The 144179-nt window shown below is 39.7% G+C and overlaps 1 protein-coding gene across 1 annotated transcript; it reads left to right on the top strand.

Moving 5' to 3' along the window:
* Positions 1-142653: 142653 nt before the first annotated feature.
* Positions 142654-143597, top strand: LOC110603214 (protein MAIN-LIKE 2-like). Its single transcript, XM_021740918.1, has 3 exons — positions 142654-142752; positions 142909-143498; positions 143579-143597. The coding sequence occupies exons 1-3, from the start codon at positions 142654-142656 to the stop codon at positions 143595-143597; spliced, it is 708 nt and encodes a 235-aa protein (XP_021596610.1).
* Positions 143598-144179: the final 582 nt, after the last annotated feature.

Here is a 144179-nt window from a genome sequence, read left to right as displayed (position 1 = left end):
AGGCAATCTGCGAGCCAACTTCCTTCTGAAGCCTTGCAGTCTGATTATTTCCTCTTCTGCAACAACTTGGGCAGCAAGTTGAGCATGGGCAGCACCTTGGGCAGCCTCTACACTAATTAGGAAGCAAGGTCATCATCTAAACTTATTTAGGAAGCATAATCTGTGCCTCCTTCCCTTTCTGAGACCAAACCGCGCGCACCAACTTCCTTCCGCAGTGTATTTTCGTGCAGCCTTCCTTCTGAAGCCGAAAAGCGCGATTCTTTCCTTTTCAGACACATCTTGGGCAGAAAATACCTCTTGGGCAGTAAGTATGACTTAGGGCAACACTTTTCAACTATAAAAAGCCACATAAGGAGCCTCTACATGGTCCGAACACACCACCTTGGAGACACCTACGGGATTCACATCTCTTCTTCTACCTTACTTCTTTTCCTTTATTTTTGGTTTTTGTTTCAGCCATGAGAGACTGAAACCTTTTATTCTAGTTGAAGAATAAGTGAAGCTTTAGTTGTATTGTGGATTGAGAGACTTGGACTACATTGTTTATCTTTTGGTTATTCAGTATTCTTGTGATTTCATGCTTAAGGACATTATTGCTTTGTTATTTAAGGTCTCCATTGATTCTTGTTGCAAAGTGATATATTGTTGGTTTGAATGATTTTAAGTCCGAAATTGCTTGATTTGTTCAACCATAAGAACACTTGGTGCACAACCAAGGAAATTGCATGATCTAGTGTTGTCTCCATGCATGTGGGTGACTAGAATTGGTTCTCTCTATATCTTTATGCAATTGACTATTGTAAAAGGCCTAAGCCTCAAAGACGTTCTTTGGAAATTGTTAATTAGTAATTAATTGGAGGACTTTCCCTAATTGATTTAATCTTAAAGAGAGACAATGGATGTGAGAAGCTTCTTCAATCTCCATGGACAATTTATTGAATCAAACAAAGGAACATAAGAGTCAATGATCAATCCCATCAACTAAAGTGAATCTAATTCTTTAACTAGAGCTTTTCTCATATTTATTTTCTCTTTTATTTTATTATTCGCTTATTTTATTGCTTTCAGTAGTTATTTAATTGAATCAATCTCAAAACCCCCCATTTTACTTTCAGTTATTTGCTTTCAGTTTTATCTCGTTTCAGTTTATTTTGCTTTCCGTTTATTTTGCTTTCAGTTTATCTCATTTTCAGTTTATCTCGTTTTCTGTTTGTTTCGCTTTCAGTTTATCTCGTTTCAGTTTATCTCGTTTATCTCGTTTTCAGTTTTCTTCTTTTTCAGTTTAGTTTTGTTTTAGTTTATTTTCTTGGTCTTGAAAAGGAAGATAGGTAAGTATCAATTCCCTGTGGATACGATCCTTTCACCACTGTCTACAGTATTAATATTGTTGGTAGCTGAATTGATTATTTTTGACCGGTCTCGACAACCGTTCTGTCAGTGTGTCCAAGGGAGAGTAGAAAAGGCATGGGGAGGCTCCTTACATGTCTTTTTATAGTTGAAAGTATTGCCCTAAGTCTCCTTGATGAGGTGGAGCCTTCTTTTGAATTTTGAATTTTGATTACTTGGGAGGCAAGTATGTCTTCTTGAGATTTGGCTTCCTAAACAAGCTGAATTTTCAATTTTGAAATTTAAATTTCAAATTACTCTGCTGAATGTACTTTTCTTATTTACCACTTTTCTTATTTATCTTCACTTCAGCTGCAACTTGACTTGGGCAACAAGCTTGTTCTCCTTTATCCCTTTTTGGGCAGTTTTAAGAGCATTTTCACCAAATTACCTCTTTACACCATTTTCTGCAAAATAAGATCAAAACCACAGAATTAAGCAGAAAAAATGTATATTAACATTAATAACAACATGATAAAATGGTCTAAATTTGGCTCTATCACTTACGCTTCTAGACAGTTGAAGAAGTATGAGTTAAATTATCCTACATTCGATCTAGAGTGATCTTCGCACTCAAGATGTGGAGGCATTACCTTTATGGGATAAAATGTGAGATCTTTATAGATCATAAGAGTTTGTAATACATCTTGAGTCAGAAAGAGTTAAACTTGAGACAGAGGAGATGGGTAGAACTGCTTAGTGATTATGATTGCAAAATTCAGTATCATCCGGGTAAAGCAAATATGGTGGCAAATGCTCTTAGCTGGAAATCACTTGGCAGTTTATCCCACATCACAGTAGAGAGAAGACCATTGGTGAAAGAATTTTACAAGCTTGTCAGCGAAGACTTGCAGTTGGAGTTGTTTGGTACAGGCGCATTGGTAGCACAGATGAAGATGACACCCGTGTTTCTGGAGCAAGTGGCGCACATAAACAACACGAGGACCCCGAGTTGGTGAAAATAGCGAAAGCTATTCAGACAAGAAAAAATGGTGATTTTAGATTCGACAACAAAGGGATCCTCCGTTACGGAAATAGATTGTGTGTACCAGATGACGTAAGCTTGAAAGGAGACATTATGAGAGAGGCTCATAATGCCAGGTACAGTGTTCACTCTGGGGCCACCAAAATGTATCAGGATCTGAAGAGAGTTTATTGGTGGCCAGCTATGAAGAGGGAAGTGGCTCAGTTTGTGTCCGCTTGTGAGATATGTCAGAGGGTGAAGTTAGAACATCAGAAGTCAACTGGGATGCTCAACCCACTACCGATTCCAGAGTGGAAATGGGAACACGTGGCGATGGATTTCGTGGTGGGATTACCAGCAACTTCCGACAGACTAGACTCTATATGGGTAATAGTGGACAGATTGACCAAATCTGCTCACTTTATTCCTGTCAAGAGTGGTTACTTTATCGACAAGTTGGCGCAGGTATATGTGGAAGAGATTGTCAGGCTGCATGAGGCTCCAATTTCGATAGTGTCAAATAGGGGACCCTAGTCTACCTCTAGGTTTTGGCGGAGTCTGCAAAATGCTATGGGCACGAGGCTAGACTTTAGCACTGCCTTCCATCTACAGATTGATAGACAGTCGGAGAGGACCATCCAAACTGTAGAAGACATGCTAAGGATGTGTGTGCTAGACTTTGGTGGTTCTTAGAGGCAACATCCACCATTGGTGGAGTTTGCCTACAATAATAGTTACCATGCTAGCATTGGGATGGCTCCCTATGAAGCTTTATATGGGAGGAAGTGCAGGTCACACGTCTGTTGGGAAGAAGTGGGAGAAAGGGCTTTAGTAGGGCCATAATTAGCAGAAATCACCAGCATGGTAGTGTCTATTATTAGAGAGAGAATCAAAACTGCTATAAGTAGGCAGAAGAGCTACACAGACGTCCGAAGAAGGCAAGTTGTTTTCAAGGAAGGAGATATGGTGTTGCTTAAGGTGTCTCCTATGAAGAGGGTGATTCGTTTTGGAAAGAAAGGTAAACTAGCTCTAAGGTACATCGGGCCCTTTGAAATCCTATAAAGGATTAGAAATGTATCTTACAAGTTAGATTTATCTGCTTCTATGGAGAGGATCCATCCGGTTTTCCATGTTTCTATGTTATGAAAATTCGTGTCAAATCCGGGCAAGGTTCTTAGTGAACCTGATGTGGAGATCCTAGGAGATCTCACCTATGTTGAGCAACTAGTGCGGATCATAAACACGCAAATCAAAAAGCTGAGGAATAAGGAAATCACGATGATGAAAGTTCTTTGGAATCACCACAACATGGAAGAGTGCACCTAGGAGACCTGGGAGTCGATGCTTAAGTAATACCCCTATCTCTTTTAAAGTAAGTGTTATATGTTTTCATGTGTTTTCTTGATGTTTATGATTGTTTGTTTGCTTTGTTGAACATTTGGGGACGAATGTTCTTAAGGGGGGGAGAATGTAATACCCGGCTAAACTCTAGCGTCGGAATTTCAATCTTCCGATGGAATCCCCGTTGGAATCCGGAATCTCAAAGTTGGAATCTCTTAGAAGGGTAAAATTAAGGTTTTCATAAAATGAATTTGAATTTTGAATTTTTAATCTTGAGAAAAGAAAAAGGAAAATTTTTTCGAGCAAACCCCAGGTTCAGCCGTCGAACCTTCAAGTTCGGCCGCCGAAGGTGGTTCCTCCATGTCGCCGTGGGACCTTCCTGTTCAGCTGCCGAAGGTGGTTTCTCCAGCCACCTATAAGAGGCCTTCAGCTCGAAAATGAGAGAGCTTTCTCTCTATTTTCGGGTAAAGGTAGGTCCATGCCCTTCCTTTGATGATCTTATTGAGATTTCTTCAAATTTTGCCAAGAATTCATGAGCTTCCCCTTGTTTTTGAAAATTTGAGTTTGAACCTACATTTTAAACCTTGGAGACCTCCAGAGATCGATTTTCTCTTATCTCCAAGTTTGGGTTGCTGCTACCTTTAAATCTCCAAGAGGTAAGTTTAGATCTTTGCTTTTCCTATGTTTTAAATAAGTTTTAAGAAGGGTTAAAGGGTTTTTATGCATGAAATGGTTAAATCTAAGGTTTTAGGGTTTGGGTTAGGATTGATGATGAACATTTCTCTTGTGTTATTTTTGTTATTGTTTGTTGGGGATTAGGCTAGTTTTTATGTCCATTATGCATGTTAAGTAAGTATGAATGATTATGAGTTATGTTTGAACTAAGCTTGAGGCATGTGATGTTTACCATATTGGAGCATTTGATGAGGGCTCTAGTATAGGTTTATGTTTTCAGTGTTGATATATGCATAGGTCGAGCCTTGGTTCATGTTTGTTTATGTTTTTGTCATATGGATGCTTTCATGAAATGCATCACAACACAAACAATTCACATGAAGGATGGACTTATTACTAGTAACCCTCTACATATCCAAATAATGCCCAGCCCTTGACGGAGCTCCTCAGGACTTCCTCTTAAACATAACATAACATATCCAACTGTGCCAGGGGCGTAGAATGGGTCTCGACCTGGACTTCCATATCATATCATATCATATCATATCGAGGGCTAGTGGGTCATCCAATATCCATCCACAACAACAGTAAATTATGCAATGCATCATATTCGTGAATTCTAATGCAATATCCTATAAACATGGCAATCGTGATGCATGAACATGCTCAAAAGTTTGATTACTTTAAAAACAATAGATTAGTTTAGTTCTACTCACCTCTGTTTGACGCTTTACTACAACTGAAGCAGCTGACTCACTGCTGGTCTCTACGGTCTCTCGAGTCTGATCCTACACATGTGGACTCAAGTGAGGGACCAAACATACTCTAGCAAGACTTTAAACATCTCCCCAAAAAACCCCTTAAAACATCATAAAACATGCATAAGAAACAAGCAAAGGAAGGCTGGGCAGGGGACTTTCGGTGGCACCTTCGACGGCCGAAGGTCCTCTACAGATCCGAAAGTCAGGCACTTTCAGGGGCAATGACAGAACGGTTGTCGAAGCCGGTCAAAATAAATAACCTGTTTAACTACCAACAATATTAAAATTGCAGACAGTGGTAAGAGGATCGTATCCACAGGGAATTGATACTCGTTTACCTTCCTTGAATAGACCAAATTAAAGAGAGCAGAAAAGAAAAGAAAGTGCAAGTGCATGTAAAGTAAAAATGGGGGTATTGAGATTGATTTGATTAAGCTAATGAAAAGAGTAATTAAAAAGTAAGCAGAAAGTAAATTGAGGGTAAAACAATGATGGTAAAAGCTCTAGTTGAAGATTTAGATCCACTTTAGTTGATGGGATTGATCATTGACTCAAAAGTTCCTTTGTTGATTCAATAAATTGGCCATGGAGATTGAAGAAGCTTCTCACATCCATAGTCTCTCTTTTAGATTAAATTAATTAGGGAAAGTCCACCAATCAATTACTAATTAACAATTGCCAAAGAACGTCTTTGAGCCTTAGGCCTTTTGCAAAAGTCAATCGCATAAAGTAATGGAGAGAACCAATTCTAGTCACCCACATGCATGGAGACAACACTAGATCATGCAATTTCCTTGGTTGTGCACCAAGTGTTCTTATGTTCAAACGATTCAAGCAAATACGGACTTAAAATCATTCAAAACAACAATATATCACTTTGCAACAAAAATCAATGGAGATCTTAAATAACAAAGCAATAATATCCTTAAGCATGAAATCACAAGAATACTGAATAACAAAAGGTAAAACAATGAATGTCCAAGTCTCTCAATCCACAATACAATTAAAGCTTCACTTGATTTTCAACTAGAATGAAAGGTTTCAGCCACTCATGGCTGAAACAAAAACCATAAAGAAAGGTAGAAGAAGAAAAGAAGAAAGGTAGAAGAAGAAAAGAAGAAGCCGAAGGTGGTGGAGGCGCGGCCTTGCTTGATCCGGATGGAGAAGGAGAAGATGAGTCTGAAAGTGTCCAAAAATTCGTGGCTGCCAAATAGAGTACCTTTTTATAGAGTTTTGATGCTGCCTAGGTCTTCCTTATTAGTGTAGAGGCTGCCCAAGTTGCTGCCCAAACTCAACTTGCTGCCCAAGTTGTTGCAGAAGAGGAAAGAATCGTAGTGCATGCACTTCAGAAGGCAGGTGCGCGCAGATGGCTTTCAGAATAGGAAAGGAGCGTACCTTGTGTCTGAAAAGGAAGGAAGAGCGATCCAAGGATGCCAATAGAGGAAGAAAAGTCGTGGCTTGCTCTGCAGGAGAGAGGCATGCGCGCGGATAGCACTGAAAGGGCAGGAGGCGCGCGGATCAGGCTTTGCAGAAGAGGTAGGCGCGCGGATGCTTCTGTATAGGAAATATTTGCTGTCCAAACTTCCTATTTAGATGGATCCTCTATTGAATTATGAATCTGGACTGAATGAAGGCCAAGTGCATAGAGATCTCCTTCCTGAATAGAGAGTGGTGCGCAGATCATGTTGCAGAAGGCAAGTAGTGCGCAGTCATTGAATGCAAGAGGGAAAGTGGATCTGCCAAGTCTTTCCTTTTCAGGTGGAGCCTTCGTTTGAATTTTAAACGCTGAACGCAGAAGAGGCAAGTGTGCCTTCATGAGATCTCGCTGCCTAAATTGGAAGATATGACTGCTGCAGTATGTGCACATCTTTGAATAAGGAAAGAAATATCTGCGATTTGAATTTTAAATAATCCTCTGACCGAGCTTTCCTTATTTGCTTTTGCCTCTGCACTTTCCTCATTTGAAGACTTTCCTTTTCTGAAAACTTGCCTTATTTGAAGACTTTCCTTTCTTGGCACACGTTCTAAACAAGGCAGGAAGGATTCTGCAGTTCGAATTTCGGACAGTTTGCTGGCTGCGCTCTTTGACTCTTTCCTTGTTTGGCACTTTCCATATATGAAACTTTCCTTTTCTGGAACTTTCCATATTTGGCACTTTTTGGCAGTTTTAACCACATTTTCTCCAGAATGTCTTTTCACACCTAGTTTCTGCAAAACATGAACAAAACAACCAAATTAGGCAGAAAACGTGCAAATAATTATCATTAAGATCATGATAATATGGCCCAAAATACGCTCTGTCAAATACCCCCACACCTAACCTTTTGCTTGTCCTCAAGCAAACAAACACAATTGAACAAACTCTCTTCACTTAGATCCTTTATGTCCACTTAAGCTCTTACTCTAGACCCCTATTTTGAATCATTGCAATAAAGAATGTATGCATCAAGGTTACTTACCTCTTTCCTTGTTTCCCTTTACTTACCATGGCTAGGATTGGTTTTCCTCAAGAGAGAGATCATACATGCATTAGTTCTTGTTCATTCAAAGACTTAATCTAGCTTTCAGAGTGGCTTGCCCTTACCTTGAAGTACTTAATTCAGCCTTTTTGCACTTTAAACTTGCTTGGAAAAGTCACCAACCTTTTGACGTGAAGGTACATATTGGTGATACCCACCCCCAGTTACTCAGTTGGTCACCTGTCCAAGTGGCTACTAGCTCTGTTCATAGTCTGTTGACCATTGGAACAGTTTTCACATTGTGCTTATGAAGTCTAGGCCTTTTCTGAATTTCTTTTCTCAATGATTTGGGCAAATCAACACCAATTGCTAACAAGTCACATTAAGTACATTCACACAATTTCAATTTATTCTCATCAGTTGAGGGTCATCAGTATGTTTTTCACCATGGCAAGCTCAAGGATTCAATTCAAAAGCAATTCCCAAACATGAATACATCTTATTGCAATTGATTCAACCTAAGTTTAGAGAGTTATTACATCAATGGGGTCATGGAGAGAAAGTTCATTCAACATAGTTTGTTCAGTTTGAGTAAAGCAAATCAAGAAGAAGATTGTGGATGTGTGTGTTATTGAAAGCAAGAAAAAACGAAAAATTTTAAAAAACTGAAAGCAAAACGCAAAGCATGAATCTGAAAGGAAATCTGAAAGCAAAAAAAAAAAACGCAATCTGAAAGGGAAAAATGTGTCTAAAGCAAAAATTAAAATGCCGTACCCCCACACCTAAATCATACATTGTCCTCAATGTAATAGAAACATAAAAGAACAAAGAAACTGAGTACTTCCCTTGGTGTGGTTGGCATGGTGCGATGAGCCTATTCAGAGTGAGTGACGATCTAGTGGAATTTCTTCCACTAGTTGTACTTTGAATCCTTCGTAGTAAGGCTTCAGGCGATGGCCATTCACCTTGAACTGCTTTCCTGTATCTATACTGCGAATGTCTACTGCTCCATGAGGGTAAGTGTACTCAACAATGAATGGTCCAATCCACCTAGATCGTAGCTTCCCTGGAAACAGTTTCAAACGAGAATCAAAAAGTAAGACTTTATCACCAACCTCGAAGTGCTTCCTTGAAATTCGGTTGTCATGGGAGGCCTTGATCTTGGTTTTGTAGTCCTACGAAGTGTCATATGCATCTCTTCTTATCTCTTCTAGCTCTTGCAGTTGCAACTTGCGATGGTGTCCAGCTTCTTTTAGATCCATGTTGCAATTCTTGACAGCCCAGTAGGCTTTGTGCTCTATTTCAACTGGAAGGTGACATGCTTTTCCATAGACCAGTCTATAAGGAGACATACCTATGGGTGTTTTGTAGGCTGTTCTGTATGCCCACAAGGCGTCTTCCAGTTTTGTACTCCAATCTTTTCTGCTAGGTGACACGGTTTTTTCTAGAATGGCTTTGATCTCTCTGTTGGACACTTCAGCTTGTCCATTAGTCTGCGGATGATATGCGGTGGATGTTCTGTGCACCACATTGTGCTTCTTGAGAAGATTTGCAACGACCTTGTTGCAAAAGTGGGTGCCTCTGTCACTGATGATTGCCTTGGGAACTCCATGCCTAGCAAAAATGTTAGTTTTTACAAAATCAACTACTGCCCTTGCATCATCTGTCTTAGTTGCTTTGGCCTCCACCCATTTGGACACATAGTCCACTGCAAGAATGATGTAAGTGTATCCAAAAGAAGGTGGGAAGGGGCCCATGAAATCTATGCCCCATACATCAAATACCTCACAAACCATGATGGGGTTTTGTGGCATTTGGCTTTTGTTGCCAAGATTTCCTGTTTGTTGGCATCTACCACATGTCCTGCAAAACAGATTAGCATCTCGAAAAAGAGTAGGCCAAAAGAATCCACATTCAAGTATTTTATGAGCTGTTTTTCGTGGTCCGAAATGGCCACCACAACTGTATGAGTGACAGAATGTGAGTACTGAAGCGATTTCTTGATCTGGAATGCATCTCCTTATCATCTGATCAGAACAATGTCTCCACAGGTATGGTTCATCCCAAACATAGTACTTTGCATCATTCTTTATTTTGTCTCTTGTGTGCTTGGGCATGTCAGAAGGTAGATTACCTGTAGCAAGGTAGTTTACAATATCTGCGTACCATGGTTCATCATCCTGGGTGTGGTGGACCTGCTCATAGAGGTCATTCTCACTCTCTTCAGACTTCAGAATTTGTTGTGAAGGGGATTCTGTTTGTTCATGAACCATTTGCGCTGGAGCTGGAGGCAGAAGATGTTGCGAAAGTGGCTCAGGAGGCGCCGATTGAGGCATTGAGGAGTTCGGCGGCTTAAGGATGCCTTTCTGCGGAAGCTGAAAGGTCTTCTGCGATTGGTCCTGCAGTCCTTTCTGGAGTGGTGCGATTTCCACCTGTTCTTCCTGCAGTGGTTTGCAGCTCAGCTCTTGAATGCTGCAGACGGTTTCTGTCAATTCTGGCTCTTCATTTTTCAGATCAGATTCCCTGCAAAAGTCACGGTTTAGCACATCAGCATGATTCTCATTAAAAATCTGTTGACTCAAACAATCAATCATGTCTAAACCATAAACAGGGGAAAAATCGTGGGGAAATTTCATTGCATCATAGACATTAAATTTGATTACTTCCCCTTCAAATTCCATGGTCAAGGTACCATCGTGCACATCTATTTTGGTTCTGGCAGTGCTCAAGAAAGGACGTCCAAGAAGGATGTCTGAAGATGTGCTGCAGCGGTCTTCCTTAGTGTCAATCACGTAAAAGTCTGCTGGGAAGACAAGCTCATCTACTTGCACTAGAACATCTTCGAGCACACCTTTTGGGTATACCACGGATCTGTCAGCTAGTTGAATTACAACTCTAGTTTCCTTCAGTGCACCTGCATTCAAAGAATTGTAAATGGACAGGGGCATAACATTTATCGATGCACCTAGATCACACATAGCCTTTCTAATCCCAACATTTCCTATCTTACAAGAGATTGCAAACATGCCCTTGTCCTTACACTTGGCTGGAAGTTCTCTTTTAATGACAGCTGTCACAACTTCACCTACACTTACCTTTTCCCTCTCTGCCAGCTTCCTTCTGTTGGTACATAGTTCTTTCAAAAATTTCGCGTACCTGGGAATCTGCTTCACAGCATCTAGCAGAGGTATGTTGATCTGCACCTTCCTGAAGGTGTCAAGGATCTCCCTTTCCTCTTTTTCTTTCTGTGCTTTCTCAAATCTCTTCGGAAAAGGGGGAGGGATCTGAAAACGTACCTGGGGGTCATCCTTTTGCGCAGAAGGTGCTTCAGTTTGTGCAGGAGGATGGCTAGCTGGCTCAGGTGGATGTTGCGCAGGGGTGGTTTCAGCTGAAACCTCTGATTCTTGCGCAGGAATGGTTTCTGGCTCATCTGTCTTGGCATGTTGGAGCTCCTTCCCACTTCTCAGTGTTATAGCATTCACATTCTCTCTAGGATTGTCTTCTGTTTGAGAAGGTAACTTACCTTGAATGCCAGATCTGTTCATTGCGGATGCCAACTCCCCGATCTGCAGTTGCAGCACTTGTATCGTCTTTGTCAACTCCCCAAGGGCATGGTCTGAATTTGCAGGTGTTGGTTGGACTTGATTCCTGGGGTTGATCTGATTGTTTGTCCTGGCGTAACTGAAATTGGGATGGTCTCTCCAACCTGGGTTATATGTGTTAGAATAAGGATCACGTCTTACCTGATTGTTGTACCCTCCAATTGCATTAACGTGCTGGTCCTCTTCTTGAAGTGTGGGACATTGATCAGTTGGGTGTCCCACATAGGCACATAAACCACATGGTCGAAGTTGCTGAGGCTGTTGGACTTGATGAACTTGTTGAGCTTGGCTAAGGAGAAGCTTTTCCACAAGACAAGTTAGCTTTGAAACTTGAGAATCAGAATTACTTACCTCATGGATCCCTCTTTGCATCTGCTTTTCCTCCCCATATTGCCTAGATGAGGCTGCAAGAGTGGAGATCAGCTCCCTCATCTCTCCAGGTGTCTTGTCCTTGATGGATCCCCCACAGGCTACATCGATGTATCTCCTTTCTGATGACAACAATCCTCCGTAGAAAAATTGTATAAGGGACCTGTCTGTCATATCATGTTGTGGACAACCTGTACAAAGCTTTTCAAACCTTTCCCAATAGTCATATAAATCTTCAGCAGGTTTCTGTCTTATGCTAGTTATTTCTCTTATTATGCCAATTGATTTAGATGTTGGGAAGTATTTGTTCAAAAAGGTTTGAACCATTTCTTCCCAAGAATTAATAGATCCAGGTGGCAAATAGAATAACCAATCTCTAGCAAGGTCCTCAAGAGAGAAAGGAAAAGCTATTAATCTAACATGTTCTTCAGTAATTCCTTGAGGTCTCATGGATGAACAAATAATGGTGAATTCCTTCAAGTGCTTGTGTGGGTTTTCATTTTCTAATCCTCTAAATTTAGGGAGAATATGAATCAAACCTGTTTTGAGCTCAAAAGGAACGGTCAGAGGTGGATAATTGATGCATAGAGGTGCTTGATCACCTGTTGGGGCTGCCCATTCTCCCATGGTTCTTATTCTTGGCTCTGGGGCCCTTACGGCTGGATTTCCTTGAGGTATTTCCTCACGGACAGCATGTTCAGCATCTACAGCAGGTGGTGCCACGTTTTCAGCCATTTCAGATGGTTCAGGATGCGTTGGAGTGGTTTCAGAAGGCTGATCTGCGATTTCAAGGTGTCTTTGCGCAGATCCGGATTGCGCAGTCCTCAAATGTGTACCTGTTTGCTTACCTAATCTCCTGATTGTGCGCTCAATTTCTGGATCGTAAGGTAGAATTTCCTCGCGTCCAGATCTGGTCATAAAAGAAAGAAAATAAACAAGTTAGACAACTCCCCGGCAACGACGCCAATTTTGACAGAACGGTTGTCGAAGCCGGTCAAAATAAATAACCTGTTTAACTACCAACAATATTAAAATTGCAGACAGTGGTAAGAGGATCGTATCCACAGGAAATTGATACTCGTTTACCTTCCTTGAATAGACCAAATTAAAGAGAGCAGAAAAGAAAAGAAAGTGCAAGTGCATGTAAAGTAAAAATGGGGGTATTGAGATTGATTTGATTAAGCTAATGAAAAGAGTAATTAAAAAGTAAGCAGAAAGTAAATTGAGGGTAAAACAATGATGGTAAAAGCTCTAGTTGAAGATTTAGATCCACTTTAGTTGATGGGATTGATCATTGACTCAAAAGTTCCTTTGTTGATTCAATAAATTGGCCATGGAGATTGAAGAAGCTTCTCACATCCATAGTCTCTCTTTTAGATTAAATTAATTAGGGAAAGTCCACCAATCAATTACTAATTAACAATTGCCAAAGAACGTCTTTGAGCCTTAGGCCTTTTGCAAAAGTCAATCGCATAAAGTAATGGAGAGAACCAATTCTAGTCACCCACATGCATGGAGACAACACTAGATCATGCAATTTCCTTGGTTGTGCACCAAGTGTTCTTATGTTCAAACGATTCAAGCAAATACGGACTTAAAATCATTCAAAACAACAATATATCACTTTGCAACAAAAATCAATGGAGATCTTAAATAACAAAGCAATAATATCCTTAAGCATGAAATCACAAGAATACTGAATAACAAAAGGTAAAACAATGAATGTCCAAGTCTTTCAATCCACAATACAATTAAAGCTTCACTTGATCTTCAACTAGAATGAAAGGTTTCAGCCACTCATGGCTGAAACAAAAACCATAAAGAAAGGTAGAAGAAGAAAAGAAGAAAGGTAGAAGAAGAAAAGAAGAAGCCGAAGGTGGTGGAGGCGCGGCCTTGCTTGATCCGGATGGAGAAGGAGAAGATGAGTCTGAAAGTGTCCAAAAATTCGTGGCTGCCAAATAGAGTACCTTTTTATAGAGTTTTGATGCTGCCTAGGTCTTCCTTATTAGTGTAGAGGCTGCCCAAGTTGCTGCCCAAACTCAACTTGCTGCCCAAGTTGTTGCAGAAGAGGAAAGAATCGTAGTGCATGCACTTCAGAAGGCAGGTGCGCGCAGATGGCTTTCAGAATAGGAAAGGAGCGTACCTTGTGTCTGAAAAGGAAGGAAGAGCGATCCAAGGATTCCAATAGAGGAAGAAAAGTCGTGGCTTGCTCTGCAGGAGAGAGGCATGCGCGCGGATAGCACTGAAAGGGCAGGAGGCGCGCGGATCAGGCTTTGCAGAAGAGGTAGGCGCGCGGATGCTTCTGTATAGGAAATATTTGCTGTCCAAACTTCCTATTTAGATGGATCCTCTATTGAATTATGAATCTGGACTGAATGAAGGCCAAGTGCATAGAGATCTCCTTCCTGAATAGAGAGTGGTGCGCAGATCATGTTGCAGAAGGCAAGTAGTGCGCAGTCATTGAATGCAAGAGAGAAAGTGGATCTGCCAAGTCTTTCCTTTTCAGGTGGAGCCTTCGTTTGAATTTTAAACGCTGAACGCAAAAGAGGCAAGTGTGCCTTCATGAGATCTCGCTGCCTAAATTGGAAGATATGACTGCTGCAGTATGTGCACATCTTTGAATAAGGAAAGAAATATCTGCGATTTGAATTTTAAATAATCCTCTGACCGAGCTTTCCTTATTTGCTTTTGCCTCTGCACTTTCCTCATTTGAAGACTTTCCTTTTCTGAAAACTTGCCTTATTTGAAGACTTTCCTTTCTTGGCACACATTCTAAACAAGGCAGGAAGGATTCTGCAGTTCGAATTTCGGACAGTTTGCTGGCTGCGCTCTTTGACTCTTTCCTTGTTTGGCACTTTCCATATATGAAGACTTTCCTTTTCTGGAACTTTCCATATTTGGCACTTTTTGGCAGTTTTAACCACATTTTCTCCAGAATGTCTTTTCACACCTAGTTTCTGCAAAACATGAACAAAACAACCAAATTAGGCAGAAAACGTGCAAATAATTATCATTAAGATCATGATAATATGGCCCAAAATACGCTCTGTCAGGCAAGGTCCGGCAGCCGAAAGCCTTCACAGACCCGAAAGTCACTATCCTTCGGGGGCAGGTTCGGCGGCCGAAACTCCCCTCTAGATCCGAAAGTCCAACCTTTCGGGGTCGAGTTAGGCGGCCAAAGGCTGCCTCCACAGGCAGGTTCGGCGGCTGAACCTGGGTTCTCCAGAATGACAGAACCCGATTCGCCTCACACATCCAGCCACCCAAACCTCTCAAAACACACATCCAACTATTCTAAAACATGCATATACACTCAATCATACATAGGGGGCATAAGAACTAGCCTAAACCCTAACAAAAACAACAAAAGCATCACATAAGCATACATACATCAAAACCCCAACTCAAAGCCTATAACTCTATATCCAACTAGAACATGCATCTTTACCCCTTAACCCCTCATAAAACTTAATTAAAAGTATAAGAGAGGCAAGGATCGAGGCTTACCTCTTGGAGATCTAGGAGTGATAATAACTCCCAACTTGGAGATGAGTTGAACGGTCTCCAAGGCTTCAAAACTCGGGTTTAAGCTTAGATCTTCAAAACAAGATGAAAAACTCATAAAAACATTGAAGGATTTGAAAGAAAAACACAAAATCAACAAAGGGAGGGCAAGAACTCATCTTTACCCGAAAATTGAGAGAAAAACTCGCCCGTTTTCGGACTGGGGGGCCTCTTATAGGTGGCTGGCCATACCACCTTCAGGGGCCGAAGAGCTCCCGCAGCAGCACCATGTTCGGCGGCCGAATCTGGGCTTATCCCTCAACACATTTTTCCTCTTCTTTTAAAAACTTAATTCAAAAACTTAGCATTAAAACCATAAAATCATAAAAATCATTTTGTAAAAACATATTTTTTTACCCTTCTAGGAGGTTCCGACATCCGAAATTTCGGATTCCAACGGAGATTCCTTCGGAAAGTTGGAATTCCAATGCCGGAGTCTAGCCGGGTATTACAAGATGGGTCAGTTGCTTAATCTTAGGGATTGTATAATCATAAGCTTCATTTTCCTTTCTGTTTAGATATCATCTCTCATGTATAAATAGATTGTAATTTCTATTGTGAAATACAACAAATATTATCTTTCTACATTACTTAATACATGAGTATTGCCATTACTAACAAGTTAGTCCCTCGATTTTGAGAAACCTACTAAAACATCTTTATCTTTTGTCTCCGTCAACGAAATAGTCTTTCCATCCAATTCCATCTATTTTTGCCATTAAAAATATGTCAAAAGACCAAATTACCCCCTTCTTCTTCTTTTTCTTCTTCATCGTTTCTTCTTCTTCTTCTTCTTCCTCGTTTCTTTTTCTTCTTGGATTCTTCTTCTTCTTCGTTTGCCATGAAAGCCTCAATGCTATAATAAATTTTAGCTTTTGACCAGTCCAATTTCAATCAATCTGATCCAAATTCGCTCTCTTCTCTCCTTAAAAATCCTCCATTCAATACTCCATTGCCTCAACAAACTTGTCCATATTTTTCTCCAAGGCTTCGCTCACAATCACCAAATCCAAGCACTTAATCGAACAAGAACATTCTTTTATCTTCTCGCCTTGGAGCCGAAAAGCCGAGTTGAGTCAAAAATCAAGCATTCAAACTCGTTGGACTGAGCAGTTCAACACAAGAGGCCAAGTCACTTCTTGTAGCTGGGGCTAGAAAGGTCGGTTGAAGAGAGGTCAGGAAGGATGATGAAACGATCGTAGGCGTGTGTACGGACTTTGCCAAGCATTTGAATCAGTAGCTGAGTCAATTTATAATCAATGATGGTGAGATGAGTCTGGTGTTGATGCATGAAGAGAGACGAAAATCATTTTAGGATGGAGGATGTGGGATTGGGATTAGAATTAAGGTTTGGAGGAAGAGAGAGAGAATGGTAGAGAGAGATGTGAACAGTGAGAGAGTCAACGAGTTGGTTCCGAGTCATGAACGAATTGGTGAGAACGTTGAGAAAGAAGAGGAAGAGGAAGAGGAAGAAGAAAAAGAAAGAAGAAAAAGAAAGAAGAATAAGGTTTATTAAGGGTAAAATTGGATTTTAAAAATTTTCTCTCTTTTTTATCTAACTTTAATGGAAAAAAGGATATAGAATGACTATTTCGTTGATGGAGATAAAAGATAAGGACGTTTTAATAGGTTTCTGAAAAATAGAAGGACTGACTTGTTAATAATGGCAATACCTAGGAACTAAATAGTAAATCTCTCTTTTTTATAATATATATAATAGATTTTGAGATAAAAGCATAGTTAATCTAGTATTAAAATAATTATATTATAAAAATTTCTTGATTTAAAGTGTATGCAAAGATAAGTCTAGCTAGCAGTGACTCCCTTAAGGACTAGATGGTGATTTATTTATTTGAATATTATTAAATTTATATTTTAAAATATTATTCTTAAATTTTTTTTTAATAATCAACGAATATATTAAAGATGAATCAAGTAGTAAACATCCAAATCAAGTAGAGGCTCAATAATAGGTGGAGCCTCCTTAACCCAAACACAAACTTGATTAGAAATAGAAAGCAAATGAGCTAATGCATGAGCAGGACCATTTTTAGCTCGTTTAACAAAGGACCAACTACATAATTGAAGTCGTGAAGCTTGAAGAAGACAATCTTGCAAGACACCTCCTAAAGCATTATTAAAAGAAAAGTTCGATTGCAAGTAATCTATAATGCTTTTGCAATTCAATTCAACAATGATTCAAAAGAAACATAACTTCAAAGCAAGTTGCAGACTGAAAACCATGGCCATAGCATCACAAACAGCAGGCTTCCACCTGTCATCAACACCTGTAAAAGCACAGGCTAGGATTTTTCTCTAAAAATCTCAAAACACTACTCTAAAGCCCACCAAACTGTTCCCCACCATCCCTGCGTCCACATTCATCTTTATTAATATTTCCAAAGGAGAGACCCACCCATCAACTAGAAGTATTGGAGACCCAATATGTAATACCCGGCTAGACTCCGGTATCGAAATTCCTACCGTCCGGTGGAATCTCGGATGTCGGAAACCTCTAGAAGGGTAAAACCATGTTTTCATAAAATTTTTTAATGTATTTTATGGTTTTAAGCAAGAAAGAAATTAAGTTTTGAATGAAAATAGTCTTGTGAGGAAGGCTCAGGTTCGGCCGCCGAACATGCATGCACTTCGGGAGTGCTTTAGGCCCCCGAAGGCATAAGTGAGGGAAGTCCAGGTTCGGCCGCCGAACCTTAAGTTCGGCCGCCGAACATGGCATGCATGCGGAGGCACGTTAGGCCCCCGAAAGTGGACTGGCCAGCCACCTATAAAGGGGTCCCCATGTCCGAACGGGAGAGCTTTTCTCCCCGTTTTCGGCCAAGGTGAGCTCTCCGCCGTCCCTCATCGATTTTGAGCTTCTTCCTTCGAATCTTCATGTTTTTCTTATGAGTTTTCACTTGGTTTGAAGATCTTTGAGCAAAAGAGCAAGTTTGGAAGCTTGGAGAACAAAGAGTGGATTTCTCCCTACCTCCAAGCTAGGATCGTCTTTCCTCTCGATCTTCAAGAGGTAAGCTTAGATCCAACCTTTCTTGCATGTTTTAAACAAGTTTTATGAAGATCTATGGGGTAGAAATGCATGTTAGGTTATTGTTATGTTTATGGGTTTATGTATGTTTATGAGCAATGTGGGTTGTTTGATGTGTTGTAGTTGGGGTTTTTGATGGTTTAAAGCCCCTAGGAGCTTGCATGCATGTCGTAGAATAGGAAAATGCATGTTTGAATGAGTTGGGAGGCGTTTGTGCATGTTGGAACCAAGTTTCTGCCCTTTGGGAGAAACTAGGTTCGGCAGCCGAAGGCTCTTTCGGCCGCCGAACCTGCCTGTGGTAGCATGTATCGGCTGCCGAACCCTGCCCCCGAGGAAAGACCAGGACCCCATTCTACGGCCTGGCACGGAAATGAAAGACCAGGACCCCATTCTACGGCCTGGCACGGATATGGGACTCGAAGACCAGGTGCCTAGAGGAGGCCCTAGTACAATGGTAAGTAATGTATGATATGACAGGAAGACCAGGACCCCATGCTACGGCCTGGCACGAAATGATGCTGGGACTATTTGGTGACAAGTTCACTCAACCCTTGATGTGAATTGTCTGAGTTATGATGCATTTCATATGAGCATGTGTGTTGACAGTTTTTTTATGGTTCTACTCACTGGGCTTGTTAGCTCACCCCTCTCCCTTAACCCCCAGGTTTGCAGGTACAGGATAGAGCAGGAGGTCGGATAGAGTAAAGTCTTGGTCATGAAATAGCTAGTAGTGGACATGATGGATATTGTAATGTAATGTTGAGTTATGTAATGTAATGATGATATTGAGGTTTAGAAGTGTGCTTGACCATAGTATGTTGTAAATCCCTTTTTAGATACATGATCTTAAATGTTTATGGATGATTATGTTTAACCAAACTTAATGCATGATTGTGTCACCCCATTGGAGCATTGATGAGGACTCCAAGGTGGGGTTAATGTTAATGTCTATGTTAATGCATGCACAGGTTGAGTTTGGTTCATGAATGAAAAGGACAAGTTTAAATTTTTATGTATGATGTTGATCATGTATGGGATTAAACGGGTTCACAGGATGTATGTTAGGCTTGCTACGGGTCCCGGCGGCCTTAAGCCGATCTGGATTCTAGCGCCGGTAGCGGTCCGGTTTTTCGGGTCGTTACAGAGTGGTATCAGAGCTCTAGGTTCATATGGTCGGACCTAGAGTGTCGGGCTCATAGATGTTGTAGAAGGTCAAGCACAATAGGAAGATCATGTCCACTAGTATAGGATGTAGAGTCTTGTCTTGAATGATGATGTGTAATGCCATGGTTATATGCATGTGCATTAATGATATGCTATGTATGTGATGCGGGTTCATGTGTTTCCACACGAACCATTTGATGCTAATGTTTATGTGTTGTGTGCTGTTTTTCAGTAAACAGGATGAGAGGAACTCGTCGATCTGCACGATTGACTGGAGTACCACTGGAGGATGAGGGCATGAGTGCCTGTCCTCCTGCATTGCCAAGGGCAATGTCTAGCAGGTCTAGCAGGGAAAGAGCAGTAAAAGACCCTAGAAGGTCTTTGGATCTAGGTAGAAGCAGATCAGTGAGGGGAACCGTGCAAGGGGATATGTCAGAGGATGTGGGGGATCAGATGGATGTGGATCAGAGGAGGGATGGCAGTCTCGGAGTAAGTATGTCAGAAGAGGGCATGGAAGAATCCCAAGGAGGCACTCAGGCCTCGGGATTTGTTCAGCCACCTTACTATCCACCCTTTTCACAAAATCCCGGGTATTCGATAGGAGGTACATCGGATTACCCTAGCTTTAATCCTTATCCCACACATATGCCATACCCACCTTACTATCCACCATACCCACAGTACCCTATGTACCCACCCCCATCTTTCTATCCAGGTACAGCAAACCCTACCCCAGGGGATGCTGCACCTCCTCCACCACCAGCAGCACCTGCTGTCCCAGCAACCCAAGACCCTAAACCTAGCTCATCTGGGGGGAGCAAGGTCAAGATGACCGATTACATGAAGTTGGGTGCTCCCCAGTTTGAAACCGGTGATGACCCGTTTATGTACCTTGAGAGGGTCAAGACAATTACAGATGAGATAGGAGCTGATGACAGTAGAGCCATTCAAATGGCTGGGTTCACACTGAAATGCAAGAAGGCCCGAGAGTGGTTTAAGAACTATGTGAACCCGAGGTTGGACAGCCTATCATGGGAGGAGTTTGCAAATGAGTTTGCAGGATGGGCTTTCCCTGACAGTTCAAGAGAATTGAAGATGATTGAGTTCGAGCAGCTGAGGCAGACAGATGAGATGAGTGTGGATGAGTATACAGACAGATTCTTGGAGCTGTTGCCGTTTGCTAGGCAGAATCTGGATACAGATCATAAGAAGTCAAGGAGGTATATCATGAAGCTCCATTCCAGGTATTCCTCCTTGATTCAGTCAGCAGAGAGAGAGAGTTTCCATGCCATAGTGGATATGGCTTGGAGGATGGAGGCTAGTGCTATCATCGAAGGGAAAGTCAAACAGTCAGTGGTACAGTCTTCTGGTTCTAAAACCCCAGGTGGGGGAAGGTTAGATCCCTCTACCTTGAGTGCAGCAGCTTCAGGTAGTAAGAGATGGAGTAAAGCCAAGTCTAAGAAGAGCAAGTTCTGGAGCAAGATCAAGTCAGGTCTGGGATTAGGGAGTGGCTCAAGCTCTGGTGCAGATAATGAAGTATGCAAGAAATGTGGGAAGCCGTACAAGGGGGTATGTCTGGTTGGGACGTCAGCCTGCTTCAGATGTGGGTAGGAGGGACACATAGCACGGGAGTGTCCTAGGCCAGCTTTTGAGGCACAGTCTCAGCAGACAGCTTCAGGCAGTGTGGCACAGCCAGTATCTCCAGCCGCGACTCAGGCTAGTGGCAGAGGCCGAGGGAGAGGGGCAGCCTCTTCTTCAGCGGGATTCAGGGGTGAGGGTCCATCAGCTCCGGCACGGATCTTCACTATGACACAGCAGGAGACGAATAAATCCAACACCGTGATGTCAGGTAATCTCATCATTGGGTGTTCAGATGTTTATGCCTTAATGGACCCTGGTGCATCGCATTCTTTCATAGCTCCGAGAGCCGTCGAGAGGTTGGGATTGATGGTCTCTGGGTTAGAGTGTCCCCTATGGGTCAGCGGATCCAAGTGTGACCCGTCAGTGGCAGAGTTGGTCTGCCAGTGTAGTCCAGTTTTTGTGGAGGGAAGATGCCTGTCCGCCGACCTTGTGGTTCTAGATTTGACAGATTTTGACGTCATTCTAGGGATGGATTGGCTATCTACCCATGGTGCTACCTTGGATTGCAGAGACAAGGTAGTCAGGTTCAGATGTCAGGATGGGTCAGAGGTTGTCTTCAAAGGAGACAAGGGGAGTATACCTAGAGGTTTAATATCAGCCCTACAGGCTCGTAGGCTGCTCAGGAGAGGTTGTCAGTGTAACGACCCGAAAATCGGACCGCTACCGGCGCTAGGATCCAGGTCGACTTAAGGCCGCCGGGACCCGTAGCAAGCCTAACATGCATCCTGATAACCTGTTTAATCCCATACATGATAAACAACATACATAAAAATTAAAACTTTTCTTTCATACATTTTCACATATACCAACCTCAACCTGTGCATGCACTAAACATAGTCGTAACTATACACATTGACCCCTCTGTGGGATCTAATCAAAGCCCCAATGGGCTACATAACATGCGTTGAGTTGGTTCACATATACATTATAAAACATCTGCGATCATGTATTAAAAGGGATAACAACATACTATGGTCAAGCACACTTCTAACTGTTAGTGTATATGCCCTAGGCCATTATCTTGGACCTTTTTTGTATGTCGTTCTAGAGGTTTTTATCATTATTATTTGTTTGCATGTTACATAATAATGATTATCATCCCTGGTTACTTATTATTATGTTGATAATAATAAAATATAACTAGTATGATTATTGATTGATAATCATGAGATGATTATGTATATGTTGATATAAATCAATAATCATAAATACTTGTTAGAGAACAAAGTATTGGATGGACCCGCATTGAGATCACTACATGGGTCATTGTCATAAGTGAATCTCAAAGTAGTTATGTCTTAATCCTTTGACTTGAGATTGTCATAGTTTCCAACATAAGGACTGTTATGTTTTGACATAATCAAACGTTGTCTTTAATCGGACAATCATAAAGGTTATGATTGAGCATAATAGAAATTATGTAGAGGAAAATGAACAATCAAGATAGAATTTGTCCCTCTCTATGAGAGAGATATCTTCTGGGCCCCTCGATAAGTGAGACTGAGAAATGCATGGCCGTGCTCAAATGAATTGATAGTGTGATCAATATCATTTGAATTTATCAGTCTACTTAGAGATCGAGAAATCATAAGTTTGAACATTATAAGTTTGACATTGACCATGACTTATGTTCAAACTAGATATCGTGAGACAAAGGGATTAATACATGTTCTATTTAATAGGCTTTATCGGACTATTGATCCTCATATTAGTTGGGTAGTCATAATGTCTTGCTAGAGGCCACTTATGACTTATAGGCCTTGTTGGACTGGGCCTATTGCCAATTAATATGAGCCTATTGGGTCACACACAAGAACGTTGTTGATGTGCTATATTAATGGGCTAAAAGCCCATTAGTATAATTAATAATAATAAAGTGTTATTATTATTAATATTATTATTAATATTAATTATTAATATAATTAATAATAATAAGTGTTATTATTATTAATAATAATAATTTATTATTATGAGATAATAATATTTAAAAGATCTGCAGTCTATCTGTAAGTGTTACAGATAAAGGACTCTATCACATAAAGATATTTGAGTATCTGTGAGATTGTGATAGTGGGTTCTAAGCACAACTCTTTTAGGAAAAGAGTTGTGGGAAAATAAAAGACTGAGGCCTATAAATACTCCTTCTACAGATTGAGTAATGGGGTTTTTTTTGGGTTGAAAAGTTTTGAGAAAACTCAATCTAAAAGATTGTAGATCATAGAGCACATAATCTATCCATCTTGAAAAGAGCTAGCACTCTAGAAGGATAGAAGACGTTCGTGTGGATACCATAGAGGGTGTTCGTTTGAAAAGGCAGCACCATCAGTCCGCCAGTGTATCTTCACTACGAGATTAACAGGTTAGTCTCGTATCCATCTTATTAATTAAACGAAGCACTCGGATTCTGGGAAAGGAAATCCAAAATTTTATTTTTCCGCTGCGCAATTAGATTGCTATTAATCTACGGATTTCCTAACAGTGGTATCAGAGCCTACCTGTGCTTTTCGTTTAAATTAATTATGCCATGATTGATATTATATATGTGATATATGTTTATTAGAATGGCATGATAATTATAGATAAATGATTAGATCATTTAAATAATTTTAATTTTGTTAGAAAAATTAAATTAATAAAATAAAAAAAAAAAAAGGGAGGAGGATTCACGATGAAAGTCATTGTGAACCCAGAAATTACCGCGGCTGGGACAAGCAGGCAAACCGGAGAATGTCTCCGCTGCTGGCGTTGGCTCAGACATCCGGCGGACGCGCAATCGTTGCGCAATTCACCGGACGTCGAGCAGGAAACGAAACGGTCCCGCACCCGGAGAGTCGCGCGTCCCAAAGGGCTGCGCGCTCCGGGGCAGCGCGCTGCGGAGGGCCGCGCGCCCCAGGGATCGTGCCCCAGGGATTGCGCGTCCCGGAGCCGGCGGATCGCGCCCCCTGGAGGGCCCCGCGACCGGAGGATCGCTCCTCCGGTGGGTCGCGCACCCGGGGATCGCGCGACCCGTGGATAGCGCACCCGGGGATCACGCGACCCATGGATCGCGCGCCCAGTGGTCGCGTATTGGATCGCGCACCGGTGGTTCTCCCGCCGTTGAGTCGCGCGTCGAGGTGGCAGCGACGGCCGGAGCGTCCGGCGGGCTTCTGGACCTTCGGGCAGAAGCTGGGGGAAGAAGATGATGCCCCAAAATTACGTTTTTGCCCCTGAAAATAATTAATAAAAATAAAAATAATAATAATAAGAAAATATTATTTTCTTTTAGTCTTTAAATTAGATTTAAATGACTATATTTTATTATTTTCTTTTAGTCTTTAAATTAGATTTAAATGACTATATTTTGTCATGTGTTAGTATGAGATACTATGCATTATTGTCTATATATATATATATGTATGCATATTGGATGCTATGATATATATATATGTAAGATAAAATAATTTTATTATTTTGTTATACATTAGTATGAGATACTATGCATGATGGTTTATATATGTATGCATATTGGATGTCATAATATATACACATGCAAGACAAAATAATTAAAATTAAAAGTTAAACCCTCACTCTAAAATTTTAAGTTTTAATGCCACCCATATATTAAAAACCTATCAAGACTAAGATCACCAAAATGCAGGTTTTGCCAAAGCAAAGTGCATTAGGATTATCCTAGTAAGGTAGGATGAGTAATGGTTACTCATTTATTTAATTTTGGTTGAGCTTAATTAGGCTATCAAAACGGTTTTGGGCCTAAGGCATTAGATGAGGTATAACATGCATTTGACATATGATGTCAATACCTCATAATTTAAGAGTTACATTAGATGTAATTGGTAAGGGGTTACCTACCTAAATAACTTAATTTTAAGCGTCATGCCAAAGCTGACTTAGAATTAGGTGAAATATGGATCTTAGCCCACTAAAATATTATTATTATTTTGAGGGTTATATTTTAGTGGGAGATTATTATCACCTCAATATTAATTTGTTTATTAAAATTAATTATATTTGCATATTTTTGTAGATTATTATGGCTGCTAATAACAATTCAACCTTATCACTGCGATCCATCCTTGAGAAGGATAAACTGAAAGAAAATGGGACTAATTTTATTGACTGGTTTAGAAACTTGAGAATTGTTCTCAAGCAAGAGAAAAAGTCCTACGTGCTTGATGAAGCTGTCCCTGAACCACCTCCTGCTGATGCTACTAATGCTGTTAAGAACAAGCATAAGAAGCATATGGATGATTCTAATGACATTGGATGTCTTATGTTGGCAACTATGTGCCCAGAACTTCAGAAGGATCTGGAGCACCTTGAGGCCTATGAGATGAGTGTCCATCTCAAACAAGCTTTCCAACAACAAGCTAGGCAGGATAGGTATGAAACTACCATTGCATTGCATGATTGCAAAATGGCTGAAGGTGATTCAGTTAGTGCTCATGTTTTAAAGATGAAAGGCTACATTGATCACCTTGCTAGGCTTGGCTATCCTCTGAGTTTAGAACTCTCCACGGATTTGATCCTACATTCTTTACCTGGCAGTTTTTCTCAGTTTGTCATGAACTATAACATGAACAATATGGAGAAATTCATTCCTGAGTTGCATGGGATGCTAAAGACAGCTGAGGTAAATATTAAGAAAAGGCCTACCCAAATTTTGAATGTCAATAAGGGTAAGCCCATGAAAAATAAGGGGAAGCCCAAGTCTAAAGGTGGAAATGGGCCTAAGGGACGAGGCAAACCTAAATGGCAATCCAAGGCAAAAGTTCCTAAGGAAATAGTTCCTAAGGAAGGAATCTGCTTCCATTGCAAGGAACCAGGGCATTGGAAGAGAAATTGCAAACTTTATTTGGATGAGTGTAAGAAGAAGAAGAGTAGTGAGACTACGACTTCAGGTATTTATGTTATAGATATTAATTTATCTATTTCTACTTCATGGGTATTAGATACCGGATGTGGCTCTCACATTTGTACAAATGTGAAGGGTCTTAAAAGGAGTAGAAAACTGAAAAAGGGCGAAGTGGACCTACGTGTAAGCAATGGAGCAAGAGTTGCTGCCATAGCTGTAGGGACTTATTTTGCCCGATGGGCTTTTTGAACAATTGCTTTTATATTCTTACTTTGAGTAGGAATATTATTTCAATTTCTGTTTTGGACGATGAAGGTTTTTCATTTCTTGTTAAGAATAAGAAATGCTCCATTAATAAAGATGATTTGCTTTATTGTATTGCAAATTCATATGATGGCCTTTATGTCCTTTATCTAGATGATTCTAGAGACAGCAATATCTATAACATAACTTCTAAGAAAACTAAGCCAAATGAGTTAAACCCAACATATTTATGGCACTGTCGTCTTAGCCATATAAATGAGAATCGCATATCTAAGCTCCATAAAGATGGTTTATTAGATTCGTTTGATTTTGAATCATTTGAAAATTGTGAATCTTGTTTGCTAGGTAAGATGACAAAGGACCCTTTTACTGGACAAGGTCAAAGGGCTTCAGACTTATTGGGCTTAATACATACAGATGTATGTGGCCCACTAAGCATTAGTGCTAGGGGAGGTTATCAGTACTTCATCACATTCACTGATGATTTCAGTAGGTATGGCTATGTCTACCTAATGAAACATAAGCATGAATCTTTTGAAATGTTTAGAACTTTTCAAAATGAAGTACAAAATCAACTTGGTAGAACTATTAAGATGCTTCGATCTGATCGAGGTGGTGAATATTTGAGCCAAGAGTTTGACGAATATCTTAGAAACTGTGGAATTGTTTCACAATTAACTCCTCCAAGAACTCCACAATGGAATGGTGTTTCTGAAAGGAAAAATCGAACTTTATTAGATATGGTTCAATCTATGATGAGTCAAACAGATCTCCCTTTATAGTTTTGGGGTTACGCCTTGGAAACGGCTGTATTCATTCTGAACCGAGTACCATGAAAGCGGTTGAAAAGACACCATATGAGTTATGGACTGGGAAAGTGCCCAGTTTGTCTTTCATTAAGATTTGGGGTTGTGAGGCTTATGTGAAACGCCCAGTTTCAGATAAGTTAGCTCCAAAATTTATCAAGTGCAATTTTGTGGGGTATCCTAAGGAAACCAAAGGATACTATTTCTATACTCCCTCAGAGAACAAAGTGTTTGTTGCTCGAAATGGTACCTTTTTGGAAAAGGAATTTATCTCTCAGAGATTCAGTGGGAGTACAGTGCGACTTGAGAAAACTCAAGCACCACAAGAGAGCATTGAACCGCCAGTAGAACCACTTCCAGTACCACAAACAGTTGTGGAAACTGAAAGGGTGACACAAGTCCCATGCACATCTGATAGGACACGTCATCAGCCTGAGAGATATGGATTTCTCATGACTGATAATCGTGAACTTTTACTCATTGATGAAGATGAATTTTGTGTTTACAAGATGGTTAGTGGGAGTGCAGTTGTGTTACTAGTTCTATATGTGGATGACATATTAATCATTGGAAATGATATCCCTACCTTGCAAAAGGTTAAGACTTGGTTAGGGAATTCTTTTTCAATGAAGGACTTAGGTGAGACTGCATATATCCTTGGTATTAAGATCTATAGGGATAGATCCAAGAGGATAATCGGTCTGAGTCAAAGTACTTATATTGACAAGGTGCTGAAAAGGTTCAGCATGCAAGATTCCAAAAGAGGATTCTTGCCCATGTCTCATGGTATTCATCTTAGCAAGAATCAATGTCCTATGACATCTGATGAGCGAGAACGGATGAATAAGATCCCTTATGCTTCCGCTATTGGATCTATCTTGTATGCCATGTTATGTACTAGACCAGACGTCTCATATGTCTTGAGCACAACAAACAGATATCAGTCAGATCCCGGTGAGAGTCACTGGACAGCTGTTAAGAATATCCTAAAGTACCTTAGAAGGACTAAGGATGCATTCCTAGTTTATGGAGGATTGGAAGACGAGCTAGTTGTAAGTGGTTACACAGATGCTAGTTTCCAAACCGACATAGATGACTTCAGATCGCAGTCAGGATTCGTATTCAATTTAAATGGTGGAATTGTTAGTTGGAAGAGTTCCAAGCATAGTACTATAGCAGATTCTACAATAGAAGCTGAGTATATAGCAGCATCAGATGCAGCTAAAAGGGCAGTCTGGTTGAAGGAATTCATCTCAGAGTTGGGAATGGTTTCCAGCATTGCAAAAACTATGGACCTTTATTATGGTAATAACGGTACCATAGCACAGGCAAAAGAGCCCAGATCTCACCAGAGATCTAAAACATATACTCAGGTGATATCACCTTATTCGAGAGATCATTGATAGAGGAGATATCAAAATATGCAAAGTAGACACAAATGACAACATTGCAGATCCACTGACTAAGCTTCTTTCACAGGTCAAGCATGATCAGCACACTAGGTCTATGGGTATTAGATACTTATATGATTAGGCCTAGTGCAAGTGGGAGATTGTTAGTGTATATGCCCTAGGCCATTATCTTGGACCTTTTTTGTATGTCGTTCTAGAGGTTTTTATCATTATTATTTGTTTGCATGTTACATAATAATGATTATCATCCCTGGTTACTTATTATTATGTTGATAATAATAAAATATAACTAGTATGATTATTGATTGATAATCATGAGATGATTATGTATATGTTGATATAAATCAATAATCATAAATACTTGTTAGAGAACAAAGTATTGGATGGACCCGCATTGAGATCACTACATGGGTCATTGTCATAAGTGAATCTCAAAGTAGTTATGTCTTAATCCTTTGACTTGAGATTGTCATAGTTTCCAACATAAGGACTGTTATGTTTTGACATAATCAAACGTTGTCTTTAATCGGACAATCATAAAGGTTATGATTGAGCATAATAGAAATTATGTAGAGGAAAATGAACAATCAAGATAGGATTTGTCCCTCTCTATGAGAGAGATATCTTCTGGGCCCCTCGATAAGTGAGACTGAGAAATGCATGGCCGTGCTCAAATGAATTGATAGTGTGATCAATATCATTTGAATTTATCAGTCTACTTAGAGATCGAGAAATCATAAGTTTGAACATTATAAGTTTGACATTGACCATGACTTATGTTCAAACTAGATATCGTGAGACAAAGGGATTAATACATGTTCTATTTAATAGGCTTTATCGGACTATTGATCCTCATATTAGTTGGGTAGTCATAATGTCTTGCTAGAGGCCACTTATGACTTATAGGCCTTGTTGGACTGGGCCTATTGCCAATTAATATGAGCCTATTGGGTCACACACAAGAACGTTGTTGATGTGCTATATTAATGGGCTAAAAGCCCATTAGTATAATTAATAATAATAAAGTGTTATTATTATTAATATTATTATTAATATTAATTATTAATATAATTAATAATAATAAGTGTTATTATTATTAATAATAATAATTTATTATTATGAGATAATAATATTTAAAAGATCTGCAGTCTATCTGTAAGTGTTACAGATAAAGGACTCTATCACATAAAGATATTTGAGTATCTGTGAGATTGTGATAGTGGGTTCTAAGCACAACTCTTTTAGGAAAAGAGTTGTGGGAAAATAAAAGACTGAGGCCTATAAATACTCCTTCTACAGATTGAGTAATGGGGTTTTTTTTGGGTTGAAAAGTTTTGAGAAAACTCAATCTAAAAGATTGTAGATCATAGAGCACATAATCTATCCATCTTGAAAAGAGCTAGCACTCTAGAAGGATAGAAGACGTTCGTGTGGATACCATAGAGGGTGTTCGTTTGAAAAGGCAGCACCATCAGTCCGCCAGTGTATCTTCACTACGAGATTAACAGGTTAGTCTCGTATCCATCTTATTAATTAAACGAAGCACTCGGATTCTGGGAAAGGAAATCCAAAATTTTATTTTTCCGCTGCGCAATTAGATTGCTATTAATCTACGGATTTCCTAACACTAACATCCTTAAACATCATCACATTACATATCTATACTGTACTTTTACATTACATCATTCTACAATTCGTCATGTCCACATTCTATCTATTACATACACAACACTTCATTACTCTTGCTGACCTCCTGGTCTACCCTGTACCTGCAAGCCTGGGGGTTAAGGGAGAGGGGTGAGCTGTAAAGCCCAGTGAGCAGAATAATAAAACATTTAAAACATATGATAACATGAAATGCATCACATCACAGCTAATCACATCAAGGATGAATTTGTCACCAATAGTCCCCTACATGGTCCAACTGTGCCAGGGGCGTAGAATGGGCCTCGCTGGTCTTTCTCTTACATAGTGCCAGGGGCGTAGAATGGGCCTCACTGGTCTTCCGTACCGTATCATCATCATCATAACATATGAGGACTAAAGGATCATCCAACATTCATCCACATCATCAACATATTATGCAATGCAACATATTCGTGAGTTCTAATGCAAACACCCTATTATATCTCATGGCATTCATGATGCGTGAATCATGCTAAAACTGATTTATTTATTTTAAAGCATAGAAAGTTATTCCACTCACCTCTGGTTGAAGCTTTACTGACTCAGAAGCAGCTGAACTCACTGCTGGGGTCCTCGGTTCCTTGGGTCCGAACCTACACAGGTGGACTCAAATGAGGGCCAAACAACTAGAACATAACTCTAAAAACATCCCCCAAAAACCCCCCTAGAACATCATGAAACAATCATAGAAAAACATGCAAAAGAGGGCTGGACAGGGCACTTTCGGCGGCAGGTTCGGCGGCCGAAAGTCCCTCCAAAGCCGAAAGTCAGGCAGGTTCGGCGGCACCTTCAGCGGCCGAAACTCCCAGACAGAGGCGAAACTCATGCATGTTCGGCGGCACTTTCGGCAGCCGAAACTCCCAGACAGAGACGAAAGTCTCCTTTCGGGGGCAAGCTTCGGCAGCCGAAGGCTGCATCCAGAAGCATGTTCGGCGGCCGAAAGTTCCTTCGGCTGCCGAACCTGGTTTCTCCCATAATGGCAGAAACTCAGTTCTTCTATGCACATTTGCCTCAAAAGCTTCCCAAACATACATAACCTATTCTACAACACACATACACAAGCATACAAGCTCCTAAGGGCTTCAAACTATCTAAAACCCCATCTACAACACATCAAACATGCATTTGCAAGCCACATTGTTCAAAAACACAACATAAACTCATAAACCTAACCATAAGCTAAACATGCATTCTACCCCATAGATCTTCATGAAACTTACTGAAAACATGGAATGAGCTTAAGATCGGCTCTTACCTCTTGAAGATCGAGAGAGAGACGACCTAATCTTGGAGATGGGAGATTTTCAACTTCCTTGGGTCTCCAAGCTCAAAACTTACTCAAAACTTGAAAATCGTCAAAACAAGATGAAAACTTGTGAAAATCGTGAAAGATTTGAAGGAAAAACTCAAAGATTGGTGAGGGACGGCGGAGAACTCACATTGGCCGACAATGGGGAGAAAAGCTCGCCCATTTTCGACTAAGGGACCCTTTTATAGTGGCTGGCCAGGCCGCGTTCGGGGGCCGAACGTGCCTCCGCATGCAAGCCATGTTCAGCGGCCGAACTTGAGGTTCGGCGGCCGAACCTGGACTTCCCTCACTTATGCCTTCGGGGGCCTAAGGCACACCCGAAGTGCCTGCATGTTCGGCGGCTGAACTTGAGGTTCGGCGGCCGAACCTGGGTTTTCCTCCAAGGTTATTTTCATACAAAACTCATTTTCCTTTTTACTTAAAAGCATCAAATAAATTAAAACATTTTATGAAAACATGGTTTTACCCTTCTAGAGGTCTCCGACATTCGAGATTCCACCGGACGGTAGGAATTCCGATACCAGAGTCTAGCCGGGTATTACATTCTCCCCCCCTTAAGAACATTCATCCCCGAATGTTCCTCAACTAGCACATAGCATGGCATACACATAACATACATACAAAGCACATAAACTCACAAGGAACTAACCTCAGAAAAGATAAGGGTATTGCTGGAGCATGGACTCCCGTGTCTCCCAAGTACATTCTTCCATATTGTGGTGGTTCCAAAGGACTTTCACCATCGGGATTTCCTTGTTCCTTAGCTTCCTGATCTGGGTGTCTAGGATCCGTACTGGCTGCTCAACATAGGTGAGATCTTCTTGGATCTCCACATTAGGCTCACTAAGAACCTTACTCGGATCTGACACGAACTTCCTCAACATGGAAACATGGAAAACCGGATGGATTCTTTCCATTGAAGCAGATAAATCCAGCTTGTACGACACATTCCCAATCTTTTGCAAGATTTCAAAGGGTCCGATGTATCGTGGGGCTAGTTTACCCTTCTTCCCAAAGCGAACCACTCCTTTCATTGGGGACACCTTAAGCAATACCAGATCCCCCTCCTGAAACTCTACTTGCCGTCTGCGGGTGTCTGCATAACTCTTCTGTCTGCTTGCAGCAGTCTTGATCCTTTCTCTGATTATGGGTACCACCTTGCTGGTAATCTCTACTAACTCAGGCCCTGCCAAGGCCTTCTCTCCAACTTCCTCCCAGCAAACGGGTGATCTGTACTTCCTTCCATATAAAGCTTCATATGGAGCCATCCCGATGCTAGCATGATGGCTGTTATTGTAGGCAAACTCCACCAAAGGTAGATGCTGCCTCCAAGAACCACCAAAGTCCAGCACACACATTCTCAGCATATCCTCTATTGTCTGGATGGTCCTCTCCGACTGTCTGTCTGTCTATGGATGGAAAGCAGTGCTAAAATCCAACCTGGTACCCATGGCATTCTGCAGACTCCACCAAAACCTGGAGGTGAACTGGGGCCCTCTATCGGACACTATTGAAACAGGAACCCCATGCAGTCTGACGATCTCATCTACATACACCTGCGCCAACTTGTCCACAGAATAGCCACTCCTGACAGGGATGAAGTGAGCAGATTTGGTGAGTCTGTCCACAATCACCCATATGGAGTCCAATCTGTTGGACATCGCCGGTAACCCCACTACGAAGTCCATAGCTATATTCTCCCATTTCCACTCTGGAATAGGTAGCGGGTTAAGCATTCCAGCCGGCTTTTGATGTTCCAGCTTCACCCTCTGACACACTTCGCAGGCTAACACAAACTGTGCCGCTTCTTTCTTCATCGCTGGCCACCAATAAACTTTCCTCAGATCTTGATACATCTTGGTGGCTCCGGGGTGAACGCTGTATCTTGCATTATGAGCCTCCCTCATAATGTCTCCTTTTAGCCCTATGTCATCTGGTACACACAATCGACTCCCATAGCGGAGGATCCCCTTACTGTCAAATCTAAACTCACTGTCCCTGCCTGACTGAACAGTCCTGGCAATCTTCACTAACTCTGGGTCCTCATGCTGTTTCTGAGCCACTTGCTCCAGAAACATAGGTGTCACTCTCATCTGGGCTACTAAAGCACCTGTACCAGACAACTCCAACTGTAGACCTTCATCAATGAGCCTGTAAAACTCCTTCACCACTGGTCTCCTCTCTGTCGTGATGTGGGATAGACTGCCTAGTGATTTTCCGGCTTAGGGCGTCTGCCACGACATTCGCCTTACCCGGATGATATTGAATCTTGCAATCATAGTCACTCAGCAGCTCTACCCATCTCCTCTGTCTCAAATTCAAATCTCTTTGACTCAGGATGTACTGTAGGCTCTTATGATCTGTAAAGATCTCACATTTTACCCCATAGAGGTAGTGCCTCCACATCTTGAGTGCAAAGATTACTGCTGCCATCTCTAGGTCATGTGTGGGGTAATTCAACTCGTGCTTCTTCAGCTGTCTAGAAGCATAAGCAATTACCCTTTCATTCTGCATTAGTACACAACCCAGTCCCACACGGGACGCATCACAAAAGACTGTAAAGTCTTCATCACTAGATGGCAGAGCTAACACTGGTGCTGAAGTCAACCTCTTCTTAAGCTCTTCAAAACTCTCTTCGCATTGGTCGGTCCACACAAACCTCTGATTCTTCCTGGTCAACCTGGTCAGAGGAGCTGCTATTTTCGAGAAGTCCTGAACGAACCTCCTGTAGTAACCTGCCAAACCCAAGAAACTCCTGATCTCTGTCACTGAAGTGGGTCTAGGCCAGTTAGCCACAGCTTCTATCTTTTTGGGGTCCACCTCTATCCCGTTCTCTGACACTACATGCCCCAAGAATGAAATGCTCCTCAGCCAGAACTCACACTTAGAGAACTTGGCATACAAGCCATGTTCCCTCAAGGTCTGCAGAACCAACCTCAGATGATGGGCATGCTCCTCTGCATTCCTGGAATACACTAAGATATCATCTATGAAGACAATAACAAAGTGATCCAGGTATTGGCTAAATACTCTGTTCATGAGATCCATGAATGCTGCAAGGGCGTTGGTTAACCCGAACGGCATTACAAGGAACTCAAAATGCCCATATCTGGTCCTAAAAGTTGTCTTTGGCACATCTTCTTCTCTGATCCTCAGCTGATGGTACCCCGATCTCAGATCTATTTTGGAGAAACAACCCGCTCCTGCAAGCTGGTCGAATAGATCGTCGATCCTTGGCAATGGGTACTTATTCTTGGTAGTGACTTTGTTCAACTGCCTGTAGTCGATACAAAGTCTAAGGGATCCATCCTTCTTTCTCACAAACAAGACTGGTGCGCCCCAAGGTGAGGTGCTCGGTCGGATGAAGCCCTTTTCTACCAGCTCTTGCAACTGTTCTTTCAATTCTTTCAACTCGGCTGGAGCCATCCTGTAGGGAGGGATAGAGATCGGTCGGGTTCCAGGCATTAGTTCTATCTCGAACTCTATCTCCCTAGCAGGTGGTAAACCTGGCAGCTCGTCTGGGAAGACGTCTAGAAACTCTCTAACCACTGGCACCGAGGCGGGCTCTCTAACCTGACTACTAAGCTCTCTCACATGAGCCAAATACCCCTGACATGCCTTCCTAAGCAACCTACGAGCCTGAAGAGCTGATATCAAACATCTAGGTGTACCCCTCCTGTCTCCCCTGAAGACAACCTCTGACCCATCCTGTCCTCTGAACCTGACTACCTTGTCCCTGCTGTCCAAGGTAGCACCATGGGTAGATAACCAGTCCATCCCTAGAATGACGTCAAAATCTGTCAAGTCTAGAACCACAAGGTCGGCGGAAAGGCATCTCCCCTCAACAAAGACTGGACTGCACTGGCAGACTGACTCTGCCACTGATGGATCACACTTGGGTCCACTGACCCAGAGATGACACTCTAACCCAGAGATCACACTCTAACCCAGAGATCATCAGACCCAACCTCTCGACGGCTCTCGGAGCAATAAAAGAATGAGATGCACCAGGGTCCATCAAGGCATACACATCTGAACAACCAATGACTAAGTTACCTGCCACCACGGTGTTAGATGCATCTGCCTCCTGTTGAGTCATGGTGAAGATCCGTGCTGGAGCTGATGGACCTTCACCTCTGAAACTCGCTGAAGAAGAGGCTGCTCCTCTCCCTCTACCTCTGCCACTGGCCTGAGTCACGGCTGGAGCTGCTGGCTGAGCCACACTGCCAGAAGCTGTCTGCTGAGACTGTGCTCCAAAAGCTGCCCTAGGACACTCCCGAGCCATGTGTCCCTCTTGCCCGCATCTGAAGCAGGCTGCTGTCCCAGCCCGGCAAACTCCCTTGTGTGGCTTACTACACTTTGCACAAACTGCATTATCCGCACCAGAGCTCAAGCCACTCCCTAGTCCCAGACTGGACTTGACCTTGTTCCAAAACTTGTTCTTCTTTGGCTTCTTGGTGGTACTGCTCCACCTCTTACTGCCTGAAGCTGCTGCACTAAGAGAAGAAGAGCCTAGGGTCTTAGAACCAGAAGGCTGTGCCACTGACTGTTTAACTGTTCCCTGAATGATGGCACTGGCCTCCATTTTCCGGGCCATATCCACTATGGCATGGAAGCTCTCCCTATCTGCTGACTGGATCAAGGAGGAATATCTGGAGTGGAGTTTCATGACATACCTCCTTGATCTTTTCTGGTCTGAATCAAGATTTTGCCCTGCAAATGGCAACAACTCCAAGAATCTGTCTGTGAACTCCTCTACACTCATCTCATCAGTCTGCCGCAACTGCTCAAACTCTATCATCTTCAGCTCCCTTGAACTATCGGGAAAAGCCCATCCTGCAAACTCGTTTGCAAAATCCTCCCAAGACATGCTGTCCACTCTCGGGTTCACATAATTTTTGAACCACTCTCGTGCCTTCTTGCACTTAAGCGTGAACCCAGCCATCTAAATGGCTCTACTGTCATCAGCCCCAATCTCATCTGTGATCACCTTAACCCTTTCAAGATACACAAATGGGTCATCCCCTTTTTCGTACTGAGGAGCACCCAACTTCATGTAGTCGGTCATCTTGACCTTGCTCCCACTGGCTGAGCTAGGTCTAGAAGGTTGAGTAACTGGGACTGCTGGTTCTGTAGGTGGTGGAGGTGGGGGTGCAGCATTCCTCGAGGTGGGGTTTGCCAGGTGAGGATAAAAGGGTGAGGGTGGATAAGCTGGGTACTAGGGGTGAGGTGGATAGAAAGGTGGATAGGGCATGTAGGTAGGGTAGGGGCTAAAGCTGGAGTAATCCGATGTGCCTCCCATCGGATACCCTAAACCCTGTGGGAAGGGTGGATAATGGGGTGGAAAACCATACCCCGAGGCCTGAACGCCTCCCTGAGACTCCCCTGTCCCTTCTTCCGTCATGCTGACATCCAGATTCCCATCCCTCCTCTAGTCCTCTTCCATAACCTCCCTCACATCTGAAGAACTTCCTCCTCTATCTGTCCCCCTTCTGCTAGCATCAAAAGACCTTCTAGGGTCCCTTGACACTCTTTCTCTGCTTGATCTACATGACATTGCCCTAGGCAATGCAGGAGGATGGGCGCTCGTGCCCTCATCCTCAGGTGGTACTCCAGTCAATCTTGCTGATCGACGAGTTCCTCTCATCCTGTTTTCTGAAAAACAGTACACATCACATAAACATTAGCATCATATGGTTCATGTGAGCACACACATGAACCCACATCATATATCATTAATGCACATGCATATAATCATGGCATTTCACATCATCATGCAAGACAGGACTCCACATCCTATCCTAGTGGACATGATCTTCCTATTGTGCTTGACCTTCTATAACATCTATGAGCCCGACACTCTAGGTCCGACCATATGAACCTAGGGCTCTGATACCATTCTGTAACGACCCGAAAATCGGACCGCTACCGGCGCTAGGATCCAGGTCGACTTAAGGCCGCCGGGACCCGTAGCAAGCCTAACATGCATCCTGATAACCTGTTTAATCCCATACATGATCAACAACATACATAAAAATTAAAACTTTTTTTTCATACATTTTCACATATACCAACCTCAACCTGTGCATGCACTGAACATAGTCGTAACTATACACATTGACCCCTCTGTGGGATCTAATCAAAGCCCCAATGGGCTATATAACATGCGTTGAGTTGGTTCACATATACATTATAAAACATCTGCGATCATGTATTAAAAGGGATAACAACATACTATGGTCAAGCACACTTCTAACATCCTTAAACATCATCACATTACATATCTATACTGTACTTTTACATTACATCATTCTACAATTCGTCATGTCCACATTCTATCTATTACATACACAAGACTTCATTACTCTTGCTAACCTCCTGGTCTACCTTGTACCTACAAGCCTGGGGGTTAAGGGAGAGGGGTGAGCTGTAAAGCCCAGTGAGCAGAATAATAAAACATTTAAAACATATGATAACATGAAATGCATCACATCACAGCTAATCACATCAAGGATGAATTTGTCACCAATAGTCCCCTACATGGTCCAACTGTGCCAGGGGCGTAGAATGGGCCTCGCTGGTCTTTCTCTTACATAACATAACATAACATGGTCCAACTGTGCTAGGGGCATAGAATGGGCCTCGCTGGTCTTTCTCTTACATAGTGCCAGGGGCGTAGAATGGGCCTCACTGGTCTTCCGTACCGTATCATCATCATCATAACATATGAGGACTAAAGGATCATCCAACATTCATCCACATCATCAACATATTATGCAATGCAACATATTCGTGAGTTCTAATGCAAACACCCTATTATATCTCATGGCATTCATGATACGTGAATCATGCTAAAACTGATTTATTTATTTTAAAGCATAGAAAGTTATTCCACTCACCTCTGGCTGAAGCTCTACTGACTCAGAAGCAGCTGAACTCACTGCTGGGGTCCTCGGTTCCTCGGGTCCGAACCTACACAGGTGGACTCAAATGAGGGCCAAACAACTAGATCATAACTCTAAAAACATCCCCCAAAAACCCCCCTAGAACATCATGAAATAATCATAGAAAAACATGCAAAAGAGGGCTAGACAGGGCACTTTCGGCGGCAGATTCGGCGGCCGAAAGTCCCTTCAGAGCCGAAAGTCAGGCAGGTTCGGCGGCACCTTCGGCGGCCGAAACTCCCAGACAGAGGCGAAACTCATGCATGTTCGGCGGCACTTTCGGCGGCCGAAACTCCCAGACAGAGACGAAAGTCTCCTTTCGGGGGCAAGCTTCGGCAGCCGAAGGCTGCATCCACAAGCATGTTCGGCGGCCGAAAGTTCCTTCGGCTGCCGAACCTGGTTTCTCCCATAATGGCAGAAACTCAGTTCTTCTATGCACATTTGCCTCAAAAGCTTCCCAAACATACATAACCTATTCTACAACACACATACACAAGCATACAAGCTCCTAAGGGCTTCAAACTATCTAAAACCCCATCTACAACACATCAAACATGCATTTGCAAGCCACATTGTTCAAAAACACAACATAAACTCATAAACCTAACCATAAGCTAAACATGCATTCTACCCCATAGATCTTCATGAAACTTACTGAAAACATGGAATGAGCTTAAGATCGGCTCTTACCTCTTGAAGATCGAGAGAGAGACGACCTAATCTTGGAGATGGGAGATTTTCAACTTCCTTGGGTCTCCAAGCTCAAAACTTGCTCAAAACTTGAAAATCTTCAAAACAAAATGAAAACTTGTGAAAATCGTGAAAGATTTGAAGGAAAAACTCAAAGATTGGTGAGGGACGGCGCAGAACTCACCTTGGCCGACAATGGGGAGAAAAGCTCGCCCATTTTCGGCTAAGGGACCCTTTTATAGTGGCTGGCCAGGCCACGTTCGGGGGCCGAACGTGCCTCCGCATGCAAGCCATGTTCGGCGGCCGAACTTGAGGTTCGGCGGCCGAACCTGGACTTCCCTCACTTATGCCTTCGGGGGCCTAAGGCACACCCGAAATGCCTGCATGTTCGGCGGCCGAACTTGAGGTTCGGCGGCCGAACCTGGGTTTTCCTCCAAGGTTATTTTCATACAAAACTCATTTTCCTTTTTACTTAAAAGCATTAAATAAATTAAAACATTTTATGAAAACATGGTTTTACCCTTCTAGAGGTCTCCGACATCCGAGATTCCACCGGACGGTAGGAATTCCGATACCGAAGTCTAGCCGGGTATTACAGTTAGGGTTTTCTAGCTCATGTGAGAGAGCTGGATAGTCAAGTCAGAGAGCCCGCCTCAGTGCCCGTGGTCAGAGAGTTCTTAGATGTTTTCCCAGACGAGCTGCCAGGTTTACCACCTGCTAGGGAGATAGAGTTCGAAATGGAATTGATGCCTGGAACCAGACCGATCTCTATTCCTCCCTACAGGATGGCACCAGCAGAATTGAAGGAGCTTAAGGAGCAGTTGCAAGAGTTGGTAGATAGAGGATTCATCCGACCGAGTACCTCACCTTGGGGTGCTCCAGTGCTATTTGTGAAAAAGAAGGATGGATCTCTCAGACTTTGTATCGACTACAGGCAGTTGAACAAGGTCACTACCAAGAATAAGTACCCGTTGCCAAGGATCGACGATCTGTTTGACTAGCTAGCAGGAGCAGGTTGTTTCTCCAAAATAGATCTGAGATCGGGGTACCATCAGCTGAGGATAAGAGAAGAAGATGTGCCAAAGACAGCATTCAGGACCAGATATGGGCATTATGAGTTCCTTGTGATGCCGTTCGGGTTAACCAACGCCCCTGCAGCATTCATGGATCTCATGAACAGAGTGTTTAGTCAATACCTGGATCACTTTGTTATTGTCTTCATAGATGATATCTTAGTGTATTCCAGGAATGTTGAGGAGCATGCCCATCATCTGAGGTTAGTTCTACAGACCTTGAGGGAACATGGCTTGTATGCCAAGTTCTCCAAGTGTGAGTTCTGGCTGAGGAGCATCTCTTTCTTGGGGCATGTGGTGTCAAAAAATGGAATCGAGGTAGACCCCAAGAAAGTGGAAGCTGTAGCAAGCTGGCCTAGACCCACTACAGTGACAGAGATCAAGAGCTTCTTGGGTTTGGCAGGTTACTACAGGAGGTTCGTTCAGGACTTCTCTAAGATTGCAGCTCCCATGACTAGATTGACCAAGAAGAACCAGAGGTTCATGTGGACCGACCAGTTTGAGGAGCTAAAGAAGAGGTTGACTTCAGCACCAGTGTTATCTCTGCCATCTAGTAATGAGGACTTCACGGTCTTCTGTGATGCGTCCTGTAACATCCTCAAACCCATAGCTAGAGTGGTGCCATCATTAGGTATGAGTTAGGCTATTTCACTACTATAGTAAGTGGCATTAGGGGAGGTGCTAACTTAACTCTAATCTGCTAATAACTGAATCATAGAAAACTCAAATAAAGAAACAGACATATCCAGAAATAAAGCAGACAGTGTGATTAGCGAGTCGGGAACGAGTCACTTTCGGGAGGTGCTTAGGGTTTCCCGACGTGCTTGCTTGAGGTGCTTGTTCACATCCGTCATGCTTGCTTAAGTGAAAAGGACTTTTAAAGGCTAAATGTATAGGTTAGTAGGTCAATCTATGAATATTGAAAGTTTGAAAACTAAATTGAAACATGGTAAAGAGTTTAGTAGGTCAATCTATGAATATTGAAAGTTTGAAAACTAAATTGAAACATGGTAAAGAGTTTAGTAGGTCAAAGTATAAATATGGAAAGTTAAAGGATGATGTGTCACCTAATTATGCATGAAAGAATGACAAAGCAAAATAGAAAAAGTGGCTGTCTTCTTTCTTCCTTCCCATTGCCGTAGGTCATCCATTTTGTTAAAAGAAAATGCTTTGCTTTTCTTTCTCCCACCAAAGCTAAGCTAAACCTCACCAAAGCCAAGCCAAACCTCACCAAATCAGCTTCTTTCTTTAACCAAAATTCATCCTAAGATCAAGAGCTAAAGGAACAGCCATATAGTGAAAGAATTGAAGAAGAAAAATTTAGGGTTCCATATGCACCAAGCTTGAAAATCAAAGGTGAGCTTAGAAATGAGTAGGAAATAGCATCATCTCATTTCTTCATGCATAAATTTGAATTATAAAGCTTTAATTTATAGTTTATTCAGTCCTTCCCTAAGATATAAATTGACATAGGTGAAGGAACATCAAAGGGAAAGGAGATAGCTAGAGATTAGAAGAGGAAAAGAAAAGAAGAATTCAAGAAAGGTTTGGTGTTTTAATGATTTTCTGTTTTCCTTTGATTCTGCCATGAATAAGTGAAATTAGGGGTTGATTTTACTTGCTGGAAATGTTTCTTTGATTGTATAAATATGTTATATGAATGTTAAAATGATGTTTGAAAGGCTTAGAGTAAAGAAATTTAACATGGGAGCTAAAAGTGTAAATCTGGCAGAATAGGTTGTAACAGGACAGCTTGTAGTACTAACTTCATAACTTATTGTGTCTATATTGAAATTAGGCCTAAGATATACCAAATGAAAGCTAAGACAAATATCTAAAACTTTCATGAATTGACCAAATTCGGAATCTATAGGTAAGATGATGAAAATGGCAAGTGAACTTAAACTGGATACAGTGGTAATACATCCGGAACAGAGTTTATTGAGTATACCATAACTAATTATGTACTCAGTGATATTTGTTAAGACCAGTGCCAAATGAATCTTAAGAAGTATACCTAAAACTTTTTAGAAGACACTTAAGCTTGAATTTGTATGGAAATGCATGAATCTGATAAGTTTTGTGATACTATAAACAAGTACCAATACTGGACTGATTAAGACCTTATTGAGCAGCTTGTAAAGAAAAATTCATAACTTAAGTTAGGATGATCAGATTTTCATGAACCATACCTTGTTGGAAAGATAAGACATAAATGTACATTTCTTATGAAGAAACTGAAGTCAAATTGTAACTCTAAACTGCTTGAAAAGTTTATGCAATATATGGCAGAATGTAGTTTTCTATATTGAAATGCTAAGTCAATAAAGTTTTGCACTATTTTCCATGAGTTTTCCATATTGTAAACCTTGGCATATGATATATGTACTTTGGAAAAAGAAATCAAATAGCTTCAAATGACATGTATTTACATTGATACATTGAGTTAATGATACTTGGCCCTGGTAAACGTAATAGGAGTCGAGGTTAGCTTAAGGGTATGGCATGCCATATAAACATACAGAGTTCGCAGTACTGCTACCGATACATGATCTATATTTGAGGTTACTTATCAGGTACCTCATAAGCATGGCCACAGAGCCCTGCTATCATAGTTTTGGCCTCTGAGCCTACTGTTCGGCACTCAGTGCCTACCGTTATAACTCCTTATCTACCTAGTCGATCCTACTATGTGTTTATAAGGGCTAAGATCTTAATAAAGATTGATACTTGATCTTGTGAACTTATTGGTGAATGTTAACATGTTTGCATTTACTAGCTTATAATTTTTTACTTGATTATCTATATATGCGAGCTTGTTTGTTTCTTTCTGTTATTTGTTGCTATCACCCACTGAGCATTAGCTCAGCGTGTTGGTTTTTTTTTACCTCACGCAGGTTGTAGATAAAGTAGGCACGCGAAGTTCATCAGAGGTCTACATCAGATACCAAGACCATTATCATAGCTGGTTGTTTTGAGTCTCTTAGTCATAGTATAGTTTTATTTTGGCATGTACATATTAAATAGAGTGAGTTATGAAGGTCATGTAAATCAAAGAATAGTAAGATGTCAAATAACAGTTGATAATGTTGCATGTGTTTTTCATATATGCTACAGGGTAAAATGTGGATGAAAAAGAGGAGACTCTGCAAAAATTTTGTTTTAAACATTTACCTTAATCGCTTTATAAAATTTACTTGGACTATCTAAAACTTGGTAGTTACAGATAAAGAAAATTGTTTAGTCTTGATATGTATAAAAGGTATAGTTTGTGACAGACCTTACTTTATCTACATTTGATAGGGTAAGGGGTGTTACACGTCCCGTGTGGGACTGGGTTGTGTGCTGATGCAGAACGAAAGGGTGATTGCTTATGCTTCTAGGCAGCTGAAGAAGCACGAGTTGAATTACCCTACATATGACCTAGAGATGGCAGCGGTAATCTTTGCACTCAAGATGTGGAGGCATTACCTTTATGGGGTAAAATGTGAGATCTTCACAGATCATAAGAGCCTGCAGTACATCCTGAGTCAGAGAGATCTGAATTTGAGACAGAGAAGATGGGTAGAACTGCTAAGTGACTACGATTGCAAGATCCAGTACCATCCGGGTAAGGCGAATGTTGTGGCTGACGCCTTAAGCCGGAAATCATTTGGCAGTTTGTCCCATATTTCAGGAGAGAGGAGGCCAGTGGTGAGGCAGTTCTTCGAGCTCATGAATGAAGGTCTACAGTTGGAGTTGTCTGGTACAGGTGCTTTAGTTGCCCAGATGAGAGTGGCACCCGTGTTTCTGGAGCAGGTGGCTCAGAAACAGCATGAGGACCCAGAGTTAGTGAAGATTGCCAGGACTGTTCAGTCAGGCAAAGATAGTGAGTTCAGATTCGACAGCAAGGGGATCCTCCGCTATGGAAACAGATTGTGTGTACCAGATGACGTAAGGCTGAAAGGAGACATTATGAGAGAGGCTCATAATGCCAGATACAGTGTTCACCCTGGAGCCACCAAGATGTATCAAGATCTGAAGAAGGTTTATTGGTGGCCAGCTATGAAAAGGAGAAGTGGCACAGTTTGTGTCAGCCTGCGAAGTATGTCAGAGGGTGAAGCTGGAACATCAGAAGCCGGCTGGAATGCTTAACCCACTACCTATTCCAGAGTGGAAATGGGAGAATATAGCTATGGACTTCGTGGTGGGGCTACCGGCAGCGTCCAACAGATTGGACTCCATATGGGTGATTGTGGACAGACTCACCAAATCTGCTCACTTCATCCTTGTCAGGAGTGGCTATTCTGTGGACAAGTTGGCACAGGTGTATGTTGATGAGATTGTCAGGCTGCATGGGGTTCTTGTTTCACTAATGTCTGATAGAGGACCCCAGTTCACCTCCAGGTTTTGGCGGAGTCTGCAGAACGCTATGGGTACCAGGTTGGATTTTAGCACTGCTTTCCATCCTCAGACGGACGGACAATCAGAAAGGACCATCCAAACAATTGAAGATATGCTCAGAATGTGTGTGCTAGATTTTGGCGGTTCTTGGAGGCAGCATCTACCTTTGGTGGAATTTGCTTACAATAACAGTCATCATACTAGCATAGGGATGGCTCCATATGAAGCTTTGTATGGAAGGAAGTGCAGGTCGCCTGTCTGTTGGGAAGAAGTAGGAGAAAAGGTCTTGGCAGAGCCGGAGCTAGTAGAGATCACCAGCAGAGTGGTGCCCATCATCAGAGAGAGGATCAAGACTGCTGCAAGCAGGCAGAAGAGTTATGCAGATGTAACAGCCCGGACGTGAACCCCGGCACTGTTACCGTTCACGGCCCAGGGCTATCCCTCGCCTGGCCTCTTGCCACCTCGGGCTTTCCACTGGCGTCGTGAACAGCTCTTAACATCCATTCACCCTCATGGGTTCCTGGCAGGATTTGTCCCCTTGGGTTCTTACATCGAATGCATCCTTCCCCAAGTGGATTTGGCCCAAATTTCCCTTTGAAAATTAGGTCGCCTCCCCCACTACTCGAACCCTTGACCTCCCACTTTAAGGGAATAGTCTGGTGAGAGTGAGTACCAATTGTTCCAATGGAACAATTGGTACTGGAACAATTGGTACTCACTCTCACCAGACTATTCCCTTAAAGTGGGAGGTCAAGGGTTCGAGTAGTGGGGGAGGCGACCTAATTTCCAAAGGGAAATTTGGGCCAAATCCACTTGGGGAAGGATGCGATGCAAGAACCCAAGGGGACAAATCTTGCCAGGTACTCACTCTCACCAGACTATTCCCTTAAAGTGGGAGGTCAAGGATTCGAGTAGTGGGGGAGGCGACCTAATTTCCAAAGGGAAATTTGGGCCAAATCCACTTGGGGAAGGATGCATTCGATGCAAGAACCCAAGGGGACAAATCCTGCCAGGTACTCACTCTCACCAGACTATTCCCTTAAAGTGGGAGGTCAAGGATTCGAGTAGTGGGGGAGGCGACCTAATTTCCAAAGGGAAATTTGGGCCAAATCCACTTGGGGAAGGATGCATTCGATGCAAGAACCCAAGGGGACAAATCCTGCCAGGTACTCACTCTCACCAGACTATTCCCTTAAAGTGGGAGGTCAAGGATTCGAGTAGTGGGGGAGGCGACCTAATTTCCAAAGGGAAATTTGGGCCAAATCCACTTGGGGAAGGATGCATTCGATGCAAGAACCCAAGGGGACAAATCCTGCCAGGTACTCACTCTCACCAGACTATTCCCTTAAAGTGGGAGGTCAAGGATTCGAGTAGTGGGGCAGGCGACCTAATTTCCAAAGGGAAATTTGGGCCAAATCCACTTGGGGAAGGATGCATTCGATGCAAGAACCCAAGGGGACAAATCCTGCCAGAAACTCGTGAGGGTGAATGGATGTTAAGAGCTGTCCACGACGCCAGTGGAAAGCCCGAGGTGGAAAGAGGCCAGGCGAGGGATAGCCCTGGGCCGTGAACAGTAACAGTGCCGGGGTTCACGTCCGGGCTGTTACATAAAAAGGCGCCTTTTTATGTAACAGCCCGGACGTGAACCCCGGCACTGTTACCGTTCACGGCCCAGGGCTATCCCTCGCCTGGCCTATTGCCACCTCGGGCTTTCCACTGGCGTCGTGGACAGCTCTTAACATCCATTCACCCTCACGGGTTCCTTGCAGGATTTGTCCCCTTGGGTTCTTGCATCGAATGCATCCTTCCCCAAGTGGATTTGGCCCAAATTTTCCTTTGGAAATTAGGTCGCCTCCTGACAGGAGCGGTTGTCGAAGCCGGTCAAAAATAACCTTCTTGGTTACCTACAAATACAACTGTAGACAGTGGTGAAGGATCGTATCCACAGGGAATTGATTACCTATTTATTTATCTTAATTAAGACCAATCAAACCAATGGAAAGCACAAGTGAAGGCAAGTAATTGCAAATAGAACAAAAGTAAAGTGCAAGGAAAGTAAAAAGGGGGGTTTTGAGATGATTTGATTAACAACTAATGAAAGTAATTAAAACAGCAAGTAATAAAAATAAAAGAGGAAATCAATAAGAGAAAGGTCTAGTTGAAGATATGGATCCACTTTGGTTGTTTGGGTTGATCATTGAAACATGGTAATCTTGATTAACTCAATAGGTTGGTTATGGGGGTGGAAGACGCTTCTCACCACCATGTCTTTCCTTATGAACAAATTGATTAGGGAACGTCCTCTAACCAATTACTAATCAACAAATTGCCAAGGAACGTCCTTGGGTCATAGGCATCAAAACAATTGCCAATTGCATGAAGAACAAGAAAGATCCAAACCCTAACTACTCAAACGCATGAGATGATGTTAGATCATGCAATTCCTTGGATTTTTACACCAAGTGTTCTATGGACAGAATATTTCCAGCAATTACGGACTAACAAATATCCTAATCCAACAATCAATTAACTTTGCAATCAAGAATCAAGTGGCCAATTTGATCAAAACAACAAAGCAATCTTTATAATTAAGCACAATTGCATGAATATTGAATAAATCAAAAGCAAACACTTTATGTTCAGATCTCACAACCTTTTAAACAACCTTAGTTTCAACTAAACTTCAACTAGAAATAGGGTTTCAGCCACTCATGGCTGAACCAAAACAGAAAATAAAAGAAAAGAAGAAGAAAAGATGAAGAACTAAGGTGGAGGAGCCTTTGGAGAGCCTTGATCAATCCCTTGATGGAAGATGTTGATTCTTGGTCTTCTTGAGGCCTTTAAATAGATCTTGACAGGCTGCCTTTTTCCTTTTTAGTGTCCATGCATCTTTGAGTGATTGCCCCATAGTGCCCTTGAGTTTTCTTTGTGCATATGTGGAGTTGCAAGCCCTTTTTGGTCTTTTAATTGACATCCAAGGTGTGTCCAAGAAGATTTATGCACTAAAGAGGAAGGTGGAGCCTTGATTTGAATTTTGAATGAGCATAGCACTATGTAGGAAACATGTGATCTTCAAGATTTGGCTCATTAAATAGGGAAGAGCATGTTCGGGGGTAAGTTCGGCCGCCTAAATTAAGTTTCGGGGGCAGGACTTTCGTCTCTGGAGCCAAGGTTCGGCGGCCGAAGGTGCCCCCTAAAGTGGGTGACTTTCGCCTCTGGACTGGACTTTAGGCCGCCGAAAGTGCCCCCTAAAGTGGGTGACTTTCGGCTTCCGAAAGTGCTTCCGAAGGTGCCCCCGAAAGTGGGTGAGTTTTGGCTTCCGAAAGTGCTTCCGAAGGTGCTTCCGAAAGTGGCTGTTTTTAGGCATTCTTTGGCACTTTTAAGAGCATTTTCTTCAAATTGTTTCTTCACACCTAATATTTGCAAAATATGATTAAAACCACAAAATTAGGTAGAATAGGTGCAAATAAACATCAATAAGATCATGAAAATATGGACTAAAATATGCTCTGGCAAATACCCCCACACTTAAGCTTTTGCTTGTCCTCAAGCAAATAAACATAGTCAAATAAGTCTTCTTTGCTCTAGATCCTTATTTCCACTTAAGCTCATACTCTAGACCCCTATTTTGAATCATTGCAGTGAAGAATATATGCATGAAGATTACTTACCTCTTTTCCTTGTTTCCCTTTGCTTACCATGGCTATGATTTGTTTTCCTCAAGAGAGACATGCACATTAATTTGTTAAGACTTTTTCTAGCTTTTGGATTGACTTGCCCTTACCTTGAAGTACTTTATTCAGGTTTTTTGCACTTTGAGTTTGCTTGGAAAGATCACCAACCTATTTTTGATTTGGAGGTTTATATTTTTCAGTTGGTCCTCTATCCAAGTGGCTACTTGCCTTGTTCATAGTCTTTTGACCATTGAGACAATTTTCAATTTGTGCTTTTGAGGTCTTTGCCTTTGCTGAATTTTCTTTCTCTCAATGATTTGGGCAAATCAACACCAATTGCTAAAGCAAGTCATGTTAAGTTTATTCACACAATTTTGATTTTTCTCAATTGATTGAGAGTCATCAATATATTTTTCACCATGGCAAACTCAAAGATTCAATTCAAAGGGCAATTCTCAAACATGAATATAACTCACTGCAATTGATTCAACATAGGTTTAAAGAGTTATCACATCAATGGGGTCATGGAAAGAAAAACTCATCCAACATAGTTCATCAGTTTGAGTAGAGCAAAACAAAAAGAAGAAGAAGGTTGTGGTTGTGTGTGTTTTATTGAAAACATAAATAAATTAAAATTTAACTGTGGCTAACTAATTAAAAGGAACTTAAAACTGAAGGAAAAAAAGAAAAATTTTTTTTGCAATCTGAAAGCATGAGAAATCGTAGAAGAAGAGAAAAGGAAGAAGGAAGAAAGAAAGATAAAGAATGCACCCCCACACTTAAATCATGCATTGTCCTCAATGTAAAAGAAGAGAGAAGAGAACAAAAGAAACTGAGTACTTCCCTAGGGTGTGGTGTGCTTGGCATGATCCTCTAGGCAGAATGAGTGACGAACAGATGTTCGTCTGGGAACTCTTCTTTGACTGGGCATGGTGTAGAACTAGAGGGAAGTCGGCTGAGGTGGTCTGCCACAAGGTTTTCTTTGCCCTTCTTGTCTCTTATCTCAAGATCAAATTCTTGTAGAAGAAGGATCCACCTAATGAGTCTAGGTTTTGCTTCTTTTTTCTTGATCAAGTATCGCAAGGCTGCATGGTCGGAATAGACGATGACCTTGGTTCCCAAAAGATATGGCCTGAACTTTTCCAAAGCAAATACAACTGCCAAGAGTTCTTTTTCAGTTGTTGTGTAGTTGCTTTGTGTAGAATCCAATGTGCGAGAGGCATAGTGAATGACATGTGGTGAGTTTCCCACACGTTGTCCCAAAACTGCTCCCACTGCATAGTTGCTTGCATCACACATGATTTCAAAAGGTAAGTTCCAGTCAGGCCCTTGAATAATTGGGGCAGTCACAAGCAATTCTTTAATCAAATCAAATGCCTTTTCGCAATCTGCATCAAAATCAAATGTTACATCTTGTTGGAGCAATCTGCATAATGGCAAAGTGATTTTTGAGAAATCCTTGATGAATCTTCTCTAGAATCCTGCATGTCCAAGGAAGGAACGGATGTCTCTAACATTCTTGGGGTAGGGCAGATTTTTGATGGTGTCCACCTTAGCTTTGTCCACTTCAATGCCCTTGGCTGAAACAACATGTCCTAAGACCATACCTTGATTAACCATAAAGTGACATTTTTCATAATTAAGTACAAGGTTAGTTTCAATGCATCTTTGTAAGATCTTTTCTAAATTGGCAAGGCATTCATCAAAAGAATTTCCATGAACTGTGAAGTCATCCATAAATACCTCCATTGTCTTACCCACATAGTCAGAAAATATGCTCATCATGCATCGCTGAAAAGTGGCAGGCGGATTGCATAGTCCAAATGGCATTCTTCTAAAGGCAAAAGTGCCAAAAGGGCAAGTGAAGGTGGTCTTCTCTTGGTCTTCAGGAGCAACTGGAATTTGGTAAAAACCTGAGTAACCATCAAGACAACAATAATGAGATTTACCTGCAAGCCTTTCTAGCATTTGATCAATGAAAGGCAGTGGGAAGTGGTCCTTCCTTGTTGCAGCGTTTAGCTTCCTATAGTCCATGCATACCCTCCATCCATTTTGAACTCTTGTGGGGACAAGTTCCCCTTCAGCATTTGGAACAATGGTAATTCCAGTCTTCTTTGGAACTACATGTACAGGGCTCACCCATTTGCTATCAGAGATTGGGTATATGATTCCTGCATCAAGGAGCTTGACTATCTCTTTTTTCACTACTTCCATCATCGGTGGATTTAGTCTTCTTTGAGCATCTCGAACTGGTTTGCACTCCTCCTCCATGTGAATTCTATGCATGCAGGTGGAGGGAGAGATCCCTTTGATGTCATCAATGGTCCATCCTATGGCTCCTTTGTGTTTTTGTAGTACTTTCAAGAGACTTGCTTCTTCATGTTGGTTCAATTCATTGGACACTATGACTGGAAGTGTCTTGTTGGCTCCCAAATACAGGTATTTCAGATGGTCTGGGAGAGGCTTCAGGTCAGAAGGTTGTTGCAAAGATGGATTAGAAGAGCTTGCTTGTGATGGTGGCTGCTGGGCGAGGTTCGGCGGCCGAAAAGGTTCTGGGTTCGGCGGCCGAATCTCTTCAGTTTGTGGAGTGAGCTTTGGCGATGGGTTCAGCTTTCGCAAGTCAGTGGGGTTCGGCGGCCGAAAGATGTTCGGCGGCTGAATGTCTTCTGTCTGCTTGATCTCAACTTGCTGAATGCTGCAGATTGTTTCCTTGAGTTTCAGATTCTCAATCCTGCAAAGATCATCATCTAGAACAGAATCTTGATTTTCATTAAATACATCTTGGCTCAAACAATCAATAATATCAAGGCCATAAACAGGGGACATATCATGTGGATATTTCATGGCATCATAGACATTGTACTTTATGACTTCCCCTTCAAATTCCATGGTAAGAGTACCATCATGCACATCTATTTTAGTCCTAGCAGTGCTCAAGAAAGGACGTCCAAGAAGAATGTCAGAACTAGTATTGCAACTATCTTCCTTAGTATCAATCACATAAAAATCAGCAGGGAAGACAAGTTCATCTACTTGGACTAAGACATCTTCTAGAACACCTATGGGGTATACTACAGATCTATCAGCCAATTGTATCACAACCCTTGTTTCTTTGAGTGCACATGCATTGAGAGATTTATAGATGGAGAGAGGCATGACATTAATAGATGCACCAAGATCACACATGGCTTTCTTGATACCAACATTCCCAATCTTACAAGAGATAGCAAACATACCTTTGTCCTTGCATTTGGTAGGGAGTTCTCTTTTAATAACAGCAGTAACTACCTCACCTACACTTACCTTTTCTCTTTCAGCAAGCTTCCTTCTATTGGTGCAAAGCTCCTTCAGAAATTTGGCATACCTAGGAATTTGCTTGACAGCGTCTAGCAGTGGTATGTTGATCTCCACTTTTCTGAAAGTCTCAAGAATCTCCTTTTCTTCCTTATCTTTTTGTGTTCTTTCAAATCTTTTTGGAAAAGGAGGTGGGATGTGAAAGCTTGTCTTTGGATCGGTCTTGTGTGCAGGAGGTGGTTCTGACTGAGATGGGGAGGCTTCAGGTGGTCTTGGTTCAACTTCCTTCTCTTGCTCATGATTAGCATCTTGAAGTTCTTTGCCACTTCTCAATGTAATAGCACTGACATTTTGTCTGGGGTTAGTTTCAGTTTGAGAAGGGAGCTTACCTTGGGATTGCAGTTGGCCTATAGAGGTGGCCATTTGGCTTATGTCTTGTCGCACGCCTTGCATAGATGCGGTCATTTGGCCTAGTTCTTGTCGCACGCCTTGCATGGTGTTTACCATTGTTTCCATCATTGTTTGCATGATCTTCTCAAGGTTCTGATTTGGATTTGAAGGTGCTGGTTGGGCTTGATTTCTTTGGTAACTTTGGTAATTCTGATCATTATTGGGCTTTCCATAGCTAAAATTGGGGTGATCTTTCCAACCTGGATTGTATGTATTGGAGTATGGATCATATCTAGGTTGGTTGTTGTACCTCCCGATTGCATTGACTTGTTGACTATCTTCCTGGAGGTTAGGACAATGATCAGTGGGGTGTCCTACATACAAGCAGATACCACATGTCCTAGGAGGCTGGGGTGCTTGAGTCTGTTGGACCTGGTTAAGGGCAAGCTTTTCCACAAGAGATGTTAGTTTAGAAATTTGAGATTCAACAGAGGATGTTCTTACCTCATAGATTCCTCTTTGTGTTTGCTCCTCCTCATCATATTGCTTGGATGAGGCTGCAAGGTTGGATATCAGTTCCTTCATCTCCCTAGGTGTCTTGTCTAGGATTGATCCTCCACAGGCTACGGTTATGAGTTTCCTTTCTGATGGAGTCAATCCTCCATAGAAGAACTGAATGAGGGCTTTGTCTGACATATCATGTTGTGGACAACCTGTACAAAGTCTTTCAAACCTTTCCCAATAATCATATAAGTCCTCAGTTGGTCTTTGCTTTATGCTAGTGATTTCTCTTATTATGCCAATTGATTTAGATGGTGGAAAGTATTTGTCCAAAAAGGCTTGGACCATATCATCCCATGAAGTTATAGATCCAGGTGGCAAATAAAATAACCAATCTTTAGCATGGTCATCTAATGAAAAAGGGAAGGCTCTCAGTTTAACATGATCTTCAGAGATCCCTTGAGGTCTCATGGATGAGCAAATAATTTTAAACTCTTTTAAATGCTTATGTGGATTTTCATTTGGCAATCCTCTAAATTTAGGGAGTTGATGGATCAAACCTGATTTCAGCTCAAAGGGAACTGTAAGAGGTGGATAGGTGATGCAAAGTGGAGCATAATCACCTATAGGGGTTGCTAACTCCCTCATGGTTCTTTCCCTTGGTGCTTGTGGCCTATTTGCTGGATTTTCTTGCATTATTTGGCCATGGACAGCATGTCCATTATGGGCAGCAGCTGGTGCTTGAGGTTCTGCCATTGGTGCAAGATGGGGTTGCTGGAATTCAAGACTTTCGGCGGCCGAATGTTGATGAGGTTCGGCGGCCGAATGTTGGGCAGAAGGTTCTGCGGTTGAAGCTTGCTTTCCTAGCCTTCTGATAGTGCGTTCAATTTCTGGATCAAAGGGTAGAGTGTCCCTATGTTCAGACCTGGTCATGAAAACAAAAATAAACAAACAAGTGAAATCAAATCCCCGGCAACGGCGCCAATTTTTGACAGGAGCGGTTGTCGAAGCCGGTCAAAAATAACCTTCTTGGTTACCTACAAATACAACTGTAGACAGTGGTGAAGGATCGTATCCACAGAGAATTGATTACCTATTTATTTATCTTAATTAAGACCAATCAAACCAATGGAAAGCACAAGTGAAGGCAAGTAATTGCAAATAGAATAAAAGTAAAGTGCAAGGAAAGTAAAAAGGGGGGTTTTGAGATGATTTGATTAACAACTAATGAAAGTAATTAAAATAGCAAGTAATAAAAATAAAAGAGGAAATCAATAAGAGAAAGGTCTAGTTGAAGATATGGATCCACTTTGGTTGTTTGGGTTGATCATTGAAACATGGTAATTTTGATTAACTCAATAGGTTGGTTATGGGGGTGGAAGACGCTTCTCACCACCATGTCTTTCCTTATGAACAAATTGATTAGGGAACGTCCTCTAACCAATTACTAATCAACAAATTGCCAAGGAACGTCCTTGGGCCATAGGCATCAAAACAATTGCCAATTGCATGAAGAACAAGAAAGATCCAAACCCTAACTACTCAAACGCATGAGATGATGTTAGATCATGCAATTCCTTGGATTTTTACACCAAGTGTTCTATGGACAGAATATTTCCAGCAATTACGGACTAACAAATATCCTAATCCAACAATCAATTAACTTTGCAATCAAGAATCAAGTGGCCAATTTGATCAAAACAACAAAGCAATCTTTATAATTAAGCACAATTGCATGAATATTGAATAAATCAAAAGCAAACACTTTATGTTCAGATCTCACAACCTTTTAAACAACCTTAGTTTCAACCAAACTTCAACTAGAAATAGGGTTTCAGCCACTCATGGCTGAACCAAAACAGAAAATAAAAGAAAAGAAGAAGAAAAGATGAAGAACTAAGGTGGAGGAGCCTTTGGAGAGCCTTGATCAATCCCTTGATGGAAGATGTTGATTCTTGGTCTTCTTGAGGCCTTTAAATAGATCTTGAGAGGCTGCCTTTTTCCTTTTTAGTGTCCATGCATCTTTGAGTGATTGCCCCATAGTGCCCTTGAGTTTTCTTTGTGCATATGTGGAGTTGCAAGCCCTTTTTGGTCTTTTAATTGACATCCAAGGTGTGTCCAAGAAGATTTATGCACTAAAGAGGAAGGTGGAGCCTTGATTTGAATTTTGAATGAGCATAGCACTATGTAGGAAACATGTGATCTTCAAGATTTGACTCATTAAATAGGGAAGAGCATGTTCGGGGGCAAGTTCGGCCGCCTAAATTAAGTTTCGGGGGCAGGACTTTCGTCTCTGGAGCCAAGGTTCGGCGGCCGAAGGTGCCCCCTAAAGTGGGTGACTTTCGCCTCTGGACTGGACTTTAGGCCGCCGAAAGTGCCCCCTAAAGTGGGTGACTTTCGGCTTCCGAAAGTGCTTCCGAAGGTGCCCCCGAAAGTGGGTGAGTTTTGGCTTCCGAAAGTGCTTCTGAAGGTGCTTCCGAAAGTGGCTGTTTTTAGGCATTCTTTGGCACTTTTAAGAGCATTTTCTTCAAATTGTTTCTTCACACCTAATATTTGCAAAACATGATTAAAACCACAAAATTAGGTAGAATAGGTGCAAATAAACATCAATAAGATCATGAAAATATGGACTAAAATATGCTCTGTCACCTCCCCCACTACTCGAACCCTTGACCTCCCACTTTAAGGGAATAGTCTGGTGAGAGTGAGTACCAATTGTTCCAAATGTAACAGCCCGGACGTGAACCCCGGCACTGTTACCGTTCACGGCCCAGGGCTATCCCTCGCCTGGCCTCTTGCCACCTCGGGCTTTCCACTGGCGTCGTGAACAGCTCTTAACATCCATTCACCCTCACGGGTTCCTGGCAGGATTTGTCCCCTTGGGTTCTTGCATCGCATCCTTCCCCAAGTGGATTTGGCCCAAATTTCCCTTTGGAAATTAGGTCGCCTCCCCCACTACTCGAACCCTTGACCTCCCACTTTAAGGGAATAGTCTGGTGAGAGTGAGTACCAATTGTTAGTGGGGGAGGCGACCTAATTTCCAAAGGGAAATTTGGGCCAAATCCACTTGGGGAAGGATGCGATGCGAGAACCCAAGGGGACAAATCCTGCCAGGAACCCGTGAGGGTGAATGGATGTTAAGAGCTGTTCACGACGCCAGTGGAAAGCCCGAGGTGGCAAGAGGCCAGGCGAGGGATAGCCCTGGGCCTTGAACAGTAACAGTGCCGGGGTTCACGTCCGGGCTATTACAGCAGACATCCGCAGAAGGCAAGTAGAGTTTCAGGAGGGGAATTTGGTATTGCTCAAGGTGTCTCCAATGAAAGGGGTGATTCGATTTGGGAAAAAGGGTAAGCTAGCTCCACGATACATCGGACCCTTTGAAGTCTTGCAAAAGATTGGGAATGTATCGTACAAGCTGGACTTGCCTGCTTCAATGGAGAGAATCCATCCGGTTTTCCATGTTTCCATGTTAAGAAAGTTCGTGTCAGATCCGGGCAAGGTTCTTAGTGAGCCTGATATGGAGATCCAAGAGGATCTCACCTATGTTGAGCAGCCGGTACGGATCCTAGACACCCAGATCAGGAAGCTAAGGAACAAGGAAATCCCGATGGTGAAAGTCCTTTGGAATTACCACAATATTGAAGAGTGTACTTGGGAGACACGGGAGTCCATGCTCTAGCAATATCCTCATCTCTTCTAAGGTGAGTTTTTATGTGCTTTGTATGAATGTTTATGTTTTATGCTTTGTATGACCATGTTTGATGCCATGCTATGTTGTTTGGTGAACATTCGGGGACGAATGTTCTTAAGGGGGGAAGAATGTAATACCCGGCTAGACTCCGGTATCGGAATTCCTACCGTCCAGTGGAATCTCGGATGTCGGAAACCTCTAGAAGGGTAAAACCATGTTTTCATAAAATGTTTTAATGTATTTTATGGTTTTAAGCAAGAAAGAAATTAAGTTTTGAATGAAAATGGTCTTGTGAGGAAGGCTCAGGTTCGGCCGCCGAACATGCATACACTTCGGGAGTGCTTTAGGCCCCAGAAGGCATAAGTGAGGGAAGTCCAGGTTCAGCCGCCGAACCTTAAGTTCGGCCGCCGAACATGGCATGCATGCGGAGGCACGTTAGGCCCCCAAAAGTGGACTGGCCAGCCACCTATAAAGGGGTCCCCATGTCCGAACGGGAGAGCTTTTCTCCCCGTTTTCGGCCAAGGTGAGCTCTCCGCCGTCCCTCATCGATTTTGAGCTTCTTCCTTCGAATCTTCATGTTTTTCTTATGAGTTTTCACTTGGTTTGAAGATCTTTGAGCAAAAGAGCAAGTTTGGAAGCTTGGAGAACAAAGAGTGGATTTCTCCCTACCTCCAAGCTAGGATCGTCTTTCCTCTCGATCTTCAAGAGGTAAGCTTAGATCCAACCTTTCTTGCATGTTTTAAACAAGTTTTATGAAGATCTATGGGGTAGAAATGCATGTTAGGTTATTGTTATGTTTATGGGTTTATGTATGTTTATGAGTAATGTGGGTTGTTAGATGTGTTGTAGTTGGGGTTTTTGATGGTTTAAAGCCCCTAGGAGCTTGTATGCATGTCGTAGAATAGGAAAATGCATGTTTGAATGAGTTGGGAGGCGTTTGTGCATGTTGGAACCAAGTTTCTACCCTTTGGGAAAAAGCAGGTTCGGTAGCCGAAGGCTCTTTCGGCCGCCGAACCTACCTGTGGTAGCATGTATCGGCTGCCGAACCCTGCCCCCGAAAGTGGACTTTCGGCTCTGGAAGCGAGTTTCGGCCGCCGAAGGTGCCGCCAAACATGCATGAGTTTCGTCTCTGGAGGGAACCTCCGGCCGCCGAAAGTGCCGCCGAAGGTGCATGACTTTCGGCTCTGGAGGGCCTTTCGGCCGCCGAACCTGCCGCCGAAAGTGCCCTGTTCAGCCCTCCTTTGCATGAATTCCTTGATTGTTTTAAGGTGTTTTAGGGGGGTTTTGGGGGATGTTTTTAGAGTTATGTTTATGTACGTTAGGTCCCTCATTTGAGTCCACCTGTGTAGGTTCGGACCCGAGGAACCGAGGACCCCAGCAGTGAGTTCAGCTGCTTCGGTGTTTGTCAGAGTCAGCCAGAGGTGAGTGAAACTAAACTTAATCTTTTAAATTGAGAAATTAAATGTTTTTATCATGTTTTCATGCATCATGATTATGCAATAGGATGATTGCATTAGATTTCACGAATATGTTGCATCGCATTCTTTGTTGTTGATGTGGGTGAATGTTGGATGACCCAATTAGTCCCTGAGGAAAGACCAGGATCCCATTCTACGGCCTGGCACGAAAATGAAAGACCAGGACCCCATTCTATGGCCTAGCACGGATATGGGACTCGAAGACCAGGTGCCTAGAGGAGGCCTTGGGACAATGATAAGTAATGTATGATATGACAGGAAGACCAGGACTCCATGCTACGGCCTGGCACGAAATGATGCTGGGACTATTTGGTGACAAGTTCACCCAACCCTTGATGTGAATTGTCTGAGTTATGATGCATTTCATATGAGCATGTGTGTTGACAGTTTTTTTATGGTTCTACTCACTGGGCTTATTAGCTCACCCCTCTCCCTTAACCCCCAGGTTTGCAGGTACAGGATAGAGCAGGAGGTCGGATAGAGTAAAGTCTTGGTCATGAAATAGCTAGTAGTGGACATGATGGATATTGTAATGTAATGTTGAGTTATGTAATGTAATGATGATATTGAGGTTTAGAAGTGTGCTTGATCATAGTATGTTGTAAATCCCTTTTTAGATACATGATCTTAAATGTTTATGGATGATTATGTTTAACCAAACTTAATGCATGATTATGTCACCCCATTGGAGCATTGATGAGGACTCCAAGGTGGGGTTAATGTTAATGTCTATGTTAATGCATGCACAGGTTGAGTTTGGTTCATGAATGAAAAGGAAAAGTTTAAATTTTTATGTATGATGTTGATCATGTATGGGATTAAACAGGTTCACGGGATGTATGTTAGGCTTGCTACGGGTCCCGGCGGCCTTAAGCCGATCTGGATTCTAGCACCGGTAGCGGTCCAGATTTTCGGGTCGTTACACAATAGCTGCATCCATATCCACTGAATGAATCTGGTGGAACTCAGCATGCATCTTCTTAGCACGATAACTTAAGGTAGCACAATTCCATTCTTTCTTATTAAAGAGAAGTTCATTTCGACTGCACCGAAGCTGATAACATACCTACACTACTAGACACAATTCATTCGTCGAGGCTAGGTCATGGACACCCATCCACCAACACTTGAAACTATCTCTAGAGATCGTGGTTACCCAGCCCATACCACATGAAGACCAGACTCTATCAACCATTAAGAAATCTCGGCATAAATGAATAAAGCTCTCCGGTTAATCACATCGAAGGCAACAAGCAAGGACAGATGCCAGACGCTGATGAAGAAAGTCCCATATGGGTAAGATGCCAAGAAGAGCATGCCAAGAAAAGTTCTGAATCTTTTATGGAACCGACAATTTCCGCAGTTGCTAATAAGTTGTTGGCATTGGGGAGAAAGAAGAAGCGCCCATATCTTGTTGATTCAGTTTTAATGCAAGAGTAATATGATACCCACTTTTAACCGTATACAGCCCCCTTTTTTCATAGTGCCAAACCCAAGTATCCTCCTAAGAGAACCTAAACATAGGGATGGAAGTAATCAATCAACATCAACCAAAAGAAAACTAACTCTGAGTAACTCTATATTCTAACACCTGGAATTGGTGTTAATTAATTCTGAAACCGTAGCATGAGGCGGCAAAATCTATTATGGGGATACAACTTTAAAGGTCAAAAGTAATAGAATTCAAGGATCCAACCAAATGCAGGATTTGGTACCACCTCCTATTTGCCACCGGATACCTCCAGTTAAAATGTCTTTTCTAGCCACAATACTCCGCCATATGAAACTGGGAGCTAACCCTACTGCAGCATCAAGAAAGAGGACCAAGGGAAATAGCGGGACTTTAACAATTTAGCAACCATAGATTTAGAATTATGTAAAATCCGCCACCCTTGCTTGGCCAATAAAACCTTATTGAAGGCCTCAAAATTGCGAAAGCCCAATCTGCCTCCCTCCTTTGGTCGACATACATAGGACATCTTTCTTTCAATATTATGTAAGCTGCACCACCTCAATTAACATTGAGTACATAAGCGAGCACGATTATGCAAAATGAAAACGGAACAAACCACATGCAAACTAAAAAATAAAGTGGAAGGAAGCCTTTAGAGTGAAATATAATCGTCCATCCAAATAGATCTACACGAGAGGATGTAGTGGAGTTTAGCCAATCAATGTCATATAAGACCTGTATTCACCGGATATAGCTGAATGGTCTCAAGATGCAAACTTCACTGAAACCACTCTCTTTGGAAGTCATTCGAAACCTTCAAAATAAATCCAGATTCAAAAAGAGAAATGTTTCACTGACGAGTACCCAAAGTTGCAAAATAAAAAATAAAAAGAAAATATAATAAAATGAAATCAATAAAGACACCACAGTTCAGGCGAAGAGAATCAGATAACGATAGTGCTACAAACAAAACTAAAACAAATTTGGACAGGAGAAAATAACCACAACAACACAGGTGAAAATAACCACCAAATGAACACATGACAACCCCTGAAAATCTGAAAACCCTAACCGATATCCTTCCAAAAGATGCCCATTCTCTCTGTCTCTGTTTCCCATTCTCCGTCTAAATTTTCATTTCAACAACAGACTTGCATACTACAAAATAATAATAATAATAATAATAATAATAATAATAATAATAATAATAATAATGTTTGCATAATACAAAAAATTAATCATATGTGTCAATTCTCCATACATTTTAATTTTTATAACGTATTAATTATATATATATTTTTTTCAATATTGACAGCGAGTGTCAATTCCCAACTTAACGAACCCGCAGAGAACTTGGGCCTCATTTCTGAAAGTGATGAGTCACTTCTAGGTCCTCTTGCCAAGCAAATTGTCCAAGACTACAACAAGTATAGACCTGAGATTTAATTTTGCATTTCCTTCCTTCAAGATTTCAAGAGCTTGTCCTTATCGGTGTATTTGGCTATGAAAATTTCTTACACTCATCTGGTGAATTTGCGCCCAGTTAAAAATATATAATTAATTGTGAAATTTCCTATGATTTTAGTTTATTAATCATTTATTTATTATATGTATTTAATTTTTGCATCCCTACTTTTTTAATTTGTGATTTTCTTGCTTCTTCACTTAATCTTAGATATAATCTCTTAGTGTGCAGGTTTTTATTCAAATTTAATGGTGGTTACTAAATTGAATTAATTAATCTCATGTAAGAATAGCTTGTGCAAATTATGATCTAGGTTAGTTAACTGATCAAGCATAATTTAGCCACATTTTTATTATAATTATTATTGTTTATTTACACATTTTTTAGTTTAATTTATGATTTTTATCTTGTTTTTACAGAAAAGGAAGAAATTGGAAAATTGGAGAAAAAGCGCAAAAAATTGACAGAAAAGTGATTGGGTCAGTGATTTGCCCAAAACACTCAAATCACCGAACAAATCACCGGACAAATCACTTTGACAGTAGAAACTGACAGAAGAGCGGGAAATTGGGCAAAAAACAGAAATCCGAATTTTCAGAAGTCCAATTCCAACTCAATCACTACCAACATAAAACCAAGAGCCACGAAAGAGCTTCTCATCCAAAAAATTCCAATTGCAATTAAATTCAACATCAAAAGAGGAGTCAAACACCAAATCAAAAAGGGATTTTGAAACCCTAGATGGATGAAATTCTTCAGCTATAAAAGGAGAGCCTCCAAACCAGCAGAGCATCTTCTGATCATCTCTCAGCTTCAGAAACTCTCCAGAAACGCAGCAATCTCTTCTTTCTTTTTTTTCTTTTGTGATTTTGTCCACCATGAGTGGCTAAACACTTTCCTTTCTAGTTGAAGTTGGAAAATTCAGATTTGTGATGAATTGGGAGATTTAAATCTTCATTATTAAACTTCTATTTATTTTCAATATTTATGCAATTTGATCTTTCTATAATTGTTGCTTTGCTTTTAGAATCAATTTAGGCCTATTGCTTTTAATTGCTTGAGTAACAATTGTTTGAATAATTTAAGTCTGTAATTGCTTATATTATTTGAACACAAATTTAATCAAGTTGCATGATCTAAACTTGACCACGCGGTTGGCAAGGTTAGAATTAGGTTTCTCTAAGTCTTAATGCAGTTAACAGTTGTTCGATGCCAAAGGCCCCAAGGACGTTCCTTGGCAACTTGTTAACTAGTGTTTGATTAGCGAACGTTTCCTAATCAAACTAGAACTAAGGAGGAATTTGGATTGTGAGAAGCGTCTTCCACATCCTAAACTAATTTATTGAGATAAATAGGAGTATTAAAGAATCAATGGTCAATTCTAAACAATCTGAAATAGATCCATACTTCAACTAGAAGCTTTTCTCTTATTGATTTACTCATCTTTAAATTATTGCTTTCTTTTGTTATTTAGTGTTAATCCATCAACTCAAAACCCCCCTCTTTTAATTACTTGTTATTTACTTGACCTAGTCATTATTAGGAAAATCATTGGTGTCAATTCCCTGTGCTTCGACCCTATTGCCACTATCTACAAGTTTATTGTTGATTGTTTAATAGGTTTATTTTTGACGGCTTCGACAACCGCTTATCATTAACTTTGAAAAAAAAATTGAGTTTCTTTTTTGCCTTTTTGTGGAAAAATTGGATCTCATTGGCAATTTCTTTGATGAGTTTCAAAGTGCATATTTTTCTTAAATGGAAGTAGTTTTGATTTACAGAGAATACAGATTGAACAATGAAATGCAAGTGAAGAAGAAAGAGAATGAATTATTGAATGGATTTCTAACCTTGAAATTTTGATGCATATTTTTTTATTTCTGTTCTAGCTGAACATATTCAGCAGGCTAGCTAATTTTTGCATATATGTTTATTTGGAGATTTAGACAGATATTTATATATATTCTCTGTTGTTGTTTCCCCTAACATATCTTTTGGAATCCCTCCTATGGAATCTATGAGAAAATGTTGAATTTCAATTTGCATGGAGAATATCAATGAATATATGCTACTCTATATTCAAATCTCAAATTGTTTCCTCTGCAGAATGTCCCAGATGCAAACAAATATTAAATTAAATTAACTGCAAGAAATAATAATTAAGGACATTTACTATCTATATGACTAACATAGATCATTATAATTCTAAAAATAAAAAAAGAATAGATCTGCATTTTTCCTCTTGTAATTATTTGAAATTAACTTAATAAATAATTGTACCAACCTATTCCTCATAACAAAAATCATAATATATATTAGTTATATCATTAATGAGTTATTGAAAAAAAGTCAAAATTAAAATAATTTCATTTATTACTAATTATATGCTAAAATTGCATTGGAAATTTATATATTGAGAGCAAAACATACCTTTGCTGCTTAAGTTTGCATCAATAAAATTTACACATTCCTTCCCTTTAAAATAACCAGAGATTCACATGTATTGGAGAAGGAATTCACAAGTATTCTCTCACTTTGTCACTTGACTCTGAAAATACCACTGACGATAATATTTTCAAATTAATATAATGGTTTTGGAAAACTTGCTCACGACAAGACCTCTTACTGAAATCTCTTTTTGGAATGATGCTTTCACCTTCATTTTTACACTGAAAGCTCCCTTTTTTTAAGTGGCATTTTCACAAGGTAAATTCTTGAAAATTGTTTCAAATTCATAATAAGTTTGTAAATTTTTTAGCATTATTTTAATAATTAACTTGCCATCAATGGCATGGTTAATTTGTAACATATTAGAATTTTAATTTGTATGTTTAAGGAGTTAAATTGTAAATATGATAAGGATGTAAGTATATATATACTTTGACCAAAATAAAAGCATGAAACATCACTTTATTTTTGTGTCACTTGTCATTTGAAAGAAATGGTGAAATAATTGAAGAACAATTCAAACTATTAAGGTAATTAACAGTTCTCAAACCTCCCAAATTGTAGTTATATTAATATCATAGATCATTCCAAACTGAAGGTTTAATAATGGAAAACACATAATAGAGGCTAGAATTTTATATAAATAGAGAATACTGAAAATGAAAAAAGAGAAAATTGCTATAAAGATATATATTTCATTCATGAGAATCCTTTACATTTATAGTGATGAACTGAATTGAAAGCAGAAATTGATGCAAAAAACGATGCCACAATATCAACATCTGAAGTAGTGCTTGATAGCACGAAAGAAAAATCTACAGATTCCTAAAGACTCGATCTAATATTATTTAGATTGAAATTAAAACAATTAGGAAAAATAAATAAAAAAACACGACAAGCACGTGAGTTTGAAGTAATAGAAGCAAAAAACTTATACTCCTTGCTTTTGTTACTACAAACTCCAATTTTCTACCTTAGAAGCTCAAACTTGTTAATGGGAGTGGTTTTGTGAACAGGTCTGCTATTTGATCTTCAGTTTTGCAGTAAACCATTGTTGCTCCTTCATTTTCTTGTATCTCTCTCAAGAAGAACAGTTTGATATTGAAATGCTTTGTTTTTCCACGAAAGACTGGATTGTTAGAGATTGCAATTGCTGCTTGATTATCAACAAAAATCTCAACACCACTTTTCTTGCTCCATAATCAGATCTCACAAAAGCTTCTTTATCCACAAAACTTGATTAACTGTTGTTGTTGCTACAATAAACTCAGCTTCAGCAGTAGATTGTGCAACAATCTCTTGCTTCTTTGAGCACCAAGAGAAAAAAACCGAAACCAAAATTGAAATAGTAGCTTGATGTACTTTTCATGTCATCAACTAGGGGTGAGCAGTATTCGGTTCAAACCGAAAAAACCGACCGAACCGAATTAATTTGAAAATTTGATTCGATTTTTTATTCATTTCGGTTCGATTCGATTTTTAATTTTAAAAATTTCGGTTATTTCAGTTCGGTTCGGTTTTGATAAGAAAAAAATCAAAAAAATCGAACCGAACCGATTTAGTGATAATAATATATTATTTTCAATAATATAGAAAAATTAAATCATATTTAGATTAAAATATTTTAATTAAATTTAAAATATTAAAAATAAAGTGTAAAAAATAAAAAATTTATTAAAAATCGAAACCGATCAAACCGAACTGAATCAGACCGATTCGGTTCGATTTGGTTTCTGACCAAAATCGGTTCGGTTCGGTTTTCATAAATACTAAAATTTCGGTTTTCGGTTTATTCAGTTCGATTCAGTTTTGAACCGAACCGACCGAACGCTCACCCCTATCATCAACTGAGCCAGCCTAATCACTATCCGAAAATCCACATAGCTTGAAATCTTTACTTTTTCCAAATTTGACACCATAACTGATTGTACCTTTAATATATCTTAACATTCTCTTTGTTGTAATTAAATGCAACTCACTAGTACAATGCATAAAGCGAGATAAGAGATTTATAGCAAATAAAATGTCAAGTCTGGTGGCAGTAAGGTACATAAGGCATCCAACCAAGCTTCTATAGTAGCCTTCATCAACTTTTTTAGTTCCATCTCCTTTGCTCAGCTTCTCTTTTTGATTCATAGGTGTAGCAACTGATTTGCATTCCTCCATTTAGAATTTCTTCAAAATTTCTTTCGCATATTTCTTTTGACAAATGAATACTTCATTCTGGCTTTGTTTAATTTTCATTCCCAGAAAATAGTTCATGACCCCAAGATCCATCATTTCGAAAAGCTGCTTCGTTTCTAGTTTGAATTTTTCAACTAGCAAGATATTATTTCCTGTCACCAAGATATCATCAACGTAAAGAGAGACTATAAGAACATTATTGTCCTTATGTTTAACATAAAGAATTGCCTCTTATAAGCTTTTTTGAAGCCTAAGCTTTGCAAATAATCATCTATCTTGTTGTACCAGGCTCTGGGTGCCTGTTTCAAGCCATAAAGAACCTTTTTGAGCAAGTAGACTTTATCTTCTTCACCTTGTACAACAAAACTAGCAGGTTGCTCCACATATATTTCTTCCTGTAGAACACCATTCAAAAATGCAGATTTAACATCTAATTGAAATACTTTCCAGGCTTTTTGAGCAACAATGGCTAGAAGCATTCTGATTGTGTCCAATCGAGCCACAGGAGCAAAGGTGTCTGAGTAACAACACCAAAAATCTGGGCATAACCCTTAACAACAAGTCTGGCCTTGTGTTTGTTGATGGAGCTATCAACATTTAATTTTGTTCTGAACACCCACTTTACTCCTATGATTTTTCTGTCAACGGGTTTGTCAACTAACTCCCATGTTTTGTTCTTTTGAATCATTGACATCTCCTCCTCCATTGCTTTTTTCTATTTTGGATCTCTAAGAGCTTCTTCATGTCCAACTAGTTCATAGACTACCATATTACACCTTTGATAGATTTCATAAAGTTACCTAATTTCTCTAACTAGTGAATCATCAATATTTTCTTCCAGCCATTTATCTTTCGATTGCTCTTCGAGAAGACTAAGCTCTTGTAAAAGTTTTGGTAAGTCATTCCAATCCCATTGCTCCTCTTCATTAAAGTGAACATCTCTTGTAATAGTCATCTTTCCAGTTTGTGGATGATAGACTTTGTAAGCTTTGGAAACTAAGCTGTAACCGATTAAAATATCAGGAATGGCTTTCTTATCTAGTTTATCACGGTTATTCTGTGGAACATGAACAAAACAAACACTTCCAAACACTTTAAGAAATTTCAATGAAGGCTTAAAACCATAACAGACCTCAAATGGTGTTTGATCCTTCAATGCCTTGCTTGGAAGTCGATTTTGAAGAAATACAGCAGTGTTGGCAGCCTCTACCCAAAAACCTTTAGGTAAATTCTTCTCATGTAACATACATCTCGCCATCTCCATCACATATTTGTTCCTCCTCTCACTTACTCTATTTTGTTATGGCATGTAAGGAGCTGTGAATTGATGTTCAATGCCAACTTCTTCACACAAGGAGTTGAATTGAGATGAGGTGTATCCGATCCCATTATCAGACCTCACAGCTTGAATTCTACAACCACTCTAGTTCTCCACCATATTTTTAAACGTTCAAAAAACTTCAGCCACTTTTGACTTCTATCTCAAGAAAAAAATCCAACACATTCTTGTAAAATCATCAATAAACAGAATAAAGAGAGGCTACTTTGGAGAGGTGGAGTTCTTTTGGTCCAGCAACATCTGTATGAATTAACTGTAACTTCTGTGAAGTTCTTCAGGAGACTTTGGAAAGGGCAATCTGGTCTGTTTACCAAATTGACAAGCATCATAGTTTGGCAATTGTTCAACAAGCTTCGGTAAGTCTCTTATCATATCTTTTTTTTTTCAACTCCAACATATGTTGAATATGAAAATGGCCAAGTCTCTTGTGCCATATTTTAGTGATGTTGGTTTCTACAAAATATGCAGCCTGCTCCTCCTCTGTTGGATCGAATGAGAAGCTTTTACATCTCATTTTGACTCGCAGAACATGCTTTCTATTTGCATCATAAATGTCGCAATTCCGATCTTCAAAAACTAATTTAAATCCTTTTTCAACTAACTGTCCTAAACTCAATAAATTTTAATCGATGTCAGGCACAAAAAGAACATCAGACATTGCTTTTATACCTGACGTTGTTGTAATTGCAACAGCCACCTTTCCTTTTGCTGGGATGTAAACACCATTACCAACTTTGACTTTAGTGATCTCAGCAAGATTCAAGTCTTTAAAGAGAGTTCTGTCATAAGTCATGTGGTTTGTACAATCGCTATCGATCAACCAACATTTTGAACTGTACCTAGAAGAAAAACATGTTGCCACAAAAATCTGATCTTCTTCATCTTGATCAGCAACTTATGCATCTACTACTTGCTTCTTGTTTTTGCAAATTATAGCTTCATGCCCAAGTTGATTGCACTTCTTACATTTTGCATCTGGCCTCCTCCAACATTTGAATGGTGAATGGCATGTTTTGTTACAATGTTTGCAAGGAGGATATTCTTTTGAGTTTCCACCTTTGCTACGATTGCGGTCAATAGTAATTGATAGCGGTTGTCGAAACCGTAAAAAATAAACCTATTAACAATCAACAAAAACAACTTGTAGATGGTGGCAAAGGGTTGAACAACAGGGATTTGACACTAAGGACTCTCCTAACTATGATTTGGGCAAATCAATAGTAAAAGTAAAATAAAAAAAAGGGGTTTGTTTTTTAAAATAGTAAACTATAATTAAAACTGAAGTAATAAAAGAAAGCAATAAACAAAAGATGAGTAAATCAATGGTGAAAGGACTCTAGTTGAAATATAGGATCCATTTCAGTTTAGAATTGATCATTGATGCTTTTGACACTTCTATTTGTTTCAATAAATTAGTTTTGGTTGTGGAAGACGCTTCTCACAACCAAATTTCTCCTTAGTTTTAGTTCGAGTAGGAAACGTTCGCTAATCAAACTCTAGTTAACAAGTTGTCAAGGAACGTCCTTGGAGTTCTTCACTTTTCAATTGTTAACTGCATTAAGAAATAGATAAACCTAATTCTAATCTTGCCAACCACATAGTTTAGTTAGATCATGCAACCAATTGTTACTTGTATTCAAATAATCTAAGCAATTACGGACCTAAATTATTTCAACTAACAATACATCACCTATGTAATTAAAAGCAACAGATCTTAATTAATTCTAATAGCAAGGCAATAATGATCATGAAGAACAAGTTGCATAAATATTGATAAATAGAAGTTTAATAATGGAGTTTCAGATCTCCCAATTCATAACAAACTGAAATTTCACCTACTTTAACTAGAAATAAAGGTGTTTAGCCACTCATGGTAGACAAAGAACATATAATAGAAGAAAGAAGAAAAGGATGTTGTTGAAGCTCTACTGAAAATCTGATTGTCCCCCGCTGTTTAGTTGCTGTCCCTTTTTATAGGTGAGAAGTCTTAATCCTTCTTGGAGTTGGAATCCTATTTTGACTTGGTCTTTTGATGATCTTTTAATTCCTCCTTTATCTTTGTATTTTATCATGAATAAAACTCTTTTGGTGAAGGATTTTCTTTGGCGTGGCTCTTGGAGTTGTCATAGGATTGGTCTGGGTGAATTTAAAGTAGGATAGGACTCTAAGACATTGAATCTTTGAATTTTCTACTTTTTCCGCGCTACTGTATTTTCTTGTTGGAGTCAGTTTGATTTGGGCAGTAATTTGGGCAAATCACTTGCCCAAATCATTTTCTGCGAGTCACTTCCAAATTTCTGCTTTAGCTTTCTTCAGGTGATTTGGCTAATGATCTGGCAAATCATTTTGAGTATATCAAGTTTTGAGTGTTAAGCTTCCTCCTCCTGCAGCTGCTTTAGTCATCCTTTGAGACACTTACAAGATAGTTTTTCCCTTTCGCAAAAAAAAATTTGTAGGAGTGAAAAAAATTGAGAATACGTCTTAAATACAAAAATTTAAATTTAATTTTGAATTGTATATTATATAATATTAACAATATAAATTTTATTTCACATTCAATATAATTATGAACATTAATTCAATATCCAAATCCATTTCATATTTAAAAATAATCAATATTTTTATTTTAACAATTATATTAAAACATATAGATGTATTTTTTATCTATTTAATTGAACAATACATATAAATAGATATATTTTTAATTTATTTAATGTTATATAATAAATTATTCAAATATAAGTAATCATATTTTTTTCTTTATACAAGTCTAATTTCACAAATATATGTTGGAATATATAACAAATTACAAAATCAAATAACAAATAATTAATTCTCAAAAAGCGATGTAAAAAATAATAATTTACAACGTATAATGAATTTTCCGAACATAAATACTTTACAACTAGCATAATTAACATGAAATTAATAATAAAAAATTATTATTTTTTTATATATTATGTATTGGGATACCAAAAATACGTATACAAACAAATTTTTATCAACATAAGTATTTTACAATTAATTTATGTTGACATAGAAATAAATAAATGATAAAAAAAATATTATACTATATTTTAAATAAAGTTTGTAATTTTACAAATTTAACAATTTAATATATTAAATAAATAATTTTTTTACAAACATAAATACTTTCGCAAATTAATTTTGTAATATTATAAATGAAATAACCAATACAAATATTCACGAATCTTAAATTTTTTAGCATTAAAAAAAGATAAATAATTTATAAATAATACATATGAATTAATTTTTATGAATATATATAACCTAATATTAATTTTACATATACATATAATTTTCTTTTATAAATAAAAATATTATTACAACATATATAACTATCCATAAATATGCAAACATTAAAGAACTTTCTTTCAATTTTAACAGTATTTTATATGAAAATAAGAAATAAATTTTATGCTAAGTATCAAATAATATTTACAGTGCAAAATATTATAATATATTAATTCCACCAATTAATATTTTATATTGCAAAATATTACAATTAATACTAATAATTAATTCAGAAAATGTAATTAGAAAAAAAGTCTTTAAATAAATTAAGTAACTTTATGATATAATTTGGGAGAAATTAGGAAGAGAATTGGAAGAGAGTTGGGAGAAATTTGAAAGGGAGTTTGAGACAAATTTAGAGACAATAGAGTGATCAAAGAGAGAGAGTGAAAATATGAGAATGAGATTTTGCCAGAGCAAATAAGATGGAGAGAGCAGAGTTCAAGGATTAGGAATTTGGACAATTAAGAAGAAAGAAATTAGGAAGAAGAACACGAAATCGTCTCTTTCATATTTTGAATTTCATTTTTATATTTTAAAAATGGAAAAAAAAATATTTCTTCACTAATATCATGAAAATATATTAGAGCACGACATAAATGTTTCATTTCAAGACATGAAATAAATGTGAAATTTAAAAGTATTTTCCTTGTAGGATTTTAAATTAGACATAATCATTTGATTCTAATTTAGAAATGGATTACCTATCCATTTTCTAAACAAATCTAATTAAAAAATTTAGCTTTTTTATCATTTAAGAAACAAATAAAAAAATTCCGTCCTAAATTAGAAACAGATAAACCTTGCGTCTTGCGTCTCTGAAGTTGGCTGAATATTTATGGGAAAGGATAAAATTTTGGAATAATAAAGAAAATAAAAGAATAATAAATAAATATATATATATATATAAATTTCATGTGAAAATACAAAAAGTTATTTATTTAGTTTTACATTTTTTGCACTTTATTATATATTTTTATTTAAATATATTTATATAATTATATTGAAATTACAATAATTATAAGATATTTTTTAATAATATTTCATTAATATAATAAGAATATAATAAAATTGGCTGAATATTTATGGGAAAGAATAAAAATTTAGAATAATTATGATTTAGTTTATGTAATATAATAAAATTTATTAATTAGTTTATCAATTTTAAAAAATATATTAAAATGTTATTAAATTTTTTAAAAAATCTATTAATTAGTTTTTTATTAACTATTTACTATTTAATTCTTATAGCATAATGAGACTCTTAGTATGTAATTGATTTATTAATTTTAAAAAATATATTAAAATATTTTTAAAATTTTAAAATATTTAATACATTTTTTTATATTTTAAAATTATTTTAATATTTTTTTTAAATTAAAAATTAATTAATAAATTTCTCATACTACATATATTAAATAATAATTTTCTATAGCTTACTAGTTACTATCTATTTCGCATCCATTAAATAAAATTTTAAAAAATTCAAAGAACCAGTTTGGGCCCCAAGAAAATTCAGAAGAGCCCTATCCAAAAACTTGAAAAAAAAAAAAAAAAAAAGAGTTGAAAGGCCAGGCCTAACAAGAAGCAGCAGCTAGACAATAAACATACACATGCAATGAATTGTAGATGACACATGTTTGAGATGAAAGCATCCATTGAAGCCACTGGACATGAAAATGGTGCCTTAGAAAAAAATCAATAAGAAGAGAGGTTTAATTGGTTAGGCAAGATGAAACCATTAAAGCAACACTTGACATAGAGAGATCCTCCATATTTGGGCATGCATTGGTTGATCTTATCACTTGTTTGCTAGTGACTTAACTTATTCTTAAAGTCATCAATCATTTTCTTGTTTTCACCCTCATTCTTTTGCCCTAAAATTCCAGCCATTAAAAAGCTCATCATCTAAAAAGCAACGCTTCTTAATTATTCCATTGGCATATATTTCTTCTGGAAATTCTGATAATATCCTTCAATTGCCATTACCACATCAGATCATGTGTTTTAATTTAGGTTACAATTTCAAGGATGGAAAGTTCGTTCGTGTGAAGAAAGTTGACGATGGTGATGATGATGGAGATGAGGAATTAGAAGATCAGAAGGGCTTGCTTTCCAAGGAAATACTGAGATGGAGGAAACAACATGATGCGTTAAATACTCAAGTAGAAGAAGCAAAAGCATCATCTTTCCCCAGTAAACTTTCCAAGTGCAGTCATCATTCTCCCTCTTCTTCATGATCATATATATATATATGCAAGTTTTCTCCTCAAATATGTATCTGAAAGAACAGAACTTTCTGATCCAGTGTTTGTGTGAGCTTTTTTATTTTTCTGTTTTTCAGTGATTTTAATTTATTCACCCTTGATTTTATTTTTTCTTTTTGGTAAAATAAAATTTAGGGTAATTTATAACAAAATTCATGAGGTTTTACAAAATTTACAATTTAATCCTATCATTTTAGTAATAAATAATATATTCTCTAACATTTCTTTATGTTAATAAAATAGTCTTTTTATTGAAATTCATTGTTAAATTAGCACAATTTCTTCCTTCAAATTTTACTTTTTATTATAATTTAATTCTTATAATTTTAATAATTTATAATAATTTAATTCTAAAATTTTAATATTTATGATAATTTAATTTTTTTAATTAATAATTTATTAACGGTAAAATTAATAAAATGATCAGTTTATTAATAAAATAAAATTTTAAGAATTAAATTATTTATTATTAGATAAATAAAGACTAAATTATAAATTTTAATAAATCTCAAAAACTATAATGTAAATTATCTTAAGATTTAAGATTTAATCAGTGTAGCTTCTTCCTTTCTTTTTCTCTCTCTATTTTGGTTCAGGTTTAAAAGTAATGGCTCTATCTTGCTTACATCAGTAAGCTCATAAAGTAAAGTGATATAATGTCATGTCATTTATCAACTTTATGTATGAGTAATTTAACATCTCGTATGCACATACAAATAGCGTTTGGGTTTCCGATTCAGTTAAATATTTTTGTTAAAGAATAATTTTCTATTCTCTAAATTTTTAAAAATTATATTTAAATTAAATTTTAATATAAGTTCATTACAATTTTAAATAATTTAAATATGATTTCAATTCGATTTTAATTCTAATTTAATTTTTTTAACTTCAACTTTAATTTTAATTTTAAATTTAATTTTATTTTTACAAATAAAAATAAAAATATTCTTATATTTATTTTAAAATGATAAATAATTAACATTGAAATAATAATAAAAATAATAATACTCACCATTAAACAATATTAATATTAATATTAATATTTATTATATACAATTTTCAATAACAATATTATAATATTTTATATTTATGTAGTAATTATATAAATTTAATTAAAATATTAATATAACATAATAATCCCTCAAAATAAATCATAAGCGGTCACCATCAGACTTACGTGATAAGAGTCTAATAAGTCGATATGCGATTTTACTTGTGGGAAAAAAAAGATTCGGACATTATAGTACTCAGTTTTTCATCAAGACTCAACCTCTCTTTAATATGTTAAATTTTCGCATAAAGTTATTCTTAACGGTACACCCCAACAGATTCTCATTAAGTCTATATTCATGAATATTTTAATAATTAATTGGTACCAATTGTATTTTCTGAAGATATAATAATTAACTCTATTTTTTGTATAAAAATTAATGATCACATAAATAAAAATATGTCATTTTTATATAACTACTCTAAGCGCCAGCCATCTCATTTTCTCTTTTTTTTTTCAGTGAAATCTAGCCTGTTTCAACTATATCAAGTATGTTTATATAATTAATATATAAAGATATATATATATATATACTAAAATAATAAATACATATCATATACAAACATAGACATATATAATTAGAATGAATTATAATTAACGAATAAAATTATTTAAATTATATTTAAAAAATTTAATAATTAATTAGAATATATGTATATAGTTATTCTATAATATTGTTAACAATTATTTAGTAATTATTAAGAGTGAATTATATTTAAATTATATAAATAATTTAATTTATGAAAACTATTAGATAATATTACATATAAAAATAATCAAAAAGAAAAAAAAGATATATACATAATGAAATAAACGTTTATTAAATTAAGTATGAACTCAAAAATAACTATTTATTTATATTAAGATATATTTATGACTTTCTATTATATACTATTTAATAATTTATAAAATTTAAATTTAAATTATTTAAATAGAATTATATATTTTTAATTACATATAAATACTACTTAATGGTTTTTTTTTAGATAATATAATATGGTTAATAAAATCTACATTAATGTCAATCTATATGATATCAATCCATGTAAATGTAATTAAAATAAAGTAAAAATAGAATTTTTATATTAAAATGACACTATAAAATTAATATATATATATAATACCATTCTAAAATCAAATTATAAAATTTTAAATAAGTTATAAACTCGAATAAATAAATAAATATAAATTTTTATTTTAATCTGACTATAAACTTTTGAAATAAAAAATTTAAAATTTAAAATTTATAATTCATGAATATTTTTATTAAAATTTTAAAGAAAAATGAGTTCAATAGAAATTTAAAAATTTTTGTTATGCAAACTAAACTTGAAGGATAGTTGTGATATATTTTTACTTTAAAAACGAGAAGTAAAATTTAAATATAAATTGATTTATAAACTAAAAATAACAGATTTAATATTTAAAATAAAATTTAAAGAGTTTTATAATATAAATTAAAATTAATGGATATTATTGATTCAACGATTTGAGTTGAGAGATAAGTGAATTTAACTCATTTGCTTCGGTAATTTGTTTTTATTGAGATATTCTCACAGTTTAATTACAGCTCTAATATTAATGAATTAAAAGGATGAAAAATGTTTTAAATAAAGAGGAAAGTGTGGGTGGGAAAATCAAATCCAGCATGGTCTAATCCAAAAAATCACAATGGGCTATCCTGCTCATGAAAGGACCCACTAAAACATTCAAGCCATTAGAGGGTACATCTAGAAGTCCAAGCCCATACAATTCTCTCTCTGTTCTCATAAAAGTATTATTTTAACAATAATTTACTTGTATACTGAATTTGATATTGAAGTGTTTACTTAGAAAGGAGGGCCAATAGGTTAAATGTCAATTTTAGCTACTAACCCAGTTACTAAATTTGAGCAAAGTCACAAAATTAATTAATTTTAGTATTGTTGTCTTGCATAACACACTAAACACACTAAATAAATGGAAAATTTTCAACCGGCTAAAATGATCATATTCTTATGGATGAAAATTTTGATGGTCGTTAATAATGATTTTGATGAGATTTAGTGGTAACTATGCGATTCACTTTCTTAACGTTTCATATCATCTTTACTGTTCTCAGTAAAATCATTCAATATAAGCTAAAATTATCTATTTATCCATTCGATTACATTCTATTAATCATTTATTATAAATTACTCATAGTAAATATATTAATTAATTTCTTTTTTCTTATAAAAATAATTTAATATATTTATTATAATTATAATATATATTGTCTAGATACCTTCAACTATGTAGACGAGGTATTCTATTTTAGATTAAACTTTCTCCTCCGAGACTATATTATACCATAATAGGTAAAAGGCACATTTTCATAATGGGTAAGAGTCTTTCTCTTCAACCGAAAATCTCTTATCACAATAAGCAAATCCATATTAAAAAACTAAATAATTTTTTTATCACTATTTTTATTTATAATAATAATCGGTTCTAATCTAATTAGAAATTTTATCAAGTTTAAGAATAGCACATAAATAATAAATTTACACAATCTCGTCCTTCAACTATTAAAGAATAGATCTCCCATCTAGTTCTAGTAGATTATAAGTTGTAAATATAAATATTATTTAAATATTTAATTAACTTTGTAATATATAACAAATCCATTTTTAGCTTCTGCAATTTGGTCTGGGACTCGAGCTTTTGGCACTTCCTTTGCTTTTGCAAATTGATCTAAAACTTGAGATTCATGGCTACTTCTGTAATTTATCTTATTCCTCGTCATTATATGTTGTCATAATTAAATATCTATAGTCTTTTAAAAATTTTGTGTTAGTCCATTGGAGTATGGATAAATAGGGTAAGCAGTATTCAGTTTAAATTGAAGTAATCTATTAAATCAAATTAATTCAAAAATTCAGTTAGATTTTTTATTTTTTTAAGATTTAATTTTAATTTTTAAAAAATTTAATTACTATGATTCAATTCCATTTTAATTAGGTAAAATTTAGTAAAATCGAATCAATTAGTTGGGGTTGTTTTGATAATACAGTGAGATTAAATAGTAATTAAAATTGAAATACTTAAAATTTTAAAATATTAAAAAAATATGTATAAAAAATAAAAAATCTATTGAAAAGTTTAACTAATAAATCAAATTAAATTAAATCGATTAGATTCAAATTAATTTATCTACTAATTTGATTTAATTTAATTGTTATAAATGATTAAATTTTAATATTTTAATATTTTATTTATTGGATTAAATCAGACGAATGTTGAACCTAAAGATAATAATAATAATAAGATTTCCGATTGATATGTGAAATCTTTTTTTTTTCCCTTTTGAAAGCAAGATCAATTACAATCCTAACGAATTTACTTGGGAAAAGGATAATCATTTTGTCCTAATGATGGGCATGGCATCAATCAAACATTATTAGGTGTGTAATTTAGATAGGTGCTTGCGAAATAAAGGTTTTTTTTCTAGGAACAAAGTTGATGAGATGGTGAAGGGTTCAAAATTGTGAATTTCTTACTCATGATTTCAACTTTAGTTTTGATTTTAATTTAATTAAATGATTGTGAAAAAAGAAAACATTTCGGATTGAATTGATGTATTTATAGATAGTGGAAAGAATATTAATGGTATAAAGTTAGAACAGATCTAGCCATTTTATCATTATTGTTAGAATTAGAATCTGAGTCTAAATCTAAAATTTAAAATGAATTAAAAATTATTCTTTCACTCTAAAAAAAGTTTTATCTATTTTTAATTTATACATATATGAGATATAAAATTATAGAAAATCAATATAAAAATAATTAAATTTTATGTATTTACAATTCGATTATTTGTTCCTTTTGTAAAATAATAGTTTTCTGCTTATTATTATTTCTTAGCATTTTATATTTGCAAGTTATTGAAACCAAAGCAAAATTAAATCATTTTGGAAATAATTCCATATTTACTCTTTATCAATGAATGAATAAAGTCCATTTTAACTTTTTTAGACAAGTTTACAATTTTACATTAAAGGCCAATTTGATTCTATCATATTAAAATATTAATTTTAATAATTAATTATAATTTATATAATTTTAATATTATTTTTTATTAAAATAATATTTAAAAATTATAAAAACTATTTTTATTTATTAAAAATTAATATTTTAATATGATAGAAACTATTTGACTTTTTAATATAAAGTTATGAGCTTATTTAGTAAAAAAATTAAAATTGATTTATTTGGGCTTTAGTAGAAAGCATAGGGCCGGATTTGGATTTATTTTCAAAGTATTTTTATATTTGTCATATAGCATTGCTATTTGATACACTATAATTTAGCATCAAAATTATTTAATACTTACAGTCTTGATTATATTTTTACTCACAATAGAAGATTTTATTGAAATAACTTTTTTTTGGATAAGAATGTTAGAAAAAATGTGAAATGGTGAATGGTCCAAAATTGTGAGTTTTTTATAAAGATAATAGGTGTGTTCATTAAAGGGTCAGAACCTAACAGTACAATAAAACTAAATACATTAGGCATACATATCTAGCAGTTAGCCCAAAACAATAAAGACTAAAACCAGAACCTAGGAATCCAATTCACAAAAAAGAACTCTCTAAAAACCCTAAGGACCCAAGAAAAATGAGTAGGATTCAAGAAAAGAATCCAACCAACAAAAGCTATCCCCAAATCGCAACTAACAGTGTCACTACTACTAGAAGCTCATGAAGGGAAACTATCGATAAAATTAAGATAAAGGAGAAAGCCAGACGATTCTCAAAAAGAAAAAACACTACAAGGAAGGCTCCTGGAAGAGAATCTATAAATACAAGCACAAAGCCGAAGAAGGGAGGATTTGAGTCATGAGGATCGATGGACGGTGAATAGAGCTTTTTGACTTCTCTAGTCCTTAAGAGACTAGGCGGCTGATGAGAGCACCAATAACATCCCCAAAAGGTGCTCACCACAGAAAAATAAAGGCCCATCAAATCCAAACATGGTTGTTCTCGACTATGAAGGTACACCAAAAGCCTTAACCTACATGCAAGATCCACAATACCAAATGTAATACCCGGCTAGAGTCCGGCATCGGAAGTCTACTTTCCGGTGGCATCTAGGATGTCGGAACGCTCTAGAGGGTAATAGATATGTTTTCTATTGTGTTTGAGTAAGTTTGAATGTTTTAACGTGTAAAGGAAATGAGTTTTTTGAAATAAAAGAGCCAAGGAAGAAATGCAAGGTTCGGCCGCCGAAGGTGAAAGTTCGGCCGCCGAACATGCATGGCTTTTGGATTCACGTTAGGCCGCCGAAGGTGGTCTGCCCAGCCACCTATAAAAGGCCCTAGGTCGGTGAAATGGATAAGTTTCTTCCATTTTCACAGACCTAGGTGAGACCATGCTCTTCCTTGGGTGATCTTCATGATTTTTTACAAATCTTTCAAAGTTTTGATGAAGTTGTATGTTGTTTTGAAGGTTTTGAGCTAAAAACCAAGATTTTGAAGTTTGGAGAGTTTGAGAGAGAGTTGCTCCATATCTCCACGTTAGGATCACATAGCCTCTAGATCTTCAAGAGGTACGTGTAGATCCGTAGCTTCTTTGATGTTTTATGAAGGTTTTATGAAGGTTTTTGGGTAGAGATGCATGATTAGGGTAAGTTGAGTTTTTGGTTGATTTATGGTCAAAGCTTGCATATGTGTTTGGTTGTGATGTTTGTTGGGGTTTTGAGGTAGTTGTGAACTCCTTTGTGTATATGTTTGAGTATTTGTGTGTTGTAGAGTTGAGGTTTGCATGTTTGAGAAGTTTGGAGGAAGATTGCATGAAGTTAAGCAGGGTTCTGCCTTACTGGGGAACCCAGTTTCGGCCGCCGAAAGAAGGTTCGGCCGCCGAAAGAAGGTTCGGCCGCCGAACATGCTATGGAGGTGGTTTCGGCTGCCTAAGCTTGCCCAAGCTTGCCCCCGAAAGTTTGGACTTTCGGCTCTGGAGGGGAGTTTCGGCAGCCGAAAGTGCCGTCGAAGGTTTGAGACTTTCGGCTCTGGAGTGCCTTTCAGCCCCCGAACCTTGCCCCCGAAGTTGGGTTCGGCTGCCGAAAGTGAAGTTCGGCCGCCGAAGGTGCATGAGTTTCGGCTCTAGAGAGGACTTTCGGCCGCCGAACCTGCCGCCGAAAAGGGTCCTGTCCAGCCTTCTTTTGCATACTTTATGTGATTGTTATAGGATGTTTTGGGGGTGTTTGGGGAGTTGTATAGAGATGGTCTTGAGGTAGTGGTTCCTCATTTGAGTCCACCTGTGTAGGAACGGACCAGAGGAACCGAAGAGAGCAGCAGTGAGCACTGCTTCAGAGTTGTTCGAGTCAGTACAGAGTCAGCCAGAGGTGAGTGGAACTAAACTTATCTTTTAATATGAGAACGTAAATGCTTTTAGCATGTTTCATGCATCATGATTATGCAATAGGTTGATTGCATTAGACATCACGAATATGTTGCATGTCATTCGATGTTGTTGATATGGGTGATAGTGGATGATCCAATAGTCCCTGAGTAAGACCAGGACCCCATTCTACGGCCTGGCACGGTAGATGAGGAAGTCCAGGACCCCATTTTATTATGATGTGTACAGGAAGACCAGGACCCCATTCTACGGCCTGGCACGAGTTTAGGATGTCGGGACTATTTGGGGACATGTTCACCCGAGATGATGTGAATTGTCTGTGATGTGATGCATTTCATGAGAGCATATTTATAACATGTTTTATTGTTCTACTCATTGGGCTATAGTAGCTCACCCCACTCCCTTAACCCCAGTCTTGCAGGATCAGAGTGCAGGGGAAGTCAGAAGAGTCCAGAAAGAGTAAAGAGTTTTATAATAGCATAGTGTGGACATGTAATATTTGTAAAGAGATGTAATGGTATTGTATAGAGTTTAATATTGTGCTTGACCTAGATGTGTTGTAAATCCTTGTGGTATACATGATCTGTTTATTGTATGTACATGTTTTTATGAGGCTGGAAACCAGGCTTACCATATTATGAGTTTAACCCGTCTAGAGCAAGCTCTAGTAAGGGGTTTTGTAAGTACAGAGATAATACATGCACAGGTAGAGCCGTGGTTCAGAGCAGAGTTTTATACTTTTATAGAAAATGTATGATCATGTATGGGATTTTACAGGTACACAGACAGTATAGCAGGCTTGCTACGGGTCCCGGCGACCTTAAGTCGACTTGGATCCTAGCGCCGGTAGCGGTCCGATTTCCGGGTCTTTACAGATTGGTATCAGAGCCGTAGGTTCATATGGTCGGACCTATAGAGAGAGTGTCGGGCTCAGAGAGGGTAGGTTAAGCACAATAGGAAATCATGTCCACTAGGATAGGCTGTTGAGTCCTGTCTATATACTGATGTGAAATGCCATGAGTTATGCATGTGCATTGTTGTTATGTGCTGTGTAGTTGCTGATATATGCTGTTATGTGTTGTTTTCCAGTAAGCTAAGATGAGAGGAACTCGTCGATCTGCACGATTGACTGGAATCCCACCAGTGAATGAGGATTCAGCTGCTCGTCTTCCTGCATTGCCAAGGGCAAGATCTCAGAGATCAAGCAGGGAGGGTACGTCAAGGGACCCTAGAAGGTCTTTTGACGAGAGCAGAAGAGGAACAATTAGAGGAGGAAGGTCAGAGGAAGTGAGGGAGGCCATGGATGTGGATCAGCCAAGAGAGGAAAGCATGGGTACGGATAGGTCGGAAGAGGGTATGGGTGAGTCTCAGGAAGGCGCTCAGGCTTCAGGGTTTGGTTATCCACCCCAGTATCCACCCTTTCCACAGGGCCCGGGGTATCCGATGGAGGGTACGTCGGATTACTCTGGTTTTACCCCATATCCTACCTACATGCCTTACATGCCTTATCCTCCTTTTTACCCACCATATCCCATGTATCCACCCACACCTTTCCATCCCAGTTCAGCATACCCAGAGCCAAGTTCAGCACCTCCTCCACCACCAGAACCAAAACCCGTAGCCCCTGTTGTCCAAGTACCTCAACCTAGCTTAGCTGAGGGAAGTAAAGTGAAAATGACAGAGTATTTGAAGTTGGATGCTCCCAAATTCAATACGGGAGATGATCCATTTGAGTACCTCAAAACGGTTAAGATGATAACCGAGGAGTTAGGAGCTGATGAGAGCAGAGCCATTGAGATGGCAGGGTTCACACTCAAATGTAAGAAAGCTCGAGAGTGGTTCAAGACTTATGTGGCCCCTAGGTTGGACAGCATGTCATGGGGAGAGTTCGCCAATGAGTTTGCAGGGTGGGCTTTTCCTGACAGTTCCAGAGAGTTGAAAGTGATAGAATTTGAGCAGTTGAGGCAGACCGAGGAGATGAGTGTAGATGAATACACAGACAAGTTCCTGGATTTACTTCAGTATGTGGGTCAGGCTTATGACACTGACCAGAAGAAGGCAAGGAGATATACTATGAGATTGCATCCCCGGTATTCCTCCTTGATTCTTCCAGCAGAGAAAGAGAGTTTCCACTCTATTGTTGATGCAGCCAGAAAAATGGAGGCGAGTGCCATCATTCAAGGGACGGTAAAACAGCAAGTGGCACAACCTTCGGGTTCTAAGACCCCCAGTGCAGCAGCTTCAGGCAGCAAGAAATGGGGAAAGGCAAAAGGTCAAAAGAACAAGTTCTGAAGCAAGATCAAGTCTGGTATGGGAATGGGTAGTGGCTCAAGCTCTGACACAAGCAGTCCAATATGTGGGAGATGTGGGAGACCGCATCAAGGAGTTTGTCGGTTGGGATCTACAGCCTGTTATAAGTGTGGGCAGGAGGGACATTTTTCACGGGAATGTCCTCAGGCGACCTTTATGGCACCATTGATAGTGCATATTTTAGTCCATATTTTCATGATCTTATTGACGTTTGATTACTTGCTGTTTTAATTACTTTCAATAGTTGTTAGACAAATCAATCTCAAAACCCCCATTTTTACTTTTCTTGCACTTGTTTCTATTTCTCTTTGATTACTTGCTTTCACTTGCGCTTTCAATTAGTTCTATTGGTCTTGATTAAGAAAAGTAGACTTGTTATCAATTCTCTGTGGATACGATCCTTCACCACTATCTGCAGTTGTAAATTATAGGTAACCAAGAAGGTTATTTTTGACCGGCTTCGACAACCGCGCGAGTCAAAAATTGGCGCCGTTGCCGGGGAGTTGATTTTACTTGTTTGTTTATTTTTCTTTCATGACCAGATCTGAAAGTAGGGACACTCTGCCCTTTGATCCAGAAATTGAACGCACCATCAGAAGGCTAGGAAAGCAAGCCTCAAAACCTTCTGCCCAACCTTCGGCTGCCGAAACTCATCAACATTCGGCCGCCGAAAGTCCTGAACTCCAGCAACCAAATCTTGCACCAATGGCAGAACCTCAAGCACCAGTTGCTGCCCATAATGGACATGCTGTCCAAGGCCAGATAATTCAAGAAAATCCAGCAAATAGGCCACAAGCACAAAGGGAAAGAACCATGAGGGAGTTAGCAACTCCTGTAGGTGATTATGCTCCACTTTGCATCACCTATCCACCTCTTACAGTTCCCTTTGAACTTAAGACAGGTTTGATAAATATTCTTCCTAAGTTTAGAGGTAGAGAGAATGAAAATCCACATAAGCACTTAAAAGAATTTAAAATTATTTGCTCATCCATGAGACCTCAAGGGATCTCTGAAGATCATGTTAAACTAAGAGCTTTCCCCTTTTCATTAGATGACCATGCTAAGGATTGGTTATTTTATTTGCCACCTGGATCTATAACTTCTTGGGATGATATGGTCCAAGCCTTTTTAGACAAATACTTCCCACCATCTAAATCAATTGGCATAATAAGAGAAATCACTAGCATAAGTCAAAGACCAACTGAGGACTTATATGATTATTGGAAAAGGTTTGAAAGACTATGTACAGGTTGTCCACAACATGATATGTCAGACAAAGCCCTCATTCAGTTCTTCTATGGAGGATTAATTCCATCAGAAAGAAAACTCATAAATGTAGCTTGTGGAGGATCTATCCTAGACAAGTCACCAAGGGAGATGAAAGAGTTGATGTAACGACCCGGAAATCCGACCCGTTACCGGCGCTAGGATCCAGATCGGCTTAAGGCCGCCGGGACCCGTAGCAAGCCAAACATACCTCCTGTAACCTGTAATATCCCATACATGATCAACATACATAAAGCTGTAAACTCTTTTTCTTTCTTTTTCCAAGCTTAACCTGAACATGTGCACATCAATAACATAACCACCACTGGAGTCCTCATCAAATGCTCCAATGGGGTATTCATCATTCGATAAGCTTGGACTATCAAATACATCATAAAAACATTTCTATAGATCATGTGCCAAGGGGATAACCATAAACATAGGGTCAAGCACATACTAATCCTCAATCATCATCATCATTACATATCATAACTATACATTACTCATTCATTACATTACATGGTCATAATTACTCATTACATCATGTTCATGTCCACTACTATCTATTACAACATACAAGACTTGACTTCACTCTAGCCGACTTCTTGATCTATCCTGTACCTGCAACTTTGGGGATAAAGGGAATGGGGTGAGCTACTAGAGCCCAGTGAGCAGAAACTAAAAATATTTGTTTTAATTCCACCCTTTTTAGGTATATTATTATTCATTTTATTATTATTATTATCATTTACTTTTTCTTTCTTTTCTTATTCATGCTTTCATGTATGCGCCATAACACAAACATTCCACAACAAGGATGAACTTGTCACCATTTAGCCCCAATCTTTCTTACTCATACATGCCGGGGGCGTAGAGCCGTAGCAGGCACACCCGGACTTTCATAATCAGTCATAGTGCCAGGGGCGTAGAGCCGTAGCAGGCACACCTGGACTCACATAGGCTATCATGACATATAAGGGCTAATGGATCATTCAACATTCATCCACATCAACAACAAAGTATGCAATGCAACATATTCGTGAATTCTAATGCATACAACCTAATATTACATGGCATAATGATGCATGGGCAATGCTTTATGATTCATTCATTTATTCCTTTACTTTAAAGCTTAAGGAGTTGTTCCACTCACCTGGTAACTGAAGCTTTAATAACGAACTCTGAACGACTATCTCACAACCGGGGGTCTCGGTTCCTCGGGTCCGAACCTACACAGGTGGACTCATATGAGGCACCAAACATACATGAACATGACTCTAAAATACTCCCCAAAGACCCCCTAAAACATCCTGAAAACATCCCATGAAATCATGCAAGAAACGGCTGAACAGGGCACTTTCGGCGGCAGGTTCGGCGGCCGAAAGTCCCTCTGCAGCCGAAAGTCATGCAGGTTCGGCGGCACCTTCGGCGGCCGAACCTCCCAGACAGAGACGAAACTTGAGTTTCGGGGGCAGGCTTCGGCAGCCGAAACTGCCTCCACAAGGGGGTTCGGCGGCCGAAAGTCGCTTCGGCGGCCGAACCTGAGTTTCTGCCGAAGGGCAGAAACTTGGCTCCCTTGTGTCCACAGCCTCCAAAATGCCTCAAAACATGCATAAACTTGTTTCTACACATGCATACACATCATATATCACACCTAGGGGTCTCAAACTATAATATACCCCAACTACAACACTTCAAACAACACATTTCCAACATACATTGTTCAAAAACATACATTATACCCATAAACATACACATAACCTAAACATGCATTCTAACCCATAGATCTTGCATAAAACTTTTTTAAAACATAATAAGAGTTCAAGATCGACCCTTACCTCTTGAAGATCGAGAGGAAAACGACCTTGACTCAAAGATGGGAGGATTGAGCTCCTTGAACCTCAAAGCACTTAAACTTGCTTAAAACTTGTAAATCTTCAAAACAAAGTTATAAACTTGTTAAAAACGTGAAAGATTGAAGGAAAATGCTCAAGATTGGTGAGGGGCGGCGAAGGTTTACCTTGGCTGACAACGGGGAAGAAAAGCTCGCCCGTGCGGACCAAAGAGACCCTTTTATAGTGGCTGGCCAGGCCACGTTCGGGGGCCGAATGTGCCTCCGCATGCATGCCATGTTCGGCGGCCGAACATGAGGTTCGGCGGCCGAACCTGGACTTCCCTCACTCATGCTTTCGGGGGCCTAACGTGCCTCCAAAACGCATGCATGTTCGGCGGCCGAACTTGACTTTCGGCGGCCGAACCTGGGTTTTCCTCCAAAGACTTTTCATGCAAAAAACTCATTTAATTTCATACTTAAAACCATTAAAATACATGAAAACATTTTATAAAACATGTTCTCACCCTTCTAGAGATTTCCGACGATCGAGGTCCCACCGGACGGTAGGGATTCCGATACCGGAGTCTAGCCGGGTATTACATTCTCCCCCCCTTAAGAACATTCGTCCCCGAATGTTCCTCAACTAACATACAAAGCATGGCATCAATCATAACATACAACATATCATACATGCAACACATAGGACAACTAACACTCACCTCAAAACAGATGGGGGTATTGCTGGAGCATGGACTCCCGTGTCTCCCAGGTGCATTCTTCAATATTGTGGTGGTTCCAAAGGACTTTCACCATCGGGATTTCCTTGTTCCTTAGCTTTCTGATCTGAGTGTCTAGGATCCGCACTGGCTGTTCTACATAGGTGAGATCCTCTTGGATCTCTACATCAGGCTCACTAAGAACCTTGCTCGGATCTGACACATACTTCCGTAACAGAGAAACATGGAAAACCGGATGGATTCTCTCCATCGAAGCAGGCAAGTCTAGCTTGTACGACACATTACCGACCCTCTGAAGCACCTCGAAAGGACCGATGTACCGTGGAGCTAACTTACCCTTCTTCCCGAACCGAACCACTCCTTTCATAGGAGACACCTTGAGCAAAACCAAATCCCCCTCCTGAAACTCTAGCTGTCTTCTGCGGATATCTGCATAACTCTTCTGCCGACTAGCAGCAGTCTTGATCCTCTCTCTGATTATGGGTACTACCCTGCTGGTAAGCTCTACTAACTCCGGACCCGCAAGAGTCCTCTCTGACTGTCCGTCCGTCTGTGGGTGGAAGGCAGTACTGAAGTCTAATCTGGTACCCATAGCGTTCTGCAGACTCCGCCAAAACCTGGAGGTGAACTGGGGCCCTCTATCTGACACTATAGACACCGGGACCCCATGCAGTCTGACAATCTCATCTACGTACACCTGCGCCAACTTGTCCACAGAGTAACCACTCCTGACAGGGATGAAGTGAGCAGATTTGGTGAGTCTGTCCACAATCACCCATATGGAGTCCAATCTGTTGGACGTCGCCGGTAACCCCACTACGAAGTCCATAGCTATATTCTCCCATTTCCACTCTGGAATCGGTAGTGGATTCAACATTCCAGCCGGCTTCTGATGCTCTAGTTTCACCCTCTGACACACATCGCAGGCTGACACGAACAGTGCCACGTCCTTCTTCATAGCTGGCCACCAATACACTCTCTTCAGATCCTGATACATCTTGGTGGCTCCAGGGTGAACACTATACCTGGTATTATGGGCTTCCCCCATAATATCTCCCTTCAGACCAATGTCATCTGGCACACATAATCTGTTCCCGTAGCGGAGGATCCCCTTATCATCAAACTTGAACTCATTACTCTGGCCTGACTGAACCGTTCTGGCTATCCTGACCAACTCTGGGTCCTCATGCTGTTTCTGAGCTACCTGCTCCAGAAACACGGGTGTCACTCTCATATGAGCCACTAAGGCACCTGTGCCAGACAACTCCAACTGTAATCCCTCACTCATAAGTCTGTGGAACTCCTTCACCACCGGCCTCCTCTCTGCTGAAATGTGGGATAGACTGCCGAGTGATTTCCGGCTTAGGGCGTCTGCCACAACATTCGCCTTACCCGGATGGTACTGAATCTTGCAATCATAGTCACTCAACAGTTCTACCCATCTCCTCTGCCTCATGTTCAGTTCTCTCTGACTCAGGATGTACTGCAGGCTCTTATGATCTGTGAAGATCTCACACTTTACCCCATAAAGGTAATGCCTCCACATCTTGAGTGCAAAGATCACTGCTGCCATTTCTAGGTCATGTGTGGGGTAATTCAGCTCATGCTTCTTCAGCTGCCTAGAAGCATAAGCGATCACCCTCTCATTTTGCATGAGCACACAACCCAGTCCCACACGGGACGCATCACAATATACGGAGAAGTCATCATCACTCTTTGGCAGAGCTAACACCGGTGCTGAAGTCAACCTCCTCTTAAGCTCCTCAAAGCTTTCCTCACACTGATCGGTCCATATGAACTTCTGATTCTTCTTTGTCAATTTGGTCATAGGAGCAGCAATCTTTGAGAAGTCCTGAACGAACTTCCTGTAGTAACCTGCTAAACCCAGAAAACTCTTGATCTCGGTCACTGTGGTGGGTCTAGGCCAGTTAGCTACAGCCTCTACCTTCTTGGGGTCTACTTCAATACCCTGTTCTGACACAATGTGCCCCAAGAATGATATGCTCCTAAGCCAAAACTCACACTTGGAGAACTTGGCATACAAGCCATGCTCTCTCAAGGTATGCAAAACTGTCCTCAGGTGATGGGCATGCTCCTCTGCATTTCGGGAATACACTAAGATATCATCTATGAAGACAATAACGAAGTGATCCAGATACTGACTGAATACTCTGTTCATGAGGTCCATGAATGCTGCAGGGGCGTTGGTCAGCCCAAACGGCATTACAAGGAACTCATAGTGCCCATACCTGGTCCTGAAAGCTGTCTTCGGTATATCTTCATTCCTTATCCTCAACTGATGGTACCCTGATCTCAGATCTATTTTGGAGAAACAACTTGCTCCTGCCAGTTGATCGAATAGATCGTCGATCCTCGGCAAAGGGTACTTGTTCTTGGTAGTGACCTTGTTCAACTGCCTGTAGTCGATACAAAGTCTGAGGGATCCATCCTTCTTCCTCACAAACAAAACCGGAGCACCCCAAGGTGAAGTACTCGGTCGGATGAAACCCTTATCTACCAGCTCTTGCAACTGTTCTTTCAGTTCTTTTAATTCAGCTGGTGCCATCCTGTAGGGAGGGATAGAGATCGGTCTGGTACCAGGCATTAACTCAATCTCGAACTCTATCTCCCTAGCAGGTGGTAACCCTGGCAGCTCGTCTGGGAAAACATCTAAGAACTCACTCACCACAGGCACTGAGGCGGGCTCTCTGACATGACTATCTAACTCCCTCACATGAGCTAGAAACCCCTGACATCCCCTCCTGAGCAACCTACGAGCCTGAAGAGCTGAGATCAGACCTCTAGGTGTACCCCTCTTGTCTCCTCTGAAGACGACCTCTGACCCATCCTGATCTCTGAATCTGACTACCTTGTCTCTACAGTCCAAGGTAGCACCATGGGTCGATAACCAATCCATCCCTAGAATGACGTCAAAATTTGTCAAATCTAGAACCACGAGGTCGGCGGAAAGGCATCTTCCCTCTATGAAAACTGGACTACATTGGCAGACTGCCTCTGCCACTGACGGGTCACATTTGGGTCCACTGACCCATAGGGGACACTCTAACCCAGAGACCATCAATCCTACCCTCTCCACAACTCTCGGAGCAACAAAAGAATGAGATGCACCCGGGTCCATTAAGGCATACACATCAGAACAACCAACGATGAGATTACCTGCCACTACGGTGTTGGATGTGCTGGCCTCCTGCTGAGTCATAGTGAAGATCCGTGCCGGAGCTGATGGACCTTCACCTCTATATCCTGCTGATGAAGAGGCTGACCCTCTCCCTCTGCCTCTGCCACTGGCCTGTGTTGCGGCTGGAGCTACTGGCTGCATCACACTGTCGGAGGCTGTCTGCTGAGACGGTGCTGCAAAGGCTGCCCTAGGACAATCTCGAGCCAAATGACCCGCCTGTCCGCACCTGAAACATGTGTTTGTCCCTGCCAGACATACTCCCTTGTGTGGTCTCCCACATCTCATACATGCTGTAACCTCTGCGCCAGAGCTTGAGCCACTGCCTAAACCCAGACCTGACTTGATCTTGTTCCAGAACTTATTCTTCTTAGATTTTCTGTGGCCTCTGTCCCACTTCTTACTGCCTGCAACTGCTGTACTTAGAGAAGAAGAGTCTAACCTTTCCCCACCTGGGGTCTTGGAACCAGAAGACTGTGCCACTGACTGTTTTACCTTCCCCTCAACGATAGCACTAGCCTCCATTCTTCTAGCCATATCCACTATGGCATGGAAACTCTCCCTCTCTGCTGACTGTACCAAAGAGGAATACCTGGAATGCAGCCTCATAATATATCTCCTTGACTTCTTTTGATCTGTATCCAAATTCAGCCCAGCATATGGCAGCAACTCCAGGAACCTGTCTGTGTACTCCTCCACACTCATCTGATCAGTCTGCCTCAACTGTTCGAATTCTATCATCTTCTGCTCTCTAGAGCTCTCAGGGAAAGCCCATTCTGCAAACTCATTTGCGAACTCCTCCCAGGACATACTGTCCGCTCTCGGGTTCACATAGTTCTTAAACCAACTACGTGCCTTCTTGCACTCCAGTGTGAACCCAGCCATCTGAATGGCTCTACTGTCATCAGCCCCTATCTCATCTGTAATAGTCTTGACCCTGCTCAGATACTCAAAAGGGTCATCACCTGCTCTGTACTGAGGAGCACCCAACTTCATGTAATCGGTCATCTTGACCTTGCTCCCTCTAGATGAGGTAGGTTTGGGTACTTGTGTTTCCGGGACAGTAGGTACTGGTGGTGGTGGAGGTGCAACATCCCCTGGGGTAGGGTTTGCTGTACTGGTATAGGGAGGTGGAGGTGGGTACATGGGGTACTGAGAGTATGGTGGGTAGTAAGGTGGGTATGGCATATGTGGAGGATAAGGGCTAAAACTGGGGTTATCCGATGTACCTCCCATCGAATACCCTGGATGGTGTGAATAGGGTGGGTAGTGATGTGGCTGGACATAACTCGAGGCCTGAGTGCCTCCTTCTGATTCTCCCATGCCCTCTTCCGGCATGCTCACACCGAGACTGCCATCCCTCCTCTGATCTACTTCCATATCCTCAGACATTCCTCCCTGCACTGTTCCCCTTACTGATCTGCTTCTTCCCAGATCCAAAGACCTTCTAGGGTCTCTAGCTACTCTGTCTCTGTTGGACCTACTGGACATTGCCCTAGGCAAAGCTGAAGGACGGGCATCAGCGCCCTCGTCCTGAGGTGGCGCTCCAGTCAATCGTGCAGATCGACGAGTTCCCCTCATTCTTTCTTCTGAAAAACAGCACATAGCATAAACAATCATTAGCATCATATGGTTCATGTGGAAACACATGAACCCTCATCACATACATAGCATCATATCATAGCAATTATGCACATGCATATTATCATGGCATATCATATCATCATATAGACAGGACTCTACATCCTATCCTAGTGGACATGATTTTCCTAGTGTGCTTGACCTTCTAGAACATCTATGAGCCCGACATACTAGGTCCGACCATATGAACCTAGGGCTCTGATACCACTCTGTAACGACCCGGAAATCCGACCCGTTACCGGCGCTAGGATCCAGATCGGCTTAAGGCCGCCGGGACCCGTAGCAAGCCAAACATACCTCCTGTAACCTGTAATATCCCATACATGATCAACATACATAAAGCTGTAAACTCTTTTTCTTTCTTTTTCCAAGCTTAACCTGAACATGTGCACATCAATAACATAACCACCACTGGAGTCCTCATCAAATGCTCCAATGGGGTATTCATCATTCGATAAGCTTGGACTATCAAATACATCATAAAAACATTTCTATAGATCATGTGCCAAGGGGATAACCATAAACATAGGGTCAAGCACATACTAATCCTCAATCATCATCATCATTACATATCATAACTATACATTACTCATTCATTACATTACATGGTCATAATTACTCATTACATCATGTTCATGTCCACTACTATCTATTACAACATACAAGACTTGACTTCACTCTAGCCGACTTCTTGATCTATCCTGTACCTGCAACTTTGGGGATAAAGGGAATGGGGTGAGCTACTAGAGCCCAGTGAGCAGAAACTAAAAATATTTGTTTTAATTCCACCCTTTTTAGGTATATTATTATTCATTTTATTATTATTATTATCATTTACTTTTTCTTTCTTTTCTTATTCATGCTTTCATGTATGCGCCATAACACAAACATTCCACAACAAGGATGAACTTGTCACCATTTAGCCCCAATCTTTCTTACTCATACATGCCGGGGGCGTAGAGCCGTAGCAGGCACACCCGGACTTTCATAATCAGTCATAGTGCCAGGGGCGTAGAGCCGTAGCAGGCACACCTGGACTCACATAGGCTATCATGACATATAAGGGCTAATGGATCATTCAACATTCATCCACATCAACAACAAAGTATGCAATGCAACATATTCGTGAATTCTAATGCATACAACCTAATATTACATGGCATAATGATGCATGGGCAATGCTTTATGATTCATTCATTTATTCCTTTACTTTAAAGCTTAAGGAGTTGTTCCACTCACCTGGTAACTGAAGCTTTAATAACGAACTCTGAACGACTATCTCACAACCGGGGGTCTCGGTTCCTCGGGTCCGAACCTACACAGGTGGACTCATATGAGGCACCAAACATACATGAACATGACTCTAAAATACTCCCCAAAGACCCCCTAAAACATCCTGAAAACATCCCATGAAATCATGCAAGAAACGGCTGAACAGGGCACTTTCGGCGGCAGGTTCGGCGGCCGAAAGTCCCTCTGCAGCCGAAAGTCATGCAGGTTCGGCGGCACCTTCGGCGGCCGAACCTCCCAGACAGAGACGAAACTTGAGTTTCGGGGGCAGGCTTCGGCAGCCGAAACTGCCTCCACAAGGGGGTTCGGCGGCCGAAAGTCGCTTCGGCGGCCGAACCTGAGTTTCTGCCGAAGGGCAGAAACTTGGCTCCCTTGTGTCCACAGCCTCCAAAATGCCTCAAAACATGCATAAACTTGTTTCTACACATGCATACACATCATATATCACACCTAGGGGTCTCAAACTATAATATACCCCAACTACAACACTTCAAACAACACATTTCCAACATACATTGTTCAAAAACATACATTATACCCATAAACATACACATAACCTAAACATGCATTCTAACCCATAGATCTTGCATAAAACTTTTTTAAAACATAATAAGAGTTCAAGATCGACCCTTACCTCTTGAAGATCGAGAGGAAAACGACCTTGACTCAAAGATGGGAGGATTGAGCTCCTTGAACCTCAAAGCACTTAAACTTGCTTAAAACTTGTAAATCTTCAAAACAAAGTTATAAACTTGTTAAAAACGTGAAAGATTGAAGGAAAATGCTCAAGATTGGTGAGGGGCGGCGAAGGTTTACCTTGGCTGACAACGGGGAAGAAAAGCTCGCCCGTGCGGACCAAAGAGACCCTTTTATAGTGGCTGGCCAGGCCACGTTCGGGGGCCGAATGTGCCTCCGCATGCATGCCATGTTCGGCGGCCGAACATGAGGTTCGGCGGCCGAACCTGGACTTCCCTCACTCATGCTTTCGGGGGCCTAACGTGCCTCCAAAACGCATGCATGTTCGGCGGCCGAACTTGACTTTCGGCGGCCGAACCTGGGTTTTCCTCCAAAGACTTTTCATGCAAAAAACTCATTTAATTTCATACTTAAAACCATTAAAATACATGAAAACATTTTATAAAACATGTTCTCACCCTTCTAGAGATTTCCGACGATCGAGGTCCCACCGGACGGTAGGGATTCCGATACCGGAGTCTAGCCGGGTATTACAGTTGATATCTACTCTTGCAGCCTCATCTAGGCAGTATGGAGAAGAAAGGCAACTACAAAGGGCCAATGAGGTAAGTTTTCCCACTATGTCTGAACTAACATCTGTTATGAAAAATATTGCTATAGAAGTTGTGCAACAGATTCAAGCACCCCAGCCTTCTAGGCCATGTGGGATCTGCTTATATGTAGGACACCCCACTGATCAATGTCCTACCCTCCAAGAAGACAATCAGCAAGTCAATGCAATTGGGAGGTACAACAACCAACCTAGATATGATCCATATTCCAATACATACAATCCAGGTTGGAGAGACCACCCCAATTTTAGCTATGGAAAGAGCAACAGTGATCAGAATTACCAAAGTTACCAAAGAAACCAAGCCCAACCAGCACCTCCAAATCCAAATCAGAACCTTGAAAAGATCATGCAAACAATGATGGAAACAATGGTCAATACCATGCAAGGCGTGCGACAAGAGATAGGCCAACTGGCTGCATCTATCGGCAGATCTGAATCCCAAGGTAAGCTCCCTTCTCAAACTGAAACCAACCCCAGACAAAATGTTAGTGCTATTACTTTGAGAAGTGGCAAAGAGCTTCAAGATACTAATCATGAGCAAGAAAAAGAACCAAAGCCACCAGAAGCCTCTCCATCTCAATCAGAACCACCTCATGCGCACAAGACTGACCCAAAGGTAAGCTTTCACATCCCACCTCCTTTTCCGAAAAGATTTAAAAGAACGCAAAAAGAAAAAGAGGAAAAGGAGATTCTTGAGACTTTCAGAAAAGTGGAGATCAACATACCACTGCTAGATGCTGTCAAGCAGATTCCTAGGTACGCCAAATTTTTGAAAGAACTTTGTACCAATAGAAGGAAGCTTGCTGAAAGAGAAAAAGTAAGTGTGGGAGAGGTAGTTACTGCTGTTATTAAAAGAGAACTCCCTACCAAAGGCAAGGACAAAGGTATGTTTGCTATCTCTTGCAAAATTGGGAATGTTGGTATCAAGAAAGCCATGTGTGATCTTGGTGCATCTATTAATGTCATGCCTCTCTCCATCTATAAATCTCTCAATGCATGTGCACTAAAAGAAATAAGAGTTGTGATACAATTGGCTGATAGATCTGTAGTACACCCCATAGGTGTTTTAGAAGATGTGTTAGTCCAAGTAGATGAACTTGTCTTTCCTGCTGATTTCTATGTGATTGATACTAAGGAAGATAGTTGCAATACTAGTTCTGACATTCTTCTTGGACGTCCTTTCTTAAGCACTGCTAGAACTAAAATTGACGTGCATGATGGTACTCTTACCATGGAATTTGAAGGGGAAGTCATTAAGTACAATGTCTATGATGCCATGAAATATCCACATGATATGTCCCCAGTTTATGGTCTTGATATTATTGATTGTTTAAGCCAAGATGTGTTTAATGAAAATCAAGATTCTGTTTTAGATGATGATCTTTGCAGGATTGAAAACCAGAAACTGAAAGAAACCATCTGCAGCATTCAGCAGATAGAGGTTGCGCAGACAGAAGACATTCGGCCGCCGAACATAGCCCACTTTCGGCCGCCGAACCCTACTGCTCCTCAGGAACCAGATTCTGTCGCACCACTTCAGAGAAACATTGCACAGAAAGAAGACATCCTTCGGCCGCCGAACACCTTTCGGCCGCCGAACCCCACTGACTTGCGGAAGCCGAATCCATCGCCACAGCTCATTCCACAAACTGAAGTAATTCGGCTGCCGAACTCAGAACCTTTTCGGCCGCCGAACCTCTCCCAGCAGTCCCCAACACAAGCAAGCTCTTACACCCCACCTTCTTTGCAGTCAAGCTCAGAACAGTACCTCCCTGAATCTGAAGAAACCAAGGAAGAACTCCTTGAATAAATCTTTCTTGCTCAGTCTGATGAGCCATGGTACGCCGATATGGTAAACTACTTGGCCACAGGTAACTTACCTTCTGACATGCCTAAGCACACTAAAGATAAAATAAAAAAGGATGCCAAATACTATGTTTGGGATGAGCCATATTTGTGGAAATATTGTGCTGACCAAATGATAAGGAGATGCATTCCTGATCAAGAAATAGCCTCTGTACTTACTTTTTGTCATTCATATAGTTGTGGGGGACACTTTGGTCCAAGGAAAACTGCTCATAAGATACTTGAAAGTGGCCTATTTTGGCCCACCATATTTCGAGATGCTTTTCTGTTTTGCAGGACATGTGCTAGGTGTCAACAGACTGGAAATTTGAGCAAAGAAATCAAATGCCACAAAACCCCATCATGGTCCGTGAGGTATTTGATGTTTGGGGCATAGACTTCATGGGACCATTCCCACCATCCTTTGGGTACACTTATATCATCCTTGCAGTGGATTACGTATCCAAGTGGGTGGAGGCTAGAGCAACTAAGACTGATGATGCCAAGGCAGTGGTAGACTTTGTGAGGACCAACATCTTTGCCAGACATGGAGTACCAAAAGCAATCATCAGTGATAGAGGGACCCATTTTTGCAATAGGGTAGTGGAAAGCCTTCTCAGAAAACACAATGTGATCCATAGAACATCCACAGCCTACCACCCTCAGACGAATGGACAAACTGAAGTGTCCAATAGAGAAATCAAAGCCATCCTTGAAAAGACAGTTTCTCCCAACCGAAAGGATTGGAGCTTAAGATTAGAGGATGCCTTATGGGCCTACAGAACAGCCTACAAGACTCCCATAGGTATGTCTCTTTATAGACTTGTCTATGGGAAAGCTTGTCACCTTCCAGTTGAGCTTGAACACAAGGCATATTGGGCTGTAAAGAATTGCAACATGGACCTCAAAGAAGCCGGACACCATCGCAAGCTGCAACTGCAAGAGCTTGAGGAAATAAGACGAGATGCATATGAGAACTCTGGGAACTACAAAACAAAGACCAAAACCTCCCATGACAATCATCTTTCAAGAAAACAATTTGAGGTTGGTGATAAAGTCTTACTCTTTGACTCTCGTCTGAAACTGTTCCCAGGAAAGCTGCGGTCTAGGTGGATTGGACCATTCATTGTAGAACATGCATACCCACATGGAGCTGTAGACATCCGAAGCATAGAAACTGGAAAAATCTTCAAGGTGAATGGACATCGTTTTAAACCATACTTTGAAGGGTTCGCAGTACAAGTAGTGGAAGAAATTCCACTGCAACATCCTTCTGCCTAGAGGATCATACCATGCACACCACACCCCAGGGGAGTATTCAGATTCCTTTGTTCTCTTTTTTTTCTCTCTTCTTTTACATTGAGGACAATGCATGATTTAAGTGTGGGGGTGCATATCTCTCTTCTTCTTCCTCCCTTCTTCTTCTCCCCTTCTCTTTTGCGATTTCTCATGCTTTCAGATTGCAAATTTTTTTTTTCTTTTTCCTTTCAATCTTGAGTTAATTAGCCACAGTTGAATTTTAATTTGTTTATGCTTTCAATAATACACACACAACCACAACCTTCTTCTTCTTCTTTTTGTTTTGCTCTACTCAAAACTGATGAACTATGTTGAATGAGTTTTTCTTTCCATGACCCCATTAATGTGATAACTCTTTAAACTTATGTTGAATCAATTGCAGTGAGTTGTATTCATGTTTGAGAATTGCCTTTTGAATTGAATCTTTGAGTTTGCCATGGTGAAAAATGTATTGATGACCCTCAATCGATTGAGAATAAATTAAAGTTGTGTGAATGAACTTAATGTGACTTGATTTAGCAATTGGTGTTGATTTGCCCAAATCATTGAGAGAAAGAAAATTCAGCAAAGGCAAAGCCCTCAAAAGCACAAAACAAGAAAATATTCCAATGGTAAAAAAGACTATGAAAAGAGCTAGTAGCCACTTGGAAAGGTGATCAACCGAGTAACTGGGGGTGGGTATCACAAATATGTACCTTCACGTCAAAAGGTTGGTGATCTTTTCAAGCAAAATCAAAGTGCAAAAAGCCTGAATAAAGTACTTCAAGGTAAGGGCAAGTCAATCCAAAAGCTAGAAAAAGTCTTAACAAACTAATGTACATGTCTCTCTTGAGGAAAACAAATCCTAGCCATGGTAAACAAAGGGAAACAAGGAAAGGAGGTAAGTAATCTTCATGCATATATTCTTCACTGCAATGCTTCAAAATAAGTGTCTTGAGTATGAGCTTAAGTGAAAATAAGGATCTAGAGCAAAGAAAGCTTATTTGACTATGTTTGTTTGCTTGAGGACAAGCAAAAGCTTAAGTGTGGGGGTATTTGATAGAGCATATTTTAGTCCATATTTTCATGATCTTATTGATGTTTGTTTACACCTATTCTACCTAATTTTGTGGTTTTAATCATGTTTTGCAAGTATTAGGTGTGAAGAAATAATTTGGAGAAAATGCTCTTAAAAATGCCAAAAGAAGCCAAAACTAGAGAAGCAACCTTCGGAGGCAACTTTCGGAAGCCAAAAATCAGTCACCTTCGGCGGCCGAAAAAGGACTCCAGAGACGAAAGTCGACCACCTTCGGCGGCACCTTCGGCCGCCGAACCTTGTGTCCAGAGCCGAAAGTCCAGCCTCCGAAACTCACTTTAGGCAGCCGAAAATGCACTCCAATGCACACTTTCCTTATTCAAGAAGCCATATCCCAAGTTGCCATATTTGAGGAGCCAAACAAGGGAAGTATTTTGAGATCCAAATCTTCAAGATCCACATTCAAATATTGGATTTCAAGATCAAGCTTATTTAGGAAGCCAACTCCAAAGATCACATGTTTCCCACTTAGTGTCATGCACATTCAAAATTCAAAAGGAGGCTCCACCTTCCTTATTAGTGCATGGGCAGCCTCTTAACTCTTTAGGCAACATCTTGAAGACCTTGGGCAGCAATTGAAAAGACCAAAGAGCCCCCACTTGCCCCCATTCATATGCATCTCGTTTTTGCCTTCACCCTTGCACAAAGAAGGCACATATGGGACCAAGGGCACTTTGGACAGCCTCTAAAAGACTCATGGACTGCCACCAATGTAACGACCCCAAAATGGACCGTCACCGGCGCTAGGATTCAGGTCGGCTTAAGGCCGCCAGAACCCGTAGCAAGCCTGCTATACTTTCTGTGTACCTGTAAATCTCATACATGATCATATATTTTCTGTGAAAATAAAAACTCTTTTCTGAACCAAGGCTTAACCTGTGCATGCACTATCTCTATACTCTGTACTCTGTACTCTATACTCTATACTCTGTATCCCTGGCTAGAGCTTGCTCTAGATGGGTTAACTCATACCTGTTAAGCCTGGTTTTTCACATACTCTGTAAAACATATACATACACAGATCCTGTACATAACAAAAGATTTACAACACAAAAAAACTAAGTCAAGCACAACTATAAACACAACTAATACATCTCTTTAATATTACATGTCCACCCTAAGCTATTACAAAGCTCTTCTCTCTTCCTGTACTCTGTTCTGGACTTCCCCTGTACACTGTACACTGAACCTGCAAGACTGGGGTTAAGGGAGTGGGATGAGCTCTATAGCCCAGTGAGTAGAATAGGAAAACATATCATTAAAACATGATCTTATGGAATGCATCATAACACAGACAATCCACATCAAGGATAAACCTGTCACCAAATAGTCCCAGTATCTCATACCAGGGTGTAGTCAAAGGCACCTGGATTTCCTGTCTCGTATATGTATATGTGTATATAACACCTGTACTTACCATTGCCAGGGCGTAGTCAAAGGCTCCTGGACTTATCTCAGTGACTATTGGATCATTCAGCATTCACCCACATCAACAAATAACTATGCAATGCAACAAAGTCGTGAAGTCTAATGCAATCAACCTACTGCATAACCATGAAGCATGAAATATGCTAAAAACATTCCAGTTCTCAAGTAAAAGAATTAGGTTTAGTTCCACTCACCTCTGGACTGTCTGGACTGACTCTGCAGGCTCTGTAATCTCTGGAGCAGTACTCACTGCTGCTCTCTCTGGTTCCTCTGGTCTGTGTAAGCACAGATAAACTCAAATGAGGGACCAAACTAGCGTAAGACCAATTCTATTAAACTCCCCAAGACTCCCCTTAAACTCACTCAAACATCCATGCAAAATATGCAAAGGAAGGCTGGATAGAACACTTTCGGTGGCAGGTTCGGCGGCCGAAAGTCCTCTCTAGAGACGAAACTCATGCATCTTCGGCGGCCGAATCTCAACTTTCGGCAGCCGAACCCTTTCGGGAGCAAGTTTCGGGGGCTGAAAGGCACTCCAGAGACGAAAGTCTCTAACCTTCGGCGGCACCTTCGGCGGCCGAACTCCCCTCCAGAGCCGAAAGTCCAAAGGCTCGGGGGCAAGCTTGGGCAGCCGAAGCCACCTCCTCAGCACATTCGGCGGCCGAACCATTCTTCGGTGGCCAAAGCTGGGTTCATCAAGAAGGCAGAACCTGCTCTGCCTCACGCCAAAACACACCAATCTTTCTCAAACTCAAACACCTCAATTCCTCAACATGCATACACCTAAGCATATGCTCAAAGGGGTCAAAAACTACCTAAAACCCCAACTCACATATAACACAACATACATAAACATGCTTTCTCAACAAAAATACCAAAAAAACCTCTCTTTTACCCTATTCATGCAACTCTCTCCTAAAACCTCATAAAACCTTCAGAAAACATAAAAACAAACTCAGGATCTTCACTTACCTCTTGAAACCAAGAAGATGAACGATCCTAATGTGGAGTTTTGGAGCAACTCTCCGTCAATCTCTCCAAACTTCACAACTTTGTGTTTTTAGCTCAAAACCTTCAAAAAACCATAAAAATCAATCAAATCTTTGCATGATGTAATGAAAACATGAAGAAAACTGAAGAAGGACAGGGTTTCACCTCAGAAAGTGAAAGAAACGGTAAAGCTTATCCTTTCAACCGACTGAGGGCCTTTTATAGGTGGCTGGCCAGACCACCTTCGGCGGCCACATGTGAAACCGAAAGCCATGCATGTTCGGCGGCCGAAAGTCACCTTCGGCGGCCGAACCTGGCTTTTCTGCCTTGGTTCATTTCACTCAAAAACTCATTTCCTTATGCTTTAAAACGATAAAATATATCATAACCTTGTAGAAAAACATAAATCTTACCCTTCTAGAGAATTCCGACATCCTGGACGCCACCGGAAAGTAGAACTCCAATGCCGGACTCCAGCCGGGTATTACATTCTCCCCCCCCTTAAGAACATTCGTCCTCGAACGTTCCTAAACAAACAAGAAACTAACCTCAAAACAGATATGGATACTGCTGGAGCATAGACTCCCGCGTCTCCCACGTACACTCTTTGAGATTATGGTGGTTCCACAGAACTTTCACCATCGGAATCTCCTTGTTCCTTAGCTGTCTGATCTGTGTGTCAAGAATCCGCACTGGCTGCTCTTTATACGTGAGATCTCCAAGGACCTCCACATCAGGCGTACTTAGAACCTGATTCGGATCTGACACAAACTGCCGTAGCATAGAAACATGAAATACCGGGTGAATTCTCTCCATAGAAGTGGGTAAATCCAGCTTATACGACACATTTTCGATCCTCTGTACAATCTCAAAGGGTCCAATGTATTGTGGAGCTAACTTACCCTTCTTCCCAAAATGAACCACTCCTTTCATTGGCGACACCTTGAGCAATACCCAATTACCCTCCTGGAATTCTAACAGTTTCTTGCGAACGTCCGCATAGCTTTTTTGTCTACTCTGAGCTGTTCTGATCCTCTCTCTGATCATGAGCACTGTTCTACTGGTAATCTCTACCAACTCTGGCCCTGCAAGAGCCTTCTCTCCTACCTCTTCCCAGCAAACAGGTGATCTGCACTTCCTCCCATATAATGCTTCATAAGGAGCCATCCCTATGCTAGCATGATGGCTGTTATTGTAGGCAAACTCCACCAGAGGTAGATGTTGCCTCCAAGAACCGCCAAAGTCTAACACACATTCTGAGCATATCCTCTATGGTCTGGATGGTCCTCTCTGACTGTCCATCAGTCTGCGGATGGAAAGCAGTGCTAAAATCTAACCTCGTGCCCATTGCATTCTGCAGACTCTGCCAAAATCTGGAGGTGAATTGAGGTCCTCTGTCTGAAACGATAGATACTGGAACTCCATGCAATCTCACTATCTCATCCAGATATACTTGTGCCAATTTATCCACAGAATAGTTACTTCTAACGGGAATGAAATGAGCAGATTTTGTGAGTCTGTCCACAATCACCCATATGGAGTCTATCCTGTTGGACGCTGCCGGTAAGCCCACTACAAAATCCATAGCTATGTTTTCCCATTTCCATTCTGGAATCGGCAGTGGGTTAAGCATTCCAGCCGGCTTCTGATGTTCCAGTTTCACTCTCTGACAAACCTCATAGGCTGTCACGAACTGTGCCACTTCTTTCTTCATGGCTGGCCACCAATATACCCTCTTCAGATCCTGATACATCTTGGTGGCTCTTGGGTGAACACTATACCTCGCATTATGAGCTTCCCTCATAATGGCTTCCTTCAGACTGCTAACAGCTGGTACACAAAGGCGACTCCCATAGCGAAGGATCCCTTTGCTATCAAATCTAAACTCTGCACAGTTGCCTGACTGAACAGTCCTGGCAAGTTTCATCAACTCGGGGTCCTCGTGCTGCTTCTGAGCTATCTGCTCCAGAAATACAGGTGTCACTCTCATCTGTGCTATCAATGCACCCGTACCAGACAACTCTAGTTGTAACCCTTCCTCTATGAGCTTATAAAGCTCCATCACTACTGGTCTCCGCTCTGCTGCTATATGGGATAAACTGCCTAGTGACTTCCGGCTTAGGGCGTCTGCCACAACATTCGCCTTACCCAGATGATACTGGATCTTACAATCATAGTCACTGAGCAATTCTACCCATCTTCTCTGCCTCATATTCAACTCTCTCTGGCTCAAGATGTACTGTAAACTCTTGTGATCAGTGAAGATCTCGCATTTAACCCCATAGAGGTAATGCCTCCACATCTTGAGTGCAAAGATAACTGCTGCCATCTCCAGGTCATGGGTGGGGTAATTCAACTCGTGCTTTTTCAACTGTCTAGAAGCATAAGCAATCACCCTATCACTCTGCATCAAAACACAACCCAATCCCACTCGAGATGCATCACAGTACACTGTGAAATCCTCATTACTAACAGGCAGAGCTAATACTGGGGCTGATGTCAATCTCCTCTTGAGCTCCTCAAAGCTCTCTTCACACTGGTCTGACCAGATAAACTTCTGGTTCTTCTGAGTCAGTTTGGTCATAGGAGCAGCTATCTTCGAGAAGTCCTGAACGAACCTCCTATAGTAACCTGCCAGTCCCAGAAAGCTTTTAATCTCAGTCACTGTCGTGGGTCTGGGCCAGTTAGCTACAGCCGCTATCTTCTTGGGGTCTACCTCAATCCCTTCTGCTGATACCATGTGTCCCAAGAAGGAAATGCTCCTCAACCAAAACTCACACTTAGAGAACTTGGCATATAAACCATGCTCTCTGAGTGTCTGCAGAACTATCCTCAGATGTTGGGCATGCTCCTCTGCATCTCTGGAATACACTAAGATATCATCGATGAAAACAATGACAAAGTGATCCAGATACTCACTGAACACTCTATTCATGAGATCCATGAATGCTGCAGGGGCATTAGTCAACCCGAACGGCATTACTAAGAACTCATAATGCCCATATCTGGTCCTGAAAGCTGTCTTTGGCACATCTGCCTCTCTGACTCTCAACTGATGATACCCGGATCACAGATCTATTTTAGAGAAACAACCTGCTCCAGCTAGCTGGTCGAATAGATCATCAATCCTAGGTAGGGGATACCTATTCTTGGTAGTGACCTTGTTCAACTATCTGTAGTCGATACAAAGTCTGAGGGATCCATCCTTCTTTCTGACAAAGAGCACTGGAGCACCCCAAGGTGAGGTACTAGGGCGGATGAAACCCTTATCTACCAAATCCTGCAACTGTTCTTTCAACTCTTTTAACTCTGCTGGTGCCATCCTGTAGGGAGGAATAGAGATAGGTCTGGTCTCAGGCAGCAATTCAATTTCAAACTCTATCTCCCTACCAGGTGGTAGTCCTGGAAGTTCGGCTGGGAAACCATCGAGAAACTCTCGGACTACTGGTACTGTGGCTGGTTCCCTAACTTGACTATCTAGCTCCCTCACATGAGCTAGAAACCCCTGACAACCCCTCCTAAGCAAACGACGAGCCTGAAGGGCTGAAATCAAACCTCTGGGTGTACCCCTCCTGTCTCCTCTGAAGACACACTCTGACCCATCCTGGTCTCTGAGACTAACTACCTTCTCTCTACAGTCCAAGGTCGCACCATACGTAGATAACCAATCCATCCCTAGAATGACATCAAAATCCGTCAAATCTAGAACCACAAGGTCAGCTGGAAGGTATCTACCCTCTATGAACACTGGACTGAAACGACAGACTGACGCTGCCACTGATGGGTCACACTTGGGTCCACTGACCCAGAGAGGATACTCTAACTCAGAAATCATCAAACCCAACCTCTCTATGGCTCTCGAAGCAATAAAGGAATGAGAAGCACCAGGGTCCATCAAAGCATACACATCTGAACACCCAATGATGAGATTACCTGACACCACTGTGTTCGACGTGTTAGCCTCCTCCTGTGTCACAGTGAAAATCCGTGCTGGGGCTACCGGATTTCCACCTTGGGAACCTGCTGCTGAAGTAGAGGCTGCCCCTCTCCCTCTATCTCTGCCACTACTCTGAGGCACGGCTGGAGCTGCTGGCTGTACTACACTGCCTGAACTCATCTGCTGGGATGGTGCAAAAGTCACCTGAGGACATTCCCGAGCAAAATGCCCTTCCTGTCCACATCTAAAGCAGGCTGAAGATCCCAACTGACAAGCTCCCTTGTGTGGTCTCCCACATCGTCTACATACTGGACTGCTTGCGCCAGAGCTTGAGCCACTACCTATTCCTAGACCTGACTTAACTTTATTCCAGAACTTACTCTTTGTTCCTTTTGCTCTATCCCATCTCTTGCTACCTGAAGCTGCTGAACTGGGGGCCTTAGAACCCGAAGCCTGTGCCTTTGACTGTCTCTGAATATTGGCACTTGCTTCCATTTTCCTGGCTGCGTCTACTATAGAGTGAAAACTCTCCTTTTCTGCTGGAAGAATCAAAGAAGAATACCTGGGATGCAATCTCATAGTATATCTCATTGCCTTCTTCTGATCCGTATCATAGGCTTGACCCACATACTGAAGCAAATCCAGGAACTTATCTATAAACTCGTCAACACTCATCTCGTCTGTCTGTCTCAACTGCTCAAATTCTATTACTTTCATCTCCCTGGAGCTATCAGGAAAAGCCCACCCTGCAAACTCATTGGCGAACTCTCCCCATGACATACTGTCCATCCTGGGCTCCATATAGTTCTTGAACCATTCTCGAGCTTTCTTACACTTAAGTGTAAACCCCGCCATCTCAATGGCTCTACTATCATCAGCTCCCAATTCACTGGTTATCATCCTAACTGATCTGAGGTACTCAAATGGATCATCTCCCATGTTATATTTCGGAGCATCCAATTTCAAGTACTCTGTCATTTGCACCTTACCTCCGGATGAGCTAGGTTGATGTCTATCAACAATAGGGGCTACTGGTTCTGGTGGTGGTGGTACTGGGTCATTTAGCTCTGGGTGTGCCGCACTTGGATGGGTAGGGGAAGATGGATACATAGGATATGGTGGGTAATAATGAGGATAAGGCATGTAGGGCATGTAAGTAGGATATGGGACAAAGCTAGAGTACTCCGACATACCTCCCATCGGATACCCTGGGTCCTGAGAAAAGGATGGATAGCCATAACTTGAGGCCTGAACGCCTCCCTGAGACTCTCCCATACCTTCTTCAGATCTGCCTACACCCATGCTTCCATCTATAGACTGGTCAATCTCCATGGCCTCCCTCATTTCCTCTGATCTTCCTCCTCTCACTGTACCTCTTCTGCTCTCGTCTACAGACCTTCTAGGGTCTATTGACGTACCTTCCCTACTAGATCTCTGAGACCTTGCCCTTGGCAATGCAGGAGGACGAGCATCTATTCTCTCACTATCTGGTGGGACTCCAGTCAATCGAGCTGATTGACGAGTTCCTCGCATTCTTAACTCTGAAAACAAAACAAACACAACACATAATATAGCATATCAGCATATATTTAACTCACAGATATGTCAATAATGCACATGCCTATCATGGTATTTCATAGCGTCAAACAGACATGACTCAACATCCTATCCTAGTGGACATGATTCCCTATTGTGCTTGACCACTTCTACCCTCTATGAGCCCGACACTCTTGCTATAGGTCCGATCATGTGAACCTAGGGCTCTGATACCAATCTGTAACGACCCCAAAATGGACCGTCACCGGCGCTAGGATTCAGGTCGGCTTAAGGCCGCCAGAACCCGTAGCAAGCCTGCTATACTCTCTGTGTATCTGTAAATCTCATACATGATCATATATTTTCTGTGAAAATAAAAACTCTTTTCTGAACCAAGGCTTAACCTGTGCATGCACTATCTCTGTACTCTGTACTCTGTACTTTGTACTCTGTATCCCTGACTAGAGCTTGCTCTAGATGGGTTAACTCATACCTGTTAAGCCTGGTTTTTCACATACTCTGTAAAACATATACATACACAGATCCTGTACATAACAAAAGATTTACAACACAAAAAAACTAAGTCAAGCACAACTGTAAACACAACTAATACATCTCTTTAATATTACATGTCCACCCTAAACTATTACAAAGCTCTTCTCTCTTCCTGTACTCTGCTCTGGACTTCCCCTGTACACTGTACACTGAACCTGCAAGACTGAGGTTAAGGGAGTGGGATGAGCTCTATAGCCCAGTGAGTAGAACAGGAAAACATATCATTAAAACATGATCTTATGGAATGCGTCATAACACAGACAATCCACATCAAGGGTAAACCTGTCACCAAATAGTCCCAGTATCTCATACCAGGGCGTAGTCAAAGGCACCTGGATTTCATGTCTCGTATATGTATATGTGTATATAACACCTATACTTACCATTGCCAGGGCGTAGTCAAAGGCTCCTGGACTTATCTCAGTGACTATTGGATCATTCAGCATTCACCCACATCAACAAATAACTATGCAATGCAACAAAGTCGTGAAGTCTAATGCAATCAACCTACTGCATAACCATGATGCATGAAATATGCTAAAAACATTCCAGTTCTCAAGTAAAAGAATTAGGTTTAGTTCCACTCACCTCTGGACTGTCTGGACTAACTCTGCAGGCTCTGTAATCTCTGGAGCAGTACTCACTGCTGCTCTCTCTGGTTCCTCTGGTCTGTGTAAGCACAGATAAACTCAAATGAGGGACCAAACTAGCGTAAGACCAATTCTATTAAACTCCCCAAGACTCCCCTTAAACTCACTCAAACATCCATGCAAAACATGCAAAGGAAGGCTGGACAGAACACTTTCGGCGGCAAGTTCGGCGGCCAAAAGTCCTCTCCAGAGACGAAACTCATGCACCTTCGGCGGCCGAATCTCAACTTTCGGCAGCCGAACCCTTTCGGGGGCGAGTTTCGGGGGCTGAAAGGCACTCCAGAGACGAAAGTCTCTAACCTTCGACGGCACCTTCGGCGGCCGAACTCCCCTCCAGAGCCGAAAGTCCAAAGGCTCGGGGGCAAGCTTGGGCAGCCGAAGCCACCTCCTCAGCACATTCGGCGGCCGAACCATTCTTCGGCGGCCGAAGCTGGGTTCATCAAGAAGGCAGAACCTGCTCTGCCTCACGCCAAAACACACCAATCTTTCTCAAACTCAAACACCTCAATTCCTCAACATGCATACACCTAAGCATATGCTCAAAGGGGTCAAAAAATACCTAAAACCCCAACTCACACATAACACAACATACAGAAACATGCTTTCTCAACAAAAATACCAAAAAAACCTCTCTTTTACCCTATTCATGCAACTCTCTCCCAAAACCTCATAAAACCTTCAGAAAACATAAAAACAAACTCAGGATCTTCACTTACCTCTTGAAACCAAGAAGATGAACGATCCTAACGTGGAGTTTTGGAGCAACTCTCCGTCAAACTCTCCAAACTTCACAACTTTGTGTTTTTAGCTCAAAACCTTCAAAAAACCATAAAAATCAATCAAATCTTTGCATGATGTAATGAAAACATGAAGAAAACTGAAGAAGGACAGGGTTTCACCTCAGAAAGTGAAAGAAACGGCAGAGCTTATCCTTTCAACCGACTGAGGGCCTTTTATAGGTGGCTGGCCAGACCACCTTCGTCGGCCACACGTGAAACCGAAAGCCATGCATGTTCGGCGGCCGAAAGTCACCTTCGGCGGCCAAACCTGGCTTTTCTGCCTTGGTTCATTTCACTCAAAAACTCATTTCCTTATGCTTTAAAATGATAAAATATATCATAACCTTGTAGAAAAACATAAATCTAACCCTTCTAGAGAATTCCGACATCCTGGACGCCACCGGAAAGTAGAACTCCGATGCCAGACTCCAGCCGGGTATTACAACCAAACCCTAAGGAGCCTCTCAAGATCTATTTAAAGAAGACAAGAAGACAGATTTGGTTCCACCTCTTCTCCAAGAATTCGGCAAGCCTCTCCAAGGCTCTCTCTCCACCTTAGTTCTTCATCTTTTCTTCTTCTTTTCTTTTATTTTCTGTTTTGGTTCAGCCATGAGTGGCTGGAACCTTCTTTCTAGTTGAGGATTGGTTGAAACTAAGGTTGTTTAAAGGGTTGTGAGATCTGAACAGAAACTTTTGTCTTTGATTTTATTCAATATTCATGCAATTGTGCTTAATTCCAAGATTGCTTTGTTGTTTTGATCAAATTGGCCACTTGACTCTTAATTGCAAAGTTAATTGATTGTTGATTAGGATATTTGTTAGTCCGTAATTGCTGGAAATATTCTGATCTAAGAACACTTGGTGTAAAAACTAAGGAATTGCATGATCTAGCAACATCTCATGCGTTTGACTAGTTAGGGTTTGGATCTTTCTTGTTCTTCATGCAATTGGCAATTGTTTTGATGCCTATGGCCCAAGGACATTCCTTGGCAATTTGTTGATTAGTAATTGGTTAGAGGATGTTCCCTAATCAGTTTGTTCATAAGGAAAGACATGGTGGTGAGAAGCGTCTTCCACCCCCATAACCAACCTATTGAATCAATCAAGATAACCATGTTTCAATGATCAACCCAAACAACCAAAGTGGATCCATATCTTCAACTAGACTTTTCTCATATTGATTTCTTGTTTTATTTTGATTACTTGCTGTTTTAATTACTTTCAATAGTTGTTAGACAAATCAATCTCAAAACCCCCCTTTTTACTTTCCTTGCACTTGTTTCTATTTCTCTTTGATTACTTGCTTTCACTTGCGCTTTCAATTAGTTCTATTGGTCTTGATTAAGAAAAGTAGACTTGTTATCAATTCTCTGTGGATACGATCCTTCACCACTATCTGCAGTTGTAAATTGTAGGTAACCAAGAAGGTTATTTTTGACCGGCTTCGACAACCGCGCGAGTCAACCATCCCAGCAGATGAGCTCAGGCAGTGTAGCACAGCCAGCAGCTCCAGCCATGCCTCAGAGTAGTGGCAGAGGTAGAGGGAGAGGGTCAGCCTCTTCTTCAGCAGCAGATTCCCAAGGTGGAGGTCCTGTAGCCCCAGCACGGATCTTCACTGTGACTCAGGAGGAGGCAAACACGTCGAACACAGTGGTGTCAGGTAAGCTCATCATTGGGTGTTCTGATGTGTATGCTTTGATGGACCCCGGTGCTTCTCACTCTTTTATTGCTTCTGGAGCCGTAGAGAGAGTGGGTCTGATGATCTCTGAGTTAGAGTGTCCTCTCTGGGTCAGTGGACCCAAATGTGACCCATCAGTGGCAGAGTCAGTCTGTCGCTTCAGTCCAGTGTTCATAGAGGGTAGATGCCTTCCAGCTAACCTTGTGGTTCTAGATTTGACGGATTTTGATGTCATTCTAGGGATGGATTGGCTATCTACATATGGAGCTACCTTGGATTGTAGAGACAAGGTCGTTAGTCTCAGAGACCAGGATGGGTCAGAGTGTGTCTTCAGAGGAGACAGGAGGGGTACTCCTAGAGGTTTGATCTCAGCCCTTCAGGCTCGTAGGTTGCTTAGGAGGGGTTGTCAGGGGTTTCTAGCTCATGTGAGAGAGCTAGATAGTTAGGTTAGGGAACCAACCTCGGTACCAGTAGTCCGAGAATTTCCAGATGTCTTCCCAGACAAGCTTCCAGGACTACTACCTGATAGGGAGATGGAGTTTGCAATAGAATTGCTGCCTAGTACCAGACCTATCTCTATTCCTCCCTACAGGATGGCACCAGCAGAGTTAAAGGAGTTGAAAGAGCAGTTGCAGGACTTGGTAGATAAGGGTTTCATCCGCCCTAGTACCTCACCTTGTGGTGCTCCAGTGCTTTTTGTCCGAAAGAAGGATGGATCCCTCAAACTTTGTATCGACTACAGGCAGTTGACCAAGGTCACTACCAAGAATAAGTATCCCCTGCCTAGGATCGATGATCTATTTGACCAGCTAGCTAGAGCAGGTTGTTTCTCTAAAATAGATCTGAGGTCCGGGTATCATCAGTTGAGAGTCAGAGAGGCAGATGTACCAAAGACAGCTTTCAGGACCAGATATGGGCATTATGAGTTCTTGGTAATGCCGTTCGGGTTAACGAACGCCCCTGCAGCATTCATGGATCTCATGAATAGAGTTTTCAGCGAGTATCTGGATCACTTTGTTATTGTCTTCATCGATGATATCTTAGTGTACTCCAGAGATGTAGAGGAGCATGCCCAGCATCTGAGGACAGTTCTGCAGACACTAAGAGAGCATGGTTTATATGCCAAGTTCTCCAAGTGTGAGTTTTGGTTGAGGAGCATTTCCTTCTTGGGGCATGTAGTATCCGCATAAGGTATTGAGGTAGACCCCAAGAAGACAGAGGCTATAGCTAACTGGCCCAGACCCACATCAGTGATAGAGATCAAAAGCTTTTTGGGTTTGGCAGGTTACTATAGGAGGTTTGTACAGGACTTCTCCAAGATAGCTGCTCCTATGACCAAACTGACTAAGAAGAATCAGCGGTTCGTGTGGTCGGACCAATGTGAAGAGAGCTTTGAAGAGTTAAAGAGAATATTAACATCAGCACCGGTGTTAGCTCTGCCCATTAGTAATGAGGACTTCACAGTGTTCTATGATGCATCCAGAGTGGGCTTGGGTTGTGTTTTAATGCAGAACGACAGGGTGATCGCTTATGCTTCTAGACAACTGAAGAAGCACGAGTTGAATTACCCCACCCATGACCTAGAGATGGCGGCAGTTATCTTTGCACTCAAGATGTGGAGGCATTACCTTTATGGGGTTAAATGCGAAATCTTTACCGATCACAAGAGTTTACAGTACATCTTGAGTCAGAAAGAGCTAAATTTGAGGTAGAGAAGATGGGTAGAACTGCTCAGTGACTATGATTGCAGGTTTCAGTATCATCCGGGTAAGGCGAATGTTGTGGCAGACGCCCTAAGCCGGAAATCACGAGGCAGTTTGTCCCATATAGTAGCAGAGAGAAGACCGATGGTGATGGAGTTTTACAAGCTCATCGACGAAGGGTTACAGCTAGAGTTGTCTGGTACAGGTGCGTTGGTCGCACAGATGAGAGTGATCCCAGTGTTTCTGGAGCAGGTGGCTCAGAAACAGCATGAGGACCCCGAGTTAGTTAAAATTGCCAGGACTGTTCAGTCAGGCAACAGTGCAGAGTTTAGATAGGGATCCTCCGCTATGGGAATCGCCTATGTGTACCCGATGACATCAGTTTGAAAGGAGACATTATGAGGGAAGCTCATAATGCAAGGTACAGTGTTCACCCTGGAGCCACCAAGATGTATCAGGATCTGAAAAGAGTGTATTGGTGGCCAGCCATGAAGAAAGAAGTGGCACAGTTTGTGTTCGCCTGTGAGGTTTGCCAGAGGGTGAAACTGGAACATCAAAAGCCGGCTGGAATGCTTAACCCACTGCCGATTCTAGAGTGAAAATGAGAGAATATAGCTATGGATTTTGTAGTGGGTTTACCGGCAGCGTCCAACAGGATAGATGTAACGACCCGAAAATCGGACCGCCACCGGCGCTAGGATCCAGATCGGCTTAAGGCCGCCGGGACCCGTAGCAAGCCAAACATTCAACCTGAATACCTGTTTAATCCCATACATGATCAACAATTACATAAAAATTTAAAACTTTCTCATTGAATCATTCATTCATTCTTTCATTCACTCTTAACCTGTGCATGCACAAACTCATATACATAATCATTATTAAACATTTGAGATCATGTACTAGAAAGGGATTAACACAATACTATGGTCAAGCACAACTCTAACTTTCATAGGCATCAATACATTACATTTCTATTCTATACTTTTACATTACATCAAATTCATGTCCACATCTAACTATTACAATAACATAACACTACTCCTGCCGACCTCCTGGTCTACCCTGTACCTGCAAATCTGGGGGTTAAGGGAGAGGGGTGAGCTATAAAGCCCAGTGAGCAGAATAGTAAAACATTAAATTAAAAGTTCATGCTTTCATGAAATGCAACACATCACAGCAAATCACATCAAGGATGAATTTGTCACCAATAGCCCTTTACATTTTCCAATAGTGCCAGAACGTAGAATGGGTCCTGGTCTTTCCCTTACATAACATAACATTCCAAGATGCCAGGGACGTAGAATGGGTCTTCCTAGACTTTCTTTTCCATGGTGCCAGCGAACGTAGAATGGGTCCCACTGGTCTTTCATTCCATACCGTACATATCATATCATCACATCATAGACTGAGGGCTATGGATCATCCAATATCCATCCACATCAACAACATATTATGCAATGCAACATATTCGTGAATTCTAATGCAAACACCCTAACATATCACATGGTATCCATGATGCGTGAATCATGCTGAAATATTCATTATTTACTTTAAAACATAAGGGTTATTCCACTCACCTCTGGCTGAAGCTCTAAAGACTCTAAAGCAGCTAACTCACTGCTGAGGTCCTCGATTCCTCGGGTCCGAACCTACACAGGTGGACTCAAATGAGGGACCAAACATTCATGAACATGACTCTAAAATACTCCCCCAAAACCCCCTAAAACATCATAAAACAATCACATAAATCATGCAAAGGAAGGCTGGATAGGGCACTTTCGGTGGCAGGTTCGGCGGCCGAAAGTCCCTCCAAAGCCGAAAGTCATGCACCTTCGGCGGCACTTTCGGCGGCCGAAGGTTCCCTCCAGAGACGAAACTCATGCATGTTCGGCGGCACCTTCGGCGGCCGAAAGTCCCTTCCAGAGCCGAAAGTCCACTTTCGGGGGCAGGGTTCGGCAGCCGATACATGCTACCACAGGCAGGTTCGGCGGCCGAAAGAACCTTCGGCTGCTGAACCTGAGTTCTTCCCAAAGGGCAGAAACTCAGCCTTTCCATGCATGAAAGCCTCCTAACCCATTCAATCAAGCATTTTCCCATTCTACAACATGCATACTCAAGCATACAAGCTCCTAGGGGCTTCAAACTATCCTAAACCCCATCTACAACACATCAAACATGCATAACCAACATACATTGCTCATAAACACACAGTAAACCCATAAACTCCACATAAACCTACACATGCATTTCTACCCCAAGAAACTTCATAAAACTTACTTAAAACATTAAAGGAACTATGGATCTACTCTTACCTCTTGAAAAACGAGAGGAGAGACGATCCAACTTGGAGATGGGAGAGATCTCAACTCTTTGGTCTCCAAGCTTCCAAAACTCACTCTTTTGTTCAAATATCTTCAAATCAGCATAAAGCTTGTTAAAACATGAAAGATTGGAGGAAAAACGTCAAAAATCAACCATGGGAGAGCGAGAACTCACCGTGGCCGAAAATGGGGAGAAAACTCGCCCGATTCGGCCATGGAGTCCTTTTATAGGGCTGGCAGACCACCTTTCGGCAGCCTAAAGTGCCTCCAAAAACTCATGCAAGTTCGGCGGCCGAACCTTTGAAACTTTCGGAAGCCTAACTTGCCCCCCTAAACCATCCAATGTTCGGCGGCCGAACTTGAGGTTCGGCGGCCGAACCTGGAAATGCCTCCTTGGTCTTTTTCATTCAAAACTTAATTCCTTTCTTGCTTAAAACCATAAAATACATTAAAACATTTTATGAAAACATGGTTTTACCCTTCTAGAAGTTTTCGACATCCGAGATTTCCACCGGACGGTAGGAATTCCGATACCGGAGTCTAGCCGAGTATTACATTCTCCCCCCCTTAAGAACATTCATCCCCGAATGTTCACCAAACAAACATAGCATGGCATAAAACATAAACATTCATACAAAGCACATAAAACTCACCTTAGAAGAGATGAGGATATTGCCGGAGCATGGACTCCCGTGTCTCCCAAGTACACTCTTCGATGTTGTGGTGATTCCAAAGGACTTTCACCATCGGAATTTCCTTGTTCCTTAGCTTTCTGATCTGAGTGTCAAGGATCTGTACTGGCTGTTCAACATAAGTGAGATCCTCTTGGATCTCCACATCAGGCTCACTAAGAACCTTATCCGGATCTGACACAAACTTTCTCAACATAGAAACATGGAAAACCGGATGGATTCTCTCCATGGAAGCAGGTAAATCTAACTTATACGATACATTCCCAATCTTTTGCAAGATTTCAAAGGGTCCGATGTACCGTGGAGCTAGCTTACCTTTCTTTCCGAACCGAATCACCCCTTTCATTGGAGACACCTTGAGCAATACCAAATCCCCCTCCTGAAACTCTACTAGCCTTCTGTGGACATCTGCATAACTCTTTTGCCTGCTCACAACAGTCTTGATCCTTTCTCTGATTATGGGTACCACTCTGCTGGTGATCTCTACTAGCTCAGGACCCGCTAAGGCCCTCTCTCCAACTACTCTGTGGACAAGTTAGCACAGGTTTATTTGGAGGAGATAGTAAGGTTGCATGGAGTCCCAGTGTCTATAGTGTCAGACAGAGGACCTCAGTTCACCTCTAGATTTTGGCAGAGTCTGCAGAGTGCTATGGGCACAAGGTTGGATTTTAGCACTGCTTTCCATCCACAGACTGATGGACAGTCAGAGAGGACCATCCAGACCATAGAGGATATGCTTAGAATGTGTGTGTTAGACTTTGGCGGTTCTTGGAGGCAGCATCTTCCGTTGGTGGAGTTTGCCTACCATAATAGCCATCATGCTAGCATAGGGATGGCTCCTTATGAAGCCTTGTATGGGAGGAAATGCAGATCACCTGTTTGCTGGAAAGAAGTAGGAGAGGCGGCTCTTGCAGGGCCGGAGCTAGTAGAGATCACCAGCAGAGTGGTGCCCATTATCAGAGAGAGGATGAGAACTGCTCAGAGCAGACAGAAAAGATATGCAGATATCCGCAGGAAGCAGATAGAGTTTCAGGAAGGTGATCTAGTATTGCTGAAGGTGTCTCCAATGAAAGGAGTGGTTCGGTTTGGGAAAAAGGGTAAGCTAGCTCCACGATACATCGGACCCTTTGAGATCTTGCAAAAGATCGGGAATGTGTCGTATAAGCTGGATTTACCTACTTCTATGGAGAGAATTCATCCGATTTTCCATGTTTCTATGCTCCGGAAGTTCGTATCAGATCCAAGTAAGGTTCTTAGTGAGCCTGATGTAGAGATCCTTGGAGATCTCACCTATGTAGAGCAGCCAGTGTGGATACTAGACACGCAGATCAAAAAGCTGAGGAACAAGGAAATTCCAATGGTGAAAGTCCTGTGGAACCACCATAATCTAGAAGAATGTACCTAGGAGACACGGGAGTCTATGCTCCAGCAATATCCCTATCTATTTTAAGGTTAGTTTTCCTCTGTTTTATGTGTTTATGTTTTTGAGGAACATTTGGGGACGAATGTTCTTAAGGGGGGGAGATTGTAATACCCGGCATCTAGGATGTCGGAACGCTCTAGAGGGTAATAGATATGTTTTCTATTGTGTTTGAGTAAGTTGAATGTTTTAACGTGTAAAGGAAATGAGTTTTTTGAAATAAAAGAGCCAAGGAAGAAATGCAAGGTTCGGCCGCCGAAGGTGAAAGTTCGGCCATCGAACATGCATGGCTTTTGGATTCACGTTAGGCCACCGAAGGTGGTCTGGCCAGCCACCTATAAAAGGCCCTAGGTCGGTGAAATGGATAAGTTTCTTCCATTTTCACAGACCTAGGTAAGACCATGCTCTTCCTTGGGTGATCTTCATGATTTTTTACAAATCTTTCAAAGTTTTGATGAAGTTGTATGTTGTTTTGAAGGTTTTGAGCTAAAAACCAAGATTTTGAAGTTTGGAAAGTTTGAGAGAGAGAGTTGCTCCATATCTCCACATTAGGATCACATAGCCTCTAGATCTTCCAGAGGTACGTGTAGATCAGTAGCTTCTTTGATGTTTTATGAAGGTTTTATGAAGGTTTTTGGGTAGAGATGCATGATTAGGGTAAGTTGAGTTTTTTGTTGATTTATGGTCAAAGCTTGCATATGTGTTTGGTTGTGATATTTGTTGGGGTTTTGAGATAGTTGTGAACCCCTTTGTGTATATGTTTGAGTATTTGTGTGTTGTAGAGTTGAGGTTTGCATGTTTGAGAAGTTTGGAGGAAGATTGCATGAAGTTGAGCAGGGTTCTGCCTTACTGGGGAACCCAGTTTCGGCCGCCGAAAGAAGGTTCGGCCACCGAACATGCTATAGAGGTGGTTTCGGCTGCCTAAGCTTGCCCAAGCTTGCCCCCGAAAGTTTGGACTTTCGGCTCTGGAGGGGAGTTTCGGCTGCCGAAAGTGCCACCGAAGGTTTGAGACTTTTGGCTCTCGAGTGCCTTTCAGCCCCCGAACCTTGCCCCCGAAGTTGGGTTCGGCTGTCGAAAGTGAAGTTCGGCCGCCGAAGGTGCATGAGTTTCGGCTCTGGAGAGAACTTTCGGCCGCCGAACCTGCCGCCGAAAAGGGTCCTGTCCAACCTTCTTTTGCATACTTTATGTTATTGTTATAGGATATTTTAGGGGGTGTTTGGGGAGTTGTATAGAGATGGTCTTGAGGTAGTGGTCCCTCATTTGAGTCCACCTGTGTAGGAACGGACCAGAGGAACCGAAGAGAGCAGCAGTGAGCACTGCTTCAGAGTTGTCCGAGTCAGTACAGAGTCAGCCAGAGGTGAGTGGAACTAAACTTATCTTTTAATATGAGAACGTAAATGCTTTTAGCATGTTTCATGCATCATGATTATGCAATAGGTTGATTGCATTAGACATCACGAATATGTTGCATGTCATTCGATGTTATTGATATGGGTGATAGTGGATGATCCAGTAGTCCCTGAGTAAGACCAGGACCCCATTCTACGGCCTGGCACGGTAGATGAGGAAGTCCAGGACTCCATTCTACGGCCTGGCACGGTATAGAGTAAGTTATTATGATGTGTACAGGAAGACCAGGACCCCATTCTACGGCCTGGCACGAGTTTAGGATGTCGGGACTATTTGGGGACATGTTCACTCGAGATGATGTGAATTATCTGTGATGTGATGCATTTCATGAGAGCATGTTTATAACATGTTTTATTGTTCTACTCACTGGGCTATAGTAGCTCACCCCACTCCCTTAACCCCAGTCTTGCAGGATCAGAGTGCAGGGGAAGTCAGAAGAGTCCAGAAAGAGTAAAGAGTTTTGTAATAGCATAGTGTGGACATGTAATATTTATAAAGAGATGTAATGCTATTGTATAGAGTTTAGTATTGTACTTGACCTAGATGTATTGTAAATCCTTTTGGTATACATGATCTGTTTATTATATGTACATGTTTTTATGAGGCTGGAAACCAGGCTTACCATATTATGAGTTTAACCCGTCTAGAGCAAGCTCTAGTAAGGGGTTCTGTAAGTACAGAGATAGTGCATGCACAGGTAGTGCCGTGGTTCAGAGTAGAGTTTTATACTTTTATAGAAAATTTATGATCATGTATGGAATTTTACAGGTACACAGACAGTATAGCAGGCTTGCTATGGGTCTCGGCGACCTTAAGTCGACTTGGATCCTAGCGCCGGTAGCGGTCCGGTTTCTGGGTCGTTACACCAAAAGCATACCACAAACAAATGAAAGAAAAAGAAGGGCAGATCTTTTAATACTCTCATCGTAAAGCCCAATCTGCAAGCCAATTAAAAGAAGATTATTTACACCCAATTGAAGTGGGAGAGGAAACCCACATCTTTGGGTGGAAGGAGAGTCGCTCCCCATTTGGATGGGGCAGAGGATGACAAATAATTGCACCAAAGGGATGAGGATGGAGCCTTAAAAGAAAAATGAAAAAAAGAGAGAAAATTTCTCTCTAGTTAGATAAGAGAGAGAAAGCTAAAGTAAAGCTCTATGAGTTTCTCACTCATGATTTCAATTCAACTTTAGTTTGGATTTTAATATAATAAAATGATTGAATTTTTAGTCTCTTCTTTTTATTAAAAAAAAAACTTTTGCTTGTAGTTGGATTGAATTAATGTATTTATAGATCTGAAGAACATTAAGGGTATGAAGCTAGAATAGATCTAGTCATCTTATCATTATTGTTAGAATTAGAATCTGAGTCTTAATCTAAAATTTAGGATGGTTTCTGAAAAAAAAAATACCCTTAACTCAGAAAATAATTTGTCCATACTCATTTTATATGAATCAAAAGTATAAAATTATAGAAAATCAACATATCATTAAATTTTATGAATTTACACTTCAATAATTTGTTTTTTTTAAATGATTATTTTTTCTACTTATTCTTATGATATGGAGCAATTAGCCTTAGATTTTAAAGAAGACTTGGACCGAGCCTAACTTCTGTTTATGACGTCCGTTGGAGGCCCATAATCGCTTTGAAAGAGAATTTCGTGACAGATGATTTTCAAAAATGTGACAAAAGCCATAGGCTTATCAAAAAGTTCGAGACCCAAATTCCATCATTTAAAGGGTCAATTTTACATTTTAATTATTTTTTAGATTTTTTTTGTATTTTTTCGCATTAGAGTTTTGCTATTATAAATAGTCATTCTCTTTACTGTTTGTAGCACTCTTCAATTTTCAAGAATTCAATAAGAAATTTTGGCTTCTAGCCTTTTATTTTCTGAATTTCATCCTAATTAAATGTTATTAGTCAAAACTCCTGATTGAGTCTAAATAGTCTAATTTTAGTTGGTATTAAAGTGAAGTTCATCCATGGCCGACAACCAAAATGTGCGACTCACTATAATTGAGGCATCCTTGGCAGAATTGAGAGAGATGATCATACAGCTAACCCTACAATAGGGTAACAACCAACCCGCCACAGCCGAATGCCCATAGCCAGTTCTAAATCATATGGTCGCAAATCTTATAGTCCCAAATCCCCTACAGGATTATCACGAAGGTTATAAAATATAGATAGACTTTAAAAACTTTTCTGGTTTGTTGGATGTAGAATCTATCCTGGATTGGTTAACGGAGGTTGATCGATTTTTTGAAGTTATGAATATGGAAGAGAATCAAAATGTTCCGATTGTGGCTTATAAATTAAAGGGTGGTGTAGTAGCAAGGTGGAATTTTGTCCAAAATGAATGCTATCACAGGAGGATTGAACCTATACAAAACTGGTTGTTGATAAAATAGATGATTGAACAACAGTTCTTGTCTAGTGATCACGCCTAGGTTTTGTATAATCGGTATCATGACTGTATTCAAGGGAGTTAAAGGGTGGATGAATATACAGAGGAGTTTTTGAGATTATAGGTGAGCTGTAATAATTGTGAGAACAAAGCCCAGCAGGTTGCTCATTATCAAAGGGGACTGAATCATGAAATTCGCTGTATGATGGGAGTAGCTATGATTTTCACTTTGGTAGATGCCACTGAGATGGTAAAAAGCGTGGAAGAATATGTTGAATGGCAGCATCGACATCAGTCTAATCGAAATTTTAATTACAAAAATTTTAGCTCAACAGGGAATAAGCAATATAGAGGTAATTACAATGGACAACCTTCTAGAGCTGTAAATTCTGGCAATTAATAGACTACTATAGAAGAAAGGAGAGATAGTAAGAGAAAAGCAGTCATCAATACAATAGACAAAGGAGGTAAAACCAATCCATATCAGAAACCAACCGGATACATATGTTATCATTGCAGGCAACCTGGCCATCAATCGAATAATTGTCCAGAACGCAGAGGAGTTAATAATGATTGTTGACAGGTTAATGTGGTTAAGGAGGTGGTTGAATTTGAGGAGGAAGTGGATGAAGATGATAGGTCTATTGCTAGTTCTGAAGATGGGGAGTTCACCTATGTGGTGAAGAAAATTTTATGCTTAATGAAACAGGAGGATGAGACGCAAAGGAGAAAGATTTTTCAAGCGAAGTGTTGAGTGGGAGAAGTGATTTGCAAGCTAATTATAGATAGTTGCAATTATGAAAACCTGATAGCTAAGCAATTAGTGGAGAAACTACAATTGCCTACACAGCCTTACCCTTCGCCATACAAAATTGGGTGGATTAAGGAAGGTTCGACAATTAAAGTCAACAGAATCTGCAGCGTGCCTCTTTTTATTGGTAAATCTTACACTAAATCTGTTAATTGTGACGTTGTAGATATAGATTGTTGTGGAATTTTGTTAGGTCGTCCTTGGTAATTTGATGTTGATGCTTTGTATAAAGGGAAGGAGAATTCGTACATGTTTACATGGAATAGGAAGAAAATTACTATTTTACCTTCTGGTTTTGTGAAACATTCTAAATTGGAAGGGAAAAATGTTGTTATTGTTTCTACGGGAGTGCAAAGGCTATTAGGCACAGTTGAGAAGTCTGGAGGCACACTGGCTTTTATTGGTGAGAATAAATGGTGAAATGAAGGATATATTGACTTTACCACCACTCGTCAAAGAGCTGTTGGAGGAGTTTCCTAGGGTAGATGAGCCTTCAAAGTTTCCATCTTTGTAGGATATTCAACATCAGATTGATCTCATCACGAGATGAGCCCAAAAGAGAGTGAAATCCTTCAGAAACAGGTTGAAGAGTTATTAAAGAAGGGGCATGTTCGGGAGAGTATTAGTCCTTATGGAGTCCCTGCCTTATTAGTTCCAAAGAAAGACGAAACTTGGAGAATGTGCATGAATAGTAGAGCCATTAATAAGATTACGGTTCAATATCGATTTCCTATTGCTCACCTACATGACATGCTGGATCAGTTATCACAGTCTAAAGTCTTCTTAAAGATCAACCTTAAAAGTGGCTAACACCAAGTTCGAAGTAAGGAGGGAGATGAATGGAAGATAGCCTTTATAACTAAAAAAAGGTTTGTACGAGTGGTTGGTTATACCATTTGGTTTGACGAATACACCTAGCACATTCATACGACTTATGAACCCGATTTTGCTCCCCTTCTTATGCAAATTTGTGGTTGTTTATTTAAATGATATTTTGATTTTTAGCCGTAGTGAAGAAGACATTTACAGCACCTCCGTCAAATCATGACAGCCTTGCAAATAAATGAGCTCCCATTTTCATATTGTTACTAATGTTAATTTATACATTTTCTACCTAATTTTATGGTTTTGATCTTATTTTGCAGAAAATGGTGTAAAAGGATAATTTGGTAAAATGGTCTTAAAACTGCCCAAAAGAGAGTAAAAGAAAATAATTCTGGTTTGCCTAAACCAAGTTGAAGCTGAAATGGGAGGAGAATGATTTGCTGTTTTACTAGACTGTTTGCCCAAACAGACTGGGCAAACAGACCCACAGAACAGAGGCAGTGTGCAAACAACATCCAAAATAGACTGTTTGACCGAGTCGTTTGCCCAAACAACCCGGGCAAACAAGGCCTGCGACAGCAGACAACAAAGAAGCGAAAATTCAAATTTCAAAACTTCAAGAAGTCTTTTCCTTCACAAACATGTGAGGATAGCTCAGCAAACCTTCAAGACACCTCAGCACTCAATCCCACATATCTAGGAAGTCAAATTTCAAGAAGATACACTTGCCTTCCAAGAATTCAAATTCAAATAGGAAAAGAACTCCAACAAATCAAGAAACTAAGGGTTGCCCAATTCAGCTATAAAAAGAGGATCAAACCAGCAACAAAGGACACACTCCATCTTCGGCAGAACCACACCAGCAGCCGCGCGCCATAGCCGCCGGCCCTTCTCCATCTTCTTTTTTGTTTTCTTTCTTTATTTTCTTATTAGTTTCAGCCATGAGTGGCTGAAACCCTTTTTCTAGTTGAAAATTAGGTGAAACTTCAAGTTGTTTATGGATTGTGAGATTTGAACTATTATGTTCTTCTTTTATTTATCAATATTTATGCAATTTCATGCTTAATTCTATTGTTTCTTTGTTATTTAGATCAATAGGGCCCATTAATTCTTGATTGCAAAGAAAAAAATTGTTAGTTTGAGTAGTTCAAGTCCGTAATTGCTTGAATTATTCAAACACAAGTAACTCTTGGTGTAAAAACCAAGGAGATTGCATAATCTAGCAAGATCATCATACGTTTGGATAGCTAGAATTAGGTCTCTCTATTTCTTAATGCAATTAACAGTTGTATGATGCTAAAAGCCCCAAGGACGTTCCTTGGCAACTTATTGATTAGTGATTAATTAGAGGACGTTCCATAGTTAATCTATGCTTAAGGAGCGATTTGGTGGTGAGAAGCGTCTTTCACCTTCATAACTAATTTATTGAGTGAAATAAAAGAATATAAGTGTCAATGATCAATCTCAACAACTGAAGTGGATCCAACTCTTCAACTAGGCTTTTCTCATTATTAAATTCTCTTTGCTTTATTATTTGTTTTACGTTATTGCTTTTAATTCTAGTTTAGTTCATCAATCTCAAAACCCCCCCTTTTATTTTATTTTCAGTTTATTTAATCGGTCTTGATAATAAAAATAGGTAAGTATCAATTCCAATTTAGTCAAACAAGCTCTCTTTGCTGCTTGATCATTTATTTCCACTTAAGCTCCTACCCTAGACCCCTACTTTTAAGCATTGCAATGAAGAGTGCACGCACCAAGGTTACTTTCCTCTCTCCTCGTTCCTTTTTACCTACCATGGTTAGTAATTGTTTTCCTCATTAGAGAGATTATACATGCACATATTCTTGTTTAGTTTAGAATTTTCCTAGCTCTTAGAGTGATTTGTCTTTACTTGAAGTGCTTTATTCAGCTTTTTGCATTTTTATCCTTGCCTGAAAAAGTCACCAACCTTTTGATGTGAGGATACATATTTGTGATACCCACCTCCGGTTACTCAGTTGGTCACCTGTCCAAGTGGCTACTAGCTCTGTTCGTAGTTTTTGACCATTGGAACAATTTTTATTTTGTGCTTTTGAGGTCTTTGCCTTTGCTGAATTTTTTTTTCTCAATGATTTAGGCAAATCAACACCAATTGCTAAAATAAGTCATGTTTCATTATTCACACATTTTTTATTTTATTATTCTCTCTAATGAATAATGTCATATATTTTTTACCATAGTAAGCTCAAAAATTCAATTCAAAAGGAAATTCCTAAAAATAAATACAACTCACTATAATTGATTCAACTTAGGTTTAAAGGGTCATCACATCAATGGGGTCATGGAAAGAAAGTTTATTCAACATAGCCTATGTGTTTGAGTGAAGCATAACAAAACAGAAAAAAGAAAAAACTGTGGCTACATGTATGTGAATTGAAAACAAAAATAACAAAAATGAAAAATATTCACCTAATGTGTGCTAATTAAAAATTAAAGCTTAAAAGAAATAAAAAAGAATGCATAGAGCATCAAAATTCAGAGATATGCACCTCCACACCGAACTCATGCATTGTCCTCAATGTATTGAAAATATTAAAGTTTAAAAGAAACTGAGTACCCTCCTGGTATGGTTATTTGCCCAGTCTATTTGGACAAATAGTTGGCTCAAACTAGGTATTTCTGCGTGCAGGTGGCAGAATGTATTGTACCAGCAACTCCAGCATGTTCTCCATATGGGCCATTCTCACCTTAATTATGTCCAGTCGAGCTGTTGTTGCCTGTGCAGCTGCTGGTGGTTGCAGTGCTAGTTGCTGTGCTGGTGGAGGGTCTGGCTGCTAGGGTGCTTGCTGATAGGTCTGCTGGGCTGCTGCTGTGCGCTGGGCTGCTGTTTGCTCAGTTTTTTTGTTGGGACAGCAGGCCCTGCAAGGGAGATGTAGAAGATACTGCCCATCTTGCGCAACAAACCTCTTGGAGCGTGCCCTATTGGAGTTCTTGAGAAATTTTAAGAAGAAGAAGAAGTGCTGAAGTGAAGAGGGAAAAGTAAGAATTTAAATGAAAAATGGTACTGCCTTGTTTTAATTTTCTTCTCTGTTGCTCTCTCCGCCTGGGTTGTTTGCCCAGCTGTGTGGGCAAACAATCTGCTGGAAGTTCTCTTCTGTCTCCTTGGATTGTCTCCGTTGTTTGCCCGGTTTGTTTCGGCAAACAGATCGGCCAAACAGTTTTCCACCTGCAAAACAATTAAAATCTGGAAGTGGGTTATAGTACTGGTTTTTGTACATCTGGTTTGCCCTGCTCGTTTGGGCAAACAAACATATATCTCACTTTTTTTTTCTTTTTTTTCTTTTTCTTTTTTTTTTCTTTTTTTTTGCAAGAACCTATCTCTCATGGAGGATGATTCAGTGGAACCTCTTCCACTACTTCCATCTTAGGAGGTTTTAGTCTCTTTTGAGCATCTCGGACAAGCTTGCAGTCTTCCTCCATGTGTATTCGAAGGCTTTTTTCTTCATGTTGGCTTAATTGATTTGACACTATTACTGGATGTGTCTTTTCAGCTCCCAAGTACATGTATTTCAAGTGTCCAGGGAGAGGCTTCAGATCTGGATTTGAAATTTTTTTATAGGCAATCTGCTGTCTGGGCAAACAAGTTTCTGCCTTATCTTGCTTTTTGGGCAAACAGCTTTCTGCTTGTGTCACCTGCATAACCTGTGTGAAAACAAGTGTCTGCCTGCTTTTCCTTTGTTGTTTGCTTGGTTGAACAACAGCCTGTCTGTGCGAGTAACCTGGTTGAACGTGATTCTGCCTTATCCTGCTGTTTAGAGAAGTTGGATTCTCCTTTTTCCTGCTGTTTGGGCAAACAACAGTTTTTCTCATGCTCTCCTGCTATTTGATCTATCAAATGGCACCCTTTATGGACTATCTACTCAGCTGATTTGGGCAAACTGCATTCTTCTTGCTGGAGTGGTGTGGGCAGGTTGCAATCTATCTGCGTTGGGTACTGGAGATGTTTGAGTAGACAGCATTATGCCAGTTTTTCATCTATTGACTATTTGGGTAGACAATAGTCTGTCTGCTGTATGCAGCAGACCGTTTATGCTCTTTTTAGTTCTTTTCGGTCTCCATCATCCTCTTGGCCGGCCTCCCTGCAAAAATCATTGTTTAGCATTTCATCTTGATTCATTTCAAAAATTTCTTGACTCAAACAATCAATGATATCTAAACCATAAACAGGGGACATGTCATGGGGATATTTCATGGCATCATAAACATTAAATTTTATTACTTCCCCTTCAAATTCCATGGTCAATGTACCATCATGCACATCTATTGTAACGACCCGAAAATCAGACCGCTACCGGCGCTAGGATCCAGATCGGCTTAAGGCCGCCGGGACCCGTAGCAAGCCTAACATACATCCTGTGAACCTGTTTAATCCCATATATGATCAACAACATACATAAAAATTTGAACTTTTCTTTTTCATTCATGAATCAAACTCAACCTGTGCTTGCAATAACATAGACATTAACATTAACCCCACCTTGGAAACCTCATCAATGCTCCAATGGGGTGACATAATCATGCATTAAGTTTGGTTAAACATAATCATCCATAAACATTTAAGATCATGTATCTAAAAAGGGATTTACAACATACTATGGTCAAGCACACTTCTAAACCTCAATATCATCATTACATTATATAACTCAACATTACATTACAATATCCATCATGTCCACTACGAGCTATTACATGACTAAGACTTTACTCTATCCGACCTCCTGCTCTATCCTGTACCTGCAAACCTGGGGGTTAAGGGAGAGGGGTGAGCTAACAAGCCTAGTGAGTAGAACCATAAAAACATGTTATCAAACATGCTCATATGAAATGCATCATAACTCAGACAATTCACATCAAGGGTTGGGTGAACTTGTCACCAAATAGTCCCAGCATCATTTCGTGCCAGGCCGTAGCATGGGGTCCTGGTCTTCCTGTCATGTCATACATTACTTACCATTGTCCCAGGGCCTCCTCTGGGCACCTGGTCTTCAAGTCCCATATCCGTGCCAGGCCGTAGAATGAGGTCCTGGTCTTTCATTTCCGTGCCAGGCCGTAGAATGGGGTCCTGGTCTTTCCTCAGGGACTAATTGGGTCATCCAACATTCACCCAATCAACAACAAAGAATGCAATGCAACATATTCGTGAAATCTAATGCAATCATCCTATTGCATAATCATGATGCATGAAACATGATAAAACATTTAATTTCTCAATTTAAAAGATTAGGTTTAGTTCCACTCACCTCTGGCTGACTCTGACAAACACCGAAGCAGCTGAACTCACTGCTGGGGTCCTCGGTTCCTCGGGTCCGAACCTACAGAGGTGGACTCAAATGAGGGACCTAACAAACATAAACATAACTCTAAAAACATCCCCCAAAAACCCCCCTAAAACACCTTAAAACAATCAAGGAAATCATACAAAGGAGGGCTGAACAGGGCACTTTCGGCGGCGGGTTCGGCGGCCGAAAGTCCCTCCAGAGCCGAAAGTCAGGCACCTTCGGCGGCACTTTCAGCGGCCGAAGGTTCCTTCCAGAGACGAAACTCATGCATGTTCGGCGGCACCTTCGGCGGCCGAAAGTCCCCTCCAGAGACGAAAGTCTACTTTCGGGGGCAGGCTTCGGCAGCCGAAAGTTGCCTCCACAGGCAGGTTCGGCGGCTGAAAGTCCCTTCGGCTGCCGAACCTGGTTTCTCCTAAACGGCAGAAACCCGGCTCCAACATGCACAAATGCCTCCCAACTCATTCAATCATGTATTTTCCTATTCTACAACATGCATACTCAAGCATACAAGCTCCTAGGGGCTTCAAACTATCCTAAACCCCAACTACAACACATCAAACAACCCACATTGTTCATAAACATACATAAACCCATAAACATAACAATAACCTAACATGCATTTCTACCCCATAGATCTTCATAAAACATGTTTAAAACATGCAAGAAAGGTTGGATCTAAGCTTACCTCTTGAAGATCGAGAGGAAAGACGATCCTAGCTTGGAGGTAGGGAGAAATCCACTCTTTGGTCTCCAAGCTTCCAAACTTGCTCTTTTGCTCAAAGATCTTCAAACCAAGTGAAAACTCATAAGAAAATCATGAAGATTCGAAGGAAGAAGCTCAAAATCGATGAGGGACGGCGGAGAACTCACCTTGGCCGAAAACGGGGAGAAAAGCTCTCCCGTTCGGACATGGGGACCCCTTTATAGGTGGCTGGCCAGACCACTTACGGGGGCCTAACGTGCCTCCGCATGCATGCCATGTTCGGCGGCCGAACTTAAGGTTCGGCGGCCGAACCTAGACTTCCCTCACTTATGCTTTCGAGGGCCTAAAGCATTCCCGAAACGCATGCACGTTCGGCGGCCGAACTTGGGATTCGGCGGCCGAACCTGGGTCTTCCTCCAAGGCTATTTTCATTTAAAAACTCAACTTCCTTTTTACTTAAAATCATAAAATACATCAAAACATTTTATAAAAACATGATTTTACCCTTCTAGAGGTTTCCGACATCCAAGATTCCACCGGACGGTAGGAATTCTGATACCGGAGTCTAGTCGGGTATTACATCTATCTTAGTTATGGCCGTGCTCAGGAAGGGTCATCCAAGCAAGATGTCCGAAGTAGTGTTACTATTGTCCTCCTTCGTGTCAATTACATAGAAATCTGCCGAAAAGAGAAGTTGGTCCACTTGTACTAGAACGTCTTCTAGGACGCCTTTAGGGTATACTATAGATCTATCAGCTAGTTGTATGATCACTCTAGTGTCCTTAAGTACACCTGCATTCAAAGAGTTATAAATAAAAAGAGGTATAACATTAATTGATGCACCTAGGTCACACATTGCTTTCTTGATGCCCACGTTGCCAATTTTACAAGAGACATCAAACATCCCTATATCTTTGCACTTGGCTGGGATTTTCCTTTTCATAACAGTTGTAACAACTTCTCCTACACTCACCTTCTCTTTTTCAACAAGCTTTCTTCGATTTGTGCACAATTCTTTCAAGAATTTTGCATACCTTGGTATTTGCTTCACAGCGTCTAGCAAAGGTATATTGATTTCCACTTTCCTGAAGGTATCAAGAATCTCTTTTTCTTTTTGTGATTTTTCAAACCTTTTTGGAAAGGGAGGTGGAATCTTGAATGTTGCTTGCTGGTTTTCATTCTGCTGGTGTACTGGTTCTGTTTGCCCAATCTGCTTGGATAAATAGTTTCTGTCTTGCTGGACATTTTGTTTGCTTGTTTGCCCGCCTGTTTGGGCAAATAGATTTTCTGGCTCAATTTCTGGCAGCTTTTCTTCGGCAACATGTTTTTGCAATTTTGATCCCCTATCACCAGCCTTGACATCTTGAAGTTCTCTCCCACTTCTTAACATAATGGTACTTATATTTTGCTTGGGATTAGCCTTGGTTTGGGAAGGTAACTTCCCTTGAGATTCAAGTTTGCTCACAGAGGTGGCTATTTGACCCATTTGCTATTGGAGACTTTGCACAGTATTTGCTAATGACTTCATCATCTCCTTAAGGTGCATGTTGGAGTTTTGAAGTGCTGCTTGGATTGGATTTCTTTGATAATTTTGGTGGTTGTTAGCCCTAGTATAGTTGAAGTTTGGATGGTCCCTCCAACCTGGATTGTAAGTGTTAGAGTATGGATTATGTCTTAGCTGTCCATTGAATCCTCCTATGGCCTAACTTGTTGAAGTTGTTGAGCTTGGCCTATGACAAGACTTCTCACGACAGAGGTTAATTCAAAAATTTAAGAAGTGAGAGAAGATGTACTTACCTCATTGACTCTCCTTGGCAGTTGCCTTTCATCTCCATATTGTCTTGATGCGGCTGCAAGTGTTGAAATCAGCTCTCTAATTGCTTTAGATGTTCTATCTTCAATTGAACCTCCACATGCTACATCAATAAATTTTCTTTCCGATGGTAGCAATCCTCCATAGAAGTATTCTATGAGTGATTTGTTTGAGATGTCATGTTGAGGGCAGCTTGTGCACAATCTCTTGAATCTTTCCCAATACTCATACAGATCTTCAGTTTCTTTTTGCTTTATGCCACTTATCTCTCTCCTTATGCCTATGGCCTTAGAAGTTGGGAAGTACTTGTTCAGAAAAGCTCTTACCATACCATCCCAAGAAGTGATTGAACCGGGTGATAGGTAGAATAGCCAATCTTTGGCATAATCATCAAGTGAGAATGGGAGCGCTCTTAATTTCACATGCTCTTCGGATATGCCTTACGGCCTCATGGTAGAACATACTATCTGAAATTCCTTCAAGTGTTTATGAGGATCTTCATCCTCCAATCCTCTGAACTTAGGTAGAAGATGTATCAAACATGTTTTTAGCTCGAAAGGGGCTATCATGGGCGGATAGGTGATGCAAAGAGGTGCTTGATAATCTATAGGGGCTGCCAAATCTCTTAGTGTTCTTTCCCTTGGAATTGGTGCCCTTATGGCTTGATTTTCTGGTTCAATTGCAGCAAAGACAACAGGTTCAGCTGGTCTTCGGACTGGTGCAGCAGGTTGCACGTGAAATTCAGCCATCTCAGTGGCTGTTTGGGTAAACTCAGTAGAGTTGTGCTCTGTTTCAGTAGGGTGTTGTCCTGTTTCTGCAGTAGGTATTGCTGGTTCTGCTAGTTCAGCAATTTCCGGTGCAATTGCAGCAACTTCAGTATGTGCTGTCTCTTGGACAGCAACAGCTTCAGCTGGTGCTGTTTGGACATCAGCTGTTGATGAGAATGGCTTTGAGGCTTGGCTCCTCGGATTGGCTTGCTTTCTTAGTTGTTTTGCTGTACGCTCAATTTCTGGATCGTAAAGTAGAGTTTTTTTGTGTCCAGCCCTGGTCATGAAAGAAAAATAAATTAGTTAAATCAATTCCTCAGCAACGGTGTCAATTTTTTACTGTGCGGTTATCGAAGCCGGTTAAAAGTAACCTTTTTTTGTTATTCACAATTTTACAACTGTAGATAGTGGTAAAAGGATCGAATCCATTTATTTGCTTGAGGACAAGCAAAGGGCTAGCTGTGGGGGTATTTGATCAAGCCAAATTTAGACTCATTTTTCATGTTGTTATTAATGTTAATTTACACATTTTCTACCTAATTTTGTGGTTTTAATCTTATTTTACAGAAAATGGTGTAAAAGGATAATTTGATAAAAATGGCCTTAAAACCGCCCAAAGGAGAGTAAAAAAGAACAAGTCTGGTTTGTCCAAACCAAGTTGAAGCTAAAATGGGAGAAGAATGATTTGTTGTTTGACCAGACTGGGCAAACAGACCCGCAGAACAGAGGCAGTGTGCAGACAACACCAAAACAAACTATTTGACCGAGTTGTTTGCCCAAACAACCCGGGCAAACAAGGCCTGTGACAGCAGACAACAGAGAAGCGGGAATTCAAATTTCAAAACTTCAAGAAGTCTTTTCCTTCCCAAACACGTGAGGATAGCTCAGTAAACCTTCAAGACACCTCAGCACTCAATCCCACATATCTAGGAAGCCAAATCTCAAAAAGATACACTTGCATTCCAAGATATCATTTCCAAATAGGAAAAGAACTCCAACAAATCAAGAAACTAAGGGCTGCCCTATTCAGCTATAAAAAGAGGATCAAACCAGCAACAAAGGACACACTCCATCTTCGGCAGGACCACACCAGCAGCCGCGCGCCATAGCCACCGGCCCTTCTCCATCTTCTTTTTTATTTTCTTTCTTTATTTTCTTGTTAGTTTCAGCCATAAGTGGCTGAAACTCTTTTTCTAGTTAAAGATTAGGTAAAACTTCAAGTTGTTTATGGATTGTGAGATCTGAACCTATTATGTTCTTCTTTTATTTATCAATATTTGTGCAATTCCATACTTAATTCCATTGTTGCTTTGTTATTTAGATCAATAGGGCCCATTGATTCTTGATTGCAAAGAAAAAATTTGTTAGTTTGAGTAGTTCAGGTTCGTAATTGGTTGAATTATTCAAATACAAGTAACTCTTGGTGTAAAAACCAAGGAGATTGCATAATCTAGCAAGATCACCATACGTTTGGGTAGCTACAATTAGGTCTCTCTATTTCTTAATGCAATTAATAGTTGTATGATGCTAAAAGCCCCAAGGATGTTCCTTGGCAACTTATTGATTAGTGATTAATTAGAGGACGTTCCCTAATTAATCTATGCTTAACGAGGGATATGGTGGTGAGAAGCGTCTTCTACCTCCATAACTAATTTATTGAGTGACATAAAAGAATATAAGTGTCAATGATTAATCCCAACAACTGAAGTGGATCCAACTCTTCAACTAGGCTTTTCTCATTATCGAATTCTCTTTACTTTATTATTTGTTTTACGTTATTGCTTTTAATTCTAGTTTAGTTCATCAATCTCAAAACCCCCCTTTTATTTTATTTTCAGTTTATTTAATCGGTCTTGATAAGAAAAATAGATAAGTATCAATTCCCTGTGGATTCGATCCTTTTACCACTATCTACAGTTGTAAAATTGTGGATAACCAAAAAAGGTTATTTTTAACCGGTTTCGACAACTGCACAGTCAAAAAGGGATACATGTTTATGAGAATAAGATAGAAGCAATTCGGAACTGGCCCACTCCCAAAAATATTTCAAAAATTTGCAGCTTTTATGGACTTGCTAATTTCTATCGATGGTTTATCAAAAATTTCAGCAACATCGTTGTCCCTATTACATATTGTTTAAAAAAAAGAGAGTGCAGAAATTTACTTGGACTGACACTGCCAACAAAAGTTTTGAGGAGATTAAAGATAAGCTTACTTCTACCCTTATTCTTACTCTACCTGATTTTGATAAATTGTTTGAGGTTGAAAGTGATGCTTGTGGAGTTGGGATTGGTGGTATGTTATCGCAGTCTAATAGGCCTATTGCCTTCTTTAGTAAGAAATTGAATAATACTAGGTAGAAATGGTCTACTTATGAGCAGAAATTGTATGTAGTATTCCGGGTCTTTAAGCCTTGGAAACAGTATTGACTGTGCGGTTGTCGAAACCGATCAAAAATAACCTTTTTGGTTATCCACAATTTTACAACTGTAGATAGTGGTAAAAGGATCGAATCCACATGAAATTGATACTCACCTATTTTCCTTATCAAGACAAAGTAAATAAATAGACAATAAAAGTAAAATGGGGCGTTTTGAGGTTTGTTGAATTCAATTAATACAGAAAGCAATAAAGTAAAGCAAATAATAAAGTAAAAAAGATTCAAATATGAGAAAAGCTCTAGTTGAAGAATTGGATCCACTTCAGTTGTTGGGATTGATCATTGACACTTAGGTTCCTTTATTTGATTCAATAAATTAGTTATGGAGGTGGAAGACACTTCTCACCACAATATCCCTCCTCAAGCATAGATTAACTAGGAAACCTTCTCTAATTAATCACTAATCAACAAGTTGCGAAAGAACGTCCTTAGGCCTTTAGCATCTAACAACTGTCAATTGCATTAAGAAATAGAGAGACCTAATTCTAGCTATCCAAACACATGGTGATATTGCTAGGTCATGCAATTTCCTTAGTTTTTACACCAAGAGTTACTTGTGTTTGAATAATTCAAGCAATTACGGACTTAAAACTATCCAAACTAACAAATTATTACTTTGCAATCAAGAATCAATGGGCCCTATTGATCTAAACAACAAAGCAACAATGGCATTAAGCATGAAATTGCATAAATATTGATAAACAAAAGATAAACAATATGTGTTCAGATCTCCCAATCCATAAACAACTTGAAGTTTCACCTAATCTTTAACTAGAAAAAGAGATTTCAGCCACTCATGGCTAAAACAAAACACAAAAAATAAAAGAAAGAGAAGAGGAAGAGGAACCGGTCGGCGGCTTGGAGAGGGAGGCATGCGGCTCTTCAATCCGAAAGGTGTCCAAGCCTTCTTTTGTTTGATTGTGATCCTTTTATAGCTGAAAGTGTTGCCCTAGGTTTTCTTGTTGAGATGGCTTTTGAATTTTGAATTTTGAATTCTTGGAAGGCAAGTGTATCTTCTTGAGATTTGGCTTCCTAAATAGGCAGAATTGAGTGCTGAGGTGTCTTCATATTTTTAATAAGGGAAAGACTCCTTGAAGATTTAAAATTTGAATTTTCCACTATTCTGCTGTCTGTACTTTCCTTATTTATCTTTGCTTGGGCAAACCATGCTTTTTCTCCTTCATCCTCTTTTAGGCAGTTTTAAGAGCATTTTCACTAAATTACCTCTTTACACCGTTTTCTGCAAAACAAGATCAAAACCACAGAATTAGGCAGAAAATGTGTAAATTAACATCAATAACAATATGATAAATGGGTCTAAATTTGATCTAATCAAGTATCTAATGGGGCAGGAGTTCATTATGCAGATAGATCATCTATCTTTGATTCATTTTAAGACTAAAAAATATGTAAACAAGATGCATGCTCGATGGGCAACTTGTTTTGGACCTTTTCATTATGTCATAAAATATAAGGCTGACCATAGTAATAAGGTAGTAGACACTTTGAGTAAGAGGGCTACTTTGTTAATTACAGTTAGTCAGGAGGTCGTGAGTTTTGAATTTTTGAAGGATTTATATGCTGCAGATGATGATTTTGCTGATATATAGGCGAAGGTCCAGGCTCATCAGCCTGCTGATAAGTTTTTGATATATGATTGATTTCTTTTTAAGGAGAACATATTATATATTTCTCATTCTTCTTTGGAGGAAAAATTGATTCAAGAGGCCCATGGTGGAGGTTTGAGTGGTCGTTTAGGGCGTAATAAGACTATTGCTGGTTTAGAGGAGCGTTATTATTGGCCACAATTGAAAAAAGGATACAGGTCGAATGATACAGGTCGAATGATACAGAAGTGCATAGTTTATTAAACTCAGAAGGGTCATTCGTAGAATACGGGCTTATATACTCTATTACCTATTCCAGAATACCCTTGGGAGGACTTGACTATAGATTTTGTTCTTGGTCTTTCACATACTCAACGTGGATCTAATTTCATTTTTATTGTCGTTGATAGGTTCTCCAAAATGGCACATTTCATTCATTGCAAGAAAACTAATGATACTTCTCATATTAAAAAATTGTTTTTCCAGGAGGTTGTTTGTTTACATGGCATTCCTAAGACCATTACTTCTGATAGAGATGTGAAGTTTTTAGCTCACTTTTGGGTGACTTTATGAAAGCATTTTGGGACTAAACTTTGATACAGCAGTGCTGCTCATCCTCAAACTAATGGCCAAACTGAAGTGGTGAATCGCACTCTTGGCAATCTTTTGTGTTTCATCTGCAGTGATAAAAAAACTGCTTAGGATCTTACTCTTGCCCAAACAGAATTTGCTTACGACAGTTCTGTCCATAGCTCTACAAAGATGTTCCAATTTGCAATTATATATAGAAAAATTCCAACTTATACAGTTGACCTTATTGTCCTTTTTACAAGCTTTCATAACAGTATTGCAATAAACAATTTGACAAATCAGCATGTGGATATTTTCAAATAGGTATAACAATGTTTTATGGAAGCCAATGACAAGTATAAAACTGCAACTAATAAACATAAGCGTTTCAAGTCCTTCAATATCGGTGATCAAGTTATAATGTATTATGCAAGAAATGTGATGGAGGACAAAACAAGCTTGACCTAAAGAAGATTGGTCTATCTCGGATTGTTCAAAAGATTAATGACAATGCCTATGTCCTTGACCTTCCAGATTATATGAAAATTTTCAAAACATTTAACGTGATAGATATGTTTTAGTACTACCCTGCTGATAACAACTTGAGGTCGAGTTCTTTACAAGTGGAAGGGAATGATGCAGAGCAATTAGCCATGGATTTCATAAAAAACTTAGACCAAGCCTAACTTCTGCTTACAATGTCTGTTGGAAGCCCACAATAGCTTTCCGAAAAGGAAATTTTGAGACAGACGACTTTTAAAAATGTGACAAGAGTCACAGACCTGTCATAAAGTTCGAGGCACAAATTTCATCGTTTAGGAGTCAATTTTATATTTAAATTATTTTTTGGTTTTTTTTCGCATTAGGGTTTTGCTATTATAAATAGTTCTTCTCTTGGCTGTTTGTAGAACTTTTCAATTTTTGAGAATCCAATAAGAAATTTCGGCTTTTAACCTTTTATTTTCTGAAGTCCTTATAATCAAATATTATTGGTTAAAACTTTTGACGGAGTCTAAATAGTCCTATTGCACCTTAATATTTTACCTTTGCAAGTTATGAAAAGTAATTTAAAATTAAAGCATTTTGACTATGCTAAAGAGCAATCTAGAAAAATCTAGTTTATTAGAGTACAATTATTATGATTAGTCTAGTTGATTAAGCAAATTCTAGAAAATAAATAAAATAAAAATATAATATTTATTTATATCGTAAACCGACTTATTAAACTTGGTTAAGGAGCTTATAAATAGGTTGTGAGGGTACCGAAATTAGGTGCAGAAAAAATGTTGTCCACTTATCAAATTCCTTTGTTATCCTCCACCACTTATAAAATTTTCTTTGTAATCCACAAACTATTATACTTCCATTCACCAAAATTACATACGCCTTTTAACTATTGATTTTCCTTTACCAATAACCAAAACTAACAGTGGTATCATAGTGTTGATCATGCATAGTAAATCTTTGATAATAAACTTCTAAGAATCCAATCAACTCAGGTACTGATAGAGTGGCTAAATCCTTAAATTGCTCAATGGTAGCTATTGAATTAAATTTTTTAGTAATAGAAATCAATATTTTCTCAACCACTCTTTGATTAGAAATTTCTTCTCCATATATTGTTAATTGATTTATCGCTTCTTTAATTCTACAATAATATTCTTTAATGGTCTCAGAATCCTTCATCTTCAAATTTTCAAATTCTCTTCATGGAGTTTGAAATTTAATAGTACCTTGAAACTCCTCAGGTTTTCCAAGCTTCTTTAGCATACTTAGCCCCAACTGTTCTCGGAAAGATTGATTCTGCAATACCATTTGGATGTAGAATAAGGCATCTACATCTTTTTTCTTCTCCTCATTTAACTTTTTTAGCTCTTCTTCATCTAGAGTAGGACTGCTTGCCATAACTACTCCTTTCTCTATAATCTACCATAATTCCTGAGAGATAAAATATGTCTTCATTTGAATGGCCCAATAATCATAATTTTTTCTAGAAAAGATTGGTAGTAATTTGTTGGTAGAGGAAGAGGCCATTGTGATTATGGTATTAGAAATTCTTTTGGGTAGGTAGTATTAGATAGAGGGTATTTTAGTTAAGCCTAGTTATATTGATCGTACACAGCGGCTCTGATACCACTTTTACTTTTTTTGTTATTTAATAAAAGAGAAATTTATATACAATTTTACAAGACTGACGAATAGTGTAATACCCGGCTAGACTCTGGTATCGAAATTCCTACCATTCGGTGGAATCTCGGATGTCGGAAAACTCTAGAAGGGTAAAACCATGTTTTTCTAAAATATTTTAATGTATTTTATGGTTTTAAGCAAGAAAGGAATTGAGTTTTGAATGAAAAAGACCAAAGAGGCATTTCCAGGTTCGGCAGCCGAAACTCAAGTTCGGCCACCGAACATTGGATGGTTTAAGGGGGCAAGTTAGGCTTCCGAAAGTTTCAAAGGTTCGGCCGCCGAACCTCATGTTCGGCCGCCAAACTTGCATGAGTTTTAGAGGCACTTTAGGCTGCCGAAAGGTGATCTGGCAGCCCCTATATAAGAGCTCCATGGCCGAAACGGGCGAGTTTTCTCCCCATTTTCGGCCACGGTGAGTTCTTGCTCTCCCATGGTTCGTTTTTGATGTTTTTCCTCCGATCTTTCACGTTTTAACAAGCTTTATGTTGATTTGAAGATATTTGAGCAAAAGAGCAAGTTTTGAAGCTTGGAGACTAAAGAGTTGGTTTCTCCCTATCTCCAAGCTAGGATCGTCTCTCCTCTCGTTCTTCAAGAGGTAAGAGTAGATCCATAGTTCATTTCATGTTTTAAGCAAGTTTTATGAAGTTTCTTGGGGTAGAAATGCATGTGTAGGTTTATGATGAGTTTTTGGTTAAATGTGTATTTATGAACAATGTATGTTGTATATGCATGTTTGATGTGTTGTAGTTGGGGTTTAAGATAGTTTGAAGCCCCTAGGAGCTTATATGCTTGAGTATGCATGTTGTAGAATAGGAAAACGCATGATTGAATGAGTTGGGAGGCGTTTATGCATGTGAAAGGCTGGTTTCTGCCCTTTGGGAAGAACTCAGGTTCGGCAGCCGAAGGTTCTTTCAGCCGCCGAACCTGCCTGTGGTAGCATGTATTGGCTGCCGAACCCTGCCCCCGAAAGAGGACTTTCGGCTCTAGAAGGGAGTTTCGGTCGCCGAAGGTGCCGCCGAACATGCATGAGTTTCGTCTTTGGAGGGAACCTTCGGCCGCCGAAAGTGCCGCCGAAGGTGCATGACTTTCGGCTCTGGAGGGACTTTCGGCCGCCGAACCTGCCGCCGAAAGTGCCCTGTTCAGCCCTCCTTTGTATGATTTCTATGATTGTTTTAAGATGTTTTAGAGGGTTTTTGGGGAGTACCTTAGAGTCATGTTCATGGATGTTTGGTCCCTCATTTGAGTCCACCTGTGTAGGTTTGGACCCGAGGAACCGAGGACCTCAGCAGTGAGATAGCTGCTTCAGAGTCATTAGAGTTTCAGCCAGAGGTGAGTGGGATAACTCTTTATGCTTTAAAGTAAATAAATCAGTTCTTAGCATGATTCACGCATCATAAATACCATGAGATATACTAGGGTGCTTGCATTAGAATTCACGAATATGTTGCATTGCATAATATGATGATGATGTGGATGGGTGTTGGATGATCCTTTAGTCCTCGTATGATATGATGTGATATGATATGGTATGGTATGGAAGTCCAGGTCGAGGCCCATTCTACGCCCTTGGCACTATGTTAAGAGAAAGACCAGGTCGAGGCCCATTCTACACCCCTGGCATTATAGGAATGTTATGTCATGTATGTTATGCTAAGAGAAAGACCAGGTCAAGGCCCATTCTACGCCCCTGGCACTATTGGGTACGTTGAGGACTATTGGTGACAAAACCATCCTTGATGTGATTTGTTTGTGCTGTGTTGCATTTCATGAAAGCATGAAATATAAATTGAATATGTTATTATTCTGCTCACTGGGCTTTATAGCTCTCCCCTCTCCCTTAACCCCCAGGTTTGCAAGTACAGGGTAGACCAGGAGGTCAGCAGGAGTAGAGTTATGTTATTGTAATAGCTAGATGTGGACATGAAAATGATGTAATGTAAAAGTATAGTATAAAAATGTAATGTATTGATGCTTATGGAAGTTTAGAGTTGTGCTTGACCATAGTATGTTGTTAATCCCCTTTCTAGTACATGATCTTAAATGTTTAATGATGATTATTGTAAACCAAGCTTAACATATGTTATGTTACCCTATTGGAGTATTTGATGAGGACTCCAGTGTGAGGTTTTATGTTATGGTTTGTGCATGCACAGATTAAGCTTGGTGAATGAAAGAATGAAAGAATGAGTGAATGAAAGAATGAAAGAATGAAAGAATGAAAGAATGAATGAATGAAAGAATGAAAGAATGAATAAATGAGAAAGTTTTAAATTTTTATGTAATTATTGATCATGTATGAGATTAAGCAGGTATGCAGGATGAATGTTTGGCTTGCTACGGGTCCCGGCGGCCTTAAGCCGATCTGGATCCTAGCGCCGATAGCGGTCCGATTTTCGGATCGTTACAAGTAAGTTGCAGATATCTTCACCAAGGCAATCTCAACATAAAAGTTCATCTACTTTTGAGTGGAGTTCAAGATTTTTCTAACTTGAAGAGGAGCGTTAAAGAGCACTCTAGAAAAATCTAGTTTATTAGAGTATAATTATTAAAAAAAAGTACAAAAATGTACCTTGTGGTTTTTATACTTTTTTGACTTTAGGGTATGTGGTGTACTTTAGGGTATATAGTTCAATTTTGTGTCAAAATAATACTATGGTGTCATTTACCAACAACGGTCTTCTTTAGACCCAAACTAATATAAAACTCATATCACAAGGTATTACTGTGACATAAAATTGAATCATAGACCATGAAGTAAATCACATATTCCGAATTGAAAAACCAATGAAACCACATCGTACTTTTTTGTATTTTTTTTTGTAGTTATTCTTATTCTTCTAATTGATTAAGTTCTAGAAAATAAATGAAATAAAAAATATAATACTTATTTATATTATACATTGGCTTATTGAAGTCGGTTAAGAAGCCTATAAATAAGCTGTGATGGTGCTGAAATGAAATGCAAAAAAAAAAACATTGTTCACTTGCCAAATACAATTGTAATCCTCCACCATTAATAAAATGCTCTTTATAGTCTACAAACTATTATTATTCCATAATCACCCAAAATTTCTCCATCAAAATTACATGCACCTTTTGACTATTAATTTTTCTTTACTAACTAACAAAAAACTTAAGCCAGTTTTAAACAATAAATAGAATAAAAAATATAATACTTATTTATATTATAAAGCGACTAATTGAAGTCGGTTAAGAAAGCAAGAACATCGTGATGATGCTAAAATTAAGTGCAGAAACAATATTTTTCACTTGCCAAATTCCCTTATAATCCTCCACCACTAATAAAATATTTTTTGTAGTCTACAAACTATCATTATTCCATTATCACCCAAAATTTCTCTATCAAAATTACACAACTTTTAACTATTAATTTCACTTTACCAAATAACTAGGAGTATAAATGAATTAAATTGTTCGTAAGCTACTCGAGGTTTAGTTCGGTAAAAACTTAACTGAGCTCGACTTGATTTCTAAATGAGTCAAACTCGAACTTAATTTTTAGGCTCGTTTAATAAACGAGCCAAGCTTGAGCTCCATAATATTCGACTCGTTAAGTCTCGTGAGTTCGGCTAGTTTCCAAGTTTATGAGCAGGCTCGTGAATAGTCTCGTTAAGCAAGCTGAGATTATTATTATAAGAGAAATAAACTCAAACCCTATATATATTTTTATGATCCAAACCTAAATTTTTTAAAGTTCAGCTCTATATAGTTTAATTACAATATTAAAACTTGCATATATTTGGATAGTTAAAATTTAAGAGCTCATTTTTATAAACTTACGAACTAATTTTTAGATATACTTGTTTAACTAAAATTATTTAGTTTTAAACTAAAACTCATTATATATGTAAATAAATTAAACTATTCGTGAATTATTCGAGACAAAACTCGACTCATCTAAATTCATTTGCTAAATGAGCTAAACTTGAGTTTTTTAATATTCGGCTTGAGTCGGAAATGAGTAAAACTTGAGTTCAACTCGAGCTCGAAAAACTTGTAGTGAATGAAGTTTGAGCTCTTCAAAGTTCAACTCTTTATTTACACCTCTACAAATAACCAAAAATTTAAGCAAGGTCTAAAATAAAAAATATGATACTTATTTATTGTAAGCTGACTTATTAAAGTTTCTTAAGAAGCCTATAATTAAGTCGTGAGGATACTGAAATTAAATGCAGAAAAAACATTGTTTACTTGCCAAATTCTCTTGCAATCCTCCACTATTAATAAATTTTCTTTATAGTCTACAAACTTTTCTTATTCCATCATCACCCAAAAATTTTCCATCAAAATTATATATGCCTTTTAACCAGTAATTTTTCGTTAACAAATAAAAAAAAAACTTAAACAAGTTCTAGAAAATAAATAAAATAAAAAATATAATATTTATTTATATTTTAAACTGACTTATTGAAGTCAGTTAAGAAGTCTATAAATGGACTGTGAGGGTGCTAAAATTCAGTATAGAAAAAACATTATTCACTTGTCAAATTCTCTTTTAATCCACCACCATTAATAAAAAAAATTTTGTAGTTTACAAACTCTTATTATTTCATTATCACCCAAAATTGCTCTATCAAAATTACATACATCTTTTTAACCATTAACTGCCCTTTACCAAATAACAAAAAACTTAAAGCTAAGTTCTAGAAAATAAATAAAATAAAAAAATGTAATACTTATTTATATTGTAAACCGACTTATTGAAGTTGGTTAAAAAGCCTATTTATAGGTTGTGAGGGTGGTGAAATTAAGTGCAAAAAAAAATTGTTCACTTACTAAATTCTCTTGTAATCCTCCACCATTAATAAAATTTTCTTTGTAGTCTACAAACTCTTATTATTCCATTATGATAAGTTTAAAGTTATATATATTTGAATTATTTTGTAAATTGCTTAGCTGTGTTTGTTATAACTGATTTACTTAGAGCAATTTTTCAAATCATGCACAATATAAAAAATAATTTTAAAATCATGCAGATCCGAAAATATTTTTGGATCCTGTGTGTCAACCCAGCGTGTTCGGCAGTCATATTGCCGAACACGCTAGTTCGACACCTATAGTGTCGAACAAATGGAAGCAGTGTCGAACAAATGGGTGTCGAACTTTGGTGAAGTCAGCTTGTTCAACACTATAAGTGCCGAACAAGCTGATCCGTACCATGGGAGCAGTGTCATCTGCTTCTGTGGCTGCCAGGGTAGCGTGTTCGACACCTTGAGTGCCGAACACGTACAAGATTCAAGACTTCGTCAGGAATCTCTGACGCAGACCTGCATGCATAGATCCGGGGAGACTTTGGCTTTTAAAGCTAAGTCTCCCACCATCTCCTTCTTTTTCCTAATTTTCATTCTTCCTCTCCAGCTCTTCTTCTCCTTCTCCAGCTCTTCATTCTTCCTCTCCAGTTCTTCTTCTCCTTCTCCAGCTCTTCACTTCTCCGTCTCCAGCTCTTCACTTCACTCTCTTCACACTTTGCCATAGGCCATCACCTGTACACCTTCACTTTCAACACGCTGAAATACTCTTCTTCATCAGGTATTTCTAAATTTTTTTTTATTATGAAATATATATATAGTTTTTTTACGTTATATATAAAAATGAAATAATAAATTCAAATATTAAATCTTAATTAAAAAAATATAAGATATTTCAGATTAAATGATATTATTAATATAATTTTTTATGTAATTTTTATAAATTTAGAAATATTATTAAATGAAGTTTAAAATTTATAAAGTAATGTCTGAAGAAACATTTTAAATCATATTCGAAAAATATTTTTTTAAAAGAATAGAATATTTTAAATTCAAATATTATAATAATATATAAATTGATTAGTATTAATTATATTATATATTTAAGTTTTTGTAATTATTTTTTGTATTATAATAAAATTAATTTTTTGAAATTATTTTTTGTATTATAATATAATTAATACGATTAATAAAATATTTAATTTTTGTATTATAATAAAATTAATAAAATTAAAATAAAATATTTAAAATTAATTTTTATATTATACTAAAATTATTTTTTTGAAATTATTTTTTGTATTATAATAAAATTAATACGATTAATAAAATATTTAATTTTTTTATTATAATAAAATTATAATAAAATATTTAAAAATAATTTTTGTGTTATACTGAAATTAATTTTTTGAAAATAATAAAATTATTTTTTTGAAATTATTTTTTGTATTACAATAAAATTAATAAAATTAATAAAATCTTTAAAATTAATTTTTTTTATTATAGTGAAATTAATTTTTTGAAAATAATACAATTAATTTTTTGAAATTATTTTTTGTATTATAATAAAATTAATAAAATTATAATAAAATATTTAAAATTAATTTTTTTATTATACTAAAATTAAATTTTTGAAAATAATAAAATTAATTTTTTGAGATTAGTTTTGTATTATAATAAAATTAATACGATTAATAAAATATTTAATTTTTGTATTATAATAAAATTAATAAAATTATAATAAAATATTTAAAATTAATTTTTGTATTATACTAATATTAATATTTTGAAAATAATAAAATTAATTTTTTGAAATTATTTTTTTGTATTACAATAAAATTACTAATTAATAAAATATTTAATGTTTGTATTATAATAAAATTAATAAAATTATAATAAAATATTTAAAATTAATTTTTATATTATTGGATAGAATATTTGTTGTGATAGAATATTTTTTGTGATTTTTAATAGAATATTTGGTTGAATTATTGGATAGAATATTTTTGAATTAGTAGTATTTATTGTGATTTATGGATATAATCTTTTTGTAATAGGTATGTTATTGTAGTGTTAAATTATGTACTGTTATTTAGTAAATAAATGATGTTTGAATATTGTTAGTGATTATGAATATAATAAAGTTTGTGAATGTGTATTTGTATAACATATGATATTGTATATTATTTTGTATAATTAGATATGGAGGGAAGACGCAGCCGTCGTGATCGCCGTGATTACATTTTATCGGGTTCCAATGATCAATCGTTGCTATATGGACAAGCTGAACATCGGTCTGAGGCTATATGGCAATAAACTATAGAAAGTGGGGTGATAGGTTGCAGAAGAACAGGTATAATTTTACATTTGGACGATATTCCAAATCAATTAATACCTCACATGCGTCGTACAGGTTTCTATGGTGTAATACGGCTTGGTTTTTTTGCTCTGAATTAGCATTTAATTACGGCTCTTGATGAGCGGTGGCGACCAGAGACACATACATTTATGTTTTCCGAAGAGGAAATGACCATAACCCTTCAGAATGTAGGGCTAATAACCGAGTTGCCTGTCAATGGTGCAGCTGTTACTGGCCGATCACGCCACCATTGGCCATCAGTTTGTGAGGCATTGTTAGGTGTCGTTCCAACTAACAATACCATAAGAGGGTGTTATCTGAAAATGATCTGGCTAGCTGAGGAGTTTAGTCAACTTCTAGATGATGCTGATCAGGAAGTTGTAGAGCGATTCACACAAGCATATATTTTGAGGGTCATTGGATCCTTGTTTAGTGATACATCTGCTTCACGTGTGAACCTTATGTTTTTACCTCTGCTAGCCGATCTAGAAGAAGCAGGCAACTATAGCTGGGGTGGGACTTGTCTGGCATGGTTATACAGACAGTTATGTAAGGCGATAAATCCGAAAGTTATGCAGATGGCTGGTCCACTGTTCGTCCTTCAGTTATGGGCATGGGACCGTATTATAGCAGTTGCGCCTACACTGTCTAACCGTGTACCACATCATGACGCTCCACTAGACAGCAGGTGTGTGATATTATATTATTATTTTTTTAAAAGAAAATTAATATTTAAAGATATGATTGGTAATATAATATGTTGTGCAGGTGGAGTAATACCAGATAGATTATGGAGGTTGTCACCCATGTATTAGTAGAGCTGCGTTATCAGCTTGATCGTTTATTACCCGAGCAGGTAATATTGTTAAAATAAATTAGTAATTTAAATGTACATTAATTATGTTATAACGATTGAATGTTCATTTCAGGTCATTTGGGAGCCTTACACTAATGCCCTGATTGAGTCGCTTCCGGAATACTATCGCCAAGGACGAGAAATTTGGAGAGTTGTTGTCCCACTTGTCTGCTTCCATATTATAGAGTGGCATCAGCCTGATAGGGTAATGCGACAGTTTGATATGCAGCAGCATATTCCTCCCGAACCTCAACAACCTGCTGCGCTCCATGATGTTGATTTGCGGAAGAGCGACACAAATTTGGCAGAAGTGCACTCTCATTAGATCGCACGCTGGAACATCCAAGATAGAAGAATAATAACTGGCCCACCAGCAACAGAGCCACTCCATTTCCACCAGAGTATATGGAGTGGTACCGTAGGGTGTCCAGACGTTGAATTTCAGTTAAAGGAGCGGCAATGGAATCAGGGGTAAAAAATTTATGATTTTTATGTCATTTTAAATAATAACAA

This window comes from Manihot esculenta, chromosome 13 (genome assembly GCF_001659605.2).
Source record: "Manihot esculenta cultivar AM560-2 chromosome 13, M.esculenta_v8, whole genome shotgun sequence".
Lineage (NCBI taxonomy): Eukaryota > Viridiplantae > Streptophyta > Magnoliopsida > Malpighiales > Euphorbiaceae > Manihot > Manihot esculenta.
The sequence above is the reverse complement of the archived record's forward strand: the minus strand, read 5'-3'. Positions and strand labels throughout refer to the sequence as shown.

What these genes read in the sequence shown, in the direction of transcription:
- LOC110603214 (XM_021740918.1), top strand. Translation starts at nt 142,654, where the DNA reads ATGGAGGGAAGACGCAGCCGTCGTGATCGCCGTGATTACATTTTATCG. An exon ending in AAGCTGAACATCGGTCTGAG is followed by an intron (nt 142,753 to 142,908) that starts GCTATATGGCAA and finishes GCTCTGAATTAG; the next exon opens with CATTTAATTACGGCTCTTGA.